The 144,179-nt window shown below is 40.8% G+C and overlaps 4 protein-coding genes across 4 annotated transcripts; all 4 read left to right on the top strand.

Moving 5' to 3' along the window:
- Positions 1-16,555: 16,555 nt before the first annotated feature.
- On the top strand, positions 16,556-45,351 carry LOC110074859 (keratin, type I cytoskeletal 23). Its single transcript, XM_020785545.3, has 8 exons — positions 16,556-17,075; positions 28,979-29,061; positions 32,617-32,773; positions 37,533-37,694; positions 39,369-39,494; positions 41,482-41,702; positions 44,010-44,038; positions 44,990-45,351. Exons 1-8 carry the CDS (start codon positions 16,656-16,658, stop codon positions 45,088-45,090), a joined length of 1,299 nt encoding a protein of 432 aa, XP_020641204.3. The 5' UTR covers positions 16,556-16,655; the 3' UTR covers positions 45,091-45,351.
- Positions 45,352-77,638: 32,287 nt separating this feature from the next.
- On the top strand, positions 77,639-102,274 carry LOC140708432 (uncharacterized). Its single transcript, XM_073004255.2, has 16 exons — positions 77,639-79,296; positions 81,077-81,159; positions 82,271-82,427; positions 83,480-83,641; positions 83,859-83,984; positions 85,886-86,106; positions 86,853-86,899; positions 88,995-89,091; positions 94,003-94,702; positions 95,922-96,004; positions 96,765-96,921; positions 97,686-97,847; positions 97,952-98,077; positions 98,664-98,881; positions 100,166-100,218; positions 102,143-102,274. The coding sequence occupies exons 1-16, from the start codon at positions 78,862-78,864 to the stop codon at positions 102,238-102,240; spliced, it is 2,925 nt and encodes a 974-aa protein (XP_072860356.2). The 5' UTR covers positions 77,639-78,861; the 3' UTR covers positions 102,241-102,274.
- Positions 102,275-104,669: 2,395 nt separating this feature from the next.
- On the top strand, positions 104,670-125,438 carry LOC144583648 (keratin, type I cytoskeletal 12-like). Its single transcript, XM_078377860.1, has 8 exons — positions 104,670-113,009; positions 115,727-115,809; positions 116,158-116,314; positions 118,498-118,659; positions 119,687-119,812; positions 120,582-120,799; positions 123,978-124,141; positions 125,044-125,438. The coding sequence occupies exons 1-8, from the start codon at positions 112,380-112,382 to the stop codon at positions 125,148-125,150; spliced, it is 1,647 nt and encodes a 548-aa protein (XP_078233986.1). The 5' UTR covers positions 104,670-112,379; the 3' UTR covers positions 125,151-125,438.
- A 3,123-nt stretch (positions 125,439-128,561) lies between these two features.
- On the top strand, positions 128,562-141,103 carry LOC110074871 (keratin, type I cytoskeletal 12). Its single transcript, XM_073002594.2, has 8 exons — positions 128,562-131,629; positions 134,717-134,799; positions 135,147-135,303; positions 136,675-136,836; positions 136,926-137,051; positions 138,309-138,526; positions 138,901-138,971; positions 140,786-141,103. Exons 1-8 carry the CDS (start codon positions 131,045-131,047, stop codon positions 140,887-140,889), a joined length of 1,506 nt encoding a protein of 501 aa, XP_072858695.2. The 5' UTR covers positions 128,562-131,044; the 3' UTR covers positions 140,890-141,103.
- Positions 141,104-144,179: the final 3,076 nt, after the last annotated feature.

Genomic DNA, 144,179 nt, shown 5'->3' with positions numbered 1-144,179 from the left:
GTGGCTCCTAGGGTTTGTGTACTGTTTTAAAAAGTGTTTGATTTAAATGGTGTTGGTTTGAAAATGTGAGGGTTTAAAATGCGTTTTAGACTCCAAAGTTTCTCCCCCCCCATTGTCTTCTTTCTCTCTATCCTCTCTATTTTTGTGCTTAAAAGCACAAACCTTTGTCTGAGGAGTCTGTGTGCCCCAGTGATAGCCTTTCTTTCCTCTTTTCCCCATTGTTCCCTCCCTCCCTCCTTTCCAGCCCCTTTTCTAACCTAAGTCATCTTAGGTTAAAAAAAGTCTCCCCCTAGTGGTAGTGGATGGATTAACTGCTTTTTCATCAGTTCCTATGGGAACGAATGCTTTGACTTGCGACCAGCGCCTTGAGATACGACCAAAAAAATGGCTGAAACAGATTAATCACTTTTCAATGCATTCCTGCAAATAAGGAAATGTAAAGGCAAAGCCAGGTCAAAGACTGAATGCTACAGACAGGACAGAAGGATATCGGTAGCAACGTGCAGAGCTAAGTGATCTGATTAATGTTTAGTTTTCCTCCTCTTTTGTCCAGCCAAAAAGGAAAAGCTCCCAGTGGTTTCCTCCATCACTGAGAGACTTTAAGAGCACAATGGACACCATTATCTTTGGTTCCTCCTGAAAAGAGAAAGTCATGAAGTCTGTTCTTTATACTCTCTGTTCTGTCCACTTTATACTTCCTGTTGTCTGGATCTGACTAGATATGGGAGTTTTGGATTTTGTGGACTACAAATCCCATAACCCTCCATTCAAGATAGAAGAATTAAATTCCTTTGGTTCAATGTCTTTGGCTGGGATGGGAACAACTTCACGTTAAGAAAGAAAGTGAAATAGATTGCCTGCCTAACATATTCACTACCATTCTTGCTCTTAAATTGATTTAATTAGATTAGATTAGTTAGAATATTTATAGCTGACATTTCTGCCTGATGACTGACTTCTCAGCAGGGTGGATGTAAATCATTATTTTAATTTTTTAAAAATCAGATTTTAAAAAAAAGATATCCCCTGAAAATAACCCCTAATGCATTTTTGGAGCAAAAATTAATATAAGACACTGTCTCATTTTTGGGGAAACGCGGGAGTTGGTTTGCTTTTGGTGCAATTTCATTTGCCATTCACACTTGTTGAAAAACAGCCCTGACAATTGCTTTGTGTCTGGGTGAGAAGTGCTTAACTGATGGGGAAAGGTGTTGTCAACATTTAGGCTCCCAGTTCACTGCTATCTGCAGTGGAATCAGGGTAAAATGCTTCCTTCATCTTGGCATAACACTACACACACACACACACACACACACACAGAGAGAGAGAGAGAGAAAGAGAGGGGGGAGACCACAGATTACTGAAAACTGAAGTCCTGTAACAGGTACTTACTCTTCCTCATCCTAATGTGTAATAGTAATACTTATCTGTGTGTGCATGTCAAGATATGCAGTGTGTTTTTTGCCCTGCTGTTCAGCGATGTTTTGATGTCAGGAGGAACCCAGGCATGTTTTATTACATGTTATGAAGCGGAAAATTAAAAATTGACTCAAGGCTGCAATTTTTTGGCAGCAGACCTGTATTTAACATAAGGTGTCAATCCGCCCCTCAATCTGCTATATCTCACTGCCTGTCCCTTTTGTAATCTTCCTCTCTAAATCACTAATATCTTCAGCAGCCTTGAGATACCAAGAAAAACCTGTTCACTTCCTAACCCAAGGCACTTGCCCAAGCCAGGGATTGCTCCTCTGTTTCTGATCTTCAGGCAGAAAGTGCAGTTTCTTATGTCATCAAAACATCATAAACAACAGAGGGAGATCAATATTTGGGGCCCAAAACTTCCAAGGCAGCATGAGGATACAGCAGCATCTAGACACCTAATTTTTTAAAAGGAATTTATTCCTGTTATTTCTTGCAATACTTGAAATGTTACAATGGTTTCGCATAATGAGTCACACTACAGTAGGCCCACAGAATCAGTGGAGATTTGGTGAGTCAACTCTTCTGTAGTTCCATTAATTCAAACGGATCTATTCAACTTGAAACTTACTTTACTGGTAAGTTGCAACTAGGATAAGTCCACTTGATTCAACAGAACTTATGGAGGAGTTGATTAATCAAGTTCTCACTGATTCAATGGGCCTGCTCTGAAGCAGCTTACTACACAAAGCAACAGGATTTCAGCCCATAACTGTTATTATGTTGGAAAAATAGCACAGTACATGTTAGTTTGTTTCTTACTTTTGCTTAACTTTCAAGGCTTTTTAATAAGAAAAAAATTAGGTTTGATAAATACCTGTAGATGTCCTTAAATACTCTTTCAAAGTAACTAGACACATTACTTGTTAAAACAATAAAGGAACTTTATTTCTAATCTTTATGTTACATTCTAGGATTTTTGTTGTTTTTAAGTTGATTTTACTCTCATTGCCTAACAAAGTAACTAGTTACTGTACTACATTAAATAAATAAAATATTACTTGTAGTTCATTTCTTCCAAGAGTTAAGTCTGAATATGTTTGGTGAGCACGAGATGCTGGCTGATGGGATGGAGGAGTGAAAAACCAGGGATGTTAAGGAAGTGACCCACAACGTGGCATGGCTTGGTGGAATCCTAGAGAAAAGCAATTATAGCATTTTCTTAGAGGTGCCGTCTGATAAGGTTCTTTTTTCCACCCAAATAACGTTATCATGTATTTATCCAAACCCTATTTTTCATTGCTTTTGATACAGTGGACCCTCGACTTACAGACGGCTCGACTTACAGACGGCTCGACTTACAGACTTCTCTGGCTGCAAAATTTACATTCGACTTGCAGCCAGAGAATTGACTTACAGACCAGAAAAAAACCAAAATGGAATAAAAATAGAACAAAAACCACTGGTTATGGGATTAATCCGTTTTCAGTGCATTGCAGGTCAATGGAGATTCGACTTACAGACTTTTCGACTTGCAGCCACCATTCCAATACGGATTAATTCCTTAAGTAGAGGGTCCACTGTAATGTTAAGTGATTGCTTTTTCTTGCTGATAGAAAAACTATGCAAGAAAACCAAAATAGCCCCCTTTATGAAGTCTCATAATAACAAGTCATGATTTAAAAAAAAAATCACACCCTGATGCCTTATCTGGCTTTAAAAGATAGGAGGGAAAGTAAAAATATTCTTGCAAAATCTTCCATCTTATCATCAAAATAGGAGAAAGAATAATCTCAAAGGAAAACTTCACAACAGTTTTTGGGCGGAAGTATGGAGGGAATTCTCAAAGAAAGAAAGAAAAAACACTAGCCATTTGAACTCAACCATTTGAATTGGGCCCTACAGGCAAATGGCTACCCAAGAATTAAATCACAAGACCCATCAAACCGAGAAAACAACACCCTTTTTTGAGCAAAAAATAGGTCTCAAAATGGGCCCTTGGGCCCTGGAGACTAATTTTCCAAGTTTTGAGGGCCATCTTGCTGCTTTAGCCATACATACCTGTCCTGTCCTATCCATTTATTTATTTTTAAAGAGTATCAGGGCCCTTTCTCAGTTTAACAAAAGCTCACACCTTATTTGTGCAAGAAAAATAATGGAGCGGAAGACTGGCCACCCCAGTGTAATGAAAAGAGATGTCATCTTCTCCTTCACTTCTGGCAGGATAATGGTTTGGGCCACCCCTGTCAGCAGCACAGAAACCCAAGACTGCTTTATGCAAATTCCTTGCTTGGCTTTCATCATCCACTATCTACAAGAATCCCGCTGTGGCTGCAGAGGCTGCCAGTTTCCTGGATCAATACGAAGTCCAAGAAAATGGAAGGAAGGAAAGCGGGTCAGGAAGTGCCTGGAGTGCATTCAATCCAAATAAGACCTATTCTCTTCTCGGTTCACACCCAGAGAAACCAGTTCCTCAGGTTTGCCACAAGGACAGCTGGTTGTGCACTGCGCTGCTTGGGTGGGCCCTGTGATGTCATCCAGAAATCCTCTTCCTGAATCCCTTGAGCACTTTTGTAGTAATTTTTTTTAAAAAGAGACCTTTAATGCTTAAATGCAAGAACTCTCAGGTGGAACTGTTAAAATAAATAAATGGAAAGGCAAGGAACCTGAGCATGGAGGGAGGGAGAAGGCACAGTTGTGCTATGTGTCTAGTGACCTAATAGGCCTGTCCATGCTTTTGGTGGAAAAACTGGACTCATCCTTTCTCCTGTATAGGCCATCCATTCTGTATAGTCTTTCCATACTGGATGTGAAGCGAGAACTCCACTTCCTATACTGCAGCCTCATCAGGTTCATCTGGTTGCAGTGCTAAAACCCTCCAGTATTTCACAGATGAAAGGAAATGTATTTGTGGATACATGGTTTTTTGACAGGTGTATCTGGGTTTTTGTTTTGATTTCTTGATTCATTTGAACTTGATTTCCTCTGATGCTTTAATGACAATGCTGTACATTTTGTTATAACCACTGAAGTCCTGTTTGTCCAGCTATACTACAAAAGCTGGTGATGTCACCATCCACAGCAATTCTTCGGAAATGAAACAATTCCAATCCCACACACACACCCAAAAGTCCTGAGGTTTTCATGGGGCCCCTGGGGCCCATTCAGTTGTATAGAAACCACAGGATCTGGGGTGGGGAGTCTTGAATTTCTGAAAATCATCATCACTGGGATGACTTTATCTTTGGCAGTGATTTTCAAAAATGAAAGACGCCATGCCAGTTCAATGGCCATCAGCAGCTTCCTCCTGATGAATGGAAATTGGACGTGAGGGGGGGCAGGGACTGAAACATTTTAATTTCTGAAAAACTGCTGCAGATGATGATCTCATGAGCCCTATGTGGTATAAGCGAGGGTGTTGGATTTCAACCATTTTCTTCTTGTTAGTTGCTCTGAGCATCATTCATAGCAGGCAGATGAGATATACAATTAATTAATTAATGATAGTGAACAGTACAGGAGTACAGCAGAGTCAATGCCCTCCAGCTTGAACCACTAAGGCTTATTGATAGTTTAGGGAGAACAGCCATCTCTCCCTTGCTCGCTCTCCAAGTATCCCTCTGCCTAATCTGAGTTTAGCTCCGTTCTTCACAGCAGTAGCAGGGAGGGGGACTGGAAAAAAAAAGTTTTTGTAGCAACAGTTTGCTGTTAGAAACATACTCCTGTTAGAATATGAAATATTTTAGAGCAACATTCTCTGAAATGGGTACTTAAGATTCATTGGCTCTGCAAAAGACCTTCTGATGGAAACAGAAAACGTCTAGAACTGTTCTGTTGATATGGATCAACACAAAAGCCTGAAATCCAGCAGCATAATGAAACATGGCTTTGATTAGCATTTGCCCTTCATAGTTTACGAGTATACCACAAGGAGCAAGGCATCTCTTGTTTTCTGTGGAACTCAAGCCATGATATCCTTTGTGTTGGAGTTTTACTTGCAACCTCACATACTGTCTGTAGTTTGTGTGACTAGGAGGAATCTTTCTGGGCTGAGGTGATTATCTATTTATCCAGCATTAACCAATCATTCATTTCAGCCTTTGAATTCAGAGTCCCACTGCCAAGTGGTTTTTCCCTCTCTTTTATCAGCTGGAAATAGTTGTTTGTTTGCTGTTGAACTGTTTGGTTGATTGCTAAATATGTGTACAGTACAGTAAAGAAAGCAGCATAATAAATCTAATAAATAAATAAATAAGTCTGTAATTTCAAGCAGTTGTAAATAAATGTTTTTTATTCTTTCTCCTACAAATGTCTCAGAGAGACTTTAAATGCCAGTTAATGAGAGTGATGTACTCTGAGGAGCTTGTAGCTATACTCCTCTGTGAGTCTCTGTACTGTATTTCTAACTGCATAGCTCAAAGAATTTTACCAGAAATCCAAACATCTGCAACACTTTGACAGATCAGGTGAAGTCTATTCCTGCACAAACTGGGCTGCCAAGCCCTTTTGTTTATGCTTAGATGCTCTACCCATGTCCCTTTTATTTTAGGTTGATGGTGAAATATGACACTTTGGGGAAAAGAGCACAGAAAAGTCTATTGCAGCTACTAGCATGCAAAGAAAAGTCAAGATAACTGGTAACAAAAACATATAGCATTACATTATCCCAGACACCCAAATAATCACCTTTTCAGTCCTCTGTCTTCTGCTACCAGTTATTTTTTTATTGCATGAGAAACCGCGGACACTTTTCTTTTCCTATGCAATGGTAACCAATGTGGTGTGATTGTGGTGAAATTTGAAGTGCAGGTGTTCATCATGACAGTATCTCTAAGAAAGTTCAAAAACCAAGGCAACTGTGTTGATGCATATCACCTAACCAGTTATTACTATTCTCGTTCCCATCTGAAGTGGGACATAGGTAAATATGTTGTTTATTGTTATGTGCTATCAAGTTTTTTTTCAACATATGGCAACCCTAGCAGGATTACTCAGGTTTCCGGGATGTTCAAGGGGTAGTTTGCCATTCATTGCCCACCTCACCATGGAAGAGTGAGGATTTGAACCCAGGTCTCCTGAGTCCTAGTTCAATATTCTAAAGGGTGATTTTGAATCATCCATTCAAAACCTAGTCAATCCTTCATTACTTTAGATTTACAGTTGGGTTAGTCCAAGCAATGCACTTTGGTGAGGAAAATTTACCACATCAAATTGAAGTTGACTGCAGAAGGAGCAGGGAAACATAATCTGGATGCCAGATTATGTTAACATGGCTGCCAATCAAACAGTCCCAGCATTTGTATCCTATGAGCCCAGTTCTCCTACATTAGTGGCTGCTACCCTTGTGTAACCCAGGAATTCCTGGACTGCAACTTCCAAAAGCCTTCACCACTAGCTGTGCTGGCTGAGTTTCTGGGAGTTGCAGTCCAAGAACACCTGGGTTACCAATGTCCTACACCATTGATTAGCAGCCACCAGTGCATGCCAACATGGAAAGAGGATTGTAGAACTGACAAATATAGCAAAGACTGTGGGTAGGCAGGGGTTGTGTTGGACCAGCATTAGCTCTTTAACCCAGTGGTTCCCAACCTTAGGTCCCCACATGCTCTTGAACTAAAACTCCCAGAAGCCTTCACCACTACCTGTGCTGCTAGGATTTTTGGGAATTGTAGTCCAAGAATTCTGGGGACCCAAGGTTGGGAGCCACTGCTTTAAGCCTTTTCAAGAGAAGTCTGTATGTTCATGCCAAATGTTGTGCTGCTTATAGAAACTCAGTTTCATAGGGAAACAAAGAAAAGTGCCATTTAGATCAGGGATGGGTCTTGGCAAACCTTCAGTTTCAGTACTCCTGCCTTCTATGGTCACATGTATTGTGACTTATTCTAAATTAGAAGGATTAATCACTTCCCATTGATAAGTAGAAGGTTCATGTTCTTTACTGAATTGGCAGCACTCTGAGGTCAAGTTATTGAAATCTCAACCCATTTCATGGGGAAGAGATCCTTGGTGGGCCTTCCTATACTGTAACAATATTTGTATGAAAGATGGTGCAGCTGGTACCTTGAGAACGGCAGGCTTCACTTTATTTATCTAACCCATTGTATCCTTGTGGCTGAATATTTGAAAAAAAGCAAAAATTTAGAAGCCTCCCTTCATATTAGCTCACACAAATCACTGTTGTTCTTATACCAGTTTCTTGTCACCAAGGTAGCTTACAAAAGTAGCTTACGAAGCTTAAGGTCAAAAAGTACATATTAAAAAGACCCATGTTGAAAACAGTTCAATCAAAGCAAAATAAAAATTAAGAACCATATTAGACCAAGAATGAGGTAGCAGGATAGCAAATCTAAAGCAGGATAGCAAATCTAAAGAAGGCATTCCACAGTTCTGTCCCAACCACCAAAAGGAGTTGGCATCTTTTATAGACACTTTAACATATATGAGATGCCTTTTTCTGTTGAGAAGGAGAAAAACTGTACGTATCTTTTATATCTTAAGGTTAAAGCATCAATTTAAAGCACTCAGGGATATTCCTCAAGCTTCTGCTTCCTTGCTACATTAAATAGAAAGGATATCACATTTCACAGAACATTTGTTTGTTTGTTTATTTGTTTGTTATAATTTATCTCATCTTTCTCCTTGTGAATACCTGGCTTGCATCATTAAAACGATAATATTTAATGGCTAAAAACAGTAAGCATACAAATATGTAAAAATAATTAAACAAATACCACGCCAGAAATTAAAAGCGGCAAATGAAATCAATACTAAAAATACATTTCAAAGTAGCAGACAATAGTTCACTTGGAAAAACCCCTCTCAGACCGCCAGTCACTGAGGAAAACCCTGTCTGAAGAGAAGGGCAGTCCCTGAAAGGCAAAGAAGCACTTCCTTTTGAAACATGAAACACTTTGCACACACAAAGTGCAAAGATACCAAATGTACTCAGATACCAAAGTACAAAAATTTTGTCACCAAAACAAATGTAGCACCCAACTTCATCATGCGGGATGGCAACATGGCTGCTCATTGTGGCTGGCTAGACAGAAGGTACCACAGCCAGTGTTGGGTAGAGCTAAGGCAGATAGCCTGCTGCTACTTGCTGCTTCCCCCCCCCCGCCTTTTTTTTCCTCCCCTGGGCCATCACACATAGATTCCGAGGCTGGGCGTTTACCACGAAGGAGATACAGATGGGGCCTGGATTCTGGCCCTCCATTCTCTGGTAAGGAGGCAGGTGGAAATAGACTGGCTAGACTGACTAACATAGGGCAGCACCCTACCTGTCCTACTGGACCAGCCATGACTGCACACTCTCCTAACAACTCCACAGATCTCTGCCCAGGTTCGCCCCATCGGGGCAGGTGTCAAAGATGAGTTGCCCAGCTCTACTGAAGGCAACAAGGGATTAGTGCTGTTTCCCTCCCATGGACGAAGCTCTCACCAGTTAGGAGATCCTACAGTTATTGGCAAAAATGAAAGGGACACATTCTTAAAAACATAATCGGGGCTCCTATTTTTAAAAAGGGCACTAGAAAAAGAGAGGATTATTTGATATAGAAGGGGAAGGGCCCTGGATGTAACAGCAGATTGGGCAACATTTAATTGCGACAAAACAGAGTTCTAGGCAGAAGACAAGTCAGAATTTGTTTGGAGAAGGCTTTACTGAGCTTTCCCATTTACTTGGTTGCTTTGTAATTAGAAACCATACAGGGATTTTCTTTGTCACTGCTCTTAGCAACCTGCCATGGAGATAACACCTTCACAAGGAGAATTACTGGGGAAGGAATAAAATTACAGGGATCTTGTGAAGAAAACCATAGGAAGAAGATATCACACAGCGATCTCCAGGAAGTTGTTGGATGTTTTGCCATCCTAAGGAAAGGGGGGGGGGACATCAAAATGTAATAGCTGTCTGATATCCTCACTAGCTGGCTCTACTTCAGAATTTTGCTGCTGCCATTTTCCTTCCATACACACAGAGAGATGGGCAAGCAAATGGAAATCTTGCTCCTGCCAACCTAGCAGTTCGAAAGCATGTAAAAATGCGAGTAGATAAATAGGTATCACATGGGTCAGAACGTTACGGTGTTCTGTGTCTAGTTGTGCTGGACACGTGACCACAGAAACTGTCTTCGGACAAACGCTGGCTTTAGGGCGTGAAGACAGGGATGAGCACCGACCCCTAGAGTTGGACACGACTGAACTAAATATCAAGGGGAACCTTTACCTTTACCTTTACTTTATCATATCATACTGTTTACTAACATTATTAAACAACAGAATACCAAATTTAAAAGGGGAAAAAATAAACAAATGTTGAGATGGGCTTAAAATATGAATGATGAGTTTTTGAAATGTTATTATCACTCATTTGTATAAGCCCACAGAATGTAGCACTCTTCTGAGGATTATCCTCCACCTGTTTCTCTCTGTATATTTGGATTTCCTAGCGTCTCTTTTTCAGTAAACTATTTAAAAGAGAGAGAGAAGAGTCAGAGGCAGAAGGAGATCCAAAGCCTAATTCATTTAAATTTCATTTGGCAGAGGTGCCTTTTTAACAGTTAACCTGCTGTTCAAATGCAATTTGAGTTCAAAGGCTTGTCCAGATTTGGGGAAATTCTGCCCCAGTTCCCTCTGTTTTGTTCCTCTTCTTCATGGAGAAGAGTGAGTATTTCCAGAGTTTGTGTCCAGATGGAGCAAGAGTGAATTGCTTCAGCTCCCACCTCCCTTTAGAAAGGCACTTAGGTAAACGAGAACAGGGATGTCAAAGGAGGAGAGGCAAGGGGTGGGCAGATGTTAGGGCTGAGCAGTGTGCAGATGTGGAAAAGCTCTCAATGGCAGTGATGGCAGCAGCAGCTTCTTCAGCCAAGCTTCATCAGCTAGGCGGCTTGCTTTCCTTGCTGACAATTTAGTCCAGTGGGGAGAAGTGCTCAAATAACAGGAATCAACCGCTTCGGCCCTTGGGTGCAGGTAGGAGGAAGGGGAGAAAGGAAGAAGGGAGAACTTTGAAACATTTTTCAGAAAAGGAATATCTTGCCATTGAACTAAACACTGGGTCCTAACAAACTGAAACAATGGCTTCCAGATGGCGTATGATTATGTGTAACCTGTGTTGTGGGCAAGAAGCTACTGTTAGGCCAGAATATAGAGAGACAGAATGGTTTCCTATAGGCAAAGGTGTCAGACGAGGGTACATTTTATCCCCTTACCTGTTCAATCGGTATGCAGATCATATGGAAATATGATCATACTAGGTTCAGATGCAGGAGGAATGAATATTGGTAGAAGAAACAATTTAAGATACGCAGCTGACATCATCTTACTTGTAGAAAGCAGCAAAGACTTGGAACGACTTTTAGCACAAGTGAAAGAAGAAAGTGCCAAAGCAGAACTGCAGTTGAATATTGAGAAGACCAAAAAAAAACATGACTACAGAAGAACTACACAACTGTAATGAAGAAATAGAAATTTAGTATACCTTGGTTTAATCATCAGTCCAAATGGGCACCGCAGATGGGCCAAAAAATCCTACAAATGCACAGATTTTGTCACTGAAAACACCAAGACAAACTTTAAATCATGTGAATAGTGGGCACCATGGGCAACTAATCATTTGTGATATGTCAAACAAATCCTCCACTTACACAAGCCATGAAAATAAAATCTTAGCAGAAAAAAGGAGGAAATCCAATCAATCATCTTGATGCAAAGAAGACTACTAGTACCAACCCCTTCAAGCCATCCTTTTTCCTTTTGTTTTAAAATCTTTTGACTATTCACTACAAGGCTAATTGAATAGCAAAGGCTAAGTGATTTGCACTCGTTTAATTAAGTTCTGTAATCTGCACAAATATCAAGGCACACCTTCAATGCTCCTTGAAGTCACTGGCAGGAAAAGATTTCATAGAACTGCAGTTTTCTAGCAGTGCAAACTAGAGATGGGCAAAACGTTGAATTGGACCGTTTGTGACTAACCACGAACTACTCACAAACTTCGGTAAAATGAACTGGTTTGCAGTTCGTTTTTCTGATTCATGTATTTTGCCAAAATGAAGCTCTGGCTGGAAAAATGTTCCAACCTGGTTTGTGGGTTTTGTCAATTTGCAGTTTGGTTCCTGCCCATCTCTTGTGCAAACCAGGACATGAGTTTCCATGAATGAGCAGGGATTTCACCTCAGACCTCCTCAGTCCTCGTCTGACTCTCTCTTTACTACATCTCACTGGCTCTTTTCTTTTTCTTTTCTTTCCCTTTCCTGATGCCAAATTACCTCCCTACCAGCCCCCAGCCAGCATTAAATGCAAATCTGATGCTTTTTTTCTATTAGATCTTGTTTGCATTTAAGAGTGAGGCCTTGGGGAAGAAAAACAAATCAGCAACTGCATGTTTAAAAAAATCCCCATCCTATCTTTTGTGCCAACTTCTTTGCTTAATTCACTCGCGTATGATTATCAACAATTATAATCTTTTGGCATCAGCTAGTGGAATTATTAAACATGCTATACTTTAAAATAAAAGCCTGCTGCAATAGCAAGCAATCTCAGGAACACATGATGTAATAAGACTGGATAGCTTTGAGTATATTCACAATGCCCTTAGTTTAGTACAGAGCAGTTACAAACAGTACCCAAAACACAGGAGCCAGCTCTACTATTAGGCTGAGCAAGGCAATCATCTCAGAAGGCTGATGTGAAGAGAGCAGTAGTAGAGCTCCTTGGTGATTCTTCTGTTGGAGGCTGTAGGCAGGTTAGCTTCCAGCTGAGATGGAGAATACAGTGGTGCCTCGCATTACGACGCTAATTCGTTCCAGCGAAATTGCTGCAGAACGAAAACATTGTAAAGCGAAATTAAAAAGCCCATAGAAACGCATTAAAACCCGATTAATGCGTTCCTATGGGTTTGAAACTCACTGTCCAGCGAAGATCCTCCATAGCACAGCCATTTTCGCTGCCCATGCAGCGAGGAATCCATCCCAGAAAAGAGCGGAGAGCCATTTTTTTTACCCGGCAGCCATTTTGAAACCGCCGATCAGCTGTAGGAAAATCGTCGTTTTGCGAGAATCGGTTCCCGAAGCAGGGAACCAATCATCGCAAAGCGAAATTCCCCCATAGGAAACATCGTTTTGCGATTGCTTTTGCGATCGTAAAAACTTCATCGTAATGTGATTTCCTCGTAAAACGGAGCGCTCCTCTTGCGAGGCACCACTGTAATGCCCCATTACCACTGTTTTCTAGGTGTAACAAGTGCCAGTGTTGCTGCACAGTCACAAACAATAGTAACCACATATATTATTTATAGTCAGTAGCACCAAAAGTATCACTAACAGACCATCTCCAATCTATGCAAAAATGTTATAAAAGCGGAAATGAAGGTGTGGTGTATGTGATCTGAAGCAAATTCCCAGAATCTAATTTTCCTTGCAAATACTCTAATCTGAATTCTATTGTCCCCTACCTTAAAATTATTTTCCTTTTCTTTTTCCTGGTCTTTTTTTTCCCAACAGGTAAAAATATTTGGCAAAGTAATACTCAGCTTACTGCCTTGAATTCATCATGGCAACCTCAAATTTAAAACAAAACCACATCTCCGTACTCTTTTAAGCTGAACTTCTCAAGTGAATTTTGAGAATGTTCACAAGGGCAAATTTAGTTCTCAAATTTGGCTGAATTTTGAATTTGTGTGAAAGGTCGTTCCAGAAGTTATGGTGTAGCATAAATGTATATTGAACATCAACAAACAGTATAGGAAAACTCCATGAGGATATGAAATGGGGGCCTTGCTTTCTGTACACTGAATCCATGGTGAAATTGGCCTGCCCCATGTCTGTTCTTACTATTATTTTAAATGAAAATCTCTGACATTTTTCCTTCTAGATTTGTTGGACTACAATTCCCATCACCCTCAGGCAGCACAGCCATGCTAGCAGGGAAGGCTGGAGAAGGCTGTGTCAGAGTGTCGCACCGAATGATAATGACTGATGAAAACTGGAAATATAAATAGATGTCAGTGTTAGGGGCAATGTTCTAAACAACACCTAATCTACTGAATTAGCTGTCAAAATGTGGACAAATAACATGTGAATCCAGTTAGCACTGATCCCTGGTATCAGTAGGTTGCGCTCAGGTCCATGACAAAGCCTGCCATTGATGCCCACTCCAGGTCTCTAAGTTAGTCTTCTGCCACTGACCAATGTGTCTGTAATTTTTCCATTATGTACATTTTTACATGTCACATTTTTAAACATGAGCATTATTTATGTGTGCACATTATTCCTCCAAAATAAGTTATATGAATCTTTTGCAAATTCCCAGAATCTCTTCTTGTAATGAGTCTTGAGAAGAGCTAAATAAACTGATTAAACAATGGAAGACAGGAGGGTCTGGCGTGCTTTGGTCTATGGGGTCACAAAGCGTCGGACACTACTAAACAACTAAACAACAACAACCCAAGGCTGGCAAATGCAACAACATTCTTTTACATCTCTAGTGCTAGCCACAACTGCCATGTCCACCAGAGCCCAACAAGAGAGTTGAAGGATTATCTAAAAGGAATTTTGCTCACCGCCTCCCTGGAGTCTGCTGTGTGCACCTGTGCATGCAAACAAAACTCAGAACAGAAACACATGTCACTCATTGGCTGAAATCCTGTTTTGCAGCTACAGAAATGGCGTAACTTATAAACATGAATCGTCACATGTTAAGAAACCTCTGTAGGTTTAATATACCACACACTAAGTTATGCAACAGAGTTTTTCATGTCTATGAAGATTTCTTAACTTAAGGCAACTCACTTTCCAAAGTTACACCATTTGCTCAATTGCACAACAGGATTTCAGCCATTATTTATCAACAGCCACATTGCCATCATTATTAGGAATCTCCAATTGCATAGGCAATTCCTTGTGTTGTATTGTATTGTTGTATTGTTCTTACTAAAGGGACAGCAAAATTCTGGGAAATATTCTTGGATTCCCACTAGTACAAATTCTGATATTGCACTGTGGGTTGTACACCTTTCCCTTATCAGTCCTACAAGTTAAGGGAAATGTTCTTAGCTTTTCTTGATTGATTGATTGATTGATTCATTTTATTTTTATGCCACCTTTCTCCTGGTGAAAGGCAGCAAACACATTTTTCCTCTTGTACAGGTTGTATGTCTTAGAGACTGATAAGAGAATGGCATACAGTGGTACCTAGACTTACAAACTTAATCTGTATTGGAATGGTGCTTTGTAAGTCGAAGCACCATTTCCCATTGAAATGCGTGGGAATGGGATTAATCCATTCCAGCATTTTTTTTAAAAACCAAAAATAAAAATAAACAGAGCAAGTCCCACGCTGGGACGGGAAAAAATCCAAAACAAAACAACACAACACAGAAACATAACCCCACAGTCCAAACCCACCCAGAACAGTTTTTTAAAAAGGAAAAAGCAGCACCTTAGCAGTCCGAAGCCTCCTCAGTGTTCTGGACTTCCACTGCTGCTGTGACAACCGCCAGGCACGAGGCTTGAGCCTGGCCGGGGTGCTTCAGCCACTCGTCTCCCAGCTCGCCTTCCACTTGCTCCACGCCACCCTCCATGGGCCGATGGCGGGAAATTCCAATGGCGGAGGGCAGTGAGGAGCGAACAGGAGGCAAGCAGCCGAAGAAACCCGGCCAGCTCAAGCCTCCCAGCACTGGGAGACCGCTGCCTCCGCCTGGCCAGGGGCGAGTGGCCAAAGAAACCCGGCCAGCTCAAGCTGCCCAGCGCTGGGCAGTTGCTGCCTCTGCCGCGGCCAGCGGCGAGCAGCCGAAGAAACATGGCCAGCTCAAGCCTCCCGATGCTGGGCAATCGCTGCTTCCACCGTGGCCGGGGGCGAGCAGCCGAAGAACACTGCCAGCTCAAACCTCCCGGTGCTGGGAGACTGCTGCGTCCGCCGCGACCGGGGGCAAGTGGCCGAAGAAACCCGGCCAGCTGAAGCCACCCAGTGCTGGGCGGTTGCTGCCTCCACTGCCCCTGCCAGAGCACCCAGGAGGCTCAAGCCTCCTGGCTCTGAGCTACCCCCACCACATCCCTTTGCCTAACTGTTGGGGTGAAAGAGCTACAAAGAAACAGCCTCTTTGCCACCAACAGTAAATTCAAATTTCCCACCCTTTCCCCCTGCATTTTTGTGTTCTTAAGTGGAGGCTCTGTTTGCAAGTTGAAGCAAAATTTTGAGAATAGAGGGTTCGTAAGTCGAAATGTTCGCAGGTAGGGACATTCATAAATCAAGGTTCCACTGTACAACCAGAAAAATGCTGATCTAAATGCCTCCAAAACTGCCTTAAGATGTCCTTTTAAAGGTAATGTTTGAATGCAACCAGGTGCTACTTGTAACACCTAAGTAACATAGAAGTTACTCGTCGCTCTTAAAAAGTAACTTTGGGTGCTAGTTATATTACTGACTAGACTACCCCCAAAATAACATGTTACAAGTAACCACGCTCTGGTGCAGAAGAATAATTGCAGAGGCAGTGGTTGGCCCAGAACTCCTGAATTCATGTTCAGAACTCGTTTTTGCTTTGTTAAATGTATTTATACAACCTTTCGTTCTTAAAACAGTTTCTATAATGGCTTGATTAGCACACAAAGCTACTAAGCTCCTAAGCTTTTAAGATTTTTTTAAAAAATGATGTTACAAATGCAGAGATTTAAGAAATGGAACTCAGGAGCATTAGCCCCTTAAACATGACCAACACAAGCCTAGCTTTTTCTCTGGCTTTCAATCCTGCAAGTAATTCAAGTACTGTAGTTCTTCTTACTACTGCAAACAACTAAACCTAACAACACAGTGAGCCATGTGATTTGAAGAAACCTGAAGCAGACTCTGGCCTGTTCTAGCTCTGCTGTATGCCCCTCCCTTGAGTAGGCACACCTCAGTGTTATAATGGAGAGGAAAAAAAGAAAAAAGAAAGAGAGGGAGAGGAAGAGCGAGAAAATTAGCTTACAACCTTTGGTATTTTGTTGTTTTATTGTTGTTCCAAAGAATGACAGGCACGTTTGCAGGCTCATAGCCTTTCAGGGCTGACTAAGAGGAAACACGTATTTTGTGATGACACAATTCATGTTGGTGTTGTTGTTTAACATAAGGGAACTCCCACAGGGTAAGGCTTAAGAGCGCTGAAGGAAGGTTGAGACACTTCTCAGGCAGTGCCAGTAAATCAGGAGGGAGGGAAAGAGCCGGCGTGTGTGTACATTCAGTTTCTAATAGGTAACACGATGTGCTCCAGCCAAGGTCTCTACCACTTCTCTTCTGGATCTCTCGGAGGGGCTGGAGGATGCAGCTTCACACACGCCGGTGGGGGTTATTATAGAGCTTCCAGCTTGCATGGAGGAAGTAGCAATACACACATTCCCATCTCCTTCGGAAGACCCATCTGGCTTACCTCTGATGCCACCAGGGCAGGCTGGGGAAGCTTTGGTGGCAGCCATGGGAACCTCTTCATGGACAGGAATGAGAAGCAGACCATGCAGGACCTGAATGACCGCTTGGCAACCTACCTGGACAAGGTGCGTTCCTTGGAGGAGGCCAACACTCAGCTGGAGGGATGCATCCGGGAGTGGCACCAGAAGAGGTCTCACGGCCTCAAGCGTGATTTCACAGAGTACGAGCAAAACATCATAGACATGCATGAGCGGGTAAGTCAAAAAATGTGTATTGTTTGACATTTCTCTCCAGGGGAATTTCACCTGCAGATCAGCTGGCTGCCTCGTAAATGTTTGACACAATACTCCAAAAATGTGTTTCTGGTGAAATCAGGCAGAACATTTCTTATAAATCTCTTATCTTCTCCTTCTCCCTCTCTCTCTCAGTCTTTCTCCCACTCACACACGTGTTATAAATAATTTATACATATCTTTCCCTAATTCAAGGCTTTTACAACTATGAACGCTGGGAAATTTAGGGATTTACGATGACAAAGTTTTGATCAGTCCTGATTTATAACTCCAGCAACCATAGTATGTGGCAAACAAAGTACAAGGAGAGGTGAAATATATAATATGCAGTGAATAATTTGATATATTGAATTTGGAAAACTAATATTACTTTTTATAATGTGCATGAGCATGGAAAGGGCTATAATTTTATACAAAATTCTCTAAAACACCATGTTGAAGGACAAAATTAAATTTTAGAAAGGAATATATTGAACATTTCATATTCAAACTATTTACTGTGTTTCAAATATTCATAAAACATGATTTTAATTCTAAACAGAGTAGAGGTTACAGTTTGCTCATGCTTCATATAGTAAGGGGTTGAAATGATGCTTGCTATTTCCACAGACATAATATTTGACAATATTACATTATCTGTTTTCCTCTTGAAGAGCATGAATCAGAGACAAATGAAAATTTCATTTGTTTTGGCAGTTGGGTTTACAAGAACTTTCCTAAATATACATACATCTTCATGAATTGGATGGAATTCAATTTTAAAAATACATGTCAGTTTTTAAAATAAGATTTTAAAAACTGACATGTAGAAGAAAAATTAAAATTGTCTGCCTCCTACTCAGAAAACATTGGTCCTATAAGTGAATCATACATTCCTATTAAATTCAATTAATGGAATTATTTTTGGTCAAGATGAATAAATGTCTTATAAAATCTGTTCCTACCTATAGGATTTAAGTAAACACTGAAGCCATTTAATAGATACAAAACATTGTATGTGGGAAATTCTGTTGAGCACCAAGCAGATAAGACCGGGAACAACTTCTGATTTCTTTCTATAAGCAAACACTGCTATCAATACTGGAGCTTGGAAATTTGTTTTTTAAAACCTCAAATTCCATAATCCTCAAACATATAGCATAGTCAATTATTATGCTACCTGGTGGATTCTGGGAATTAAAGTGTCCTGAACAGTAACTTTTCCAGGCTCTGATAAAGCAGTGCTGAGGAAAATGATTGCATTAATTGTCCTTAGTGTGTATGTACAGTAATTGCTTTTTACACCCCTCGGCTCTGGGTCAGCTCTAGCATTAAGCAAAACAAGGCAGGTACCTGAGAATAGATGGTGAAGACTTTTCGTGAGCTCTGGATATGCCAAGTAGCATCTCATAAACTGAACTTCTGTTCTTGGGCGTGATGGACAATACCAGCCCATTACTAGTGCCGATCAGTGGATCAGACATGGAATGGGCGGGGCACCATCCTCCACCTCAGGTGATAAAATATCTCTGGATGGCCCACTCATCTCATACATCCCCTTGTAATAATGCCTTCTGGTATATATAATGAATTACCCCAAGAAGAAGGTAAATCTGGTACAGAGGAATGCTCCACTACTCTGATAGGTCATTATGCCTCTCTTCATTTTAGGGCTGTTTCTATTAATTTGTCACTATTTGTGTTTTTCAAACTATGGGTATAGAAAAGGTTGTGTGACTTGGATCAGCTGCAGGTGGCATGGATTAAGTCACAGGTGGACAGCTTTGGAGTATTCAGGGCCCATTTGTTATATCTCCCCAAACCAGAGATGGTCAAGATTTGCTTTTGGACTACAGCTCCCAAAATCCCACAGCCTAGTGGTCACTATCAGCAATGGCATTCTGGGAGATTAAGTCCAAAAAATCCAGACCTTTCTTATCTTCATTCCAGACCTGCCACAAGTAACACCATTGCCTTCTGCCAAACCCTAAAAAGGCTGGAATTCCCTGTATGTTTTTTTAAAATATCCCATGTTTTGTTTTATATTGTTTCATTTCATTCTAAAACTTTTTTCCCAATAACAAATTGACATGGGGGGGTAGTACCTTGGTTTCAAGGAATATCACAGTTCATGGATTATGATTCCCCATATTTAAGCAACCACAACAATAAGAATTCTGGAGGATACTCAATGAGGGGGTAAAAATGGGGAGACCATGAGCAGCCAATGGCCTTCATGCAGCTCACCACACACTAGGCAAAGTGATGTGAAGAGTTCAGAGGGTTTGGAAGGTATTAGCAATTTAGCCACAACTGTGCATGATATCCATACCATATTAGGAAGCATCACATCAGAACCTGCCCTCATTTTATCCTAAACTACAGACAGTAAACCTTGACAAGGAGGGGTCTGGTAGGTTTTAGTTTGTCTAGTCAGAAACACAGCTGAATAGGTTAACAATAAAGATTCACAAGCAGGCAGATCACAAAACCTGAAGTTGCCCATCCACAATGGTTTCTTGTTTGGCAGACTCAACAGGCACACTGGTTACCTGGTCACTGTTTTGCCTACTCAGGTGATTCTGCAAAATATTTAATTCTAATTTTGTTTCCCTACATATCGATTCATTTATGCAGTTTTATGGAGATCAGTGTCCTCTTTTGCTCTCTTCTTTAGATGATGATGATGCTTCTTTTTTTGACACTTTATGTGTCCACCCTACAAATATTTCTCCCCATCTGTGGCAGTAAAAATATGAGAATAAGAAAGAAATAACTAATAATTTGCTACCCTTTCATGACATCCCAAAGTAGCTGCCTGACTCTACCTAATGGTAGGGTGGCTGTCTCTAATGGCTGTCTCTAAGTATGCTGCAGCAAATCTTGTCGGAAATTTTGTCATTCCTCTCTAATTACTGAAAAAGCACCAGTTGTTTATTCTGACAAACACCACCTACCCTGCTAGTATATAATATTTCTATAGGCAAAAATAATTTCTGTCTACATTAACATACAGAAAGCTCTGCTTGAAACTCACATAAGTGTGATGTCAGTCTCATAATAAAACCTATTCAACAAGCCAATAATCTCTGTGACTAAGCAGATTAATGACTTTTATCCATGCTGCCATATAAGGCAAAAAGTTGGGTTATTCTCAAACTTGTGGTTTAAACTTGTGAAGGACATTTCTAGATCTGAACAAAGTCAGGTTGCAACTCCCATAGTGTTAAGAGGATTTTACAAAGAACTCTGAAAAAGTTCAAGTGATTCTGCTCCCAAACATTAGGTAACTTTTTACACACAGCAACAGCTCCAGTTTCTGGCTGGCCTTCGACCTCACCAGAGAGAGATAGTTTTGAGAAAAAAGGGTCAACCATCATGATATTCTCAGAGGTGGCTGAAATCCTGTTACCATGAGTTAAGCTGTGAAATGCTGATGATGCCATTAGTCACAATGATTTTTCAGAAGTAAAACATGGCTGATTTCTCTCCCAGTGGTCCTGCAATTGCCATGGAATCCCTTTCATTGCCAGGAAGCCGTGAGGATGGTGGGACAGGAAAGAAGAAGCTGTGCTTTTCAGAAATCAAAGACTTCCCTCTCCTGTCCCACAGCACCCAACGGCTTCCCAGTGATGAAGGAAACTCTACAGAAGCTTTGGGACCTTTGGGGAAGAAATCAGAAATCTTTTATTTCTGAAAAAAATTGTCAAGGCCTCACACAGTGTAATTTACACAATCAGTTTCAACCAGTGTTTTGAAGACAGACATACTTTCTCTTCCTTACTTCTCTCCCCTCAGGTTTCAACTGCCTTTGCTTTATTCATAAGCTTTCTCCTCAGATTCTGCCTCTGGCATTTCTTCTGTTGAATAGACAGGAAAGGGGCTCTGCCAGTTGGAGACTGAAGTTATCTTCCTGGCTCAAAATAAAGATTTGTCTTAGATAACAAAGCCTGAACTACTAACCAAATCTGCCTGATTTGGACAATTTGTATGAGGTCCAGATTGAAGTGGGATGTCTAGATAGCAAAGGAAATCCACAGATCAGTCCAAATACGAGACATAAGTAGCACTGAATAGGGCGTACATTATTTTTACCTGTTATGATGCTTTTGTTTTAAAAAACATTTTAAAGTGCCTCTGGCACACATCTCTGAAGCTAGCTGGGTAACAGGTTTAATCCTCTCACTAGGATCGATTATGTCTCCAAATTCTGTCTACTTCAGTGCAAAAAGAAAGAAGTTATAGCTGTTCTAGTTTTCCAGTGCAAGCCAATAAGAGGCTTGCAATCCAAATTGACAAACTGATTCAGAACCAGAGACTGTATTAAACTGGATGGGAAGAAATCATTTGGAACTGAATTAGGATCCATCCCCAAATCCTGAACTGGCCTCCAGACCAAATTGGAGCAATCATGCAAAGCCCTAATAACTCCATCCCTCACTGTTAGAAATGTTAGCAGTTTTGGGGATCTGTTGCTGATACAGCAACCATCACCCAGAAACACCAAGACAACTATGACACATAGATAGCCTGCCAAAGGCGACCATAGTTAATCAGAGGCAGTCCTCTATGTCAGTGGTTCCCAACCTTGGGCCTCCAGATGTTCTTGGACTTCAACTCCCAGAAATCCTGGCCAGCAGAGGTGGTGGTGAAGGCTTCTGGGAGTTGTAGTCCAGGAACATCTGGAGGCCCAAGGTTGAGGACCACTGCTCTATGTGATTCCTTCTAGTGTCACGTAGTCTAGGCACTTGTGGATTGTAAACTGTGGAAAGCAAACTGACTTGGTGGTTCACAACAGCTTTTGGGGCACTGTGCAGGATCACAGCAAAGGTATTGACATTCCATAGCTTTGCAACCCAGCTGTCCTTTACAAAAAGGGGGGAGGATCATAAAATATATATAAATCCACATTTTAGGATGCCCAAGAAAGCATATTTTAGGATTGAATCCATGTTGACATAGGAGTGAGATGATGATGATGATGATGATGATGATGATGATGATGATGATGATGATGATGATGATGATGATGATGATGATGATAATAATAATAATAATAATAATAATAATAATAATAATAATAATAATAATAATAATAATAATAATAATAATAATAATAATAATAATAATGTATTTCTGTTGAAATTCCCATGTACTGTAGTTTAAAAAAATTACTGGAGAAATGGGATAGAATGGATTTATGAAAGAAAACATGCAAAAATCAGTGTTAGACTGGAAATACATTCCTCCTGATAACCCTTGTCCTCTGCATTCTAGCTAGAAATCAACCTCCCTCAACCTGTTGTCCTACTGAAGTGTTGCATTGTACAGTACTTGTCATCACCAGTAACATGCCTCTTCATCCTCAGAGACCATGGTAAAGAAGTAGACATTTTGTAGCAGCCTTCTCCAACCTAGCATCCTCTAGATATGTTAGACCAGTGGTCCCCAACCTTGGGCCTCCAGATGTTCTTGGACTTCAACTCCCAGAAATCCTGGCCAGCAGAGGTGGTGGTGAAGTCTTCTGGGAGTTGTAGTCCAAGAACGTCTGGAGGCCCAAGGTTGGGGACCACTGTGTTAGACTACAACTTCTATCATTCCCAGTAGATATGAGAGGTGCTGTAGTCCACCATGTTCATGACACTTGTTTGAGGAAGATTCTTATAAAGCATCTGTCTCTCCAAGGGGATATTTTCCTTTCTCTGGAGTGTCATCGTATAGTTCTTTCTTTATTCATATCAGAGTGTTTCAGAATTTATAATTATGGATGTATGTGAAATATAGGCAAAATTAAAAACAAATTAAAACGTTAAGATATTTTTGACTAGAAGCAGGTTACTTCTTGGGCATTTGCTAGATCTTCTTTTGTACATGTGGTGGGGCATAAATTGCATGCACATAAGTCTTGCATTGATTCAGTTTCTCCACAGTCACAGAAAATTTGTTAGGTGTCCAAGTGGCCTAATTTTACTCGATTGTTCTTTAATCGTTCTATTCCACTTCAAGAGTTTTATAATGTGACTTCCAGACAGTCCAGGTAGATTCTTGTCCTGGTGGGAGAAACTCTTCAACATTCATCCATTTGGCAAAATGTATTGCTTTTATTCTCTGTAAGTTTAGCCTAGACTCTTCTGGTTTAATATTTAGAGAAGATGGGCACAAAGCCAAAACAACAACAACAACAACAACAACAACAACAACAACAACAACAACAACAACAACAACAACAACAACAACAACAACAACAACAACAACAACAACAGGAGGAGGAGGAGGAGGAGGGAATTGCTGATTCGCTGGCTCGAGTTGGTTCACGTCTGTCAAAACTGAGAAACCAAAATGAACCAAACCAATGAACTTTTAAAGTGATTCTTGGTTTGATGGTTTGGTTTTTCCCATTTTCTTTGCCCTCGCCCCCACAGCCTGCCCCCTTCCCCGTTTCCATGCCCTGCCTCCTTCCTGCTGCCCTCCATCCCCTACCTGGTCCTGCTGCCTCCTCCTCTACCTCTGTCATTGTTGTCCATTGGCAGCAGTACGGCCTTCCAGGAGCCCGGGCATTGACTTCTGCCCATGTACTGGGGTCCAAGCTGATCTCAACCGGGACTCCAGCACATATGCAGAGCATGCGTGTGCACAGAGACAGCAGGCCAAGCTCCCAGAAGGGAAGCTGAGCTGCTTGTCTATGAAGATAAAAGTGGCAGAGGAGGAGGAGGCAACACAAGGTAGAGAGGCTACAGAGGCAGGAGGAAGGTAGCAGAGGGGGTGAGGGTATAGTTTCCCCTGCCCCTAGACACAATTTTTAAAAAAAACTACTTTGTGGTTCTTTTTGAAAAAGAAAGTTCGGAAAGTTTTTGGTTCATTGGTAGCCCCAAACCATCAACCACCACGAACCACTGTTTTTCTGGTTCATGCCCATCTGTAATATTTGGAGCTTGAAATGTCTGCAGAAAACCTTTCCTTGATTTTAGCCATCATCTAGGGGGTTGGTGTCTGTGAAGTTCAATTCATTATTTGCTGGCACATCTCAATGTACTTCTGGAGGGGCAAGGCCAGCCAAATAATAGATTTTTCCATATTTGTGGGAACTTCCAGTTAGGAATGGGTGAGAATTTTGTTTCTCTTAATTTATAATAAGAACTTGCCAAAATTCACAATTATTTTCCTATATAGCGTAGAAAGAATTTGAGATTTTTTTAAAAATTCAAATGTAGGGCATGCTCAAATAGATAGATTCATGCATCCCGACCAAGGCTGTGTATGCATATTTTTTTCAATGTCTAGTTTTAAATTCCATATTGGTACTGAATCAGGGCCACCAGCCTTTTTTCAGGTGCAGTTCCTCATCTTTCTATTCTGGAATTAACTTTCCCATTTGCAACAGTGAAATTCAATAGACAAAGATTTCGTTCTAGTTTGCTTCCAAAGGATTTACAGTACTAAAATTCACAGACTTCATGCCTGGGTCAGAAAAAAACTGAACTTCAAAAAGAGTAAACAGAGATTTTTCCATTGTTATCTCAATGAGGAAGACTTGGCAATGTACTTTTAGCTCAGTACCTTCTCAACAGACTATGTGTCTGACTCCAGAATTTTCTGATGTTTCTTAACTCTGGGAAAATATGAACCAAGAAAACACAGATCATATATTCCAAGTTGTTTGGTCTCTTTTCTGTTCCTCTTCTACAATTCAAGAAAAATAACCACACACCATAGACCTTGGAATGAAAAGGTTCTTAATTATTTTTCTGAAGCAACCCACATTTTCCAGATCTTCCGCATTGCATCTTCTGGCAGTACTTGAAATGTACTTGAGCTGCTCAAGAATTTCTCTCTCCTTGCTCAATGAATACATTCCAAGCATGGATCCTTCCAGTTCTGTGATTCTGCTGAAGGAGAGTAGAGGAGCCCTCATGAGGATGCTTAAGACAGAGAAAGGAAAGGCTAGACAGTCTAGGAGATGCTTGAGACACAGAGAGTGGAAGTTTAGTCATTTTCTTCCACTCTTGTCATAGCTAGGAATTACCTGGCTGGGTAGCTCAGTGATTTAGGCATCTGGCTGCAGAGCCAAAGGTTAAGAGTTCAATTCCCCACTGTTGCCTCCTGGAAGTAGAACCAGCCTGTGTGGCCTTGGGCAAGCTGCATTGTTCCAGAATACCCCCAGAAGAAGGAAATTATAAACTACTTCTGAGTATTCATTACCTGGAAAACCCTGAAAAGGGTCGCCATAAGTCAGTACTGACTTAATGGCACGTGAGGATGAGGAGGATGTCATAGTTAGAGCATAAAGCCTTCCTCTGAAAGTGAGGGCTCTGGGACACAAGCTGGGGATGAAGGTAGCAGCATTCCTTTCACCAGCACTTGGAAACATTGCTTTCTCTCTCCTTTTTGTTTTTCTGTGTTTGTTTCAGACTACCACTAGCACAAACTATTCTGAAGGCAATAGTAAAGAAAAGAGTAACGTTTCAAAACTGTGGGATTTTCAAAGGCAATATGTAGGGATGACCAAAAACTTCAACAGCTTTCAAAGGGAACTGGACAAACTCATCTTGAGTGGCTATTAGTCATGATTGCCTCCAGATCTTGGGAATGTTAGTTACCAATAAGATAATTTCCTATAAATAGTTACTTTTGGATAATGAGCAATGCAACTAATAATTACATTATTTTGTAAGTGTAATAACACTCATAAATAAAAAATAGCATTCTGGTGCATTTTTACAAATAATTCGAAAGGAATTTTTCAGGTTTCATACCTTTCTTTTATCAATCCATGTAACTGGGCTCTGATTTTATCTGTTGTAGTTTAATAACTCTGTCTAAGGTGCAATATCTAAACAGCATTCCATATTTTTATGGGATAACCCTTTTTTTTAACCTACTGACAATAACAGTGCAACACATTTATATAAAGTATATATAAATCAGTGGGGAACATGATTGGGATGCTGCTTCCCAGGTGGTGTGCGCAGTTTACCTTCTTTCTACAGTCCTGTGAGGTAGGACAGGCTTAGAAAGAGCAATTGGTGTGTCTCATGGCTAGATGGGAATATGAATCTAGATCTAGCCTCATGGTGCAGTGGTTAAACTGCTGTACTGCAGCCAAAACTGTGCTTACGACCTGGGGTTCAATCCCAGGTAGCCAGCTCAAGGTTGACTCAGCCTTCTATCCTTCCGAGGTCGGTAAAATGAGTATCCAGCTCACTTGGGGGGGGGGGCAATGTGTAGCTTGCATAATTAACTTGTAAACCGCCCAGAGAGTGCTTGAAGCACTATGGGGCGGTATATAAGCAGCACACCTTGCTTTTGCTTTGCTCTGCTCTCAACTTCCAGCCAACATTCTGACTGTTACAAACATTCCAACTGTTACTCTTTAATTCTATAGGAGTAATGCAATAGTTCAATATAAAGCACATACGTATTTTACCAAGGTTCAAAATGCCAGATCAACAGAGGCAAAACAAACCAATTATTTCAGGACTGGCAGTAGGAGATTCTTCATACCTTGGAAGGGTAGTGGTGCAGTGATAAATGCAGGTACCTATTATGAAATTCCCCTTAGCTACACACCCTAAGAAGAGTCCAAAAACAGCAGCCAGATATTATTGCACATCCTTATCAAAAAACCAGTTGTAGCTGCTCTCATTTCCACTAGGAATAGGTGGAGTCGTAATTGCCCATTAAAGATTAAGCCATCCTAAAATGGAAGCCATTGAAATCCAGAAACACCAGCAGAGCTTCAACAAAAAAGAAGAAAGTTTAAAACTCAACAAAGCTTGGCTCCCAGCACTGAAAAATACAGCCTGCAAAAGGTCAACAAACTCTACCCAGCCACAAGGATTGTTGATCACTACACACAAAAGACCAGCTAACGACACCCATCAATCACAGTGACAGATAATCTCTCCTCCTTACCATAACAATACACCCACAACAAAAACACATTGATCACCATAATCACCCATCTCCTGAAAAGGACAAAAGCTGATCCCACAGCTATAAATACTCTACTCCCAAAGTGCTACTCCTGTTCTCTGAAGATGCTGGCCACAGAGACTGGTGAAACATTAGGAAAAACAACCTTCAGAACATGGCCAAAGAGCCTGAAAAACCCACAACAACCATCCTAAAATACTTAGCATAACAACAGGGATAGGATAGCTCTTAGCACTATGCTATTGCTGTAAAAGTCCATCTCCTGGTCCCTCCAGCTAATGTGAGGCAGCTAAGAACAGAGGAGGATGGGATGGCAGATAGACATAATAATCTGGCTGAAAAGCCCAACACTTTGTCTCCTTAAGCCCTGCTGGGACTGTGATTGCAGGACTTCTAGTGTCCGCAGAAATACTCTGTGAACATGTTCCCACATATTTGGGACGATGAGGTATTTCCCCCATTGGAACGCACTGAGCGGTTTTCAATGCATTCCAATGGGTTTTTTTTTTCCGCTTGACAACGATATCGCTTAACAGTGATTTTCCTGGAACGGATTATCATCGTCAAGCGGGGCACCACTGTACTATTGATTATGCTTTGAGAACTTTCTTCAATCCACAGCAGCAAGAAAACTAACCAAGGAATGAAAATTAGAGCATCAAGTTGTAAAGAATAGTTTGAATAAATCCATTTAAGAGAATGAAAGGAGTATATTATATGAAGATTCTCAGCAAGAGCAGAAATCTAAAGAAGCAACACATTTTAGTCTAGGAGAAGAGGAAATTACATAAGATGAACTAAACAGAATCAAGCAAGCCTAACAGTCCAAAGAATTGTGCATTGATTCAGTAGATCAAATTCACAATTAGTATGTTCCAATCTGAGAAATGAAATTGCTCTCAGTATTTTCCAAAATATTGCACAATGGAGCATCCACCCTTGTTCATCAGACATCTGGATCAGCCCTCACCAGGCAGTGGCCATTGCACGTGAATTGCCAGACTTGTTTCTGCAGCCAGTTTTAAAACCTGACTTTAAACAATGGAACCTAAGATATTAGTTTGGCTGCCTGAATATCAAACCTGCTAAGTGTGTGAATCACATTCAGCTTGAGAAATTTTCCATGCTTTACGTAAATGGATAGTTCAGTGGCAGGGACAAAAGACTTGGTATATTTTTTGTTTTTTTGTTTGTTTTGGTCTCCATGTTTTCTATACCTTGTTCTTTCCTAACATTAAGCTAACCACTCACAACTCAAGCTGAATATCAGGAAAAATGTCTTAACTGTTAGAGCAGTGTGGCAATGGAACCAATTACCTGAAGGAGATGGCGAGCTTTCCAATGCTGGAGGCATTCAAGAGAAAATTGAACCACCATCTGTCAGATATGCTTTGATTTGGATTCTAGCACTGAGCAAGGGTTGGACATGGTGGCCTGATAGGCCCCTTCCAACTCAATTATTCTATTGTTCTATGAGTATGTGAATCCGCAAAAATAAGCTGGTCTATAGCAATGGTAACAAACAGCCTCAGTGGTGTGGACAGTCTGGAAAAACTACCCTTTCAGTAACAATAACTCCCAGTACAAGTATTGCCAAGCCACCTTGACTGCTGTCCATGCTTGCTCCAGAACTTGTAATTCTCCGAAGTGATTTCTCAAAGCTGTGCCTTGAAAACTAATAGGTTGTCTGCAGCTTTCACAGAATAAGATGCAATGATCTTCTGGTTCTGGAGCCACAAGAATGAATTACTCAGTCTGCAGCCCAATTCTCCTTGAAGCATACTTGGCCAGATTTGCAGTTCTACTAGCAAAGGGTAAAACCTTCAAGATGTCACAGAACGTTTCCCCCTCAAGATCCAATGTGTTCAAAATGAAAGTCCCAACACAACTGCCAACAACAAACCAAAACACCATATCCATAGTGAGATTAATTCTATCTTTATTATTTACAGATTGAAACTGGACGGGTTAACAATGCAGGCATTGTTCTACAGATTGACAATGCAAAAATGGCAACTGAGGACTTTAGGATCAAGTAAGTTCTTTCCTGTTCTTCTCATTACTGGAAGCAACAATTGAACAAGGACATTGAATTTGGTATTAATCCTTAAAATCCATTTTGTGGCTTTAAGTAATAAAATTGATCTACTCATCACACAGGAGATTACAGGCTAAACATGGTTAAAATTACCAAACATATTGGGAATCATAATATTTATTACACCTTAACTACAGCGTGGAGGACCTTCAGGCGCTGTTGAATTCTGCCTCCCATCATCCCAGCCAGCATAGCCAATGAACAGGTGTGATGGATGTTGTAGTTCTCTAACATTCAGAGGGCCGTTGGTTTCCCATCTCTGCCCACCTAATTATTACCAAAGCCAATAAAATCAGTGACCAGCAATTAAGCTGCTCAATAGGCCAATCTGAAATCATAGCAATGGACTGAGGGAATACTGTGGCTGCCAGTATGGATCTAGCTTCTTATTGGTTACTAGGTGGAGGATTTCCATGACATGTCATATTTTTTCTGCAAACTATGTTTTAGTTTATGGGTGAGTTTGAACATGTTTGTGAGTAATCTGGTGAGAAAGGCCAGGTTACTCATAAACATGTTTACAATATCACTTACTACAAGCTACAGTTCTTAGCTAGAATCAGTCATAAGCATCACTAGTGACAACCCTGGACAATGCTGTGTCTATCAAACAGGCCCCAAGTGAGACAACCATAGTTGCACATAGGCAGCCACCAAATTGAAAAGATTTCTCAGCAATAACTGGCCTCCCAGCAGAGATACTGTCATGTGCATTTAAAGATGTGAGATGCCTCCCGCAACACAAACATAACAAAAATCTTATTAGTGTTTAAGGTGCTGCAACCGCCTTTATTGGTTTTGCCCAATGTACACTTGCCTGTTTACCAAAAAGGCAAGGGTTGAGGACGGGTTTTGTTTTGTTTAAATTAGTATGTGAGGGAACAGAGCGAGACCAGCCCCTGCCTCACCTTACCTCACGGTGCCTTTCTGCTTTGAGAAATTTCACCCCAACCCAGTTCACTCCCAGTTACCTGAAGCCGGGGGAGGAAAAATGACTTAAAGTAGCTGAAGGCACTGAGGCAGCCTTTGCCCCTTCCCACTCATATGAAGATGAAACCCATCCCCTTTTTATTGGTTAACACGCAAGCATGTGTCTGATAGATACATGCATCTCTGTTTTAACCTCTAGTTACCTTAACAAAGGTAAGATTGTGAAATAGGCACAAAGATAAGAATCTCGTGGGTGTATAGAAGCCAAGTCCTTTAAGGGCTTCAAGGTTACAAGAAGATACACGACAATCAGAAACTAACAAAGATGGCCACAGCTTTCTGTGGAAGATTCGTCAAAGCTTTCAGGATGAAATGGGGAAACAGCAATTAATCCAGGAACACCTAAGGCTACAAACCCAAATGCATCTTCTGAGAATTTGCCCTTCTTAGGCTAGGATTACTCTGGCAAACCAAACTGCTGTGATTCATAGCAATTTGATCTTGCTGCAATTTGATTTGCCGCCTGTATTACAGTTGAATGCACAGTCAGTGATCACACAGGACCTGTGGATTGATTCAGGAGTTCAGTGTTCACATTTACTGCAATGCAATTTGCATCTTAGTCTATAGTCCCCCTTCTTTCTTTCCTTCCTTCTTCTGGTCTCACATCTGCCAATCCTTTTATGATTCTCTGTCAAGCCAACTGTTTTGAAAGGATTGTACAGTATTCTGGGGGAAGTGGCAGCATTCCAAAGTTGTTCTTAGTGTGTACTGAAATACCACAGGAACGTCTTTTATTTTGTCTCAGTTGTATCTGTTTTGTTCATAATTTTTTTCTTTAAAAAATTCTTGTCTGAATGTGATTTAGCGCTAAACTAGTATATCACTACCAATGATAAGGAGATAAGGTGATCTAGTGCTAATCTCATATATGTAAAAAATATAAAAAATCAGAGGATGATTCAGGGGGAACAGGGGATAGATATTCTCATGGTTCAGAGCATCACACTCCAACTGCCTACATCACCAAAACACCACCCACAGACACGCCCCCTGTCTTTACAAAACAAATCAACTGATCACACAGGAAAAAGTACATCCAAATCAGTGCAACTTGAAAAAAGTAGAAGCCCCTAGTGTCCAAGGAAAAAAGTTGTGTTGGAAGGAAAAAAGGGCCAGACCAATTCAAATTGGCCTTTGCAGCATGTGATCGAGAGAAAAAAAATACTTCAAATCAATCCATACTGTAAATGCAGGAAATTCTGAGGTATTTGATCATGTAGTCACAGCCATAATTTAGCAGCCACGCCACTGCAGTGCAGTACCAACAAAGAAAATTACAGGTGGGAAAATAAATAGAATACTAAATGGTAAACATTGCTGTTCACAAATAGTTTAACCTGGGCTACAGGTTTCTAAATAAACATGATGCACTGCTTGCTTTCATACCATCAGGTCTTAGAAGAGAATATTAGCAAATATTTTCTACAGGCAAATATTGTTATGCTTAATATTCACACTCTCAGAACAGAGGAGCGGCCCTTGCCCTAAGTTAGTCCAGCTAGTTCATTGCTGTGTATGACAGGATTGGGCAGCTTATAGCCCAAGGGCCCAAGACCATAGTCCAGTCCAGGTCTGGTTTTGATTATAGTTTTCACATTACTGAGAAAGATTTTTATGCAAATAATATACTGTAAAAAAACTACAATACTGTAGCTGCTATCTTGTTGCATGGATTTTTAAAGAATTAGTGATGTGGGATAGGTAGCTTCCATCTTTTTAATCAATCAACCAGTCCTTCTGTATTTACTCTGCATATATGTGGGCATGTGTGTATAGCTTCACAAAGGGAGATGACAGTAGTTCTTAGAGACATGTTTTGTACAAAAAAATTCGTGGAGGAGCACTTTTTGTATTCTTAGGAAGTAAGGAATCTCACAGAGCTCAAAAAGTTCTCATTGACAATGTTTCTTTATCTTGAGTCAGCTAAAAATAAGGAATTTTGTCAGTATTCTTCATCTCTCTACCCTGAGATGTTGGAGAATGAAGCTGGAACATTTTTAATACAACATGTGTATGAAAGAATGACCTCCCTCTATCTCCCTTAGCTGACTTTAATCATTTTCATCCTAATAAAATGGACAAAATGAATTTGGACAAATATGGCTGTCTTAAGATAACCGCCTTGTATACACAATAATTACAGAACTATGATAAATTATGTAGCCTGTGGCTGCCCAATCGAATCAGCATTTTGTCCCATGAGATTTGCTTGCAGCCAAACTGGTTTTAGAAGCAACCCCTTTGGGCCAATTTTTATTTCATGCCAAAGACCAATTAAGCACTGATTCATCTATCAGGTTTTCCATGTTTATCGTGAGCTTCACTGAAGATTATGAATTAGTGTCATTTGGGTGTTTCCAACCTATATGTTTGTTATGGTGTGAAGGTGGGAGATAGAACAAGGAATACAGCAGGTAAGTTAGTCTTATAAATTGTGGGTCCAAACCACATGTGGGTCTGTTTCCTCCAATCTTGTAACACTTTATCTTTTTGCCTAAGATATGAGACAGAAAAAGCCCTCCGACAAAGTGTGCAGGATGATGTTGAGAACATTCGTAAGGAGCTTGACAACATGACAATCATAATAACAGACCTGGAAATGGAGATTGAAGCTCTGCGAGAAAGTCACATACTGAGGAAGAAAGAACATGAGAAGGTACGATTTGAGCTTTCAGATCTGCTGAAATAAGGTGCATCAGTTGAATTTCACATATGTGAAATAGGTCCTATGATGTTTTTTTAAAACAACTAGCCCACTAATCCTCTTCAGCTTGTCATTCCATGTGGAAAGAGAGGTTTTGACATGTCAAGTCATGTTTATTTTGAATTCTGTGGGATCCAGCAGATATAAACAAGTTGCATCAGTGCATTGTTAGCTCTATCAAGGATGGGAAACATACTGCATTTCAGAGATTGCTGTACTGCAGGTCCCAGCTTCCTCATCATTGACTACACTGCCTGGAAGCTGAAGTCCAATGACATATTTGATGTGAGGAAGGCCTGTATACTGCCTTCCACAAGGGCCATAAAAGTCAAGGCATGTACACACCACCCATTGCATGACAGGTGCAAATCAACAAACATGCTCTTGGCCAAGGGCCATTCCTATCTGCCCATGCTTCATTTCTTAATACAAAAACAAAACTGCTAGTTGATCAACAGTTTCCAAATTCTCCTTCAGGTACAGTTTCAAGGCACTGAATAATTCCCAGCAAAGTTCACAGATGAATGCTAGCATAGACTTTTTACCTCAGAATCTAGTTTACATGACTTCTGTGAGTTGAGCTGTTTGTCAGGACTAGAAAGCATCACTGGAATGTGGGGTTTGGCCTTAAGCCAGCCCGAATATAATAATATCACTCACAAATGAAAGAACAGATTTCCTTTCATCTCTGTGGAATAGAAACACTTTGCTTTGCAAAGCTCTTTAAATACAACAGAGCAAACAAACACTTAATTATTGTCAATTAAACACAGATGCACCCCATTTTCAACCTTTTTACTTTATTTGAAACAGCGTTCTTTTGGCACTCTTCACTTCTGTCCTCTGGCACAAGTTGTGTTGTGCCAGAGGACTGAACAGTTTTTACCCATTGCCATATCTGTCATATTGGACAGAGTCCTGTTGGTTTCTTCTGCTCAAGCAACAGTCATTGAGTAAGTGGCTGGATACTCTCTGTGCTTGTGCAAAAAACATTTTACACACTGTAAGATCACTCTATCTTGTCCTAGCTAAATCTGTTAGTGTCATGGGTAAATTACTTTTCCCCATCTCTTGTGAATGTCCCACTATTTAGCTTCACTGGATGACACCAAATTCTAGTGTGAGAAAGAGAGAAAACTCTCTTTAACTCTGGGGAGCTGAACTGGAAATCAGTCACACAGACTTCAGTTTGTGACCATTTTAATTCCATTTCATATAATTTAAGCCCTGGGCATCAGTTCATAAGCAGGGCTGACACAGAGCACAGTGATATATACCCCTTAATTCAGAGTAAGAGTTACATATTTCAGAAAAGTTCTCTGGCCATTCTCATTGCTACTGAGAATGATAGTTTTCCCAAATGACTCTGAAGAAAAATCAGATTTGAGAAGTAAGGAGTAAGTATTAACAGTTAATTTACTATCCACCTAATCGCAGGTGAAATGCAACCATTGCCATATTAAAGTTTCTTGAGGTAGATCCTACAGTTAAATATTAAAGGGAAGATCAATCATTTGAAACTAGAATATGAACTACAAATGAGAGAGTGTTTTATTGGACAGTAATAGCTTGTGCCTTGAGTCTACGTATGTTTTAGAAAGGTTTGTGACAATTGTCCTCTGTAAATAAATGATAGATTCCATGTGTCTCAGTCTTTTTAGATCCTTGAATCCTTGCTGATTTTAGCATCCTCTTCTCAGCTTCCACAAAACACTCAGAGCATGTAAACCACAGGTTAATATTGCAACAAAGGGAACTTTACTAAACCAGTTCAACTTGTCTAATAATTGGGTTGTTTATATAGTAATTAGGTGTTTTCATCAGCTGCTCATGTGATGATAATTACATGGAATCTTTATGGCTTTTTCAGGGAGAACATGGGCATATATAGCTTTGTAAATGTATTTATAGAGATGAAAGACATGATTTCAGTTTTAAAAGGGGGAAACTCCCGCCTCCCTCCGAAAGATTTCAAGTTGTACTTTATTAAGGATCTAAGATTTTTAAACCTCCTTTTTCACAACATGTTCTTGGTCAATCCTTGTTACTCTCGAACAGACAGAACTACATCCAGCAGAAAGTCATTTAACTGCAGCCTACACTCTGGCTCCTATTTCTAAAATGTTCTCCTGACTGCCTCGCTTGCACTGGCCATGCCCCAGTGATGCAATGGGATCATTCTAGGCATCTCCAGTTAATATCTGTTTGTCTGCTAAGCCACAAACCTCCCCATCATCCCCCTCCAAACAATACTATTATCTTTGAAGCCTCACTTTTGGAAACAGGGTCACACAAATCTGTAAGAGGCAGGATGGCAGTTGAAAAAGAGGGCAAGGCTTTGGTGCCTTGAATGGTGCGTGTGGAAGGGGAGACGTCAGCCACTGTGACTTGCACAAAGAGGCTAAATCTGCTGAAAATTATATGTTTATTGGTTGCATGTATTTCTCCTTTTGCGTGAGGAGCTAATGAGGATCTACAGGTCTCTCCTTCCAGTCTTAATGTGAGTCTGAGGCAAAGACACTCCATGAGGTTTTTATGGCTGTGTGGGGACTACAGCCTGGATCTCCCAGGTCCCAACCCACCGCACCCATTGTGCTGTCTGAACACTATGTTAATAAAATACACTAACCCAGATCTCCCAAGACTCAGTCTACCACTCCAACCACTGTACCCTACTGTCTCTTCTTCCTTTCCCTATACAAGCACATGAGCTGTACTTTGTCCTTTCTCATGTGGCCATTGCAAAATAATCATTGGTAATTTATGTATTTGTAGGTGAAATCACATATGGCACCATAGCAAATTGTTGCTAATAAATGCTGTGCTGGTCAGGTTCCTTGTTAGAGGAATGCAACCAGAACACTAGTGGCACCTCATAAATTTGTGGCAATTTGTACATGATTCCTTCTAGGCGTGTGTAAATCTTTAGGATTAGGATTCCAGTCCATGGCTTAATTTGCCTTCGAGAATACATTAATTTGCTCAGTTTACTTGATATATAAAATATTTTTATTGAGGAGCCTATATGTGCCCAGCTTTCCCCACTTTCCTATCCTAGTGCAAGACTCCCATATGACCAACAGGAAACCATTGCTTTTGATGAGCTTTAAGAAAAAGAAACAATCGCCATGTATGCCAATGTTTTAATTGTTTTGATAGTCTTGTTTGAAGCTGTCTTGAGAACGCTGTAAACATATGGCATGGAAATACTAAAGAACAGCTAGAACCATCAACTCTCTACATAAGGAAAGTTTTATAAATTTAAAAATATAGCAGAAACGTTTACATCTCTTCTGGATGGAATAAATCAAAATCAGATACAAAGTGTGTGTTTTAAATGCATTTTTGTGGTATGGAGGGTTGGGGAGTCAAGGAAAATATTTAAGGAAACTACTTCATGCTCAGTCCATTTCCTCTTCCCTCAGAGCGACACCAAGTCTCAGTTTAGGCTTTAAGAAAACAAAGATGACAACATCTTTCCACTTATAGATGAGGATTAGAAATCCTGTTCCACCAGCATAGGCCTCACGGAACTAAAAAAAGGCTGGTAGAAATCTCTCTCCAGGCTAAGATCTATGGTTTATTTAATGCTCCTCAATAGTTGGGAATGAGCCAGAGAGGCAGGTACACATTATGCTAAACCAACCTCCCTCTGCCTCGCCTGCTTCTCCACTGTCACCCCCATTGTTAATTTTCCAACAGCCTCTCCTGCAGATTTTGTAGTATTTAACAGTACACTATGAACTCATTTGGGGAAACAGGATCATCTTCCACATGCTGCAGTCAATGTTCTCTTGGCACAAAGGAAGGAGGAGGAAGAGGAGGTGGTAGCACAGTTTGGGAGACTATAATCTGGCACTCCAGTACTCAAAGAAAACCTCCCTTTCATTACTACTTCCCTTTTTGACCATGTTCAGCATGTATTCTAGAACAAGCACACCTATTTTAGAATTCAGGAACAATGGTGGAGAGCAAGGCAGGTTGGAGGAGCACTTTTTTTCCTTGGATCACTGGCAGGCCTTCTAGGATGTGGGACCATGCCCATGGCTCTTGGACTCCAGTGCCCATCAGCCTCAGCTAACTTGGCTAATTATGTGGTATGATGAGATTAACAGTTCAACAGCTTTTGGGGCCTGCAAATTTTCTTTACCTGCCCTTCAAAGTTACACAGTCCTTTCTCATACATCGACCTAGGGTGCTATAAAGCTGTGCCTCCATATTCCCCCAAAGGACTCTTAGTGGTCTGGAAAGTTTCTGGCAAGTCTTAGGTCTTAATGAGAAGGTGCTCCATGTCAGATCCTTTTAAATCAGCACATAGAGATTATTCTTATTGGCCAATTCCATTTCTGCTTATGGGATGGGAAAGATCATGGCCTGCCCTGGGTCCCCGTGTCTTGCTCTTTTCCACTGCCATGTTTTAACAATGATAAGTGTTATTTGATCCTATCTATTTTGAGAATTTCCCCAATCCAAGATGCTTCTCTTGTACTTTTCTATATTAGTCACATGAATCAAGTATGTTCTTGCATGCAAGAGAGAAAAAGATCAAATAATAGATTGATAAAGAGAAGAAAGTCCGCCTTAAAATCATTTTTGTTTCCGACCCAAAGAGAAGAAGTGGTAGATATGAAGGAAAGCAACTATGGATTCTCCTTTTCTCAATTTTTAATGAGATATATGCCAATATCCTTCTCCCTATCGTTTTCTCTAGGAGATGGAAGCCAATGGCTCTTCTAAGGACTACAAGGTGGATGTGAAGGTCAAGACAGCTCCACAAGAAGATCTGGCCAAAATCCTGGCAGCGATAAGGGCTGATTATGAAACAATTATAGAAAAGAACCGGAAGAGCCTTGATGCCTGGTTCCAGCAACAGGTATTCCTGGAACAAATGAGATGGGACGTGGGGAAAACTGTTGTGTTTAGTAGCTTTGCCAATTTAGATGACTTGCAGTATACCTCCAGTCATCCTAAGGCAGTATGGTCAATCGCCATGCAGGCCCAGGAAGGTAGGAGCTGATGGTCTAAAACAATTGTAACACCTGTGATTTTGGAAGGCTGGGCTACAGTTCTAAACAGTTGTTATGTACAAACAGGTACATAGCACCTCAGGGTGTTATGAAGCTGTGCTGAGTTAATGCCATTCCATAAAGCCACAGTTCCACCCTCTTTCTCCCTGTACTCACAATAAACATCTTTCCAAACATATGAAATATGTGTCTCAATATTGGCACTTAAGAAACTTTCCTTCTAATCTCAGAGAGTACCATTCTCCTTTGTTTCCAACTTCACTTAGACCAGAATCTTATTTCATGTGTGGCCACAAACTGTCAAATAATATTTTAACTTCCATTTTTTATGGGTTTACACCTAGTTAAATGTTCTAGACTGGTACAAATGTACAAGTTCCATCTTCTAAGATACGGAACAAATTTTGTTGGGTCCTTTTGAGGAGAAAAGTGGGGTAAAAACATTTTAAATAAATAAATACTGCCATATTAAAGTGTAAGATTGAAAAATCCTCACACAAAAGATGCTGAAAATTGTTCTGTGCACTCCTTAGCAGTTCATCCAAGTTGGCCTCTGCTGTGGAAGAAAAAATTAATCTTCTACAAAATAAGCCTTGATAGGAAGAATTCTTAGGGCTCAATCACAGTGCCGATTTACATTGATTCCAGTCCTAACTTTTTAAAAATCCTTGTAAAGTTACACAGTACATAACTTGGTAAGCACATTCACTTTTACTTACCAGTAATTTTCTTTGATGCATTTCTGGTCATTAAAACCAGTTTGGAAAGCTACTCTAGAATTGACTCAATTTCTGTTCTGTTTGCAGAGCACATTCTTGGTTAATTTTTTGTTTAATATTTTTTTTTTAAAAAGTAAGTAATTCATCACTAAATTGAATGTCTGTGAGGTGCCACCTGGTGTCATAAAAGCAAGAAATTGCACAGGAAACACTGGAGAGGTGATCCCACCTGATTAATCATGGAAAAATATGGTTTAATTGGTCAAATGGAGAGAATTAGGTAGACATTTGTATTGCCAAATGTATTGATGAAGTCATGCAGCTACAAACTCATGGCAACACATGAAATTCGTATCTGGTCGTACTGCACTAAGCAATAGGCTTACTAAACATTTAAAAAATATATATATTTTTAAAAAATTAAGGAAAATGACGGTGTCTCAAAATCCACATACAGTATGCACAAATTAAAATGAAAACAGTATTCACATCCACAAAGCCGCATTTAATTGAATTTATTTAGGATCTGAGGTATTTTAAAAAGCTCCTGCTCACTTTTTTAAAAATACTCACTTTGAAGCCCAAATAAATCAATTTCACCCACACATTGTATGCCTGGAAATTTATAAATTGATCTAAATAACACTAAAATCAATTCAATTGAAGTTTTTATTGCCAGTATACCTTGCACTTAGTTATCACTCATAAGGCCTTGTGAAAAGAGTGTCTTTAAAACCGACTCAGCTAGCCTGTTTACAGCAAAGATGCTATAATCAGTTTACATCTGCTTTTATTCCACAGATTGAAAGTGAATCTTTGGAAGGAAGCCCCAACCAGGATGAAATACAAAGCAGCCACAAAGAAATCAGCGAGCTGAATCGCACACTGCAAACCCTGGAAATCGATTTCCAGATGCAACTAAACAAGGTAACCACCAAAGGCGTGCAGCATAGGAGAATAAAAGGCGCACAGCATGGCAGGATAGATGGTGAATGACTTTTCTGACCCCCTAGTATATCCTTCCATATTATCCTTTGATTTTAAATGTGGGCAGGCATGGCTGATTGTACTGGTGCTGTAGCAGAAATTCAGAAGAAAACATTTCTCATACCTGGTATCAGTAACTTTATACTGTATCTGCCAAAGGCTGCATTCTGTTGAGGACCTCAAGCTGAATGTGAGCAGAAGCAAAGCCAGAAACGGTCCTCTCTTTCTGACCCCTCCTCTCTTTTTTTGCCCATTGTGTCCTTTTCTATTTCTCTGTAAAGACTGTGGAGCGGTGTATGAATCAAGCCAAAGTTCTTCTGTTGGATCAAACCAAGGTCCTTCTAACTTTTGGCAGCCAGCCACATCGTGCCTCTGGAAGTTCATAAACAATATAAGAAGGTGACACACATGCCCTGTGAATGCAACATTCCTGTACTTTTCCCCTAGTTCTTGAAATGTCACCCCTGTTAGTCTCTCAGACATTATGTCTAGCGTCCACAGATATAAATATATCTCAAGATTTTTGTCAACAATATTCTTAAAGCTAACCATTATCACAACGGAAAAGGAAATGGACAGCAATCAGCAGGACAGTCTGCTAAGAATGACATGGGAATACAAGGTTCTGGCAGATCTTTGAAAGGCAGAGGAGTGAGTTGCTGGTATCGTAAACCTTCATATTTCCCTGTGAATAGCTCTGTACAAGACCGAAGTTCGTTTCTAAAGAGAGTAGCTGAGGCTTTATCCTGCCTGGGAGCCACACCTTATGTAACAAGAAAGGCTAGTTGTGAATGGCTAGTGGTGAGTGGCAATTAATTCTGCTCCTCATCATAACAGATACTTTTGACTTGTTCTTCTCAGCACTGAGCCTTAACACAATAGCTATGCCCTAAAGGGGAATCTAATGAATCATCATAAAAGAATTGGCATTACAAACAGTGGAATTGGTTCTCGGATACTCCTGTCCCATTACATGACAGCCTCTCTTGATGTGAGGAAGAACAAAACATGGCCACACAGAGACAGATTAAATCATACCGCTCATGTAGACAGCACTTGGTGAAAGGCAGGTCCTTGCCATGAGCAATGAAGGCTACAATCCTGTATCTGTTTATCTGGGAGGAGACTCTACTAAAGGCAAAGAGATTTACATCTGTGTAGACATATAAAAGTACCAGTGTGGTGTAGTGCAGTGGTTCTTAACCTTTGTTACTCTGATGTTTTTGAACTGCAACTCCCAGAAACCCCAGCCAGCACAGTTGATGGTGAAGGCTTCTGGGAGTTGCAGTCCAAAACTCCTGAGTAACCCAAGGTTAAGAACCAGTGGTGTAGTGGATAGCGTGATGGACTAGGACCCTGGAGAACAGGGTTCAAATCCCTGCTCAGCCATGGAAGCTCACTGGGAGTGTGGAAATGTTAACATCTCCTTGAATACTGTATCTCACTTTTCTTGGAAGCCTTGATAGGGCCACATTCTGACTTGACAGCACAGAACACACAGAGAGAAATATAAAAATACCCAGTGTAGTGTGGTGGATAGAATAATGGAGCAGGACTCCAGAGACCTGAGTTCAATTCCCTGGCTCTGCCATGGAAATTCACAGGCGGGTAGAACTGGTAAGACCACTCCTTAAATAACTTTCTTACACTGAAAACCCTACTGAAGTTGTTATATGTCCGTTCTGACTTGACGGCACATAGCAGACCATACAGGATCAGATTACTAATTTTAAACTTAAAAATCAAGAGGAGAGGAAGGGGAATGTAGCAACCTAGCGCAATATATTGACAGGCATTAAGATAAAAGTGTGATGTCTACAATTGCTGAGGCCATTGTTTGTAAATCCTCAAGTACATAACAATGTTTTCTGTAGTTACCATGCACATTTTAGCACAATAACATAACTGGAATGTTTTGCTCTTTCAGAAATTCGCCCTAGAAAACAACTTAGAGGAAGCCAAGTCTCTCTATGCTTTCCAGCTTCAAGCCATCCAAGACTTAATCTCCAAATGTGAAGAAGAGCTCAGTGAGTTTCGCCATGACATCAAGACTCAAAATAACCAATACAAGGTCCTCCTGGGGATAAAAACCCGACTGGAGACAGAGATCGCTACTTATCGCCAGCTTCTGGAGGGAAAAGTCGATGGGTAAGGCAATAGGGAAACAGAGAGCTATGTTTTGAATTCATTGACTGTGGGGGATTCATTTATACCAGGGGTCAGGGAACAAGATCATGGCCACTGGTCCCATCACCTCCTGGCAAATAGAAGGGGAAGATATGGAGGCAGTGACAGATTTCTTTCTTGGGCTCCATGATGACTCCAGATGGTGACAGCAGCCACGAAATTAAAGACGCCTGCTTCTTGGGAGGAAAGCAATGACAAACCTATTATGAGTTGTCAGAAAGATAAGTAAAGCAATTAAGTGTGAGCTTTCACTAGAAGCTAAAATAACCAAACAAAGGGTACAGTACTACAGTGGCATCATAAGAAACAAGCTCACTGGAAAAGGCAGCAATGCAGGAAAAAGTGCAATGCAGTAGGAAAAGAGGGAGACTGCACATGAGATGGATTGACTCAGTAAAGAAACCCACAGTTTTTTGTTTGGTGCCGCAGTCAAAGTAGGACCAGGAGCAGAAAGACTGGGATTCGGATTTTGGGAATAAACTATGATACTCTTATCTGCTTTGGGGATGCGAATAGAGAAACGTGATTGCTACACACTTCAGACTTCTTGTTCTGAGCAGAACCTGAAGAGCTAAATGCAGTGGAGATTAAATTTTAGAAGGTTCCTTTTTTCATGGTTTTATGAAAGAGTCAACTCTCTCTCTCTCTCTCTCTCTCTCTCTCTCTCTCTCTCTCTCTCTCTCACTCACACACACACACACACACACACACACACACACACACACAAACCCTTCCTCCCTCAATTTTCAACAATTAGTTGCTTCAGTTCAGTATGTCCATTTCCTCTCATTACATTTAAATAAGCTTGATGAAGCCACCGTTTCCCCACCTTAATTCAAGCCTTCTGTCCTTCTTGCCTGTTCCTTTTTTCAGTTTTGAGTCAGTCTCTCTCTTTCACACACACACACATCCGCCCTCCCTCCCTCAATTTTCTACATACTGTACATTTAAACAAGCTGATGAAGCAAGCTGATGAAGCCACCCGTCGCTCTATCACACCTTCCTTCCCTCCTTAACTGGAGCTTTCCCTCCTCCTGCTTGCAATCACCTCTGGTGGAAGCAGTCATTCACAAGCCGGATTGACTTCCCAGGGCTGTTCTACAGCTGTAACCAATCAAGCAGCCTTATCTCCGATCTCTAAAAGAACTGAGGATTTACAAGTGCCGCAACCAAGGAAGGAGGGAGAGGTGGCCTCCACTTTGAAGTTCGGCTGCAGGGGGTGGGAGTGGGGGGGTAGTGCTTTGTTCATTACCCCCAGGATTTTCATTTTTACCCCATTTGAGGTAATTTATCCCTGTTCCCTGACCACTGATTTATACAGAAGCAGTGCACAGCAGAAAAGCTAAGCTAGTGAACAAATGAGTCTGAAAGCAAGCCTCAGGTCAAACTATACAGGCATACATCTGAAAGAACAAACTTATATAGCACTTCATAGCACTTTTTGACTGCGGGCAGTCATCATTCCTTGCATAGAATCAGTTCAGACATGCATGGCACAATAGTCAAGTGCACATCTAATCAAAGTTAACATGGTTATTCAAGGCAGCTATACAGTGGTGCCTCGCATAGCGAGGTTAATCCGTTCCGGATTAACCTTCGCTATGCTGAAGCATCGTTGAACGGATAAAAAAAACCCATTGGAATGCATTAAACATCGTTTAATGCATTCCAAATGGGCCAAATACTCACCATTCAGCGAAGCTTCGTAATGGCCGGCAGCCATTTTCGCGCCCTCGCCTCGCTTAACGAGGGTGCGAAAACGCTGCGCGCGGCCATTTTGGGCCATTTCCGGGCTTCCGGCGGCCATTTTGGCCGCCGAACAGCTGATCGTCGAGCTTCGTTTTGCGAAGATCGGTAAGCGAAACGCTTACCGGTCTTCGCAAAGCGAATTTAGCCCTATTCAAAAAACATTAAGCGATCGCATTAGCGATCCGAAAAAACGGATCGCTATGCGATTTCATCGTTATGCGGTGCGCTCGTTAAGCGAGGCACCACTGTATATCTCTATGCACCAACCTTCTCCAAATTGGGCCATGATATATATAATTCCCAATAGGTGTGAATAAAGGGATTTGTCCAACCCTTCAGAAAGTTCCAACCCTATCTTCTCTGTGACGCACACCTATCTTCACCTATATTTTGAATAAAAGCATGAGTGGAGTTCCTTACCATTTAGGGTAATTTCTAAAAGAAACTTGCAGCGGAGTGAAGACCTTTCTTGACCATCACTAAAGATTTATGTTGCTTTTACTTTTTATCATTTTACAGGATGAAAGGCTCCAAGTCAAGCTTCAGAGGTAACATTCCTGATTTTTTTTTAAAAGGTAGCTTTAAAAAGGATTGGACAGATTTGTGGAGGATAAGGTTACTAAAGTGGGCTTTATATTATCTCCAGAGGCAGTATGCCTCTGGATTCCAGTCGGCAGGAAACAAGAATGGGAAAAAGCAGTTGCCCTCATATCCTACTTGTCAGGTTTCCCAGGGCATCTGTTTGACCATTCTGGGAACCAAGAAGCTGTTGTCTACTGTTTATACGTAGTCATAGCTGTGTAACCTAAGTCTCTGAAGAAGGCCCACATTAAATATATGAGCAGGTGGCTCTTTGTCTTATCGTGTTTATTGTCTTCAGATAAGAGCTAGCTGAGCTTGTGTAGCTCATATACATTACTTTTCTGAAATACCAGCTCACTTCAGTTACTTTTACAAAAGAGCTCTCACATTAGGAATCCATCCTTTTTGAGGTCTTTGTGGTGGATCTAACAAAGGTTCTGTGAGGTGTGAGCATAACAAAAAAGCACAAAATCACTCAACTTCAAGACTGTTAGGACTCCTTTATATATCTACTGCAAAGGTTTGCATCTGTACACATAGAAAAGTTTGTTCTGCACACCTCAACAGAAATTATTATAGACAGTAATTTATTATGGACAGGAATCTGAGACATGACTGAAGTGTGAAGAAAGCTGTAGTCTTATACGCACTTATCTGACAGCAAGCTGTTCATGCTACTTTTGAGTAGGTGGATGTAAAATGCAAAACACTACCCTATATTTTGATTGCTAGATGTAAACATGGCCATATTTTCAGACCTAATAAGGTGTTATAAGAGTGAGTTTATCTATTTCAGGCTTCCCAGAAATGTGGACGTTATGTACCTTCAGTCCCAAGCATCTTTAACTATATGCTATATGTATACATATCTTGCATATCCTCATAATCATAACCATAATGCTTCAAATTTCTTCCAGAATCTGGATCAGCCAACAAGAATCTAACATCTGTTGTGCAGGAAAGTGTGAATGGACAAGTAGTTTCTACACATGTATCTGAGATCAAACGGCGCATTTGATTTTGCTGGTTTGAAGAAAAGAAGCACTTATATTCAGGGGGAAAAACAATGGAAGTTCTCCTATTTAATGCGAAGAGTTCTTTTCCTTGTTGATACTGCATGTGAACTTGGGGGCCTCGAATATTTCTTCCTTAGTTTTGCACAAAAACTGCTATCCAAACTGCTTGTAATTTAATTTAACATAAATGCAAGTGATGCACTTGTTCTCATACCTCCTACTCCTTTATAGACCATGAGATCAATAAAAATGTCATTAAGTTATTCTAGTTCCTAGTAACTTGTGTTTACACATGGAAATGCAGAACTCCTTACTAGGAGTCTGAAGTGCTAAGCAAATGGGCTCGGAGGGTCATGCACTTTGGTCTAAAGAAAATGAGGAAATGAGGGGTATGATGGAAGTTATTGGGTGCTGCAGGATAAATTTTTATTTTAAAAATGCAAAGTAATGCATGAAGAAGGGTCTGGAAAGTGTCCTGACAATATATATATGTCCTGCACCACCCAATACTCCAAAATTCCAACATTCACTCATTTCTTCATATTTAAGACAGAAAGACCTTGAAGTTTTTTTTTAAAAAAATATGATAATGTGAAAAATAGAAACTAGATTATTTATATGCCTACTATGGGATGTTTTACGATACTAATGTCTTAAATATGAAGAAATGAGTGAATGTTGGAATATCCCCCCCAAAATGAATTAAGTCCCATTTGCACTGCCTAAGCTTAATAGTTATGTTATCCCGTGAATGGAAAGGAATAACTTACCTGCTGCAACCATGAAAGATGAGGAGCCTCTTGGGGAGGGGGTGAGAGAGAGGTGGCAACTCTAATTCACCCCAATGTTGTTGCATATTCATACAATCATAGAACAGTGAAGTTGGAAGGGGCCTATAAGGCCATCAAGTCCAACCCCCTGCTCAGTGCAGGAATACAAATCAAAGGGAAATTGCCAGATGGTTGTCTTTCTCTTGAATGCCTCCACTGTTGGAGCAAGAGGTAATTGGTTCCACTGTCTTACTGCTGTAACAGTTAGGAAGTTTTTCATGACATTCAATTGAAATCTGGCTTCCTGTAACTTGAGCCCATTATTGTGTGTCCTGCACTCTGGGATGATTGAGAACAGATCCTGCCCCTTCTCTGTATGACAGCCTATCCAAGTATCCAAAGCCGTGTTTTAGAGCAGTGGTCCCCAACTTTGGGCCTCCAGGTGTTCTTGGACTACAACTCCCAGAAGCCTTCACCACCACCACTTCTGCTGGCCAGGATTTCTGGGAGCTGAAGTCCAAGAACATCTGGAGGCCCAAGGTTGAGGACCACTGTTTTAGAGTGAAGCACTCAAGTCCCTGAGCCTAGGTGGACGAATATATCAATCTCTTTCTTATCACGTTTGATTTTTTTTCAAATCTCAAATTCTTTCCTTGACAGAGATGGAAAAAAATCACAAGTATTAAGCATTAACAAAGAAAATCTGAAGCAAAATTGTCACCCATTCATATTCAACAGTTTATTGTTTTCAAACACAGATTGTGCTCTGGTTGCTGAAAATTAATGTGAAATTGGGTCTATCCAAATGGAGCTGAAGCAAGTTTATGCATCCATTGAAGGTGATTCTTTTTTTGTGGGGGGAGGATATTCTATATTTTTTTTTTCAAGTACTGAAATACCTACAAAATCAGGCCATCATCAAGAAAGAGTCACTGCACACAAAGCTGCAGCTAGGGTGGCATCAACTGGGGCTTTGACTCTACGCACCAACATTCAGAGGGGTGTAAGATTTTCTGTTGAAAGGATATGCACTTGCCTATCATCTCCAGACAATTTTCCCTAGGCAGAAGGAAACACAAGGCATACAGACTCACCGTGCAGCCAATATGGCCATCACATATTCAAAGCCAGACATCCTCATCCTCTTCCACCTTATGCCAATCTCATGTAATCTATGCTTACCCAATACAGGAGGAAAACCCCAGATGCCAACATTGCTGTTACAGCTCTGATATGGTCCACATGTTTGTTTAAGAACAATGTACTTTAACACCAGGATTTGAAAAAAAATGCAGCAAGCACTTTGAATATTTATTTATAGATACACCAAAAGCTAATTACAACATTTGACAAAATTTCAATAGGCTGAGCTTGTTGGGAGCCAATATGTGAAAGCATTAAATTACATGCTGTCCCTATACACTATATGGCAGTGAGGAGATATATACACACTGTTTTTATCTTCTTTTACTAGCTTTGCTGGCTTGGGAGATTCTGGAAATTGTAGTCCAAAGAAGTAACTTTTCTGAGCTCTGAGTTGACCTATATTGGATACAGGAACTGCTCCAATCAGGCAGCAGGTATATTAAAGAGCTTGATCACCATTGACACAGGAATAAAGATAGCTCAGCTTCACATAGCAGGTTTGGGCAAGATGTCCTTTTGCTTGGTTTTATGGTTCTACAGTATATGAAATCACTCTAATGCACACTGGCAGTTTGGGAGGAAGCACTGTTCCATAAGTGCATGTTTCTAAGCTGTCTGTAACCGGGTTGTCAAGAAAATCCATTTCCATGAATCAAATCTGTCTTTGGGCATGTCAAGACCAGCTGCTGACCACAACCCCCAGGGTTGCATAAGGAAGATTCCAAAAGACCTTGAGTGGATTACCTAATGTTTTCAGTGGAGAACAGGTAATACCAGAAAGATGGCTCTCGGCTAACTGACGTATCTTTTTCAGTTTAACACCCAATGTCAAGCCAGGCCAGACAAATCTGATACCTAATGCCACTGGGCAGATTAGAGTGGGTATAAAAAGGCAGATAATCTAGGAAATAATAAGAACTTCTTATTCATCCATCGAGGAAAAGAGGAGAACTCTAGCAGCATACAGTACAAAGCCTGTCCTAGTGAGTACAACTTGCAGGTTCTTCAAGTTGCTCGTAGCAAAGTCCCACAGACCGCCAGGAGATGTTCTAATGTTTCTTGGCTTCAGCTCTGTTCTCAGATACAGATAGCAGCGGACACAGGTAACATCAAGGGAATGTATGACAATATCAAGCAGGCTTTAGGTCCAATACAGAAAAATCTGCTCCCTTGAAGTCTGCTACAGGCGTGATCATCCAGGACCAAGCACAGCAGATGGAATGCTGGATGCAGCACTACTCTGAGCTATATTCCAGAGAGAATGTAGTAACTGAAGAGGCATTAAATAACATCGAGTGCCTGCCTGTCTTGGAAGAGATGGACAGCAAACTAACTTTAGTATAAATAAAAGCGGCCTTTGATTCCCTCGCCTCCAGCAAGGCACCTGGGAAGAATAACATCCCTGTTGAAGTGCTGAAGTGCTGTAAAGAGATCATCACCACTGAGCTGTATTAAATCTTTTGCCTTTGCTGGACAGAAGGTGGGGTGCCACAGGACATGAAGGATGCATCATCACATTATATAAGAACAAAAGAGACGGGGGCAACTGCAATAACCACTGTGGCATCTCTCTTCTCAGCGTTGTAGGGAAGCTGCTTGCCCGTGTTGTGCTGAAGAGGCTCCAGGTGCTTGCAGACAGAGTCTATTCAGAATCACAGTGTGGCTTTCGAGCTAATAGATCCACCACTGACATGGTATTTTCCCTCAGACAGTTGTAGGAGAAATGTAGGGAACAACAGCCACTGTTTGTGGCGTTCATAGTTCTTACAAAGGCCTTTGATTTGGTTAGCAGGGATGGCCTTTTAAAAATACTTCCCAAGACTGGATGTCCACCTCGACTCCTTAACATCATCAGGTCCTTTCATGAGGAAATGAAGGGCACTATAGTTTTCGATAGCTCTACATCAGATCCCTTTGACATCCGAAGTGGATAGAAACAGGGCTGTGTCCTCACACCGACACTGTTTGTTTGTTTATTTAGTTGTTTATTTGTTTAATTTATATCCCACCCATTTAGACTGAAGTCTACTCTGGGTGGCTAACAACAATATTAAAATAAAACAAAACAATATTTTACTGTTTGGGATCTTTTTTTGCTGTCATGCTGAAGCACACCTTTGGAACTACAACAGAAGGTGTCTATCTCTGAACTAGATCAGATGGAAAGCTCTTTAATCTCTGTAGAATGATAGCTAAGACCGAAGTCCAACTGAAATGCATGTGGGATTTCCTCTTCGCCGATGATGCAGCCGTTGTTGCCCACTCTGCTGAAGACCTCCAACAACACATGAATCGTTTTAGCAAGGCCTGCCAAGATTTTGGACTAACAATCAGCCTGAAGAAAACATAAGTCATGTGCCAGGTCGTGGACTCACCTCCCGCTATTACCATCTCCACACAAGAATTGGAGGTTGTTCATGGCTTTGTGTACCTTGACTCAACGATCTCTGACACTCTCTCCTTAGATGTAGGGCTGGATAAATGCATTGGCAAAGCAGCTACCATGTTCTCTAGACTCATGGCTTAATAAGAAGCTGACGGCATTGTGGCATTCGCCCTTGTGGTACCTGTGTTTTGCCCTCACAAAGGCTCCTGACGCATTTTCCTCTCGCTGCCACCAGTGGATTACCTCAATCCACAATATAAATGATGGACACTTGTCTTGTAAACACAAACAGAACTTATTTATTGAAGTGAAGCAGATTGAATAATAACAGAAGTCCTTCAGATACACATTATACACAAACAATCCTTAATAGTTCTCTCAGTACATACTTCTTTTCCCTTGCAATATCATTACCACCTTCTCTACCTATTTTCTTTACCATCCTTATCACTCAGTATCTGTTCCCTCTCCCTCTGGCTAACCGTGCCTTATCTGTCTCCTCCTTTTACTGCCAAACCTCATGTAGCTGCTGATTCCGCCTCTCCAGTCCTCTCATAGGCTCATGCAAATCACCTCATGAATATGAATGGCATGAGTGATGTGGGTGATCGTCACAGGCATATGCCAAGATCCAGGTCTATAGAGCCTGTGTCCTGAGTACACTCTTGTATTGCAGTGAGTCCTGGACCCTTTGTGCACAGCTGGAGAGGAAACTGAACACCTTCCATATGTGTTGTCTCCGACACATTTTTGGCATCACCTGGCAGGATAAAGTTCCAAATAGAGTAGTCCTAGAATGAGGTCGAATGTTTAGCATGTATACATTACTGAAACAGTGATGTCTACATTGGCTTGGGCATGTTGTGAGAATGGCTGATGGTCAGATTCCAAAAGATCTCCTGTATGGAGAATTAGTGCAGGGAAAGCGCCCCAGAGGGAGACCACAGCTACAATACAAGGATATCTGCAAGCGGAATCTGAAGGCCGTAGGAATGGACCTCAACAGATGGGGAACTTTGACATCTGAGCATTCAGCCTGGAGGCAGGCGGTGCATCATGGCCTCTCCCAATTTGAAGAGGCACTTGTTCAGCAGGCCGAGGCAAAGAGGCAGTCCCAAAACCAGCAAAATAAGGGAGTTGGACAGGGGACAGATTGTATTTGTCTTCAGTGTGGAAGGGATTATCACTCTCGAATTGGCCTTCTCAGCCACACCAGACGCTGTTCCAAGTCTACCATACAGAGCACGTTGCTATAGTCTTTTGAGACTGAAGGATGCCTAATCTAATCTAATAACAACCTCTCAACAAACTACAGACTGATGAATCTGATTGGCAGCAGGTTCAACGTGAACAAAAGAAAGTACTCTTTCATGTGACATATAACGTAGCTGCGGAACCCATTGTCACGGGATTCTGTGATGATCCATGCCTGAATTGGCTCTTGAAAAAAACTTCAAGAATGTATGGAGTTGTTTTTTCTAATATTAGATCTGCTACCTGGAAACATAATCTCTTTATTCAAATCAGGTGTTTGTCTAAGCTTAGAATAAAAGGGAGGAATGGGGAAAGTTACTTTCTACCAGAGTATTTTCTATTATAATTACTTTACGAACTGCTATAAATCTTCCAACTCTTTTGAAGCAAAATACACTGACAGCTGCCAAATTTTCACAGGCTACCAAAAGCTCTTTCATAATGCCAACTAGAAAGAAGATCAAAGAATTGCCCCTAATGAATGTTAACATATTATGTTTCGTTCACACAAAGCTCAGCCTCAGTTTCATGTCCCTTGAATACATAGCTGTTGGGTCATCCATTTCAAAAGTTTCAGCCTCTTTAACTGACATTAAGTAAAGATATATTTTTACTCCCCCTTTTCCAACTTGGGTTTTTCTGAGAAGCTGTCTTTTTGAGAAAAGAGCACTACAGATAAGATACTATTTAAATCCATGTATTCACAAATGTGTAAGTTGAAAAACAAAATAAGTAAACACCAGATAGCTCAAATAGTAGGTGTGAACCAGAATCAGGCTGCAAAAATTCAACGAGATATAGTAACAAAGATGGGGAATCAGTCTGTTTGTCCATTTCATTTGTGTTTAATAAAAAAAAAAACTTCCTCATCCTATTTCCACATCTGTTTGTAATTTTAAATATCCTGAAGGCAAGGATTATGAAGGCTGCCTAGAGAAAAAAAAAAGGTAGCTACACTAATTCAGCGCCACAAACATGGCTGAATACATAGGAACTCAAGGCCAATAAAGTATTTTAAGAAATTGCTGGCAGGTGAATTTCTCAGGTTTGCTTGGAAGTGAAAAAGAATTTGGTTGGATCTAACTATCCTGACAGCTGACTGGATAGCTCAGTAGTTTAGGAGCCAGAGGCTGCTTCTGTGCCTTCTGAGAGTAGAGCCAACCTGTGTGGCCTTGGACAAGTTACATGGAAGAATGGAATGGCAAACCATTTCTGAGTAACCCTGGGAAAGCTTATCATAAGTCAGTACTGACTTGATGGCACTATTATTATTATTATTATTATTATTATTATTATTATTATTATTATTATTATTATTATTATTATTATTATTATTATTATTATTATTATTATTATTATTGTTGTTGTTGTTGTTGTTGTTGTTGTTGTTGTTGTTGTTGCTGTTGCTGTTGCTGTTGCTGTTGCTGTTGCTGTTGCTGTTGCTGTTGTTGTTGCTGTTGCTGTTGTTGTTGTTGTTGCTGTTGTTGTTGCTGTTGCTGTTGCTGTTGCTGTTGCTGTTGCTGTTGTTAGTCGTCGTCGTCGTCGTCGTAGTAGTAAAAATACTGACTGGTATTATATAACAGATATAAGTTTTAAATTTTCTGACACCTTCTCTGCCTGATGTTCCCATGAGTTTTAGGAGGCGGGCAAGTTATATTTTTTGCATAATGATCAATGCACTAATTTTGCCACTCTATTATGTCTAATTTTGTAATCAGTCTTTGTGCAGTCTTTGGAGATTCACAGATGAGGTGTGACACAGTTTCCCCTTTTTCTTGGCAGAGTCAACATTTGCTCTGTAAGGCAAGTCCAAGTCTCAAATTAACTAAATGCTGGAAGCAGGACTCTTTCTCATTCTCAGCAGGGAACATTTGTTCAGCTCACATCCACACAGAAAGTCCCAACATTTCCAACACACTTAAGAGCAAATGGCTTCTTCTCGTCTTCATTATCACCATCATCACCACCACCACTTCTGTACTGGACAGAATTATATTACAGTACTTGTTTATGCCAGCATAGCAGGACCAGTGGAAATCTCAGTCCTGCAGGTTATGAAGTCAGCACAGGCATTTGTTGTTGTATGTCAAAGCATTGTTTGTTGGGACCATGATGGCTGAACTGTTGTTCAAAATACTAACTTTCTATGCTCAGGGAGAGCCAATGAATAGGTTAAACAGCAGGCATCTTTTTACATTGGTAACTGATCTATGAATTCCCTTCCAGAGCTATGATTCAGTTTTATTATTATATCATCTTAAGTCACTAGATAGGCGGGATATTAAATAAATAAATAAATAAATAAATAAATAAATAAATAAATAAATAAATAAATAAATAAATAAATAAATAAATAAATAAATAAATAAATAAATAAGATAGTTAGTGTTAAATATATATATACTTAAAAGCACCAACATTGTTTATGGCTCTCCTAGAATCTGATGGGCAATTCTAGCACTTAAGTACTGAGATGAAGATGCTGGTTATCATTTTAAACTGCTACAGATTTTATGCAACACTCATGAGACATTATCCATAAATCTGCCTTGCAATTACTTCACCTCCTTGTAAATTCCTGTGACTCCATATAATAATAATAACTGCATACCATCAAATCAATTCTGACTTATGGAGAGAATACACAGAAGTGGTTTATCATTCCCTTCTTCTAAGGATATCCTGGGACTGTGCCGCTTTTGGCTCCATATTCCACCACTTAAATGAAACCTTGCAAGAAAAATCAGACTACATTTTTAGATCGAATATTCTCTCTCTCTCTCTCTCTCTCTCTCATTCTCCCTCCCTCCCTCCCTCCCTCCCTCCCTTCCTTCCTTCCTTCCTTCCTTCCTTCCTTCCTTCCTTCCTTCCTTCCTTCCTCATAATACTGGATCCCAGTAAGGTCATTCAGTAAAGCTGAACAACTGGATGTCTAGGAAAAAGAAAAGGAAGTACCGTACTTCCTCATATATCTTCCTCATGTACCTTATAGTTAAATGACAGAATTCACTGTAACAGGATGTAGTGATGGCTGCCATCTTCAATGCCATTAAAAGAGGATTGGATAAATATATCATAGTGAAGGCTTATCTATATCTACTGGTAAGCATGGCTATACATTATGTCCAGTATCAGAGACAGTATTCTACTACCAACCTTTGAGGAACAACAGCGAGAGAACAATATGCATGTGGATCTTTTCTTGACAACTGGTGAACCAGAGTGTAAACAGTGCGAAGTTAGTTGCACTGAGCCCGTACTCATTCAGCATGGATCTTCTTACATTGGTTGAAATCCTATTGGCATAACTTTATACCATGCAGCTAGAACATTACTATGGTAGTATTGAATTGAATTGAATTGAATTGAATTGAATTCTGCCTATCCCTCCCTGGCACTTTCAGGTTCCAAGCCTCCCTACATCTCCTTTTGGCTGGAGAAAGCTTTAGGATGAAGGAGACGTCCTTAACAGCCAAATATTGTTGCTACTGGTTGTGCTGCTGGGGCCCTCTCTGCAGTCAAAGGGCAGACGCCATTGCTCCTCTTCCCTCGTATTTGCCCCATTAAGTGGTTCTTGCCTCTCTTTGCCTAATGGTAGGGACAGCTCTAAAAGAAATGTATTATCAGCAGATTCTTTCAGAAGTCAATTTCTTATAGAAGAAAGTTTTAATTATTCATTCACACTAGTAAACATGAAGAAAATGTGGGGGAAAAATTCATTATTAAATGCTATGGATTTCAAATGTTCTACCATCAGGATTATTTTGCATATTTACCCATTTATAAAGGAACCCTTTCACATTGTTTTTAATCTCTGGATCACCCCAGGAAATGCTGCTGGCTAAGGAAAAGGAAAAGTTAGCAGCCGGAAGGCCGTATTAACCTTGCAGACATGAAAAGGCTCTCTTGTTTTCCCAAGTATTAAGCTTACGGATTCATAAAAGGAGAAAAGCATTCACTAAGGTGCCAGAAGTGCTGAAGGATTTAATGAGTCGATTCTTGGTAATCTCACAAAGTGCTTTGAAGTGCTCCCTCAATAGCAGCATTTACTATGTACTGCCATCACCAGCAATAGAAAGTCATGAGGCTATCGTAATCCCTTTTAAAAATGTGTGGATTTCAGTGCACTTCTCTAATAATTTATGTGAATTCAATCACATCTAATGAGGACAGAGACTATTATGTGCAGCTCATATTGGGTCTATCACGCATTCAGAGGATTCTAGCCCTAAGCTACAGCTGCATTTATTTGTTTAAGAGGTATTGATCAGCCACCTTACAGATACAGCTCTCAGAGGAGTATGCAATGGTGTTTATCCCCCTCCAAGATCCTTTAAAACAAAGCCTGCATTATTTTTTCTTCCACTCCACAATAACAGCCACGCATTATTGACTGTCATCTATGATATTATAGACCCATTCCAACAACTTCCTTTAACAAAATGAGGCTATGTACGGCATTCTTGGCAGCAACAGATGTACCAGGTTAAAAAGGGCTCAGTGGAGAGAGAATTGCATTTAACCAGCAACAAATATGCTGCTTCATCTGTTTCTATCACATGGAGAACAATCAGATTTTCACATATGATGTGCAATGCCAGTGTAAGCCTTCTGGGTGAAAAAGGTCCCCACAGCAAATTTTATTACATGTTCATTTAACTGCTCATGTAAGTCAGCCCCTCCTTAGGCAAGCAGTCTTCAAATGCGTGGACTACATCTTCCATTATCCCCAGCCAGCAAGACCTATAATGGTGTTTTCTTTAACATATTAATTCAGGAAATACAAATCAGTCTGATTTGCTAAAACAGTGCGGTCATAAGAGTGCTCACGGGCCTTTTTCAAAGGGAAGAGCAAAGCTGCATGCTGGTATATCAACCTAATTCTGACATATAAAAGGCATTGAATGTCTGCTTGGATACATGAGAATAATAAATACATTTAATATTAGGCGTAAGTGGGCCCCTTCTCTTCCTGGACACTCACAACATATTTTCAAACATCCCTAACTGTGACAGGTAAATATTGCGGGAGCATCTGCTGGGATCATGCAAGGGAGTCAGTCAAGCTAATGTTCAATGACTTTCCAAGATATCAGCATCTATTTCTTGGAGACAAGAGTCAGTAGATTTTAAAGGATGCTAGCTAACACCACCAAGGTGCCAAGACCTATGGAGGAGGAGAAGTGTCTTGCTCTTAAAGAGGAGAGATTAGAAACAGAAAAACAAGACATGTAGGTGTGACTGGTTATTTACAGGTGGATGGAGGCAGCAGGAACAAAACAATTGTTGAATTCATTAATGTGAAGTAAATATATATTGTAGGAAGTAATCCAACTAGAATGATAGCAAGCAAACTATAATCCAGAGTTATAGATCCCCACCTTGGTTTCAGGCACAACTAATGAGTCACATGAAAGATTTCCTTTCCGAATAAGCCGCGGGAGAGAAAAAGACTTCACCGGATGCAATCATATTAAAACAACGTTCCTCGCATTTTCTTATTCCCATTGTATAATCACTGCCAAGAATGTGGCTTATCAGGTTCCCAACCTAAAGATTACCCTGTTGGAGTGTATTTCATTTCAGCTGCCACAGAGTCCTACTCATCTGTACAGAGGATGCCACAGTCGGTGGCTGAAGCACCAGGAAGGCGCTGGATGTCATAAACTATATAATAGAAAGACTGGAGACATATTAACATTGGGCAAAACCTCCATGTGCTCTGAGCTGAACAACCCAATTAGTTTAATTATTGTCTCCCTTACACTGTCAGAAATGGATGCCACCTATTGCTGACCAACTTCATATTATATTTCAGGAGAGCTGAATGTAATCTGATAAAGCTAGAAGTGGAAAATCTGTTCATCTTGATTTTGTTCATGTTCTCATTTTTCTGCTATTTAATTCAATTCCAGTTCTTCACTGGGTTTTCATTTTTGTATGCACAAAGAAATCATATGGATGGATGGATGAATGGATGGATGGATGGATGGATATATATGCACACACACACACACACACACACACACACACACACACACACACACACACAGGTTTAAAAACTATATGTTTATTAATTTATCCAGAAATATAAACCACATTATTATGTCATCCACATCTATGATAAAGGGGTTAGGTTCCCAGGATCTTCACACACTTCTTTTGCACTGTTGTTCTATCTGGTTAAACAGGGTTTGTAAAAAAAAACCTCCAAAAGATGTAAAGACAAATTATTTTTATATTTTAAAAATATTTACCAAAATAGTATCATTTTGTTCAATCCAACATTGAGTTCTTAATGAAGCTTATATATCCTCATAGCTGCCCCAAACTCCCAAGATTCCAGTAAGGTATAAAAATTGATTTAGTTTTCTTTGACCAAGAAGTTAATTAATCAAGGCATAAAGCAGCTGTTTATCAGGGAACAAGTCAACTCTGTACACAAGAGCTAAGCAGATTCCTTAGAAGCAAGCCTCATTGAAAGTCACCATCTCAGAAGGAGGAGCACTATTCAAGCACTCAAACTCATTAAACCAGCAATTCAATGAAAATGATATCAATGTATTTCCAACTGTGCTAATTTTTTTTCATGTTCATTTATAAGTCTCTTTTACTCTGTTTCTGCAGGAATATGTAGTTTTTAGAAAACAGAATCCACATAATAAGCTTTTTACCACTTGTTGTCAAGGAGAGAGAACTGCATTTCAGAATTCATAAAAGTATACAAGCCAAAGTAAAATGTCATTCTAATCTGTATGTTCTATGTTTATATAATCTACATCTGGATTCTGACCTGCATTTATTTATATCCTGCCTTTCTCCTGGTATAGGATGTAAGGTGGCTCACAACATAAATTAAAACAGATACTGTTTAAAAAAGACAGGAAGCTATCGCATATTAAGACACTGTGAAAGAAATCATCACATGAACGAGCACTGCAATAAAACCATTTAAAAATCCTTCAAAAGCCAAACAAAGGGGGGGGGGCAACACCCACCATCCAAAAAAAAAAAAAAAAAACCCAAAACCCTCTTCTTTGACAGACAGTGAGGAGGTAAAGATCAGATATTTGCTCGCCAGTTAAAACAAAGATCAGGAGGGCAACCTGGTCTCCCTTGGAGTTTTCGGACCTAGGAGCAGCCACCTAGAAGGTCATCCCTCATGTCCTCACCATGGAGCCAGATGGAGACAAGCTTGTATTGGGAGAAGCAGTCCTCCAGGTAGCTTGTTAACCAAGAAGGTGTGAGTCAGGTCTGTTCACATCACATTTTATGAAAATAGATGCCTGAATCTAATTAGTAATCCTTGCCAGACTAGACCTTTTAAATCCATTGTTGAATGGGGAGTCAATACTTTGGTAAATCCCATTCGTTCAATGAGTGTATTCAGAACTGAATTCAAGCCCAAATTCCTCAAAGACCTGAGGAAGTAGTACAGTTGGACAGGTTAATCATTTCTATATGGTAATGTTTGTATTATTAGTGCACCTCCTGTCGGTGCTGCTGCTGAATTTAGGGCCCATCCTGTACGTTTTGCTGAATAGGAGCTTAAACATTTACTTGATTATCTACCCCTGCATGGAGAGCAGTAGTAAGACCAAACCCATCTCCATATAAGTGTGGGGTGTGAAGGATGGCTGGTTACCACAGAAACAATCCACCGATCACTCAGATACACTACCCTTGCTTATCCTAGCGTGGGTGTTTGCCAGATGGGTCAATGTGCTAGTGATTAGGAAAGCTTCCTGTGAGCTCCTTGTCTCAACACCTCTGAGTTATTTGCTCCTTTGGTATTCTGGGAGAAACGAAACTTTCACTTGGTTGTTTCTAGCTACAAACCAAGTTTGCGAAGTAAAAAAACACCAAACCCATAAAGTATTCAAAAATATTCAGACTACAAGGCACTGTTCTTTAGTACCACAACCCCTTAGGCTATCTTGAGTGAAAACACAGCTATAGAATGCAATTGTTTTATTGAAGAAATGTCAAAAGTACAAATTTAAAAGTAAGGTCAAGGAATCTAAAAGGATAATGATAATGTGAAGCACCTCCATGATGAAGGCAAAAAGCAAAGCGTTCAGAGACTTAGGCACTTAAGATTCAAACCCACAGAAAATAAAAAAGCTAACTGTGTAGTTCTATACTTACAAAGCAGCTCTAATACATATACAGAATTCAGCATAACAACAAACTTAGAATACTTTTTGAAACAAGCAAATAAGCAAATGTTATAGGAAGCTGTTGCTGGATGCTCTAAGCATAATTGACCCATTTTGCTCTGGCTAGCCTTCTATCCCATCATCCCCTTGCTGGATGGCTCACTACTTTCAAGCAATCAGATTGCATCCTTTCTTATCTCGCTAACTGGTGACTTCTGCAAGAGTAATACCAGCTGTAGCCAATTTGCTGCCAGTGAGTTCAAGTAGACCTAACTTCTCACACACTCCCTATACTCCCCACCACTTCAAGGCCAAAGATAAAATTCCTTGTGACCACAGAGGCAGGCTCTCTAATTGGAAGATGCATTCTTTTTCAGTATATAACTCATGAAGAAATGATTAACACTTGTATTGCTGTTTCTTCACATGGGGGGGGGGATTTTTATAGATACATAGACCCCTCCCCATGACGTGAAATCTTGCATGATCAGAGACCAAAAACACAGGGCAAGACATACGCATACAGAAAACCCCTGGAACATCAAGATCTAGAAAGGAAGGAACAATGGGGTTATAGCCAGTGGGAATAGCTCTGATTATGTTGAAAGGAGATGTGTAGTTTGGAATTCTATCCTTATTGGGAAATTAGTATGTGAAATAATTTTCTACTAATTCTAGATCCTTGTGTTCTGGGTAGGAAATGAGAGGCTTTTTGATTTATCCATAAACTGTTAATCATGTCTTCAAGATCAAGTAGAGGCTAGATATATTTTTAATTTCAAATGCTTCTCTTTTGCTTTCACAGTCTTTTCGGCCTTAACAGCCATCAGAAGTTAAAACACACTCAAAGTGAATCAAACTTTTTATATAAATGAAGGCCTTATCCATTAGAATGAGCTGATGCTTTGGAGTTTCTAAGCAACAGGCAAGCAGATGGCGACCTCTAGTGAGAAAAGAATGTTGGTACCTGGAGTGAGAAGAGAAAAAAAGAATGCACCATAGCACTGAGGAACCATTGAGAAGAAAGGCCCGTCTACATGGCTTATATTTGCAGCACTAATATATGGGAACCTCACGGGAAATATGTGCTAAACAGCAATATCCACCATTTTGTAACAGTTTCCAGTGAAGTTGTCATGTTAGTCTGTTTCAGTATGTAAAGCAAAAATGAAAACATTTGAGTTTGGGCATCTTAAAGAGTAATGTATGCATTTCAATGTGAGCTTCCATGCATTCCAATCCACTTCCACGTTCTTGGCTGTGTCTGAGAAAGTCAATTGCAATTTACAAAGACTCACACTGAAATGAATCCTTTCATCTTTCAAACGTCACAACTCTTTGGTTTTTATTTTTGTCATACTCGTACACCTCCATTTTTTGTCTCTTCATGGGTACCTTCGTTCAAAAGGCTACATTTTGTGGAAGAAAGTGTGCTGCTTGGCTCTTTAGGCAGGCCTTCCCTCCTGTCAATACTTGACTTTTACTTTCGTTTGTTTCATATTTTCCATCTTGATTAATACTGATATTGTCAATGTAAATCGTTGTTTTCATTGTTTTTATGAATAATTTTATTGTGAACCATATGTCTAGAAGGGCAGGGGGAAAATCTAATAAATAAATAAATAAATAAATAAAAATACTCAAATATCAGGAAAAGGCTGTATGGTTATGGAAACAATGTAAATGCAGGAGCTGGTAATACTGTTAATTGACTATTAAGAATGTAAAACTAAAAACTAACAGTGAGCTTTTGATGATAAATCATCATCTTCAAGTTTGAAAATCGTTTCCCACTGAAATATTCTATAAAATGGACATGGGAGAGTCCATGCCATAGCTTTTTTGACATACAGCTCAAGAATTTCACAGCCAGCATGGCTGCTGGCATACCACCTCAGAAATCTGGGCAATGTAACACAAAATTAAGTATCACAAACTGTGATCCATACCTTCCTTAAACTAAAATGCTCCTAAAATGGTTTTTCTACCATCATTCTCCACTTCCTAATTTAATCAAATTTTCACTGTAAATTTCAAGTATATAAGAGAGAACAAAGTGTGCGGAGGAAGCAAAGTTTGGAAATAAATATTGTTTGGGTTAAAGTGTAACTGGCATTTTTATGGTGTGGTAGAAGTAATACAACTACTTACATTACTTTTTGGTGCAACAAATTATTTATCCAGAAATTTTCCAAGTTGCTTTTTACAGTCATCCAAAGGTAATTTTAGAAGCAGTTTGACAGAAAAGGTTTGTGTTTTATCCCATTCTCTCATCAATCCTAAGTGGCACAGGAAATATTTTGTCCTTTTTAAATAAATATTTGCAAGGTGCATTATGAAAACTGTCCATGAGAGGGGGTATTTTCTACATACAATTTCTTTGGCCTGCTGGTAACAAGACCTCTATAAGCTTGGCATATACAATGCACCAAATTACTTATGCGATTGAGGCAACATCAATATATAATAACTGGCAATGTTCCCTTTTTAAAATAACATGTCAAGCTCTTAGAAGAGGCACTGGTACACATGCACCCTTTTTGCCTCCTATATGCACCCACCTCTTCCAGCTCTGCCTCCACCCTTCCTCCTGTGAATGAACAGGCTTGAAGAGGTATTCTCTGCATGTTCCTCCAAATGTGCTGATAATTTCCCCCACTACCAGCACACGGAGAATATTAATTGTGTATAGCCAATTGCACAAAGGTTTCCCCTTTAGAGATTCCCAATCAGCAGTGTTGGGCTGTGACTTGGGAGACCCAAGTTCAAGACTCTCTTGAACCATGACATTCACTGCATGCGCTTGAAACTTTCATTCTGTCAACCTCACAGGAATGTGGTGAGTAGGGAGAGTCAGGTGGGCCACCTTGAGTTCATGACAGGGAAAAGCATATAAAGTATAGGATTCAAAAGTCAATTATCCATGCCTTGCAGGCTATACAGTTCCTTCCTCAATATTGTACAGTCAGATTAGCTGGCAGGTCAGTAGGGACATGCCAAGTTATATAAAGCCTTTTTTCTATACAGTATTAGTTTCTGAGGAAAGAAATGAATATTACAGACAGCCTGAGTAGAAGAGCGAAATTCTTGGTCAGTGTGAACTGAACTCGAGATTATTTTGTTTTTTAAGGCTTACTTTGTTTGATGATTGGGCTTTAAGACTCAAGCACAGGATGCCTCTAAGGTTTGATTTTTCCAGCAGGAAAGATTGCCTCAGTCACCTCTCTGCAGTATCAACTAAGCTTTCAGCTTTAATTCAGACCATATCTAAAGTCTGTTTATGGCCTCTGGATGAATGATTTATCTCATGAGGCAATAAATTCCATCTGGAGAGTGCCCTTTACCTACTAGTCTTGTACAAAAGGTTGTATGAGGGGAACCATGTCTGTGTGGAAGCTTTCTGGTTATAAGAATTATTTGCATCGTTCTTAACTTTGAATACAACGTGGGCATTTTTCTTTCTTTCTTTTTTCTTTCAGCAAGTAAATCAAGGGTGCTGTCGCCACACCAAGAATGAAGGTTGCCTCCCTCATCCTGGAATGAAATGCACTTCAGAATAATGTCACACAGGTGGCCTGTGTTAACTCAGGATGCGGTCCTCCCAGCAATCTGAATTGATTCCTGTTCCACCTTTTCTTTATATTGGTTTCAAATCATATGGTATATTCATCGGTAGCGCTGGCCACGTTCAGCTTTTACTGAAATAAAATCAATTTATTTATGGTAATTAAAACTGGTAATTAAAATTTATTTCCTTTCTGTTTTAAGAGCACACTGTTCTTAAATATATGGTGTTGGTTTTTTCCCCCAAAAAAGTGATAGATTTCTAAACCAAGTGTCTGTGAGGTGCCACCTGTTGCGATAATAGTAGCTAGAATCCACGAGGGAAACAGGAGAGATGACCCCAGCTGATTAATTATGATAAAATGGGAATTAGAGTGGGGAGGCTTTCTGCAGGTTTAGCAGAAAGGGAGCCGGTGCTGGAGCCTCAGCCCCTGTACTTTTGTTCTGGATGCTGCTCATCTAGGGTGGGGACAGTCTGCAGATCATGTTTTCACCCCCACTAGCTCTGTGCCCACAGGACTTCTGCTACTCAGCTGGCTTCTTCATCAGTCAAATGGAGAGAATGTGGTAGCCGCTCAGAGTGGTCGATTTGACCAGATGAGCGGGGTATAAATTAAATTAAATTAAATTAAATTAAATTAAATTAAATTAAATTAAATTAAATTAAATAAAATAATAATAATAATAATAATAATAATAATAATAATAATAATAATAATAATAATAATAATAATAATAATAATAATAATAATAATAATAATAATAATAATAATAATAATAATAATAGGGGTTGTAATGTCAAACATATTGATGAAGTGATGCAGCAATAAATGTTTTAGGATACATTCTTTTAAAAAAGATGTTTAAGGAAAAATGGCAGTACCCCCGTCACCCAAAATCCACATAGGTACAAATTAAAATAACAGCAGCATTCACATCCACAAGGCCTCATTGAATTGAAACTATTTAGAAGTGAGGAATTTTTTAAAAGCCCTACTAGTCACTTGAAAAAACAACTCACTTTTCAGCCCATATAAAGTGATTTCACCTGTGCATCATTTGTCCAGGAATTTATAAATTGAATTAAATAATGCTTTAATTGATTTAACTGCAATTCTTATTGCCAGTGAGACCGCACCCTCACAAGCTTGAACTAGTCCTGCAAGGCTTGAGAAAAGTTGAGTTTTGGACAACAGCTTCCACAGTCAGCGTGGAAGTAGTATATATATTAAAAAAATTTCTGAGCTCTGCCAAGAAATTATGCTTGAGCACTGAACAGTTGTACACCAAACCCAACGCTAACAAGAGTTTAGAAGCCCCCATTGGTAAATCTTGTGCTATACAGGTTTATTTTTTCCCCTTTTTGTTGTTTTATGTACTTTCATATGAAAGTAACACATGGGAATTTGTGAACAAAAGGGAGTGGGTCTTTACGCGTTAATGGTTTTTTAGGTAAATGCTTGACTAAATCTCAGTGGCATGAAAAACACCTCACACTCCTTCATGAGTCATGAGCCTGTCTCTTTAAATATGCTTTTATCTTTGTCATACTGTTAACACGGTTTCAGTTAAAAAAAAAAAGTCCCCATACTTCCCTGTGTCTTTGTATTAAACACAAATGTTGCCGTCCTTGTAGCCTGTCTTCCTGTAAAAGGTGCAGCTACTATGAGCAGTGCTATCTCAGTCATGTCCTTTGAGCTTGGGTGGGAGGAAGGTGGAATGCATACCTTTCTATTTTTGTTGATTCTGCTATGGACCGACCTGTTCTCAAGCTCATACTGTATCTGGATTAGATTGCAATTCGACATCAGATTTACCACTTCTTCAAATTTCGTAATGAAATACTCTGCTCAAAAATTTACACGGTAATGGTGTGAGGTCAAATTTCTTTCCAAATGGGTAGTTTGACATCAAATATATTTAGAAGTGTTTTTTTCATGGAGAAAACATATTCAAAGCATATATTTAAAGGCATATTCATACACAGTTAAATGGTATGGTCTAGAAACAAATTGATCTAACCATTTCATCTTACAAAGGAAAGTTACAGCAAGTGGGGGTGCTGGTCCACCTCAGCTCAGGATATGATGAGTACCCAGCAATTTCTAAGTCTAACCATGCTGAGAGACCCTCCCAAGACTTTCACCTGCATCAGGGAGACTTATGAGCTTCACAGAAAATGTATCCCCATCTCATTTTTCCCCTTCCTCTCCCTTCTGCCCATTATTCTGTGCAGGAAACTACCAAATTCTACATGGTTTAATGTTCCTTACAATGAATGCTGCACAGAAAGCTGTCATTCAGCACAGGATAATCCTGTAACAGCTGGCATTTCTCCCAGAAAATACGGTACAAAATTGTAGAGAAATTCAACTGAATTTTTGAACCTCACAATAAGTAGAAAAGAGTCATTCACCACCACCACTCTGTCCTCCCTGCTTTCTCACTGAAAGCAAGAGGCTGCAAGATGTGGATTCCAACCTCAAGCTCACACATGCCACACCCATCCCCCCCCTCCTGCTTTTCCTCTTCTGTGTGTAATACAAAAAGTGGTTGGATCATGAATCTTTCTCTTTGAACACCAGAAGACTGATTCAGTGAGATTAGGAGAAGGAAAATGGCCAAACTGTACCCTATCGAGAGGAAGTACGTCTAAATCAAACTACAGTGGGAGACTGAAGACTTCCTCTGTCAGTTTAAGGTGATTTACTTGATTTTAGGTCAAGACAGGTTTAAGAAAGAAAAACTGTTAACTTTTAATGAGTTAAATCGTTCTTTTGATAAATAGAGCAAATAGAGAAAACGGTCATGGAGCTACTCCATTTCTTCTACGGGATTCTTGTCCACAATAGTAGACATAATTGTCTGAATTGAATTCACCCATTCCCGTCCATTTTAGTTCACTGACACGCAGGATGTCAATGTTTATTCTTGCCATCTCCTGTTTGACCACATCCAGCTTATTAAGGTTCATGGATCTTACATTCCAGGTTCCTATGCTATATTTATCTTTGCAGCATCAGACTTTCCTTTCACTTCCATGCACGTCCACAGCTGAGCGTCCTTTCGGCTTTGGCCCATCCACTTTATTAGCTCTGGAGCTACTTGTACTTGCCCTTCGCTCTTCCTCAGTAGCATGTTGGACGCCTTCTGACCTGAGGGGCTCATCTTCCAGCGTCATATCTTTTAGCCTTTTGTTTCTGTTCATTGAGTTTTTTTGGCAAATATACTGGAGTGGCTTGCCAGTTCCTGCTCCTGGTGGATCGCATTTAGTCAGAACTCTCCACTATGACCTGTCCGTCTTGGGTGTCCCTGCACAGCATAGCCCATAGCTCCTCTGAATTACTCAAGCCCCTTCACCACAACAAGGCAGAAATCCATGAAGGGGATGTATAGACTTTAATGGAATGTATTTAATTATACAGTGGACCCTTGACTTACAGACGGCTTGACTTACAGACTTTTTGAGTTACAGACTTCTCTGGCCGCAAAATTTAGGTTTGACTTGCAGACTGAGATTTGACTTACAGACCAGAAAAAAACCAAAATGGAACAAAAACGGCCTGTTACGGGATTAATCGGTTTTCAATGCACTGTAGGTCAATGGAGACTTGACTTACAGACTTTTTGACTTGAGAACCGCCTTCCAATACGGATTAAGTTCTCAAGTCAAGACCCCACTGTATGTCACCTTTCTCTCCATAGGAAACCCAAAAATAAAAGGAAGGTACAATACACTCAAGGGACCTGGTGGCGCTGCGGGCTAAACCACTGAAGCCTGTGCTGCAGGGTCAGAAGACCAAGCAGTCGTAAGATCGAATCCACGCGACGGAGTGAGCTCCCGTCGCTTGTCCCAACTCCCGTCAACCTAACGGTTCGAAAGCATGCAAATGCGAGTAGATAAATAGGGACCATCTTGGTGGGAAGGTAACAGCGTTCCGTGTCTAAGTCGCACTGGCCATGTGACCACGGAAGATTGTCTTCGGACAAAATGCTGGCTCTATGGCTTAGAAACGGGGATGAGCACCACCCCCTAGAGTCGAACACGGTTGGACAAAAAATTGTCTAGGGGAACCTTAAAAAAAATAAACAATACACTCAAGAGACAGTTCTCTTGCATATCCAGTGAATACTGTTTGGGAATGGCTGAGATAGATGAGGTAGAATAAAAGTGAATGCAACTGGTTAACAGGCATAGGAAGCAGAAATCTATACTATATCATTGCATAATAGGCAGCAAACTAAATACATTCTCCCTAGAATAATAAGAGACAGTTTACAACTGAACATAGCAGTTTGCAACTGCTTAAAGCTGAAGATGAAAAAGTGATCTAAATGAAAAGCCTTCACTCACTGTGCCTTCCACTCCTGCCATTCATGAAGGCTTGTTCATAAACAAACAAACAAAATATGTTGCTGCGGTTCTACCGTCCTTATCTAAAAGATTTTATTATCACACCTGCTTTCATGAACTGCCTTAGTCCTTTTATGTCAACAGTTACACCCATACAAAGCTGAAAAGTCACCTGCTGCCAGAACTAAATTCAATACAGTACATTCTTGGCTAACTCTGGAGACAAAACTCCCCCAACTCACTTCCAGACAAACTGTTCCAATACTGCACCATCATCGCATGCAGAAACCTCCTGACCGTCTGTAGCCTGAATTTGCTCCTATACTTAGGGCATGACCACATTATTAAAAAAATAATAATACAGAAAATGCTACAGAGTTGGGGTAGACTGATTCTTTTTTTCCCTATTGACCACATGGCACAAAGAGAAAAGCTAATAAATCTGGAGTTCCCCCTCCAAATCCATTGTTTTCCCCTCCACCACTGGGGCTTCCATGTTTTTGAAAAATATATCAATTGACATTGGTGTAAGCAGTGTGATCACTTGAATTGATGCAGCAAAAACAAAAGAACTGCTGAACAGTTCGGTGCTTTAGAGATAATGCTGTGGAGCCAGTTGGGAATTTGATTCCTGACTGTGCCTCCTTGACAGGGGGTGGACTCAATAATCCATAGGATCCCTTCCACCTCTGCAGTTCTATGATAATGATGACATTGTGGCTCCCCTAAAACTAACAAGTTTTATTTGGCTAAACAAGACTAGAATTGATCACTTTCCTCTTCTTCAGAAAGGCATGATCCAGGAGCACTTAAACCCAACTCTAAGAAAAATCAGAAAAACCCACAAAAAACTAGGAAGCATAAGAACATAAGAAGAGCGCTGCTGGATCAGGCCAAGGGCCCATCTAGTCCAGCTTCTTGTATCTCACAGTGGCCCCACCAGATGCCTCTGGGAGCACATGAGACAACTAGATACCTTCTCCTGATACCCCTCCCCTGCATCTGGCATTTGGAGGTACCTTCCTTTTAAGCCTGGAAATTATACGTCCCCATCATAGCTTGTAACCTGCGATGGAATTTTTCTCCAGAAACCTGTCCAATCCCCTTTTAAAAGTGTCTAGGCCAGATGCCATCCCCACATCCTATGGCAAGGAGTTCCACAGACTAACAACACACTGGCTAAAGAAATATTTTCTTTTATCTGTTCTCACTCTCCCAACACTCAATTGGGGTGGAAGTTCCCTGGTTCTGGCATTGCATGGGAGGGAAAAGAGCTTTTCTCTATCCACGTTATCCATCCCCTGCATAATTTTATATACTGTACAGTACAGGGGATGGATAAAGTCATGTCCCCCCTCGGGAGCCTTTTCTCTAGACTAGAGAGCCCCAATGCTGAAGCCTTTCCTCATAAGGGAGGTGCTCCAACCCAGTCATCAGTTTAGTCACTCTCTTCTGCACCTTGTCCAGCTCCACTATGTCTTTTTTGAGGTGTGGCAACCAGAACTGTACGCAGTACTCCAGGTGCAGCCTTTCCAGTGGATTCCAAAGCCAGTCACCATGGCCTCCAGTAGACTTTATCTCTAAGTCAACAAATCTAGGATGGCACTCTGAGTGTGCAGTGCCTAGAGAAATTAGCCTTCTTTTCCTCCCTTGCAAGTCAAATGCTACTACTGGATTTAAAAAAATAAATAGGAAGCTACAAAAAAATTAATAAACAGAAAGAAGAGATTCAAGCAAATATAAGAGTCACTGGGCACAAAACAAGAAAGGCAGTGTCTCTTCGCTGCAGCTTAGTGTTTTCTAAGGACTCCTGTGCCTGTTTGTTTTGCAATCCAACCTCAGAGATCTTTACTCATAAGGAAGCCCCACATACTCCAAAGAGAAAGCCTGTTGCCTAGTAAGAATGCTCAAGAATTGCAAACACTTTATCCAAATGAATTAAAATAAGAGAAGGACTGGCCAGCTATTTTCTTTCTTCATTTCACCTGAAGGGTACCAGGACTAATTCCTGGTTTTTGCCTGTCTCTAATGCATTAGTCAATCAGCCACAGACAGAGAGATCCGATAGATACTTAATTTTCAGCTGAAAGCAAGCAAATACAGTAGGTGCAAATTTCACTCGCGGAAACATGCAGAGAAGAAGTGCGCCCCAGAAACCAAAGTACAGTGGTGCCTCGCATAGCGAGGTTAATCCGTTCCGGATTAACCTTCACTATGCTGAAGCATCGTTGAACGGGGCAGGGATTTCCATTGGAACGCATTAAACATGGTTTAATGCGTTCCAAATGGGCCAAATACTCACCGTTCAGCGATGCTTCTTAATGGCCAGCAGCCATTTTCGCGCCCTCGCCTCGCTTAACGAGGGCGCGAAAACGCTGCGCGCGGCCATTTTGGGCCATTTCTGGGCTTCTGGCGGCCATTTTGGCCACCAAACAGCTGATCGTCGGGCTTCGTTTTGCGAAGATCGGTAAGCGAATCGCTTACCGGTCTTCGCAAAGTGAATTTTGCCCTATTAGAAAAACGTTGAGCGATCGCATTAGCGATCCAAAAAAACGGATCGCTATGCGATTTCGTCGTTATACGGTGCACTCGTTAAGCGAGGCACCACTGTATACATTTTTATAAGTTCAACATGAAAAGAGGAAGGCAAAGGGGTGTGGAGAAGGGGGGGAAGGAGGAGCTGCAGGTGCCTGGGCAACGGCTATAATTTATCTTTCCTGGTTCAGTGTTAGACACCCGGGTCTCTCATCAGTAACCAAGGACGAATTCCTAATTAGACTAGTTACTTGCAAGCAAGGGAATGCAGGCAGCGTCCCTCCTTTGTCTATTCTTGCCTACTAAGCAGAAACCTAATTTTCATGCACCAAAGCAAATTATAGAAAGCAAGATGACTACGGTTATGCTAATATACGTATATATATCCCTGCTGCAACTTCACAGCAAGTGAATTTGCATTATCCTCGTCAAGGTTTCTCACCTAATAACTGATCCTCAGAGCTGAGCTGAAATTTCTCAGGAGACAGTTTTCTGGGATATTTCTTTCTCATCTAGCTAACATAAGAAGACCGCAATCTTATTATTTTTTAGCCACAACTCAGAGTTTAAGCAAAAAGATAAAAACAAAGCTACTAATCTGACAGGTTTCTTGCACACGGCAGTGATCTAAAGATGTAAATCTTTATCCATGCCATTCTCTCTCAGGTGAAAAATTATCTTCTGTGGGCAGGACTGCAAAAACTTTTGTGCATTTTCTTCATTTAGGAATTTTTAATTACAAATTGTGGAAATTATTTTTTTTGCACAAAAATGTGTCTTTTGCATAAAATGCAAGGTGTTTGTGCAAAGTACAACAGTGTGTGCAAAACTCTACTTTTTTGGTAATAATGATGGTGATTTAAAAAAAAGACCTAGTATTTTCACTGTTATGAGTAAGGAAAAAATCTTGCAGCAGTTGACTTTGTGTTCTTGACAGCATGCCAAAATACCCTTCTTCCTCAAGGACAAGAAAAAATTGAATGTTTTATTACTTCCATAAACAGTCAGATAATCACCTCTAGTTGGAAAATGAACAAAGAATTGTCAGTCTCACAATGGTTTTACAAAGTGTGGCATATTACCCTTTTTTTAAAAAAAGCCAAAAAAAAAAAAGCTGACCCCATAGGCTACCTTGAGATTCAGTTTCCGTTCATTAGCTAAGTAAACTCAATTACCACTTATCTGGCAATCTCTGGAAGAATTTATTAAATGTATTTCATTTTCAAGGAACTGCACTGAGTCACTCTGCTAATCAGCTCTGTATAGTTTATTGAGTTTCTGGTGAATGAATGTTACAAATTTTATGGGCTTTTTAATCCAACATTTGACATAACTTATTATTATTGATGTTTAAAAAGGCCACCATATGGAATGCTCTGTGAATATTCTTCATTTTCTTAGTGGTACCACCATTTTCCTTCTCTTGATGCTGTAGATCAGGGGTCTCGAACACACAGCCGCGGGCCATTTGCGGCCCGCCGGATGATGGTTTGTGGCCTCCGCCTTGCCTGCCCCCCCCCCGAAGCACCCATGCATCCTCTGCTGTCAAGAGTTTTAAAAAAAGCCTTGCTTGCCGGCTCTCTCCCAAGACAGCGCCTTTTTCACCCTCCATCCGGAACTGCAGCCTGCCAGCCAGCCCACCTGTCTGCCGGCTGGCAGGCTGCAGTTCCGGATGGAGGGTGCAAGAGGCGCTGTCTTGGGGGAGAGCCAGCGAGCGAGGCGCACTGCCGTCCCTTTTTCCCGAGCGCCCAAGCTGCCACCAAGCGATGCCTGAGAGCGGAGCTCACTCCCAGCCCGTCCTCAAAGAGCGCCCCCAAGCAGTCAACAGGAGCTGCCGCCACTGCCTCTTCCAGGGAAGCGGCTCTCTTTCTCTCTCGGCACCCCCAACACCAGCCCGGCCAACGGCCGCCTCAGCACCCGGCAATGCTTCCTCCTCCTCCTCTTCATCCTGCTTCAGCCACCTCGGCTCTGAAGGCTGCCTGGGCTTGCCTCACAAAGTTTGCTCCTCTGTCGTGGTGGGGGTAGCTGCTGCTGCTGAGTGCGCCTTTTTTTGAGGGGGGCTCTCAGAAGAAGGTTGCCGTACCTGTGTGTGTGTGTGTGTGCATGCATGCACGTGCGTGCACCTGTCCGCCCCATTCTGTTCAATTTCACGGGTACCGGTGGGGGCTTTTCTCCTTTGGCAAGGCGAATTCTGTGAGTGTTTTTAAAATTTTATTTTATGTCATGCCCTCCCCGCCCAGCTAGATAGTCACCGGCACTCCCTCCCTTCTCCACTTCTTCGTCCTGCTGCTGCTGCTGCCGGTGGTAATGAAGAAGGAGCTGGAGGGGGTCGTGGCCGGCAACAAGTGCTCACACACCCCTCCTCCTCCTCCTCCTCCTCGGAGCCCCAGCTGGGCTAAGGAAACTCCTGGGCAGCTTCCTCGGGCTCTTGCTCCGCTTGGCGGAAAATCTGATGCGGCCCAGCCTCAGCCAGACTCTGCCTCCAGCGGCCCCCGGGTAAATTGAGTTTGAGACCTCTGCTGTAGATAAAACAACATTCTGGAGAAGGCAAAATGGTTTCCAGGCTACTGATAAGGAAGCAAAATGTATCAATCCGATCTTCATTGTATTTCTCAGAATTCCCAATGGCATTTTGATCCCATCTCTGTGCCATATCAGCTTGCATAGCTTTTTTTCCAAGGAAAGCTTCTAGCCCCATAAAAATCTGGACATCTTTGCATATTTCCCCCAAGAAATGTACATATTTATGCCTGCATCTTTACTAATGTATGTAAAGCATATTTTGCCCTTTTTTCCAAATATGGACATTTTTGTCATTTCTATTCTTCACATGCACTTATGACACTGACCATTTTCTTCTTTGCTGAAATTAAGCACAAGTCTTTAGAGATATAGCTCAACGTGCACGTCACTTTTGTCTGTCTCAGGACGAGCTAACATCTTCATAGGGAAATGTAAATTTAACCAATTTCTTTTCCATCTCTACTGCCAGCACAGTTTGCTGTTGCCACTGCTTTAAAGTATATAGACTGACTGGCTGACCGTCTAATGTATATTCCTTTAAGAAACATTAGTCAGATAATAAAAGGGATGGCTTAGTAAGTTATTAAAAACAGAGCATGTGTTCCTTGCCATTCTAGCTTTCTAGTTTCACTTTTGGAGCTTTGTGGAGACTAACAAAGTAATTTGAAGAAAGATACTATGGAGTTTTCTAAATAACGAAGATTAATAACTGCCACTTGGAGTAGTGCCAAAAAAAAAATCATGTTTGGGCACAGTTCTATTAAACCATTTGTCTTCTCTGCTATAAGTTAAGCAGAGTTCCTGAAAATGTCCTTTTCTCTTAATACCACCCTTTACCTATAATTGTTCACAGAGTAGGGTGGCCACTGCTCCATTGCCAAAAAGAAGTATAGACATTATTAAAAAGTATGAAACAGAAGATAAGAAACAACAAAAAGAAGGACATTTTTCAGGAAAAAAAAGGGGTATATAAATTTACGTAAGCTAATATATGCAAATGAGGGACGTGGTGGCGCTGTGGGCTAAACCGCAGAAGCCTGTGCTGCAGGGTCAGAAGACCAGCAGTTGTAAGTTCGAATCCACGCGACGGAATGAGCACCCGTCGCTTGTCCCAGCTCCCGCCAACCTAGCGGTTCGAAAGCATGCAAATGCGAGTAGATAAATAGGTACCATCTCGGTGGGGAGGTAAACAGCGTTCCGTGTCTAAATCACAGTGGCCATGTGACCACGGAAAGATTGTCTTCGGACAAACGCTGGCTCTATGGCTTGAAGAGCGGGATGAGTGCCGCCCCCTAGAGTCGGACACGACTGGACAAAAATTGTCAAGGGGAACCTTTACCTTAATATATGCAAATATCATAAAAATTGGTCATAATTACTACAGTTGAAGTGGCCATGCACAACTGCTCGCCATTCTGCACAAGACTGTGATGAGATAATCCCCTTGCACTGACACAGCACTGAAATTAAGACAGGATGTAAATCAAGTAAATAAATAAAGAATTGAAATGTCCCGCGCCTTGTATTTTCTGCAGCATATTAAAAATGAATATATTTTTTTTAAATAGAGGGCTGTGTGAAACCACCTCTTTCACATCCTTCCATTAAAGTGCACTCTGACATTCTTTTAAACTGCACCAGGTCTTCCATCCCAGCCTGTTAATGTTGGGAAGCTTCCCAGCTTCTCACTGTGCAAGGTTGGGGCTCAACGTGCGGCAAAAACATGTGGCAGCTGCTTGCCACACAAGAACAGTGTTACTGCCTGGCCAGTGACAAAGGAGGTTTCCTGGCCACCTAAAGACTGGCTGGCCGGCCACATTGTTTTTGCTGGGGTTGGGACGCAGATATAGCAGCTCTTTCCACCCCCACCCCCCGCCTTTTGCAGGTCAAGCAAGTGAGGCTGCCCGAACCCCAGCGCTGTCAATAGTGCTGGCCATATCCTGCTTTCTAAACCGCACCAGGGCTTAACTTCATGTGAAATAACCAAAGTCACTGCAAAGTGACTTCAGTCTTTCCTGAAAGTGTACACATGGTGCAGATTATCCCAACCCGTATCTCTCTCACACACTTTGTCTTCCTCTTTCTGCTCCTCTCCATGCAAATACATGCATTTTCAGTGTAAGTGAATTTGCATTCAGGCGCTTCCAACAATAATGATAATGATGCAACAGGAGTTCACTTTATACATCCAAATTCCATGACAGACCTTGGTCTGTCTGATCCTCTAGGACCAATTAAATTTGCTCAGGATATCAATAATATCCAGGAAATTAGACATCATGTATACTGTCCATGCTCAAAAGGGAAATATCAGAAAGCGCAGGGTAATCAGTCACAAAGGTTAGCAGAAATACAGGAAAAGAACACTAAAAAAGGAGGGGGGACAATCCAAATAAGCCTGGCTGTTCTCAGTAGGCACTGAATACAATCCAACAGTTTAGGGTACTAGAAATAGGTGAAAGATGGAGCGGAATGGTGTGCTGCAACTCTCTGTTGACAGTTCAGTCAGTTGAGGTTGTTGTACCAGTAATTCCCTTTCTATTCTGAAAACAGCTGCTCAAGAGCTGTTGATGGGAGCATCTCCCACCTCCATGCAAGGCAAGGATAAAAAACATGCCATTGCCTCCAGCTTTGTTGCACCAGCTGCTGCTGCTGCGAGCTACAACAAACCTTCTCTTTTGTCCCATTGTTGAGTAGCACGTCTCCTGACAGGTGCAGCATTAATGCATAATCATTTAATTGAATCACTAGGCCCAGCAGCCCTTCAGCGATAGATTACGCCTCTGCTCCTTGTGCTTTGATAGAATCCCCTTCAAAGCCTATGGCTGGTCCAGCTGTACATCACGTTGTTTGGCATGTCTTATATACCAGTTGGTTGAACGGTTTCTCAGAAGATTTTGGGAAGGGGAGGCCATGCTTTCCAATACTTCATAAATGAAAATAGGGACATTATTTTATATGAGGGAGACTGGATTATACATGTGGGTACTCAGGGGAAGTGGCTACTCAGAGAGAGCGTGGTAGCCCTGCATAATGGCTTGGGAGATCATAGTAGGCCCACTGGGCCAGAACCAGCCAAAGACATTTTACTGCCTGAGGTGGGGTATCTAATGGCAACCCCGCTCACCCAAATTAAGATTCCTAGTCCCCAAAGACAGTCAAGCTATTTGGGTACAACTCAAGACGCCAAATAAAATGAAGTACAATTCTACTAGCAGGTCTCTCCCAACCTGATAGTAAAAATACAGAAATAAACAAGAATTTCCTGACACCTAAAATCTGCTGCCTGAGGTGGCTGGTTGATTCCCTTATCTAGCTGGAAACAGAGACAAAAACAACATGCATTGCAGGCAGTGTATTTTGTGGAGTGTAGCTATACAAAAGTATGAGCCATAAATGAATCCCATTTAAATTCAGAATTATGTGGCAGTCGTAGGGTTAGAAAACTCATTAGATGTCATAATGATTGTTTCATGATACCTGGAAGGAAACGATCAAATAGTGATGTTGAATCCAACAATTATTTATTCTTAGCTCAATAACATTGGTATTTCAATAATGGGGGGAAAAGGAACAAATGTACAATTATCACAAGGGAAATAAATACTAGATCATTAAAATGGCATGAAATAGCCAGAATCCTATTGTAGATTTACATTGGGCTAAGTGTAATGGTATCAGTTATGGCAGTGAATGGCTGTTAATTAAGATTTTGCTTGCTTTCCTAGCCATGTGCCAAGTGCCCAACTTGGTGTGCAACTATGAATGCAAATGGAACCTTGTTAGTAAGAAGCAATTGGAGTTTACATCATTATCTATCAGGCAAAACCAAAAGAAAAATTAAAAAATAAAGAAGACAGAAATGTTGTGGCACCCTGAACTGCTGTGTTTTAATGCCAGACTTGTCCACAAAAGCTCACATTAAAACATAGCAGTTAATCTTTAATGTGCCACAATGTTTTTGTCATCTTAATTTTTTGTTTTCGTTTTGGTTTTGCCTGATATGCTAGCACAAACTAACATGGCTACCTCTTCTAAAACTACAGCATTACACTTACGCTTGCATAACACTAAAATAGGAGTCTGACCATTATTAACTATATATAAATTATTATTATTATTATGGATTTTATATATTAATTTTAAGCCGAGTTGAATACATTTTAAAATGGATTATACATTACAGTATTGTGGTGGCTAATTTGAGGTAGATTGATGACAGCTATAATAATGTGCTGATATGTAATGTACTGAGTTCAGTGGACTTATGTCTAATTAGGATACAGTTGAAAATCTGGTGTTTGCTAATAAAATATAATTTGTTACAGAAATAATGATTTCTTTTATTATTTATTAAAAGTGCAAACATGCAAATGACTTCTGACAAGAAAACATTTAAACAACCAACAGCTCTCAAGGCAGTACTGCAGCCAAAACTCTGCTTACGAGTCTGACCCAGGTTCAATATCAGGAAAATGACTCAAGGTTCACTCAGTCTTCCATCCTTCTGGGGTCAGTAAACTGAGTACTCAGCTTGCTAGGTGGTGGGGATGTGTAGCCTGCATAATTAAATTGTAAATCATCCAGAGAGTACTTTAAGCACTACAGGTGGTATATAAGCAGCAGGCTTTGCTTTCTAAACACACACAGTTTTTGCTTAAAACATTCAAAGTTAAAATTCTGGAGTTCCTCTGAGAGGATCTCAAAGGCAAAGTTTGAGATCATCCCACCATTCTCTTCTATCACAAGCCTTCATTTCAGTCAAACTGAAATGTGACTAACTGGTTGGGTCTGACCCTTCATCTTTGATGCACAATACCCATGTTTTTGAGACACGATCCACCTCTCAAGGATCTTGAAAACAGGATTTCTGTGAAGCAAGGATCAGATTGGACATAAAGTCAAATTCTTATTCCATTCTCTTACAATGTTTTCCTACCAAGCGCGCAAATCTTTCAGAATTACACACCTGAGACATCAAACATACAAATAAGGTTGTGCTATTTCCCAGTTCACCAATTTCAAAACAAAAGCAGTGCAATCCAAAAAATGGATTGAGGCAATCTTATGCTAGAATAAACATTCTCTTCCCCTGCTTCTTGGCTGATAGTTGTGGTTTAGCTCTCTGGCTGTGGAGCCAGAGGTTGGGAGTTTGATTCCCCACTGTGCCTCCCTGACAGGGGGTGGACTCAATGATCCATTCCAGCTCTGTAGTTCTAAGATGATGATGATGATTAATGTGTCCACTGTATTATCAAGTACAGAATTGAAACACTGTGAAATTTTGCTATTCAGTCAACCTAACATCGCAGGACTGGAGTTTAGACAGTCCAATCCAGGAATACCGCTGGAGAATGCCTTAACAATCATTAACATTAGCAAAATTCTCACATCTTTCTTTTGCTTGGAAAACATAGGCAACCTATTACTGTGTGAGCTAAATACAGTAGTTGTTGATTACAGTATTTCTTGATTTAGTTGTTAAATCACTTATGGAGACTGTTAAGTCACTTCAGATTTCTGTCAACCCTATAAATTACTGACCTCCAAAAAGCTCTATCATCAACAGCCCTGCTCAACGCTTGCAAATTCAACCCTGTGGTTTCATTCTGGAGTCAATCCACCTCTTACTTGGTCTTCTGCTTTTCCTATTGTCTTCAGTTCTTCTCAGCATTCGTACCTTTTCCAATGAGTCTTGGAATATACATCCAGAATCCCAAAGAAAGCAACAGTTAATATTTCCCTTATCTTTTTGTTGGTTCTTTTTAAACAGGGAGTGGATGGCTATCTATCATAGTGTTGTAGCAAAAATGAGGAAAACAATATTTTTAGAACATAGCTCCCAGAATACTCTAGCCAGTACTGTAGTTGGACATGATGACTAGGGGATGGTGAGAACTATAGTCCAAAAAATAACTTTTCCCATTTCTATGCTGTATTAGTGGATTTCTTACAGCAGCAGAGGGTGGAGTGGATGAACGAAAAGATTCCTTCTAATTCTATAATTCTTTGAAATCGAAATGGTTTGGAAAGTGAAAACTTTGTGTCCTAGTATATTTAGTCAGTAATGTCTCCACAAATAACATCTAGTGCAGTGGTTCTTAACCTTTGTTACTTGGATGCTTTTGAACTGCACCTCCCAGAAACCCCAGTCAGCACAGCTGGTGGTGAAGGCTTCTGGGAGTTGCAGTCCAAAACTCCTGAGTAACTCAAGGTTAAGAACCAGTGATCTAGTGTTTACAAGAGGATTACATTACCTTTCCATAAAAACCCACTGGTCAGTTATAATTACATTAATGTGGATCATTAACATGGAAAAATAATGCATCTGATAACTAAATTTAGTAGTCTCAAACTACAAGGATGTGGAAGTCCCTTTAAAAAAACATTTACTTTATTCATAGATAAAGAATGGGATTTATTAGAGAAGATTCTGATCAATATCCTGTTGCTAGCCCCACTGGGATAGACGTGTTGACGTACAATTCAAGCAATTGATTTAGTGGACCTACTTTTAGCTGAGACTAGCAGGAGGATACGGACCTCTGTTTCTATAGAAGGGATCTGGTCATTTAAGGATGGATTCAAACAGGAATGAAGTCACTGTATGACTTTTTCTGTCTGTGTGAATGAGAGTCACTTTCAGCCATCCTGTATATTGATTTTCCTACAGATAGTTTCTCCAAAAGGAGGGGCGTGGCTGTGTTACTTACAGATCATGACAGGCCACAGCAACAATTAACTGTGCAATAAGTCATTCAAAAGATATTTTTGCTCTAAAAGGAACCCGGATTCCTCTGGCAGACTTTGGACCAAAGCTCAGTTGACTTCAATAATGTAAGCTGACGTATCGATTAAAGGTCTCGTTTATTACCAGGTGATAGGATACAGGAAATATTGAGAGTGTCAACAGTGCCTTAACTTTCTGTCACTAGAGGTGGAGTTTTAACACTGTCAAACCTTTTTTTAAAACACACAGATATAAAGGTCTGTGGAGTTTGCCCTGTAAAACATTCTCTGTCCATTAGCATCTGCAGAAGTGCTAGTTTCTCGGCCACTTTATTTTTAAAAAAATTGTCACTATGGCTTTCTCTAATGCTACTTACCGAAGAAGTTCAAGTTCTTCTTTCCAGCCTACAGTACCAAGCCTAAGTAGTAGCACAATCTACAGAACATCATCCTCCCAGAAATACCGGGCACCCAGTGTTCACGGAGGAGCTGGTGGCTATGGCACCCGTATTTCTACGGGTGCCAAATCCACCATCAACTATGGTGGATTTGGCAGTGGTTTTCAACTCAGTACTTCCACCAGTGACTTGCTACTTGCCAATAATGAGAAACTTACCATGCAGAATTTGAATGACCGTCTGGCTTCATACTTGGAAAAGGTGCGCTCTTTAGAAAAGTCAAACACTCAACTTGAAACGAGGATCCGGGAGTGGTACGAGAAGAGCTCCCCTGTTGTCAAACAAGACTACGCTGATTATTATAAAACTATTGAAGACCTCCAAAACAAGGTAAGAGGTTGATTTATGAGGACTTTAACCATGCACTTGATACCTGTGCAAGTCGGTTAAAACATAGGGATAGCTGAGAAATTCATTTCTGTTTACTTACCAAATTCAGAAATTTCTTCATATTTGAGGTGGAAAGAACTTGAGGTTTTGAAGAAAATGAATGTGAGGGAAACCAAATGGGCAGATTCATTCATCCAGACCCAAATTCTTTCAAGCCTGTGGAAGAGTATTTATTCAAATGTTTCGTGGATTTGAATGTACTGTATGTTCAACCACATTCTGAATTAGGGTTACCAACTCTTTTTTCTGTGAGGATTTTAATTTTTAACAGCTACACAGGAGGCAGATATATCAAGGTCCTCTCTAAACTGGGAGTAATTGTACCCATTGCTTCAGTTCTAACTAGTACACATGCAAGAGAATTTCCTTTCAGAGTTTTGTGGGGGTTCTTTTTGAAAAAATCTACCAATATTTGCAAAAGTAGTATGTGGAATTGCGGATATTAATATTTAAAATTTAAAATAAGGCTACATATCAATAATCTAACTACAATTATGAGAATTATGCCATAGATATGACAAAGTCTACAAGGAGGAAGTTACTATTTTACAGTACCTGCAGGCTATTAAATTTACTGAAATAAGAGCATGGTTATTACTGGATAAAATAGCACTAAGAGTACTGTGTGGAACCATAGTTGTTATTCCATTTTTAGTTGATAGTGAAAAAGTAAGAGCTCAGTTGTGCTCAAGGGACCTGGTGTAAATACAGCCTCATTCCACGATCATGTGTGAATTCAGGCTGAAGAGTATCGCAAAAATATATGCCATCAGTTCACTTTTTAAAAACAAAGTAGTGAGGCATAGTGGGGAGAAGAGAGTCATTTACAATGCCTTGACCTTGTTGGAAGAACTACATAAATGCAACAAATAGTACGATAGACACTCCTTGGAGAGTGTAAAATGCCATGTATATTACTAACAACACTCAATGCATCCATTGATCTATTTGCATCTATGCATGAATATACCTTTGCTCTAAAATTCCAAACGTAAATGGGAATTGCCTTACGTGTACATCCTGTAACTCACTCATTCCACCCTTTTTTTATCACCACCCTGTAGCTAATCTAATCTCTGTCATAAAGTTACACCCGTGTAAAGGTAAATATGTAGTAGATTGTTACCTAAGATGTGCTTTTTATTGAAGCAGTGCAAGGGTGTAGTCCATGTATGGATCGTAGTTTCTAAATTCATATTAATTTGACCGCATTATTTTATTTTATAAAAAAAAACACTAAACTTGGGTCAAGATTATCTGTGGACATCTGCCACTGTATTCATGCTTGTGGCAGTTTCACTGAGGTGGGAATTCTTCTTAAGGTACTAAAAATGCCAAGTCAGATTTTTGAACTCCAACTCTAATACAAGAAGATATGTGCACATTTGAAATACAGTACAGTATTGTAAAATGAAATTAGGTGGCAGAACAGAAGCACTTTGAAAAGTCAGCTTTTTGAAATATAGCTTCCAGAATCTCATAGCCAAATTTTTACCCACTATATCTCATATCCAGAAATGACCAGAAAAGGCCAGGGTTCCCCCCCCCCTCCAAAGAAACAAAACAAAACAGTCACCTAGGTAGGCTCTTCCAGTTCTTAATGCTGGGTTTTGGCATCCTACTTCACATTAAGTGGATTTTTCAGCCTCTAAACTTCTGTTTTATCATCTTTAGATCAATGATTAATCTTCAGTTTTCTACACATATTGTCATCTTCCAGATTATCGCAGCACGACTAGATAACACCCAGATCATTCTGCAGATTGATAACACCAAGCTGGCCGCTGATGATTTCCGAATGAAGTATGTATTATAAAAAGCAATGAATACATGTAGCAATCCATTAACACATATAGTAATATTTAGTTATCAAAATTCAGTGTGAAAGTAAACACAAATTATATTTCACACAAAATCATGAAAAATTAACACAGCTTACCTGGGTTCTCCGTTGCAACTGAAGGATTTCTAAAGCTTCAAAGGTGAAACACGCATCTAAAATCCCTCAAAAACAGGACGGGAATAGCTTGAAGCGATCAGGGTCTAGCATTTCCAGGTCTGCTGCAACAAAAATGTGGAAATTTGGCCACATTTGGCACAGATATAGTCCAAGCTTAGAAAAAAAGTTGTATGTGATTGATATTTGGACTCATTCAATCTGGCTTCTGGAAACTAGAATCGTACATTACAGATAAGTTTTTTCTCCTCCAAAGGCTCAGAGTAGTTCAGATCAGTTTTATATATACCACTGCTTTGTACAATAGGTTAATAATCACTATAGTCCAGATTCTATGGACTCCAGAAGATGGAAACCTTGCTTTTTGAGATTACTGCTTTTAGAATCTTCTGGCTCAGTGGTTCCCAACCTTGGTTCTCTAGAGATTCTTGGACTACAACTCCAGAAAACCTGGTCAGCACAGGTGATGGTGGAGGCTTCTGGGAGTTTTAGTCCAAGAACATCTGGAGACCCAAGCTGGGAAGCACTGCTCAAGATGGCACGGGAATTCTTGGAGTTTTCATCCCCCAAAGTAGGATCACCAAAGTGATATGTGATTAAACTTCTCTCATAACCACCTCTCAAACATGCCTTAGTTGAAGTGGGGATATGTTCAAGCAATGTTTACAATATAGTATTTGCACAAAAATGCTGAGATTTTTTTAAAATAATTTTTTTTAAAAGCAATAGATTCCATCTTCTTTTTGTAAAAGGCAAAAGTGAATACAGAACAAATGTGGAAGTGGGACAGGGAGGAAGTCTGCGACTGCATCTAGAGGTATAGATGAGAACTACATAAAGATGGAATTTAGGAATAACTTGGCATGAAGAAATCAGTTGTTATTGCTGAGGAACTGATTATGTTCCACCGACTTGCTAATAGAAGGCAGCTGATCTGTACTTTTAAATTTTGAATAGGTATGAGACTGAGCTGGCACTGAGGCAAAATGTGGAACATGACATGCAGGGATTGATGAAGCTAATTGATGAGTTAACACTGGTTAAGTCTGATTTGGAGCATCAGATTGAAGGGCTGAAGGAAGAAATGGCTTACCTTACGAAAAACCATGAGGAGGTAAGAGAGTATCCCATTTTGAATTAAAGGGTTATGAATATTCTTGGCTGCAGGCTATTCTGCAGATACAGGTGCAGAATGGTTCAAAAGACTTGCACCTGGAAAAGTTACCCTAAATACATCCATGTGGACTAAACAAAGCTGGCACTACCAGGCACCAGGTCAAAGTGATCTGTTTTAAACAGCACCAGGAGAGTCAGTTAAACAAACACAGAAATTGGTATTGTACTGCAAGACTTTTTAAAGTATTTCCCCTACCGGGTCAGGTGGGGAAATTGTGCTCTGCAGATATTTCACTTGAATACTGGAAGTTACAAAAGCAGAATTTAGAAGCAGAAAAACAATGTCCTTGACAAACAGAAATAGTGGCTCTATAAATTCAAGCCACAGTTAGTAAAAAAATGTACCTATTCATATAAACAGTTGTGGACATAGATGGACGTGTTGTATGTCTTACTGTTTTTCTGATGTTGATGTCATCTTATAAACAACCTTATTATCTTAGAGCAGAGGTTCCCAAGGTGTACGACATAGCACCCCGTGGCCCTTGCGGCCCTCCAGGGCTCCCTGGTGCACCAGCCAGCCAGCCGGGAACAACATGGAAGTTTCCCTTTTGTTTTTTCACAGTCGGCCAGGGGTGGTGGTGTTGCTGCTGCTGCTCTTCCAGTTCTGGTTCCTTCAGGCTTCTTTGCTTCCTGCTCTGTCCCACACCCCTTCCTGCTCCCCTTGCTCTGCCACCACTGCCACCGTTCAGGGAACCCATAAGTCCATAAAGTTTGGGAACCACTGACTCAAAGGATAAAAGTCATCTGGAAACAATTTTAACTAATAGATTAATAAATTTAGAAAAGTCACTCATCCGTCACAAAAAAGAATACAGTGAACTCTATAAAATTTGTTTTATTGTGATGGGGAAGGTGTTGTTACAAATTATAAGTCATTTCACTTAACTAGCCACTCCACTAGAATATGCAAAGCTCAAATTAATTCATCCCTTCAATAGGATTGTAAATTAATCAACTGAGAATGCTGATTCTCATGAATGTTTGCAGGAAATGGAAGTGTTGCGGAAGCAGCTAGGCGGGACTGTCTCTGTAGAAGTGGATGCTGCTCCAGGCATTGATCTAGCCCAGATTATGGACAACATGCGCCAGCAATACGAAGTCATGGCTGAAAAGAATCGTCAAGAGGCCAAAGAGCGGTTTGATAAGCAGGTGATGTTTATTATTCTGATGAATATTGTTCATTTAGCTGAGCCCTTTACATTGGGAATGGGCAGGCAGGGAAAAGCAGGTCATACTGATGTTAAGAAAATCTTTTTAGTCATCTGGAAGTTTTTAATCTGTCAGTCTAACCGAACAGTGCAGCCTTCACTCCAGCTCAATGTGTTTTCTATTTATTGAAATCATTCTTGCCTTCTTTATATCTCAGGTTGAAGAATGGAACGTGCAAGTGACCACCACTACCCAACAGCTTGAGAGCCATAAAAGTGAGGTCACAGACCGGAGGCGCACACTCCAAAACTTTGAGATCGAACTCCAAACCCAGCTCAGCTTGGTAAAACCTGACTGCTTAACTACAGCAAGAAATTACAGTGTGTTTAATTAAATAATTATTGGGTGCCTTGTCTATTGATCTCTAGAAGCTTCTCCCAAGGGCAGTCCCCCCCCCCACATACTTATCCAATGCTGATCCATGCTAGATTTGGGATGATTTATATAACACACTGTAGTATTGGCACAGACAAGCATTCCTGTAACCTCAATGGAGGATTTAAGATTGAAATTCCATAGCCTTCAGTCAGGGATCATAAAGCTTGCCCCAACTGGCGACAAAAAGAGGCAGAAGTAAGCTAGAGTGGAGTTGGGGCAGGGAGATACATTGCAACAGGATGAAATTGTGACATTCAGTAAACATATATGGGAAGAGCTTCTTAATAAAATGATTAAAATGATTTATCATTTACAGATTGAGGCAGATTTTCTCAAAAAGTAAGGTTTATCCTACCTTTTGTGGCTGCTTACAGCTACTTTTGATTTTTTCTTCATTTGTCTATAGCTTATTTTTTTCCCTTTTTCCCCTCATTCATACAGTTACCATATGTCTAAGGCAACCTGATGGTGTGTAACAACAGCTACTTTTTAAAAACTTCTTTACAAAGTTACATAACACAACCTTTTTAGCCTTAAGGCAATAAACACAATGGAAGGTTCTAAAGTTCTTCTCCATCAACCTTTGCAAATATAAATCCACCTAGTCTGACAGCCAGCGTCATGCACACTGCACAGCACATTTCATGCTTTGCCTTTATGCTGCTAAAGCTGTGCTGCAACTTCAGCAGCACTTTCCCTTGCTCTCCAAATCCCAGTTCTCAATTTTAAATTGGCAAATTAATACCAGTTCCCAGCATCACAAGATCAGTATAATAATGATCAATGTTAAGAGAAAAACTGGAACTGTTCACTCTGACAGCTACTGATAAACATCTTCTTTCAATATCCTACTAAATTGTCTTGAACAACACAGGGCATATCTACATTGGTCCTTTTGGAGAGGGCCCGTGCGGTCCAAATAGGGTCATTTGAAGTCAGGTAGAGGTGCAATATGCCATCCTTGCATCCAAGTGGCATATGGACCTTAAGCAATCCCATTTAGTCCAGCTTCTTCCACTGTCAATTTCTGGTATCATGAAGCAGCTTAATAAGTGAGCCATTTCAGGATATTGGTAAACTGAACAAGTCCCCTACTCCCCTGAAGAGGGTTAAGTGGACTGAAGTTAACATTATTATTTTTTGCCTCTGCTATAGCATAACTGATTTGCTGTATCACTTAGATTAAATTGAAAAAATATTTTATTTGCCTTCTGAGAAGTGCTAATCGAAACTGCAGCTGCAGGCAGTTTCACAAGCAGTGCTACACACAAGGCAAATAAAATATTTTTTAAGTGATACAGCACATCAGCAATGGTCTAACAGAGGCAAAAATAATACTTTCGCTTCCCCTGCCCTTCCACAGAAGAGTAGATGTTCAATTTACAGATATCTTGAAGTGCCTCGTTTATTAAGCAACTTGATGATGTCAGTAATTGACAGCAGAAGAAACCTTGGCAGCTTTGACAACTGCAAGGCTCAATTTTGATTCATTCCTGGAAATCACACACACTCACCGGAAACGGGCCAAACTAGAGCATATCTACCTCATCCAAACAAGCAGAAGCCTCTGAGAGGGGCTCAAAAAGGGATACTCCAGGGACAGATTGATTTGTTTGTTTGTTTGTTTGACTTATATACTGCCCATCTGGCTGCCAAGGCCACTCTGGGTGGTTTACACATTAAACATTGCGATAGCGACTATGTGGTCCACCATAGAAAAAGAATGAACCAACCCATCCCCACAGCACACCAAACAATGGGACAAATTCCCATCTGATTGAGCCCATATTTGATCTCTTATTGTAGAAAGCGGATCGAGAGAATGCTTTGGCAGAGGTTGAATCCCGTTATGGCACCATCATAGCCCAAATCCAGGCCAACATTGGGAATGTGGAAGCACAACTGATGCAGCTGCGAAGTGACATGGAGCGGCAGAGTCAGGAGTACAACAGCCTTTTGGACATCAAGGTCAAGCTTGAGGCAGAGATTAACACTTACCGCCGTCTGCTGGAAGGGGAAGACAGCAGGTAAGCATTTGACTAGAGACATTGTACTTGCTATGGTGATGAGCCAAAGCTCAATGACAAAGCACATACTTCACACGCAGAAGGTTCCCAGTTTGATCCTCCGCATCTCCAGCCAGGGCTAGGACTAAGTACTGCTTGAAACTCAGGAGGGTTGTTGCCAATCACAGATGATAATACTGGGGCAAACTGGCCAATGGCAGCTTCATATGTACCTAATTTGGACATGTCCACAGACCGGCAGTTTGACTGACTGAACGAATGAATGATTTTTGTCTGATGGATAGATTGACTGATATCCTGTCTTTCTCCCAAGACAGGAATTCAGGCTGGCTCAGAAAATTAAAACATATTCAGGTATAAATCACAAAACCAGAAATTAAGCCAATTGTTAAGAAATGGTTGCACTAAGGACAATATAAAAGCATTAAAAATGTATCCACCCCCATTCCATTAAAAGACCTATTCTCTGCCACCAGTCAGTTGCCAAAAGCCCCACGTGAATAAAAATAGGCATGATGATTGAAAGGCAAAAAAAGAAAAGTGGCCGTTTAATCTCCCTTGGAAGCGGGCTTTACAGTTTAGGAACAGCCACCAGGAATGGCCTGCTGAAAGAGCAAGTGTGAGATGCGTTCCAACCAACTTGACATAAAGAGCTCAAGTGTAGGAAACAAAGGATGATGCCTAGCTTGTTAAAAGCCAGAGCTTTACTATTAACAATACATATTTTGTGTGTTGTTTTTAAACAGAACGATTTCAGAACTGGAGATTGCCAGAAGAGAAGAAGATGAGAAAGGTATGAGTAAAGTACCCACCCACTCACATAGGAACATGGAGATCTGCCACTCTTATCATTACAGTTCTCAGCACCCTTCCAGTCCTCTTGTTTCGGCTCAGTTCCATATGGACTTTTCTTTTTTCCTAAATGGAAATCCGTGTATATTTTTGTGCATCTTTTGGTACACGTTTTTGAGCATTTTTGTATACATTTCTTTAATTTACACTTTCTTGGAACAAAAGTTCCTCCTTGACTAAGTTTGTCTTTGTGCAGTTTTCATTGTTGTATGTATGTAGTTTAAGCCTCAGTAATGGGCACCTTTCTGAAGCCGTCTCGTGAATTGTGAAATGGATGGTTTTGTTTTGCAAATCCAACATATTCCTTTCCACTCTTTCATGTACCTCCCCCTTACCTACTAAGGGATTCAACATAGGGCAGTCCATTAAAAATGTTATTTCACTGAAAAATATTTCCACTCCATCTACTCCAAAAATTTATTTATTTTATCTGTATTGATAGATCAATTTTGTTTTACTTTTTTAACTGACTTAACTAGGAAATGAAATTTATTCACCTGCTCATAGCAACAACCTAGTTGCTATCCATTCACTGAAAGGCAGTACCCTAATAGACAAATTTGTCTCGCACAACACAAACTGAGATTTTTAAAGGTTTTGCTTTATTTTTGCAAGTGGGACAACTTTTCCAGTTGTCTGCCGTTGTGAGGTATGGGTGACTGCCATGGCTGGTCCCTGCACTTTGGCCAAGCTCCAGCCGCACTACTTACTTACTTGGACACCCTTGGTTGATGGAATCAGTGGGTGACACAGAGACCACCAGTTGCCCAGCAACAATGGACTGTTGCTGGAGCAGATGGACAGGGCTTATGTTCAGAGAAGGAGGTTCAAAGCCATGAAAGTAGCTCAAGGAGGAGGCCAGGCTAGAAGGAAAGAGGAAGGGCTCTCTCAAGTGCAGTTTCCTTCCCAACACATTTGGAGGGCAGGACAGAGATGAGGTTTCTCTGCTGTAATGGCACAGCCTTGGACCTTTCCCGGGGCTCAGGGAGCAAGGAGACCTGTTGCACCCAGGAGACACTCCCTGATGAAACATGGGGCAGCCTCTCTCCTAGAAGTTCTCCAGCAGCTGGATCTAAATCCTGGAATCTTACAGCCTACTCCCTGGGCTTGGTAGCCATCCTAGGAGAACATCACAGAAGTCTAAGTGAAGGACAGGTCAGCTCCCTAGACCTATCCTTGGGCTCCTGGTCTTATATTGAATGTCCTGGACAGAGGCCCAGTCTGGCAACAACAACAGAAGTATGGAAGACTGGGCCTGCAGAAGCTTACCTGGACCAAGGGATCTTGTCCTGCAGCTACTCTGGGGACATGAGAGCCTCATCTTGGACTCCCCTAGGTGTAACAAGTATTCTACCTATTGCCACCTTGGGTACGAAATGGACAATCTTCCTACCTCTTTACCATCCATCTAAAGCTGATCTATCCCATTTTCAGTGAAGCTCAATACCAACCCAACTGTCCATAAAATAACAAGGGCCTACTTACTGAATTACTGTATTAATGTCCCAATAAATGCAGACTGAGAGCACTTGGATTGTGTGGCTGCATGTATATTTTACATAGCAACCCCAGACTATGACATGTCCTCCCCTTGGAGAGGATGGAAAGTGTGACATCTCAGAATATTCTTCTTTGGGAAGTTGTATCCAGTCTTAGTTATACATACAACATGTTCCATTTAGGAGCAGAAGAAGCTGCCTTATACTGAATCAGACCATAACTCCATCTAGCTCAGTACTGTCAACACAGAGACCAGCAGTGGCTCTCTAGAGATCCCTGGTGGTCTACTATGCAAGTATTAATCAGGCTCACATCCAATTAACTTTCAAAATCAAACAAGATCAGGTGTGTTCAGTAAATCAACAGGACTCAATCAAAACTGCTTGCAGTAGATCCAAACTATTTAGGATTAAATCTAAATCCAAACCTTATATACCAGGGATGTCACTATGGACTTTATGCACAAGTAAGAGAAATGATTGCACTAGTTCATCTGCCCATGTTGCCCTATCTATAATGTGTATCTTTATTTCCAGAAAAGAACAGAGTTCGGAGGATCAAGACTGTGGTTGAAGAGATGGTGGACGGGAAAGTGGTTTCATCCAGCGTTAATGAGAGGGAACAGAAGATCTAGCCAATTGTGGGTTGACCTGCATTTTATGTCCTTCATAACAAAAATAATCTAATTTCAAAAATGAAGCTATGTACTCAGTCTAGATGCAGCCCAATAGCTTTCACTATGATTTGCTATATTTTAAATAAATAAATGCAATAACCTCACACTGAAAAAACAGAGGGACTCAAGAAGGACAGTTCTGATGCTATTTCAGGTCTCCCAACACCAGTACTGTACAGAGCTGAATGTGCTATCTATCTGCTGAAATCATTATAGCATACCATGCAACTCTTCTGCGTGATCTGTGCCCACAAGCAGAGAGGTGGATGGAGAAATAAGAAAACTGTGAGAATTTCTAATGCATCTATGCAAAACGCATTGACTAACATGGCACCCAATGATCCGTATTTAAATTAGATTTTGAACCTATCAGATAGTTCTCTTGCTTTCTTTTCCATGAATCATGAATGAATACATAGCATACTTGTTCGATCCTATCTTCTTATTCAAGTTGACAATCTACAATTGCACTAATTCTAGTTTCTAAAGAAAAAAACCTTGGGACAAACTGCTAATGCTTAAATCTTATCTCAGGGATACATTCCTAAATATACTTAATCTTCAGACCTTGCTTCTGCTTAACTTGGGGGAAGAAAATGAGAAATGGGTTGTATGTGAGGGAGCATGAATCTGAGACAGGGCAGCAAACAGCACCTTGACCAAGGGACATCGTTACTTAAAGTCAGCCATGTTAATCTAACACTACGAGGTAGAAAATTTCCTCCTTGACAATAAAATTATAATAAATTAAATAACTAACATTCTGCTTTTCTTCAATGACATCCACAAGTTCTTTCTTGGGGAGTACCTCCCTCTGTTTCATGATAGGTACATTGAGCCCTAGCTGTTTAAGGTACTGGAGACAATGGACAGGTAAGAAACAAAGGAATTGGGACTATGGGACAAAGACAGAGGGCAGTAATAATCTGTAAAAAGTATAGAAATCTCCTAACATTTAAGAGCCTAGACATATTTGCAACTATTAGGATTAGAAACATGCTTTATATTTCATTGGTAACTGTAAAGGTTTCTAACACCCAGCTTATGCTTGCGACATGCAAGAGACTATGCATGCTTGCTAGTCTTTCTGGTTAGCCATTATTTGCAATGAGAGCAATTCTTCTGCCATATACGACAGCATCTGCACCCAGAAGGGTTAGCGTCATACTACATTTAAACTTGCTGCTTCTAGAGTCCCTCGGGGTTACTTTCAGTAACCTTCAAAACATGGACAAAGAGTGAACAACTTAACAACCGTATCTCTTTTTCCTTTTCATCCTGTGCTTTAGTCATAGGAAGAAGACAACACAGCTTGTACATTTATTAGTTTTGCAGTCTTATTTACCTAGAAACAAAGACCAATTTCCCTGTTATTGACCTTTAAACAAGGAATATGTATAAAGTATGCTGCAGGAAGTCATTATTTTTAAAATTCACACACACACACACACACACAAACACACACACACATTTTTAAAATTCACACACACATTGTTAAAATTCACACACACACACACACACACACACAGACACAGAGGCAGCATGAACAATGGATTGTGCTGGTTGGGAGGATTATGTTACTTGTTTTTGGCTATTTGCAGTACCCGTACTGTACGTGTTACCCTTCAGTCCAGCTGACCAACTTGACCATGGAAAAACAGAAAGACTACGGGCAGTGCCAGAATAGTGCTCCAAATGAACAGTTGGGGAACAGTAACTTGAGGAATTTCATTTGTAGCCCCAAATTGTGTACAAATTGTAGACTTTTGTTTTAGGTGTCTCTTCCTCACCTGTGTGTCATATCTTGTGGCTTACTTCTCATTACATTCTCAAGAAAATAACAATTCTTCAAGATAGGACACCGGTTTCTCTCTCAACGAAACAAAATGTGAATATACAAGATTACTATTGAGGACCTCCCTGTAACCATTTTCATACACTTGATCTGTAAGGTAAAGAAGCTAAAGTAAGCAATGCTCCATTACACAGCCATGAGTCACGTACAGTACTGTATTCAGTTCTATGAAAGAGAAGAGGGAGGGGGAGGTATCTCCTTCAGATCCGTCAGTTTGTTACACCACCACTATTCAGAGGAAATCACTGTCAAAATCCACACCCATTACTGGGAGGGCTTGGATCTATTGTAAAGATGACACTCTCAAGAAGATAAGCAAAAGCAATGTACACAACAGAAAATGCTATCTGTCTGCTGAAACCATTATAGCATTAACATATAGGGTTCAAAGCCTCTTGCGCTCAGACTAAGAAAATAAAATCTAATATTTATTCTCCACATCTTTGTTCCAAATAAGAAGCACAGCATGCTGTTACTGTGGTTGATGTCATGTGTCGCTATATTTGTGTAAAGATTGCATCGTATCTGAGCTTCGGAAAGGTAACTACAACTCCCAGAATCCCCAGCCAATGAGATCTACTGCAGTGGCTGGGGATACTGGGGGCTGTAGTCAAAAAGTAGTATTTCCAAGATCTCAAATTATTTGGGGATAAAATTATTTCTGCAAGATAATTTAGCACAAGCTCTTCAATGTTCATCTTTATATGGAAACAACTTCTGAAACTGCCATCATGAGCAGCCTAACAGTTCATCTTTCATTCTACATCTTATTTATTTTTGTATTTAAAATATTTTCGCTTTGTCTTTCTTCTTCAAAAGGACCCAAGGAGGTTTACATCATTAAAAGCCAGCGTGTAAGGCTAATAACAATGAGTGCACATACTGAAAGGATAAAACAAATATTGCTCTAAAAACAGAAGACAAAAGTAACATCAAAACACATTTAAAGCAGTAAAGTACAGCAATACATTTAGGAACCCACTCAAGCAGCCAGTCGCTCAGCGGAAGCTTGCCTGAAAAGAAAGGTCTTTGCCAGCTTGTGGAAGGACAGTAAAAATGGGCCAGCCTGGCCTCTTGTGAAAGGGAGTTCCAAAGTCTGGGAGCAGCAGCAGAAAAGTCACTCCCCCATGTTCCCACCAAGCGCACCTATGAAGGTGGTAGGAGCAAGGGAAAGGCCTCTCCTGATGATCTCTTCTTACATGTTTCACCAGCTTGCTCTACTGCTAGGAATGTAAAAACATCTTGGACCTCTTGTACAAGTTCTTGGGCAACCAGTTATTCGAGAAGTTGTTCAACCAATTAGCAATTGCTGCCATGCTAAAAACTTTATGCGGTATCACCACTGCATTAATGCTGACGATTTGCCATTTCTAGTGCAGTGGATCTTGTACCAGCATAATGATGTCATTGGACAGAGGCCTCGGTCTGTATTGTTATACTGTATCTCCTACTGTTTTAATCGGGTTGCAAAACTTTATTCGTGAACCTTGTATGAAGCTTCATATACATTTTATTTGCCTGGTTTTCCCAATGTACATATTTCTGCCTCCATTTTTCTAATTTTTTCATGTTTCCCCATTGATTAGAATAGATAAGAATATATATTTTCAGTTTTCTGCATTTTTAACATTTCAACATCTTATAATGAGCGTGGATGAGGGGGATGCTCACCAGATTTACAAATGACATCAAGCTGGAGGGATAAATAATATCTCAGAAGACAGAATTAGGTTTCAAAATGACCTTAAACAGCTTGGGCAACTGGCCCCAAACATATTTCAACAGGAATAAATGCAAAGAGTTGGAAATGCAAACTTCTATATACAGGTAGAAAAGACCAAGTGCACAAATATAAATTATATATATTTAATATATTTATACTTGATAGATAGATAGATAGATAGATAGATAGATAGATAGATAGATAGATAGATAGATAGATAGATAGATAGATAGATAGATAGACAGATAGATAGATAGATAGATAGATAGATAGATAGATAGATAGATAGATAGATAGATAGATAGATAGATAGATAGATAGATAGATAGATAGATAGATAGATAGATAGATAGATAGATAGATAGATAGATAGATAGAGCATCTAGAGTTCTTCATGGACTACAAACTAAACATGCACCAATAGTGTGATGCAGCAGCAAAAAAAAGCTAATGCAATTCTACAATGCATCAACAGAATATAATGCCATCTATTAACTTTCCTATTCCAAGCAGCCCAATGAAAACTGAGCAAGCTCAAATTATATTCGCGAAGGCTTTCACGGATCTAATGGTTGTTGTGGGTTTTTCGGGCTCTTTGGCCATGTTCTGAAGGTTGTTCTTCTTATGTTTCGCCAGTCTCTGTGGCCGGTATCTTCAGAGGACAGCACTCTGTGCTCTGGTGTACAGAGACTGGCGAAACATTAGGAAGAACAACCTTCAGAACGCGGCCAAAGAGCCTGAAAAACCCACAAAAACTTCAATGGCCATTGAGTGAATGTGAAAGAGGGGGAGAATGGAATAGAATATCCTGAAAAGGGCTGTCTGGAACTCTAAATATAATTGCTCCAAAGTGCAGCACTTTGTTTCAGATGCCATTCATTCATAGACAGACAGACAGACAGACAGACAGACAGACAGACAGAAAAAAGGGGAAAGAAGTACTTACGATGAAATAAAGTGAGGGACAGATAGACATAGATATAGGCAAAAGAAATGAACATAAATTATTCCACAAACTGAAAGGAAGACAGATTTTCAAAAGATCTCCACCCCAATTGCAGAGGGTGGATTATTTCAGAGTTTATCTCTTCTCCACCCAATTTGCTCCTGTTAGCAGAACAAATACCTGGAAGGCACAGTGTTTCCACACCAATAGACAATTTGGGGTGGGCATTTTTGAGCACATCAGTTCGCTGAGGAAGTAGTTAAATGGGCAGAAAGATGAAAGTATGTTTCCTAAGGAGGCGTGGATTACCACAGTCAAATGCTCCCTTTGTTTCATATATAAAGCCAAAACATACAACAAGGCCATTTTGCTTCACCCTCTCACCGGAGTAGGTTCCAACTGAGATCTCTTCAATACACCATGGCTCTCTCCATCCGCGCATCAGCCGGGCCCCGTCAGTTCTCTTCCCGTAGTGGATACGGTGGAGGTTCTGTCCGGCTCTCCAATACCGGCAGTGCAGGAAGTTTTGCGGGTGGATTTGGTGGTGGATCTCTGCTCAACTTTGGTGGCAGTGGTGGTGGTGGATACGGTGGTGGTTTAGGCCTTGGGTACGGTGGAGGGTTAGGTGGTGGCTTCGGTGGTGGGTTAGGAGGTGGATTTAGTGGGGGTTCAGGTGGAGGATTAGGAGGTGGATTTAGTGGGGGCTTCGGTGGAGGATTAGGAGGTGGATTTAGTGGGGGTTCAGGTGGAGGATTAGGAGGTGGATTTGGTGGGGGTTCAGGTGGGGGTTTGGGAATTGGCTATGGGGCTGGTGGGGGAGGAGAAGGTGCCTTTTTAGTAGGCACTGAAAAGGAAACCATGCAGAACTTGAATGATCGCCTAGCCGCCTACCTGGACAGGGTGCGTTCATTGGAAGAAGCCAACACAGAGCTTGAGCGCAAGATCCGTGAATGGTATGAGAAAAATGGACCAGGGGCTGGTGGTCCAGGGGCTGGCCAAGATTACAGTAAATACTACCCATTTATTGAAGATCTCAGGAATAAGGTAAGCCGTCATGAGATCACTGCACTTCTTTATTAATGGAACTATTCTTGACAATATCTAGGGGAAAAATATTATGATATCCATGCTAAATTGAAATGTCATGGCTTCCATGCTGAACAGGCTCATTAATCGCTGATATTTTTACAGTAATTTCTATGAAATAATTTCTTAGTGGGTATGGGTGATCCTAACAGATCCAGGGGCCGTTTTCCTCCTCCCTAAACAAAGAACTACACAAACAACCAAGAAATACTAAAAAATGAAGCTGGAAATAACGCGAAGTCCACTTCCGCTTTTGAAAAATGGTTATTGGGGGAGTGTTAAATAATGCAGTGGAGCATGTGATTTACCCTGGGGGCTTTCAGTAACTGCAATTTACCCCTTTTTTGCTGGAAAAAGACTGGAAGCACTGGGGGCTGCAAAAATGTGACACAGACACCCCAGGCTACTTTTTGCTCGTTCCACCTTAAATAGTAATAGTCATGTGCCCTAATGTCAATTTTGATAAATGGCAACCCTTTCCAGTATTTTCAGGCAGTGAATACTCAGAAGTGGTTTACCATTCCCTTCTTCTGGGGCATCCTGGGACTCTGCTGATTACCCAAGGCTGGCCCTACTCACAGGAGGCACACTGGGGAATTGAACTCTCAATCTCTGGCTCCACAGCCAGATACATAAGTCACTGAGCCATCTAGTAGCTCCTCTACCTTAAGGCATATGTTTTAATACAGTAGTTAGATAAGACCTCATCAGTGGTCACGAGCAAACCACACCTTTATAAAAAGAAATTACATTAATCATCCGGTTGTCAGATACAATGGACAGTGGGGAATTTACATCAAGTTATACCTCAGCCATAGACTCATTGCACTGGGCAATTTAAATGCAAGTGAACCTAGTCCAATTGAATCATTTTTGTTTCCATTTATAGAAAGAACTTTTTGATGTGCATAGTGTGAAAAAAATATTTCACAGTAAACTCAGATCTCACATACTGGCATTACTTTTGTTAATTCAGTAGAACGGCTTTCTACTAATGCCACATGCAACTTAAACCAAAATGGGCTGTTTAGCATGAGATCTGGTGCATGTAAAAGCACACAGCATCTGAGGATAGGTGAAGGGCGTTGGCTTCAGTTTTGCTAAGATAGCACTAGGACTTGTAAACAGTTATGAGAAAAAATGAGATGCGTTTTCTAGGAACAGTCTTGTTTTCCAGATCATCAGTGCAATGATTGAAAATGCCCGGATAGTTCTTCAAATTGACAATGCAAGACTGGCAGCCGATGATTTCAGGCTGAAGTAAGTACAGCTGTTTGATGAAAGGAACAGATAACTTCTAACCTACACGGATATCTTAAAGCTTTGTAGAAATAAAAACTGAATACAGATGGCAAAGAAAAAGGGAAGCAAGGGAGGGCCAGACACAGAATTTGAAAATTAAAACCAAGATTCAGTTTTAGATGAACTGTATTTCAGAAACATGAAAGTATAGAGAGGGACCCCACAAACAGGCAGAGGTATTAACAAATTAAGCGAATAAAACAAGAGTGGATAAATAGATCTGCATAGTTCACAGAGCTTGGTAACATTACTTTTTGGTCTGCAAATAAAATTTTATGCACCATTTCTCTCTTCATCTGAGCATGAATGGAGTTCCATCCGTTCTTTTCCTACAGCAAATTTGGTGGAGATTCTGTTCAGATGTCTAAATCCAGCAGTTCGTGTAGTTTTGCAGGTGGATTTGGTAATAGGTCTCTCTTCAAGTTGGGTGGCGATGGTGGAGGAGATCTAGATGCTGAACATGGTGGAAAGTTAGGTGGCAACATTATCAAGCTCTGGGAATTCATATATGAATTGAAATTGGCATTCTTGTCTATATCAGAATGTTACAGCAGGAACATTTTGAAACATTAGATGCAGGATGGGCAACACGGTGAACGAAAGCTCCATCCTCCAGATTTTCTTTTGTATGAAGAAGTGTATTTAGCGGGGAAAAGAGTGTGTCATGAAGCAAAGATGCTGATTTGCATTAGAGGCTCCACATCTGATTCCTTCTTAGGTTTGAGAACGAGGTGGCTCTTCGCCAGAGTGTCGAAGCTGATATTAATGGCTTGCGTAGAGTCCTGGATGAGCTCACCTTGACCAGAGCTGACTTGGAGATGCAGATTGAAAGTCTGAATGAGGAACTGGCATACCTCAAGAAGAACCATGAGGAAGTAGGCAGCATTTTATATCAATTACTTTAGTTCCTTCATCAACTACAGTATAATTTTCTCAAGAGACCTACGTTGTTCAAAAGTGGAGATTGTAATTTAAGAACCTGATTAGTGTAGTAGCAGCTCTCCTATTGTTTTGGTTCTAAGCTTCCTTCACACCCATGTGAAGGAAACTGAGAGTGAGTGTGTGTGTGTGTGTGTGTGTGTGTGTGTGAGAGAGAGAGAGAGAGAGAGTCTTATCAAAAACAGTGAAAACCAAAATCTCACTGATCAAATTCCCATTCCTGGCAAGGAGAAGACTGTGTTGTACTACTCTGCCATTAAGTTGTTAAAGAGTTGCTTATCTTTGCTCTCAATTGATTTCATTCCCAAATTTTGCAAACAGTGGGAAATTCTTATCAGAACAAAAATATCACTCATCCATAGCTTCAGCCTCCATGTTCAACCAAGCGTTTGAAGAACTACACATCTCTTTCTCCATATATTGTCACACATTGTGGGAATACTGATATACATAGCTTCCAGAAGATTAAAAATTTCATAATGGAAGAAAAGTTTCCGAATCCTACATATACTATCAAAATCAAACTACATTTGAACGATTTCTTTAAATATAATGTTAGGATATTTGTTCTGAGTATACCAATGACCAGCCATTGCCATACTAGCTGGGAGTTGTAGAATCAGAGGGCAACTTCCCAGCTCAGCTAATGACTGGGGTGGGGGGTTGTCTTCCCTTCCTTTCCTTTCCTTTCCCTTCACAGGAACTCCTTGGATTCCAAAGCAGTGCCGCTGGGCAGATCAGTGTGGAGATGGATGCTGCTCCAGGAATTGATCTGAGCAAACTTCTGAATGACATGAGAGCGCAGTACGAGGCCATTGCCGAAGAACATCGGAAAGAGGCGGAAGCCTGGTTCAACGAGAAGGTAAATCTAGTGATGAATAAATGACTCAAATAAAATGCTTTAAACATTGCTTGGAGGTGGAGTGCATTTTTTTTATTCACGCACCCCAATATGTGTTATTCCAGAGCGGGGAACTGAAGAGAGAGATTTCTACACACACCGAGCAACTTCAGTCTGGAAAAAGTGAAGTCACAGACCTGAGACGTACTTTGCAAAGCCTGGAGATAGAGCTGCAGTCTCAACTTGCTATGGTATGATGACCAGACATTGGGATCCAGGAGTTTTTTAACACTTACAGAGCAATTCTACAAGGTCTAGTGGTGGAAGGGGTAGTGTAGAGTTTGCCACAGTTGGCTTGTACCACCCGAACAAAAGGGGCATTTCTCTCCCGTTAACGCCTATGGTAGAATTACCTATATGCAAATGCCATGGCTGGCATAATTCCTGGGTTGAGGGTTTATTTGCATCAGTGAAATCTCAGATCTTCAAGCTATTCAAGACAAGCCACTTCACAAAAGACTTACATTCAATCCAGATGTGAGCCTAAAAGAACCTGACAAATACTGAACTGAACTCTTAATTTAGGACTAGGATACCATTTTCTCAGCTTCCTCAAAGCAGACCCAAAAAGTGTGCACCCAAAGGTTTTACCCCTGCAAGATTTCATGCTTGTTTGTAGAGAGAAGCATTTGGAGAAGCGAAAGAGCAAGCAAGGAAGGGGTTAAGCATTTTCCTTTCACCAGCTACTTCTCAGCTTTTGACCATCTCCTCTGGAAATGTCTCACACTCTTTAATTTCTGTTTTTCATTCATTCCTCTTTTTCTTTTTTAAATACAGAAAAAGTCTCTGGAAGACACCCTGGCAGAGACCGAAGCTGGCTACTGTACCCAGCTCTCCCAAATGCAGCTTCAGATTGGAAATTTGGAATCACAGCTCTACCAGGTCCGAGCAGACATGGAAAGGCAAAATATGGAATACCAGCAGCTTATGGATATTAAGGCCCACCTGGAGATGGAGATTGAGACTTATCGCCGGCTACTAGATGGCGAGATTGGGTACGAGAGCCACCAAAAATTAATGAAATACCTAAGTTAGTTGTAGTTGGTTAGATGTAGTTAGTAAGACTACATCAACATATAATGTGGGACATGCAACATGACTGGGATGGTCGGATTCATACTGTATTTCTGTTGATGATAAAATGTAAAAGTCAAAGCAGATCAGCCTGGAGTTTACCCCTCATTCCCTAGTTTTTTCCCGCACCACTGGGGTTTCCACTTTTTTGGACATTGGATCTATCCACATAGATTCAGATGGTGTGATCACTTGAACCAGCACAGAAAAACTTGTGTAGGCATGCTGGTGGCAGGTGTGGTGGTGCAGTGGGATGGGGACAGTGCAAAACACTGAGAGGAGTGGATCTTTGTAAGTAATGTCATTCTTTTCTCCCACCTCTTTAAAGGTGCAAGTGCTATTACACTAGGGAACACAAACACTCACCCACCTACCCAAGTACACACACACACACACACACACACACAGAGAGAGAGAGAGAGAGAATAAGACAAAGGAGGAAATTGCTACTCAGCCCTTGTTTGCACCTTATTAAGATAGTTCTCCTGTAGCTCTGCCTCCAGCAAATAAGGAGTACTATAGGAGAGCTACATTAACAAGCTGCAAACAAGTCTGCTTGTCAATTTCCTTCTCTCTCTGTGTGTGGCCAATTAAGGTGAATTTACTTGGGGAAACCTGATCATCAAGAGGCAATTTTACAGTGGGGCAGTTTGCATTCATCTTGCTGTGTAGTTGCACCCTCACTGGGGTGTCTGTTCTCTACAACATTGAAGCAAGTCTTCCTTTGCTTAACCTGGGAGCTTTCCCAGAAAAAAACAAAACTTCTACTACTTCTTCTAGCTTTTTTTATTGTGAAGGGCATGTAAACTTCCCCTTAAACATTCTGCTTTCCTTTTTCAGAAAACTACTTTTCTTGAAAGAAATCTTGAAGAAATACAGTTTCCTGCTGGAATGTCTCTGTTAAGATGTAGTTTTTAATTTTTAGTTTGGTTTTTGAGCGATAAAACAAGAGAGTGTGCTAATTGAGAGCTTCTGACTGGATCTCTCACCACAGACATAAACAGCAAAAGAGATAAAGAGCAGAAAGTAATGGGGGGGGGAAGCAATAATCAAATCAAGATGAGAGATCCATGCTATGAGTATTGGGGAAATGCCAATAATTTTGGTGCAGAACCCAGTACTTCAGGAAGAATAAGTCTTCTGTCTGGAAGAGCTCTGATTCTGGCAAAATAACGCAACATAATATGTCTCCAATCTCTTTGCAGCTCATTTGAGACTGCTTCTGTGACAAGCGCCAAGTCAGTGGATTCCACCCGTGGTAAGCAAACCTTTCCCTTCCCATGAAAATGTTATTCCATCTCTCCTCCAAGTTTTTTCATTTCCCATTCAACAGCATTCCATGACCATTGAGCATAGTGTCTCATTGGGCTGGAAGGAGAGGACTCTCCTTTACCGTTTCTTCCCTTCCCTAAGTATTTTTTTACCCTTCTGTAAACTTTGTGATTCCCCTGAGAGTGCCCATATCACCTCCAACTTTTGTATGAGGGAGGCCATCTTGGATATAGTAGGGCTCCCATATCCACGGGAGATCCATTCCACGATTATCACAAATGCCTGAAATCACAGATAGTAGTGAACCCTATATACATCATACAAAGAAATGGGCCAAATACCACAACGGGCAGGACAAAAGCCACAAGGCGGTTCACCTCCTTGGATGTTGCATACAGGGGTACAGTAAACTGCAGATTACTGAAACAGTGGATTCCGATCCTGTGGATATGGGAGTCATACTGCATATCAGTACCCATACTTAGATAATGAGTTTGTTATTCACATAATATACTTTCCATAACCCATGCCACCAGGGACATTAGACTACAAATCGTATTATACCAGCCCTGGGGAGGTTTATGGGAGTTGTAACCCAAAAACACTTGAGAGACCATGGTTGGGGGAGGCTACTCTAGAGCAGTGGTTCTTAACCTTTTTGAAGGAAACGCCCCCTTGAGCCATTGAGGAAGTTATCATCGCCTCCCCCCCGTGGTGATGATTTCTTTCTTTCTTTCTTTCTTTCTTTCTTTCTTTCTTTCTTTCTTTCTTTCTTTCTTTCTTTCTTTCTTTCTTTCTTTCTTTCTTTCTTTAAGACACTTAAATCCAATGACCCCTGAAAACAAAATTCAATTCCAAGAAAATGAAATGCCCCCCAAAAGTAACATTTAATGATTTAGCTGCAAGCAAATTTTAAGACACAAAAAGAAATATAAAAAGGGCATAAAAACAAACCGCAATGCAGGAACTAAAAATTTCAAGACGAAAACTCTGAAACTAAATTAAGATTGGAGGAAAATATATATTCATGCACATTGTAAAAAGGCTGCAGCCATCTTCACAGGTTTGGCTTGCTCCAGCGCCCCCTACCGCCCCCTTCTGCTCCAGCGCCCCCATGCCGCCCCTTTTCGTTCTACCGCCCCCCTGAAAAATGAAATCGCCCCCTGGGGGGCATTATCGCCCACGTTAAGAACCACTGCTCTAGAGGATGGCAAGAATAGGGTGTGAGATAACTTTTGAAATGATTCTTTCAGGCATACCCCTGAAGCTAATTCCATTTTTATCTCCCTAACTGCTCATGTTCCACTTTCACTGTCCTTGACTATCATTTAATGTATAAGGCTGTATAGCAGGGTTGGACACCTATGGCTCCATAGATATCTTTTTTTTTAATGACAAATCTCACAACCCTTTTCTCCCAGCTAGGGAGAGGGTTAGGGCCAATGGGAGCTGTAGACCCAAGACCTCAGAAGGACTACAGTGCCCAGCCCTGCTCTATAATGTACATTCAAAATATAACCATTGCCTACTTGATTTACTTTCTCAAGAGAACTAGACATCTGTCTCTCTTCAAGTTCATGCCACACCATTTACCTGACAGCACCTGAAGAGCCACAGATACTTATTGCCTACTGAAGTCATAAACTTTTCAAAAGCATCTGACCACAATAAGGAAAGCACACTGGCAGTTTGTGGTTCAAGCAGAGGGACATGTCTGTGAAATGAGGCATTCCGCTTTCTTGAATCCAGTGCCACTGGTGACAAAACTAGTGCTAAAAAAAACTGTTCAAAAAAGACAAAACTGCTCAAAAAATAGAAGCGTTCTTCAAAACTGTTTCCAGCATATCTGAATTGAACTCTGGTTTATAAGTGAACAACGTGTCATGAACCTTCCTTGTTTTCTTCCTTAGATCCAAATAAAACCAGAAAGATCAAGACAATTGTTGAAGAAGTCGTGGATGGCAAAGTCGTTTCATCCCAAATTAAGGAGGTGGAGGAGAAAATATAAGGAAAGGATACTGCCTCTGTGATTCATTCTACAAACATAAGAAATCATTAGATTTACCTTATTTCTCTCCTTTTCTCTCTGAAGCATAAAAGGTCACAAAAGATGTTTCTAAAATTTCTCCCTAGTCAAATGATTCAATAAACACTATTTCAGCTTGTTTGGGCTGTTATTTTAAAAATCAATAACACACTTACTTGTGGAAAGCTTCCACTCTTTAGATTTCTAACATAACTACTAAACATCATGTTCAACAAACCTTTGGTCATGCACAATATAACAATTCAGAAAATAATACATAGGTGACGTAACTGCCCTGTTCAACTAAGCTCATGGGTTCTTTTAGTGAGTCAGTCCATCTCATGATTGATCTTCCTCTTTTCCTGCTGCCTTCCACCATTCCCAGCATTACTGTCCTTCCAGAGAATCCTGCCTTCTCACAATGTGCCCAAAGTAGGTCAGCCCCAGTTTCAACATTTTTGCCTCCAGAGATAGTTCAGGCTTGATTTGATCTAGGACCCATTTGTTCGTCTTTCTGGCAGTTCAGGGTATCTGCAAAGCTCTCCCCCAGCCCACATTTCAAACTAATCAGTTTTTTCCCCCAGTAAGCTTTCCTTATTGTCCAGCTTTTGCACCCATACATGGTGATCAAGAATACAAGAGTGTGGATGATCTTAGTCTTGTTCTCTGGTGACACATTCTTACACTTGATTATCTTTCTAATTCCTTCAAGGACAAGGTCTGTGTGTTCTGTGCTGTCAGGTTGGAACAGACTTATAGTGTCCCTAATACAGTGGACCCTTGACTTACAGACGGCTTGACTTACAGACTTTTTGAGTTACAGACTTCTCTGGCCGCAAAATTTAGGTTTGACTTGCAGACTGAGATTTGACTTACAGACCAGAAAAAAACCAAAATGGAACAAAAACGGCCTGTTACGGGATTAATAGGTTTTCAATGCACTGTAGGTCAATGGAGACTTGACTTACAGACTTTTTGACTTGAGAACCGCCTTCCAATACGGATTAAGTTCTCAAGTCAAGACCCCACTGTAAAGCTTTCAAGGTAGGTCAGATATTTAAGCAATGACTTTACCAGTTCCACTCCCCCAATGAGTTCCAAGGCTGAATTAGGACTCAAACCCTGTTCTCCAGAGTCCTAGTCCATCACTTGATCCACTACACCATACTGGGAATCCCAAGGACAAGGCAACACTCTTCAAATCCCTGGAGGGCTGTTGTATAACAGGTGATGAAGACATCTCTGCCTGTCACAGTGGGAAGGGCTAAAGTTTTTGAAAAACAGTCTTACATTACAGGAGGATAAATTTCAGTGGAACATTAGGAGAGAAGATGACTCATTTAAACAAAGAAAGGTGCCGCACATGTAGCAGAAGAGAACAATCCAAGCAGACAGTTACAGCCTCAGAGACAGAAAAGCGATTCTAACCATAGTTGGCACAAGTGTGGATCTGAGCACTGTAATGCTGTTCAGCCAGATGACTACTGGAGAGGAGAAACAGAGCGCTGACTGAAAGTTTGCCACTTTTGTCAACTATGCTATTGGTACCTTTTAGTGACATTATACTAAAGTGACATTATACAGAGTTGGATAGTCCCGTGGCCTTGGCAGGACCGGGCTGCAGAGACAAACCTCCTGCCCCCTGCACGCTCCCCTCCACACAAGCACACACAGGCCCTCCCACATGTATGCCGGGTTCCCCACCCACCCATGCACACATTCCATGCACACATGTACAGGGGCCCTGCCCACCCATGCACGGGTGCCCCAACCACCTACACACACACACACACACATGGGACCCTCCCACCTACACACACACACACAGGTGCCCGCCCACCTGCGCAAGGACCCCACCCCCCGCCCCACTTCCAAACCAGTCCGCAGTTCGGAAAAGGTTGGGAGCCACTGGGATAATCCTTTTCCTTTACTAACAAGTCATAGTCACGGCCGGGATCTAATGGTTGTTGTGGGTTTTTCGGGCTCTTTGGCCGTGTTCTGAAGGTTGTTCTTCCTAACATTTCGCCAGTCTCTGTGGCCGGCATCTTCAGAGGACAGCACTCTGTGCTCTGGTTGATGCAGGCCACAGAGACTGGCGAAACGTTAGGAAGAACAACCTTCAGAACACGGCCAAAGAGCCCAAAAAACCCACAACAACCATAGTCATTTTGTCCATTATCTGTATCCTCATCTGTCCTGGGGCCATGAATAAATACAAAGAAATGGGACCAATGCCACAACGGTCACCCCCTTGTATGTTGTATATAGGGCTGCAGTAAACTGAAACATCAGATTACTGAAATTGTGGATACTGATCCCGTGGATGTGGAGATCACACTGTATATAAGTATCCATATTTGGAGAATGAGTTTGCTATTCACATAATATATTTTCCATAACCCATGCCACCAGAGACATTGGACTACAAATCATATTTATACCAGCTGTATAGTCTTAATCTTATCAAATGGATTTGATCCACAAAAGCTCACAGTAAAATATAGCAGTCAGTCTTTAAGGTGCCACAACAGTTTTGTCTCTTTGTTTTGTTTTCATTTTGTCCAACAATATGCTTGCAGAGACTAAGATGGCTACTTCTTCAAAAATTAATTGAAAGTGAAGCTCACTTCATACTTCCTTCTGAAACTGCCCAACAGCATGACACCCAAACAAGAGAAAAAGAATTGATAGCATGGATCAGGGCCGGATCTTGACAAACAGCTGCAGAGGGACAGAGAGACAACCAAGTTCAGCATGGAGAGTTGAGCGGAAAGGAAAATGGGAGAATTTAATGGGCAAGCAAGTCTAATGGAAGAGATAAGGAAAGGAGGGGGGGTAACATTTCACACAGAATTACAGCCATCAATATCATGCAATCAAAGCTACCTGGTTTTTAAAGAAGCATTAATTATTATGATTACAACAACAATAATTGTAAAAATAAGCAGCAGAGCTTCGAAGTTTAATAGATTTGATTATATTAAAATTGTTGATTTACAATCATCATCATCAACAACAAGAGAACTGCAGAGCTATGGATCACCAAGTCCAGGCCCACCCACGCCAAGGAGGCACAGTGGGGAATTGAACACCCAGCCTATGTCTTTAAACCACTGAGGTATTCAGATGACACACAGAGAAAGATGATACTATTGTAATACAAACACTTTGAGAAACTGGAGGTGCCACATCCCTCTTTTTCCTAAAGGAAAAGTTAATGCTTTTTCTAAGATGATGCATACTGGAGATGAGCATTCCTTTTAAAATCAAAGCTCTTCAAGGGCTCTGCAGTTTGATTCAGGGCCTGACACAACGATTTAAAAGCAGTCCTGAATCAGCTTTGGCCAATTTAGACCTGATCCAACATAATCTGGACTGGAATCTAAACTGCAATTCAAAAACCCACATTTTCATTAGGAAGCAAAAGCAGTCCCAATATTTTATTTCATTTTTCAGAGAAGTGAATGAAACATGCACACAAAAAAAGGTGGTCACCACAGAGGTGGATAGATTTCAGAATAGGTCTCAAGAATAGGTCAAGGTTTAAAATTGTTCTGCCAACAATCATATTTTTATTTATTTATTTTTTCACAGATGTGAATGAAATTTGGCAATATTTCAGAGTGAATTAGGGTTATGCTCACCACCTTTTAAGGTTCATTTTCAGAAGTTTACATTTGCTAACGTGCACTATGATAGAAGGGAAGCATCATCCTTCCCCAGGCAGCAGCATGTCTAAGGTTGGTCCTGGTTCTGTTTTTACAAACGAACTTACAAATAATATTTGTGATGCAAAAATGCTAAAAATGAAGCACTGCATGGTTCCGATGAGCACCCAGATGGTAACACAAGTAAGGTGAAGAGTTGATCTAAGCTTTTCCAAGGGAGAGTCCCTGTGGCATGTCTTGCCCTTGTGAACCCATATGAGTCAGATGAAGGAGTCAAACGTTCGGCAAAACAGGATGAAGCAGTACCATTTTTCCCCCCAAAATGTGATGACCATGGTTGATGGAGATGACTAAGAGGTTTCAAAAACCTGTCTTTGTGGTCTTAGAACATGATTTATGTTTCGAGGTTTGGCAAAGGATATGGGTTGCAATATATACAACATGTCTATTGAAGAGATTTAGCTAGTCAACGCTGTGACATCATGTTATAGCTAATTAGTGGGGTAAAACGCAACTTAATCTGTCTTCTAAATGCATAAAACCATTAGCTAGTGTACATTAAGTATACTATTAAATACTCATGAACTGTAGTGCATTGACAGCATAATCATGTTCAATCTACAGCCATGACATAGAATTTAAATTATATCTTTTTTCTCCCAAACAAGAACATGAATCATATTCAAAATATATTTTGGCATTCAAATGGCAAATTATTTGTTTATCTTTTACTTATTTGTTAAGAAACGTGAGCTATTCTGAGGCTGAAGTTCCATGTATCTCTTATTGATCTTCATTTAAAAATAACTGCAGTATTTTTGTTCTAGCAGAATTGCTGGATTTTTACATTATAGCCTAAATCCCAAATATAGTATAGCTCAGTGGGTTAGAATGCCTGAGACCAAGAGTCTGAATCCTCATTGTGCTTTGCAGGAGAGGGGCCAGCCAAACTCATTTGGGATATATGTGATAGATGTGGTTCTGTGCCCTTTCACCTCTATGGCCTTTGCATAATCCTAGAGTGCCACCAAAAAGAGGCCCAGGTAAATCAAATCTGAATACTTGATGCCAAGGAAAGAAAAGAAGACTGAGGGAAAATGTGATAGCACTTTTCAAATACTTGAAATACAGAGGACGGGTAGGATCTGTTCTCAATCATCCCAGGGTGCAGGATATGTAATAATGGGCTCAAGTTATAGGAAGCCAGATTTAGGCTGCATATCAGGAAAAAACATCTTAACTATTAGAATAAGACAACAATGGAACCAATTACCTCAGGAGATGGTAAGTACTCCAGCACTGGGGGCATTCAAGAGAAAATTGGACAACTATCTGTAAGATCTGATTTGATTTGGATTCCTGCATTGAGCAGGGGGTTGGACTCAATGGCCTTATAGGTAGGGTTGCCAGATACACGGGTACTAAAAGGAGGACATAGAAAGACAAAAAGGAGGACAAAGGAGGACATATTGAATGTTTCATTTGAATCATTCCAGATGAAACCCACAATCAATACAATTTTATTACAATAGCTGCCAATAAATGTCTCTTAGTGAACTGACAAAGAAACGGTCATGTTAAAAATTAAAGATAAATTCAATGGAGGCTGTTTTTCAAAATACCAGGGGTGGACAGGCAGGTGGGGGCAGGGAAAGCCAGGGGGAAGGGGGTCCTTCCACCTCTCCCCCTCCCATCCAAAATTATAACATAAAATATACAAAAGCCTGACATTTTAAAGGTTTTTATCTTTGCCTGCCTGACGGAGGACATTAGGCTAAAAAGGAGGACATGTCCTCCTTTTGCCTGACATCTGGCAACCCTACTTATAGGCCACTTCTAACCTAATTTTTCTATGATTCTAGTATTCTATCAAAATAAGGCGAGGTAGTCCTGTTTTTAAAACATACATGTTGAGATCATGCTCTTGTGGCACCTTAAAAAGTGACACCTTCACTGTTGTAGGAAATGAGCTCCATGACAGATACCACCAACCCAGATATTGATGTACAAATGAATGCTGCATCTGGAGTTGATCTGACTGTCCATTTCAATAAAATGAGGGTGGAATATGTGACCCGTGCTGAGCAGAACAGACTGAACAAGCAGGGGAAATAAATGCCAACCTTTACCTTCAAGGGACTGGGGAAGACCCTCTTCTTGAAGCAGAATTAATGTCTTAATTTATAACTCTGGAACAAATCTTTTCTATTACTGTTAATTACAAAATATTTCAGAGTCAAGAACTGAATCAGCATATCAGCAGCAGTGTTGAAGAGACCGACACCAACCAGAGAGAGATTACGGATCTGAAATGCAATCTGCAAAATCTGCAAACCAAACTGCAACCGCAACTCTCTCTGGTATGAGAATTCTCAGTTCCTCTCTTTATCAATTAACACCTATGATGAAATATGTTTCCTGCTGATTGTGACTGGATTCTAATTTTAAGACAGGCAGTTGCTCATTCTTTATGAAAGTCATCAGAGGAGACAGAGCAACATTATATAATGGCTTAATATCTTTTAACGGAGTAGCATGAACAACAACTTCAGTGGGTCCAATGGGACCGGCAACCAACAATGTTTCGGGCCACACATTTTGGAAGTGTTCTATAACAAGGGGCCATTCCAAACCTCTCACAATCAGTAGGTTTGCACATGGGGTGGGTCCTCACCTCACAGATAGTCCTGCAACATGGGTGTTGAGTCCAATTACCTTTGGGTTGGGTTGTGCCAGTTGGTATAGAGTCTGGACACACCACCTTCCTCCACGGACCTTTCCCTCTATGGGAAACATACACAGTCTATTCTAGTGGTTCTACCTCTCCTAGCTGTACTTCCATTTCCCCCACCTTCCTTGTCCTTCGGAACCTTCCTCTAGTGATTGTCCCCTTTCTCCCCTTTATGAGGGAACCAGAATCCATAAGGCCCTTCAGCGCTTTGTGAAATCCCCTTGTCTTCTTCTCTGTCTTCCACCTCTGGACTTTCCCATTCTTCTGATCCTTGTCATGAGCGCAGCTGAAGATCCGGAACCTGAGGGGTTAACTGTAGCTAAGGAGAATGCTGAGCGATTAGAAACACAACAGCTGAATTGCCTCCAGATTCTCCTCCCCCAGTAGATAGGCTGAGGGCCAGGCTTCGGGGAAGACTTATGATGAAAAGGTCAGAGAATCACTTGAAGGCTGCCCGCAGAAACATCCGATCAACTAGCCCTGAGTTCTGACAGGATGAAAAGGCTTCCAGCAGTTCAAGGACTGTTTTTACTATATAAACAGCTCTCAGATGGCTAAAAGTCCATGGAAGCAACAAGTCAAACCTCTGGCTCGCATCCACGCTCCTGACTATCTTGTACCTTGTTCTCTGGACCTTTGGCTTTGGATTCTGACCCTGGACTACGTTGTGTGAGTTGGCTTTGGTATTTGGATATCGGCTCTGCATTCTCTGAATTTCTGACATAGGACTAGCTTATTGGACTCTGCTGTTGTAACCCCCGGGAACATGACAGATTGCTTCCACCACCACACTCCCCCCCACAAGATGGAGGGAGAAGCAAGCGAAGGCTTGGATCTGCTGAATGCTGTGCTTACTCAAGTGCAGTTTCTTACTCAAACAGTGGTACAGCTTCAGCAGCAGCAACTGCAATCCCAAGCCAACGCCGCTTCCCAGGTCAAGTGCCCTGTGCTTCCTCCCAAAAAGTTTGAAGGAAAGGTGGAGGAGTTTCCAACATTCCTGCCACAGTGTAAACTGTATATTGAGCTGCGTGCCAGAGACTTTCCCATGGACAAAACCAAGGTATGCTTCATCGTTAGCCTACTCAAGGGACAGGCAGCTAAATGGGCTACTCCTCTACTCCTTGCTCCTTCACCCCTGTTAACCAATTACCAAGGCTTTTTGAAACATATCTCAGCAGCTGTTGTTAATCCCTTGCAAGCTGCTACTGCTAATAGGAAGATTCGGGCCCTGAAACAGGGTTAGGGTTCAGTCTCCCAGTATTCCACTGAGTTCAGACTCTTGGCTCAAGACTTACTTTGGAATGAGGCAGCTCTTATGGACCAATATATGGAGGGGTTGGCTGGTTGGATCCTGGATGAGCTGGCACATGTAGATTGACCGAATACGCTGCAAGAACTATAACTCTATGCCTTTGCATTGATGGCCAGCTGGCGAGCCAACGCCTAGCACAGAGCAGTTCCTGTCCCTTGCAGCCATCCCTGACGTCCACCAACACTAGACAAAAGGATTCTGAGCCAATGCAGTTAGGAGCTGCTCGGCCACACCTCACCCTTGAGGAAAAAACACGACACCATTCCCAGAATCTCTGCCTGTACTGTGGGGGAGCAGGACATTTTGCTTCTTGCTGCTTGGTTAAGCAACGTAACTCCGGTTCCACGCTACCACCGTCAGTAAAAGAGTTGCCCCGTGTATGAATGGACCCTCAGACATGGGGCACTTACCTGGGTCCTGTGAACCCTACGTTAACATCCCGGCTCCATTCCTCGTACCAGTAAAACTTTGCTTGCCAGATGGACATTGTTTATGCCATGGTCGATTCTGGAGCTGATCGCTGTTTCATTGACACGACCTTTGTGAAACAGCACCGGATCCCTGTACAGGATAAAGAGACCCCGACCCTAGTTGAGTCCATAGACGGGCATCTCCTCCGCTCCGGTCCTGTGACTCAAGAAACCCATCTGGTCATTCTCCAGGTCCAACACCATCAGGAGCAACTACAATTCAACGTTGCACGCATGCCCCCATTTCCCACTTATTCTGGGCCTTTCCTGGCTCCAAACACATAACCCCCTAATGGACTGGACACAAGGGGAGTTGCGTTTCAGGGACCTGTGTCCGCATCTGGGTCCACCGGCAACCTTGGCTGCAGCCGGGTCAACAGACAGTCCCATGATACCCTTGGAATACAAGGACTTTGCTGATGTCTTTGAGGAGAAGGGGGCTGATTAGCTACCCCCACACCGACCCTATGATTGTGCTATCAATTTGGTGCCTGGGACACCCCTTCCTGTGGCGCAGATCTACCCCATGTTGGCTGCGGATTGATTCAGGAGTTCACCATTCATACATACTGCATGTTATGTGATTCACATTCTAGCCCATAGCCACCCTTCTTTCTTTCTTCCCTTCCTGTGCTCCTGCCTCTGTCAATCTTTTCTTCCTCTGGTCCCACCTCTGCCAATCCTTTTATGAGCTGTAAATACAGGAAATAACCAGTAATAAGGTGATCTAGCACTAATCTCATATATGTAATTAATTTTTTAAAAAATAAAATAAAAAAATTGGAGGGGTGTTTTCCCTGGTCCTGAACATCACACTCCAATCACTTACATCACTGCAACACCCGTTACAGGCACCTTTACATGAACATATCACAACTATCCACACAGGGAAAGCCTGTTTGAATTGTTCTGGCTTGAAAAAGTAGAAGCCTCCGAAGGCAGAGAAAAAACACACTTTGGAGCAAAAAAGCGCTTGACCAATTCAAATCAGCTTTTGCATCATGTGGTCAGTAACAAAGACTTCCAATTCACCCAATTTATAAGCAGAGCAAATCCCGCAGTATTTGACCATGTAGTTGCAGTCAACATCAGGTGATTTTTGTACTCCAGCATTCCATAGCTGCCCAAACTGGGTTTTGTCAGCCAAGTAACCATCACCTTAATCTTTCCTTTGTCTTAAAAACACCCAACTGATCAAAACTGCCTGGCTCTTGTCAACCAAGTAACCATCACCTTAATCTGTGCTTTGTCTTAAGAACATCCGACTGATCAAAACTATTTGATTCAATAAAAGTGATCCCTTCTTTTGCTCTGTGCTTATTTTCTTAAGTATCCTTTAGATTTCTCAAGTGTTCCAAACTTTATTAAGCTAGTTGTTGAAACACCCTCCATTTGCAGGATCCAAGTCAATGCAAGTATAAACACTATACAGAACAAAAAGCCTCAGGAAATGAAACTAAAGTCTTGCTGGATTAAGGTTTGCTATCATAGCAAAGTGCTTAGAGAAATAATGAGAAACTAAAGTTACTCCATGAGAAAAGGAGGCAACTGGGGAAATCCAAGGATGCTTTTGTAGAGACCGAAGGGAAAGCCCACATAGTTCTCTGCACCACCCAAAGTGAGAAAATAACATTAAAGTGAACCATCTTTAAAAGCACTTTGCACACCCTACTGTCAAGAAAGTGGTTATGTCGTAAGTACAAGAGTGAAAAAGGTGGAATGGGGAAAAAAAGGTTATAATGATGGGCTGACAAATAAAAGCTAATGAAGGTGGAACTGGGATGGGACAGAATTACTCAAATGTTCTGAAACAATAATGAAAGTTTCAGCCTGGTCAAATCCACCCATTCTCCATTTTGAAGATGGGGGGGGATTGCAAATGGCCCAAGGGGAAATGAAGAAGACATAATACTAGGTTCGGTTATTAATATCCATCAATCATGCAGCTATGCGTGATAAACTGGCAAAACAAACAATGCAGCTATGAAAAGACATTTTTTAAAAAAAAAGAGCACACCCTTGCAAAATCACATATAAAAACTCAAAACGTTCCTTCCTGTTTAAGCTCTGCTTGGGTGACACTTCACCTTTTTCTACCCTTGCCTGAAACTTCTTTTAAAACCATGTCTTACTTTGGCTGTGGATCTAGACAAGTACCCTCCTCTCACAGTGGTGGGGCGTCTGTGAAGTTTTCTAATTGTGGAGTTTATGGCTTGGGTGGCGGGTCCAGTGCAGGAAGCTTTGGTGCTGGTAGGGCAACTTGGGGTGCAGGGTCAGGCTGGGGTGGCTTCGGAGGTGGAAGTTGCTATCATATCTATGGTTCTTCTGGCATTGCTGGTGCTGATGGCGGACCTCTCTCCTCATTTTCATCTGGTGGGGAAAAAGAAACCATGCAGAACCTCAATGACCGTTTGGCTTCCTACCTGGCTAAAGTCCATGCCTTGGAGGAAGCAAACAGTGATCTCGAGCTAAAAATCAGAAACTGGTATGAGAAGGCTACACCTCGAACTGATGGTGGACTCCACGACTATAGCAAATACTATGTTTCCATTGATGACCTTCAAAATAAGGTAAGCTTATTATTTTTAAGAGATTTTGAGAAACCAAGGAAGATGTCTTTTCAGCAGCAAAAATGATCAATCGGCAGAATCATTTCTATGCTACTGTATACCATAAAATGGAACCAAGATGTAAGCCCATTGGTGGAGTATTTGCTCATACATTATCAAAAAGTTTCTTTATACACAGGATGGAAAGAATTCAACTGAAAAGATAAAAAAATAAAAAAGCAAAATATGGAGAGGAGACGAAGCGAAATGGACTGATTTTGTCCACCCAGATCCAGCACTTTGAGTGGTTAGGTTCTCTAAACAACTGAGCTCAAATCCCAACGCATTTTGCCATGTTAGTACTGAATCACAAATGGCACTCCCTTCTGATAGATGAAGCAGAATTTCAGTTTTGCTCAAGTTTGAGGAATTTACCAAAAATTTTCAAAAATATGAGGGAAAGATACTTTTCTTCCCATTTCAGGCAGAAGGAGAACTTGGACTGCTCCACTCTTTGGAGGCAGCACAAAAATTGGCCTCATCCAGCGTGGGAGGCATCTCACCCAATGGAGTGATCCCCCTTCTAAAGCACATCAAGCTTCAGTGCTGATGCAAAAGATGAACATAGTGTTTTAGTTTGGTGTGCTCTCAGCCAATATTTTGGAAAACTCTTATATGCTTTGGTGGATGATCTATGCTGGGAACTGAATAGGGGTTCTGTGTCCCTGCTGGTATTGCTGGACCTCTCACAACATTCAGTACTATTGACCATAGTATCCTTCTGACACATCTATGTGGAATGAGACTTGGGGACACTGTTTAGTGGTGGCTCCGGTCCTTCTTGAATGAGAGAACTCAGAAGATGGTGCCGTGGGATTCCTGTTCGAAACCCTGCTTGCTGACCTGTGGGTTACCTCAGGATTCTGTTTTGTCTCCTATGTTATTTAACATCTACATGAAACTGCTGGGAGATTTTGTCTGGAGTTTTAGGGTTCAGTGTCACCAATATGCTTATGACATCCAACTCGAACTTGCCACCTAAATCCAAGAAAGCTGTTTTAGCTCTAATTAAATGTTTGGTATCAGTAATGGGCTGGACGAGGGTGAATAGACTGAAACTTAATCCAGACAAGACAGAGATGCTTCTGTTCAGTTGATAGATCAAGGAATAGGAATGCAGCCTGTACTGGATGGGGTTACACTCTCCTTGACAACATAGGTGCACGACTTGAGGGTGCTCCTGGATTCATCTGTGAGCCTGGATGCCCAGGTTTCAGTAGTAGCTAGGGGTGCGTTTACACAATTAAAACTAGTACAACAGCTATGTCTGTTGCTGCAGAGATCTGATCTGGTCATCGTCATGCACCAAGCTAGAAATAATTAGGGAGTGCTGGATGGCTGGATAAATGAGTAACCTTTAGATGGACTATTATGCATTGCTGTTCTGACTGGGTCTTCAGTACTACTGTACTTGTATTTACCATGTCTTAGTGTGGTATTTGTTTGCTTCTTTTCAGTATTTGCATACTTATTGTTTTAGCATTAATGCTGTCTTTTAATTATGTAAGCTGCCTCTATATACTTGTTGTTCTTAGCTTTAAATATTGTCAGCATTACCATCTTTTCCAGAGAATCCTATCTTCTCGTAATATGCCCAAAGTAGGACCTAAGTCACAACATTTTTGGCTCCAGAGATAGTTCAGGCTTGAATTACTCTAGGACCCACTTGTTAGTCTTTCTGACAATCCAGCACATCCACAAAGCTCTCCTCTAGCACCAAATTTCAAATGAATCCTTTTCTCCCCTGTCTTAAGCCCAGCTTTCACACAGATATATGTTGATTGGAAGACAAGACCATTGATGATCTTGGTCTTGGTCTTCAGTGACACATCTTTACACTTGATGATCTTTTAAAGTTCTTTCAGTGCTGGTCTTTTGAGTCTCAGTCTTCTGATTTCTTGGCTGCAGTCTCCATTAGGATCGATTATTTCCCCAAACCTCTATTTCAGTTTCTTCATTGTCAACATTAAAACTGTGTAGTTCTTTTATGGTTATGATTACCCTGGAGTATAGGAAAAACAAATGGACAGTTGTATGCTATCTATTTAGTGTAACGTAATATATATCTTAAACCATAATCTCTAGCATATCTAGTTAATGGATTTCAGGTACTAGGCCTAGGAAATATGAAGTGTTTCAACAGCAACTTTACACTTAAAATAGTATCTGGCCTATGCCTCACACTATTGAAATTGTTTTTAAATGTTTTTTTTTAAATTGTTGTATAGTATTTGAATTTATTTAGATTCTTTGAATGTGATTTTATTGAGTGTAGCCCACCTTGAGATCAGTCAGTATATAAAGTGGATTAGAAATACAGGTCAAAATTCTGTTGCAGTCGTACAAACTGAGTGTGCTATTTTCCAGGCTGTCCATTATGCACACGGTCATCTCCTATTTGTACAACAGCCAATTCTGTTTATGTGATTGCCCTTACATGTTTTGCTTTTATCAAAAAGGCGCTGGTCACTTGAAGAAATTAATATATAAATATTGTAAAGAAACATGTTGTACAACAAAATTCATTACCCCACCAAGATGACATGCCACACATTTTACATCTTGCTTGGTTTCCCGAGTTAACTTAATTGCGCTCATAAAATAATGAATCTTCTATAAAGTATTTTTGTATCAGTTCCCTTTCTGTTTTCCATATTTCCCTCCCTATCCCCATGCAGATCATTTCAGCAAGCATTAACAATGCCAGCATCATCCTGCAAATAGATAATGCCAGGTTGGCTGCAGATGACTTCAGAATGAAGTAAGTTGGTGTGGGTTTTTTGCTGTTGTTTTGGTTTGTTTTTTAGCCATCCAAACAGGTGGCACCTTATTTAACTTGAAAATATTGACAGAAGTAATCAAGGCAGCAAAGAACATCTCAAGTTGTTGCCAGAGAGATGGCGCTTAGTGCTATCAGGACAAAGATATTGGGCAGTACTTCATTCTTTTTCTTACTTCATTCTTTTTCTTTTTGAGAGGGGAGGTAAGAAGAAAAGACCTAAGAAGTTGGTGGAATAACATACTGTTACAAATGGACAGTAACAAGATTTTAACAAAATCAGACTACATCAGCAATCCATATATAATTTTTATTCTTCCTTTTATAAAGACATGAAAACGAGCTGTTCCTCCGCCAAAATGTTGATGCAGACATCAGTGGTCTGCGCAAAGTCTTGGACGAATTGGATCTCTCCAAGAGTGACCTAGAAATGCAGATTGAAAGCCTGACTGAAGAGTTGGCTTTCCTCAAGAAGAATCACGAGGAGGTAAGGTGGCCAGTTCAATAAGAAGATTTCAATATGGCTACATATCAGATGATGCCTGATCAGCCTATATCAATTACTGCATTTCACTGTGGTTGAATTTGTTTGTTTGTTTGTTTATTATGCTGTTTTTCTCCCCAAAGGTGACCCAAGGCAGCTCACAACAGATAAAACTGTAAAACAGGTTTAAAATATTATACATAAATGTCATACTAAAAACAATTAGATTAAAAATCAAGAATAAAAACCATTTAAAAACATTTACCAATCTGTAGATTAAAAACCAACATTCCTGAGACACTTTACTGCTTAAAAGCCTAACTGAAGAAGAAAATTTAGAAAACAGTACAGTGATCGCAGGATATTAGAACAGGTCAATGCTCTGCTTTTATAGAGTTCATTTACCTTGTAAACAATGCAGTACATGAAAAAGAGGAAGAATCAAATTAGATAATGTTAGGTAGCACATTGTTAGGAGCTGAAAGTGTGATAGTATTCCAAGGACATAATTGCTTCAAAGCTTGAGTACTCAGGCTTGTGAACAAAGTTAATGTTTACCTGCCATTTGCTTAATCACAAATCAAAGGAAATGAATTTGCAAGCTGTGCGAGGTGAACAAAGTTTGTGATAGACACTCTTCCAGAACTTAACGAATTTCCTCTTGTAACAATAAATATCATCTCGCACTTCACACAACTCTCTCTTTTTTCTTAAAAGAGGCAGCTGTGTTAGTCTTTGGTAGCATATCAGGCAAAAACAAAAGAAAAATAAAAAGTGAATAAAACAAAAATGCTGTGGCTCCTTAAAGACTAAACGCTATATTTCAATATGAGGCCAAATCCACTTCTTATGACTGAGGAAGTGGACGTGGCCATGAAAGCTCACATTAAAATATAGTAGTTGGTCTTTAAGGTCCCACAGAGTTTCTGTCTTCTTTATGTTGTATGCTTCTTTTTTTAGCATACCTCTCCTTTCTTACGAATGTAGCCAGTAGCAACAAAGTCTTGTCTACCCAATTGCTCATCTGCTCCTATAATACAATATCTCTTAGTCCGGAACTGCCTACTGTATTTGTATCATTTCTACAGTGTAAGATTCACTTTACAGTTTGAACATCACAGACTAATAGTCTCTAGACAGGGCCAACTGAATAATACTAATCAGTTGCATAATTCTCATGAGGGCTGGCCATACTGTCAGGTAGACTGAATCAGCGTTTCATGCAGAAGTTTATGGATGCCTTGGAAGAGGAGCAATATGTTCGGCCAAAGTCTTATTCAACTTTTATATGTACACACTCTTTTCCCCCCTCAGGTAACAGAACTGTTGCCAAACAGACTAAAATGGAGAGATGTTATATTGCTTTTATATCACAGTTTTTGGTGTAACTACAGTATTATAGACATGGCTAAGAAGCTGCTTCTTCCTCCTGAGCAAGCTGACCATTCCCAGCATCCACCTGAGGTCTGGCCCTCTTTGGGTGCAGAAGGCCTCCCAGAGGCACCAGGCAAGCTCAGGCAGCCTGTTTGGGGCACCACCTGCAGAAAACTGCCCTTCCCCCTCATCAGGAGTCAGTACACAATGTTTTTATGTTTATAAGAGTGGAATTTTAATCTGTTTATTTTCATTTTTAGCCAAAATGTTGAGTTCATTGTGTGCAAAGCAAGTTCAATCTAACTCTCCATGAAAAATATACAAACTGGTTTGAGCATCCACTGTGACAACAGATTGGGTTCAAGCAGAGTTAAGGTGCTGTCTGATACCTGGAAAGGCATGTGTCCGATCACACTGGAAAGGGTTGCTTTGCAGGGAGCAATCTCCCTCAAAGCGATCCTTCTATCTGCTGGGAAATCTCTCCAACCCAGCCCAGCCCTACAGCTGCACTAAAAAAAAAATCCAGCTTGAGCACAGATTGGGGTTGAGTTATAAAGCAATTCCCTGTACATTGTGTGATCGCCAGGAAATAGATTGGTCTGGATTGCTCCACAGGTGGTTCAAAATACGATCTGTTTCGCTGTGTGATCACACCTTTAGTCATGTTTACAGACAATCCACCAAAAGCAATGAGACTTTTCCTTAATCTTAGTATGTCTGTTCTAGCATGGCTAGATCTGGATCCAATCTCTAGAATTTTTCCCCTCCTTTTCCCTTTCTACTTTTCTAACTTTTTCTCCTTTTTTCACTAGGAAATGAAAAATTTGCAAGGCACAAACTCCGGGAATTTCAGTGTTGAAATTAATGCAGCCCCAGGAATTGATCTGACTACACTTTTGAACAAGATGAGAGATGAATATGAGGCTCTGGCAGAGCAAAATCGCAAAGACGCTGAAAACTGGTTCAATGAAAAGGTGAAAATCTCCTGGTGCCTTGTGTCTAGAAGTCTGTATGACAACATACTACATTGAACACAAGATGTGGGTTTAAAGAGGAAAATCTTAAGCAAATTGAACTACTGTGACATGGAGGCTGCTAGAGTGGTAATCCAGTGGTAATCTACTGCAACATTTCAGGCAAAATGATGCAAAATGATTCAGTGCAAAATTCAGTTGGAATTTTTTCCTGATCATTAGACTTAGATTTGCTTGTCACAGAACCTGCCTTTTTTCCAAGAAAAGTAATGATAATAATCAAGACATCCTTCAGGACTTAATCTGAATCAGGATTCACAGACTACTGTATAATCTATTCTCACTATCTACTATAGCTGTACATTTTCAATAATCTGTATCCTACAAGAGAAGTTTTCCCCATACTAATACCTTCCTAACTACAGCTCCCACCATCTCAGCTGCCTTGTGTAATGGCAATGTAGTTCTCAACATGTGGTGGACACCACATTGGACAAGGCTGAAAGAGAACCTCCAGGCTCTTTTAGCACTCTTATTAAAGTGCACTCTGCATTAAAGTGGGTCCACATTTGTAAAATTCTGCTCCCATGAATTATATTTGGTGCTTGCACTGGTGTTTTCAAAGTAATTTTGTTTTGTTTTTACAGATGGTCTTATGTGGCTTCGTGTTTTCCCCAGTTTTTGATTAATTTACTACAGTTTAAAAAAAAACCTTGTATTTTATTGAGCACATTGCTTAATAGTTGTAAGAGGATTACACTCTGAAAAAGACAGTATACACATGCATTAAATAAATACATAAATAAATATACAGATTATATTCACATGTGAAATACCTGAAAAATCACTGAGGTTTTCTAGGGGGTGGAGGTTATCTTCCAGAATCAGAGAACTGCATAACCATTGATTAGGAACACCCTATGTGCAGACTGATAGGTTCCTGAAAAACCATACCTAGGGTTCAAAGTATTTTTCTGTCCTTGGCTATTTAACTTATTTTTAACTTCTGTTATTCAATTTGATGCAGAGCAAAGAATTAAACATGACAATCAGTGTGAGTGCCAAGGAGACAAATGCCAACAAGAACGAGGTTGCAGAGCTAAGACGCACCCTTCAGGGTTTGGAGATAGACCTGAAAACGCAACTTGCTTTGGTATGCACAGAGCTCCTTTCCAGTTAAAATATTTGTGTGAAAGATTAATAGAATGCCTCCTTTCAATTCATACCTCCTTCTTACAGAGCACACATAAAGAGTATTTCAAATATATGGTAATCATCATGGGATGACACAATCTAATTCATGCCATTTGTTAAAACTCTATATTCTAAACTTGAGCAGAAATCTTGGGATAATATTCCAGGCAACAGGTTAGCAAAGGCTGACCTAGACCAGAGGTTAGGAAACATCCTTTTTTGGACTACAGCTTCCAGAATCCCCCAGCCAGAGTGGCTATTGGCCATGAGGTAGAATATAAATGTTAGACAATGATCTGATCTAGACAATTGTACTATCCTGTCCCTGAGTTCCTCTGCTCAAGTATTTGCTCAAAAATGATCCATGCCTATAATACTGGTCTTGCAGTAGCAGTCTTAGTGGAACTGATACCTCTGGTGAGCGGAACTGATAATTGCACAGCACACGAATGAGGTGAATTAACACAATCTGTGGTATCAGAGAGCTTGGAACCCCTTGTTCGTGGCTCACAACACTATTATGCCCTCAAGGTTTTGGACTCCAGCTTCCATCAGTTCCAGCCACCAAGGCCAATAGGCTGGAATGATGAGAGTGGTGGTTCAATCAAAACATCTCAAGGACACTAGATCTGATGACACAAAGCGACTGTTCTCTCAAGACACATTGCAGATAGCAACATTTCAAAGACCTACTTTAAGTCTGCAAATCTGTACCCTTTCTATGTCAGAGACAATCACTGGAAGCCACTCTGGCTGAGACAGAAGGCCGGTACTGTACCCAGCTCTCCCAAATACAAGGACTGATTGGTAACGTGGAGGCTCAAGTGCAACAGGTCAGGGATGACATGGAGTCCCAGAATGCAGAGTACAGCCAGCTCCTGGACATCAAGACCCGTCTTGAGAATGAAATTGAGACCTACCGGCAACTGATTGATGGAGAACCAAGGTAGGAAACAAAAAAAAATGTTTTTGGTGAAGGAGGGGCTGAGGCATACATCACAATTCAGATTTGCCACAAATGATTCCGGATGTTACAAACAGTATTAATGTTACTTACAATCGGCAGCTAGGTGAACAGCTGCCTTCTGACGTTCATAGACTGAGATAAAGGGACAAGTGTAAATGGACATGTAACAATCAATGAACATAACTGCAAATGATTCACATTATGTCAGGGCACTGTGCCTCTTGTTTTCTTTTTTAAATAAGCAACTCCATCATGCCCAACCAGCACTGACAACGAAGACGTCTGTATGTGCTTCCTACAGAGCATCACTGGTTTACATGTTTCCCCTCTACCACCAATGCATCACTCAAAACACTTACATTTCTTATCTGCTACACTAAAAAAAAAGTGGGCATGCAACCTTGCCTTACACCAGTAGTTCTCAACCTTCTAAACTTTAACTCTCACAAATCACTCTGTCAAAGACCATGGGTCCCATCATAAAGAAAACAAAAAGGCCATAGCTTCTGATAGGGTTGCCTATAAGTTTAAGGGCATTCTGTTCTCATTATCAACCATTTAGAGTAAGTTTTAAGGACACAAACATTTCAGAGGTCAACAACAAACAAACAATCAGTAGTTGAAAATGTTAAAAATATTGTCAAACATAAATTTTATTGTTATAGGAGCTATAAAACATAACAAATGTAATTATATTATTACTAGAAACAGGTTGTATTAGAAATACAAAAAAAGACAGAAAACTAATAACTATGTTTTGAAAATCCTGTATCCCACCTAGACTACTTTTGTGTTCTATCACAGATACATGGTTAGGAATTGCTATCTTAAATCAGATTTGCTCCCCACAGAGAAGGAAACAGAGGGGTATACAACTAAGGATAAGCCAATGCTTCTTCAGTTCTCTGGTACCCAGGAATTCGAAAGCTAACACTAGGAAACAGAAAAATGATCTTACAGCAAATTTTGAATAGCAACTGAAATGTTTTGGAACCATTGTGCCTTGCTTTGCTTCATGCTATGAAAAAGAAAACAGCTACAGTATCTTTACCTGTATTGCATCCTGTTGTGCAGCTATAGCTTGAATCACAATCACATATAGGATTGTGGTTCAAGCTCAGTAAGTCCTACTGGCTAAAATCCTGCTGAGTAATTCCATGTGCCTATTCCCTCCCCTAGGTCCAAGGCTCTCTAGGGATCCCTTTTGGCCCGGGGTAGCTTTTAAGAGCCTCAGAACTGGGATGGCGGGGGCTTTCAATGCCTTAAAATTCCTTCTGCCAAGAGCAGTACCAATGGTGGCAGTTTTGGGACATTAAAGGCTTCCCTTTTCCCATCCCAAGATTCCCAAAGGCTTCCCCGGGTCAAAAAAGGATACATAGGGAGACTAGGAATCAGGGGAGAGGAGGTAAGGAACTTTATATTAAAGATTAATATCCATGGCAGATGATATCAGCTGATGACGTGCATAAAGTTAATCTTTGAATTTGATGGGATTGAATCTCCAGTAACCGTATACAGGACTGCAACATTATCTTACAGAATAAGCTCACAAGAAGGACTCTTAAATGCAGTGCTAGCCATCTTGTGGATTATTCTTTTTAATGAACTAATACAAATGGAAGACAGTTAGGGCCGGTACTAACATTAGACAGAGTGAAACACCTGCCACAGATAGCAGAGCCTGATGAACAGCAGTGGCAGCCCCTTTCCCCATGCAGTCTTTCTAAATTTCCTGGTTATTCCCCTCTATTGATAAACAAAGCTGAGTGTGCTATGGGAAAGGAGAGGCTGCCTTAGGTGGCAAAACATCTTGAGCGCACCCTGATGATAGCATGGCTGGTCTGTATATATTCAGGTCTGGTGGCTTAGCACCAGGTTTTTTAAAATTCTGAAAGTAGCTCATTTCTGCTTGCCCCTCAAGTGACAGTCTAATTTCAAAATTCAAACTCTCTTCATCTTTAAATTTCACATGTTGATAGAATTTCTTCCAGATGTTTATCCTTCTTAGGTAAAGAATATCTGGTAACAGTACCACTAGATGTAATAGTGCTCATTCTCCAGATAGATTTTACAGGATCACACCTATAGTTTATAATCCAATATTCATGGAATGGCCCTAGGTCAGTAATAGGGCTACATGCTTTAGGTACAAAAAATCCCATACATCTCTAAGGTTTTCTTCCTGAAATCTTGGAGAATTACTAACAGACTGTGTGGGTCAAGGGTGGGCAATATATGATCCTTCCAGTGTTGCTGGATAGCAATCCTCAGCAGCTCTCACTATTAGCTGAGATGGCCAGGGCTTGTGGGAGACACAGTCCAACAACATATAGAATGCCCTGAGCTACTCATAGCTGATGTAGATGACAATGAACTATATGGATGACATAATATCAAGCACATGGCAGTGTTGCTACATATCTGAGATTAAGGCTTTCCTTCAAGTTTTGTTGTATTTATTACATATATGTACCATTTTTTCTCAAAGGAGCTCATGGACTTTCTCCCTACATTTTATCTTCACAAAAACTCTTTGAAGTAGGTCAGCCTGGAAATTTGTGACCAGCCCAGGTTTTATGGTTGAATAGGGATTTGAACCCAAGCCCTAGACCGATATGCCAACCATTACTGTATCCTAGTTCTCTGTGCAGAGAATTGCACTGTGATAATATGCCAACCCATCTTGGGCAATAAAATTGGATGCCAGCTTTACTTTGCCAATGAGTAGATGAAGATATTGCACTTACTTATTAAACCTTAATGATAATTCTAAAATGAGATGACTGACATTCTTGTGGTAAAAGTGCTGACAGGCCAGTGCAGGAAAGATGACACCACCACCTCGCTTGCTTGCTGATAATATGCAGTCTACTATACACAAGATAGCATTATTCATAATAGCTCCAAGATAGTTACATACGGTAATTCAAATATTTGGCTGAGACAGCACTTAACTGCAGGGAGATAATCTGTTTTAAAACTATAGGTGTCTGGAATGTTGTAGTAGAAAAATCTCTTTTTCTGTTTATGCTTTCGACTATTTAATGGCCTGTGCTGTAAATTATGAACATTTTTACTTGTCTGCTACTAATAACCATGTTATATATATACGGTATAAGCCAAGCAAAAGTAATGAGAGTAAATGGTCTATTTGCAGCAACTCTGGCTATAGTGGTAGCAGAGATCCAGGATCAAGAAATATGGGATCCAGTTCAGGATTAAGAGTTTTAGGATCTGGTGCTAGGGGCACTGGATCTGGTACAGAAGCCAGTTCTAGAGGAGCTACAGCTACACAAACTAATTCCACATCTGGAGAGAAAGGTAAATGATTTCTTGGAGACTTTAAGATATCACTAACAGGCATGTGGCTGATTTTTACTTTCCTATTCTTCTTGCACCAATATGTAAGAGTTAAACCTGATCGTTTCCCCATTAATTAAATGTTGTCTAATTAGTCTAATTTTGCACATCTAAACTGCACAGCACATATTCATAGATAGGTCTGATTCATTGATACTTTATGTCTAGGGATGAGATTTTTTTTTCATTTCTTGAACTACAAATCCAGATCATTCTCCACTCTCGGAGTTCTACCTGAGAGATAGACATCTAAATTGACTCATCTGGGAGAAAGGCCTCAACCTGAAGCTAGAATTAGCTTTGTCTAATCTTCCTGTTCAGCTAGCACTGGGGCAGGAAAAAGAAACTTCAGTGGAGATAGAACTAAGCCTTAGAGCCTTCCAACTGACGCCTTCCTCCTAGATGAGCCACATTTCTGTCAGGTAGACTCCCGGAATGGAGAATTATGGGGTTTGTAATCCAAGAAAGCAAAAAATCCCATTCCTAGATATACCAACGAATCAGAGCTTGCTTGGGCCACAGTGCTCCCCCAACCCAGAACACTCCACTCTGAGGAAGGACTCCTCAGACATTTGAGATGAAGCCCATTTGAGATGTACCAAGCACAGTAATGAAAGGAAGAGAACTGGGAAACATGCGTAAGGGGTGGTAAAACAGAGGTTAGGCACAAGGTAGCAAACGATGCCATTTTGCATTGTTCTGTCTGGTGAGATTCACGGGGGGCAGTTTCAGAGGAAGAATTCTGCTTTAGTGTGCAGAGGACAAAACATAATTTTTCCTTTCCTTTTTAAAATCTTCTTGTGGAAAGATGTTCTTGATCTATACACTTCCAGTGATGTGTTTCTTTCCTTTTGTTTGTTCAGAATCAAAGAAAACAAGAGTGATTAAAACCATTGTTGAGGAATTAGACGAGCACGGGCGAGTCACTTCTTCCAAGGTTCAGTCTGTTGAAGAAAAAACAGTGATATAAACATCAAGATATTCTCCAGAAGAATGTTTTGGCTTCTAGTAATAAGTGCAGTACCAGAAAAATAAACATGTTCTTTACATTACTGTGCCAACATAAGGAGCAGCCAACGTGAAACCTTTCCTCTTTCTAATAAGAAATCTGTTAAGATCCTGATCCTCCCTCCTTTGTATTCACCTACACTGAATGTAGTTCCCCCAGCTGGAGTTTTCTACTTAATGACAGTTTCTCAACTTGCATTTACCTAAAACTACATTGATCGTTCCTATATAAAGCTATTTCTGAATCTGATTCTGTGGGTTGCACACATTATATCCTGCCAATCTAGTAGGAAAGAGTTTTCTCCAATCTTTTGCACTATGAGAGATTGAGGAAGAATTGCATTGGTGTCTACAGATGCACTGAGTCCATTAGATCAGTGGTGCCCAACCTTTTCCAAATCGCGGACCAGTTGGGAGGCAGGGCACCCCCCGCGCTCGTGGGTGGGCGTGGCACACTCATGGGTGGGCCGGGCATGCTCACGGGTGAGTGGGGCGCACACTCGTGCATGCATGAGTGTGTGTGGTGCTCACGGGTGGGCAGGGTGCACTCACAGGTGGGCAGGGCATGCTCGTGGATGAGCAGGGCGCCCACTTGTGCACGTGCGTGTTGGTGTGGTGTGCTTGCGGATGGGCGGGGCCGCACATGCACGGATGTGCTGGGGCACTTGCCGGTGGGTGGGGCATTCACACACAGGGGTGGGGGTGCGTTCACGTGCATGGACAGGGCATGCTCACAGATGGGGTGGGCATGCTCATGTGAATGCATGGGTAGGCGGGGCACCCGTGTGTGCATGTGTGTGGTCCGTGAGTGCATGGGGAGAGTGCATGTGGGGGCAGGAGATCTGTCTCCGCGGCCCGGTCCTGCCAAGGCCATGGCCCACCGGGGGTTGGGGACCCCTGCATTAGATGATGCCTTCTAACATCAGATTCTACATGATTCTCTACTTTCCACAGTAGCGGTTTAGGATTTCTCAGCAAATAAGCTAGTACCACTGAGGTAGATTATAGTTTTTTAGTGATTATAGGCTGCCATGCAACCCTATGAGCTGCTGTGCTGACCTGGTAACTTTCTATAATTCCAGCTGACCCCAGTTAACAAATTCCTATATGACTGTTCAAGTAGCTCGCGCTGTTTAAGAGCATGCCTGGAGGACAAATCTATACATGCAAGGCCTGTTTAGTGTAGACCAGTGGTTTCAAACTTGGGCCCCCAGATGTTCTTAAACTACAACTCCCAGAAATCCTGACCAGCACAGCTAGTGGCGAAAGCTTCTGGGAGTTTTAGTCCAAGAACATCTGGGGATCCAAGATTGGGAACTACTGGTGTGTAGACAAAGGAGCACCAGTTTGGGGTTCTTATTAAATCTGCTCCGTCTGCCCTGAAAAGCACATCAGACTGTTCTTGTCCACATTAAGAATTTGTGAACTCAGGTGACTGCAGTGTAGCAATGATCTTGCAGAGAAGCAAAGCCAGATATTCTGAGGGCAGAAAAAGATATTAGAGGCAGTTCATAGTTAGAGCTGAAAAGCATGTTTATGTTGGAGCGCTATGTCTGAGACAGACTTTGCTATTTGAGAAATCAGATTTCTAAGGAATCCCATGCTTAAGTCTTGAAGACCAATCACAGAACAAAACAAGTTAATTTACAAATCATGTGAAGTGAAACAAGCTCCCGCTGACACGCACATACTTTCACTGGCCAAGCATTTTCAACTTCTAATGATGAGTTGTCTATAACTTGTTTCTACTCATAGCAGTCCAGTCTTTCACCTCAATGCAATAACTTCTAGTAACCTCTTCCAACATACCTCTTCCTAGCATGGAAATCAATCTCAAAAATATAATTCTTCTGAATATGGAGAAATGTGCAATAGTTCATAAATTCTTCAAAAACAATCTGAAATGAAATTATCTACAGTTTGTATTTGTTATATCCAATAGAGACAGCTACTCCCAGCATAGAGATGTCCAGGTAGTACTTGCTTGCCATATAAGTGTTTAAGTGGTGGACCTTCTCTAGGGGGAAAAAAAAATAAGTGGCAATCTTAATTCCTCCACAATGTGAGATTCAAATTTAGGCTTCTAAGAATTAAGGAATCAAAACCCTGGGCCTAGCTGAATGAGTCTGTCACTTTCAGTTTCTTCTGCATTCAATTGTTTAAAATCTTAAATTATTTCTGTCCTGAATGTATGTAGAGCTGGAGAAATTATTTTTTAAATGAACTGAAAATGACCTTCCCACCTCTTACCACTCACCAAACTGAACCAAATCCCAGTCTCTACAGACCACCCTTCAGGTGGCTCCACACAGTCACATGTAGTGAGATGTATCTCCTTTGAGCCTAATACTCTGAAGATAGGATGCATAGCTACAGAAAATATTATTAAAACATAATTAAAATGTGGAACATACCGTATTTTTCGCACCATAAGACGCACTTTTTCCCCACAAAACAGGGGGGTGGAAAGTCTGTGCGTCTTATAGAGTGAAGAAAACAGATTATATTTTCCTGTTTTCTTCTCCTAAAAAATTGGTGCATCTTATGGAAAGGTGCGTCTTATGGAGCGAAAAATACGGGTATATCAAATACAGTGGTACAAATTGTTACATATCATTTAGAGGAAAACAGCTTAAGGTTTACTCAGGCAGAATTAACAGTGTACAAACATCATTTTACAAACACGTGTTGGTAGATTGCTCAGTACATAGTTTTCATCACTAGTGTGATTGTCTTTTTTTAAAAAATCCTTCTCAGTTACTAGTTATGTTTTGACTTGCTAATCTTTCTCAGAAGCACAACATGAGACATGTAGATAGAACAAATCTAAACAGAGATAATCATCTATCTTCCAGATGGTAATGGGTTCTTTCCCACCCTGACAGAACAGCGCTCAGGGCAAACCAAATCTTTGAAGCCTGGCATCCTCTATGTGCATGCAAATTACTTTAAACTAAGATAAGCATTAGTGTTGTAGAGAGGGATGCAGCTAGGAGTTTTGCCTGCATGCTGAAGGTCCACCACATTCCCAAAACTGACAGCACTGCACTGTGGTCCCTCCCTGCCACGTTATAACCCTTTGTTTTTCCGTGCACACTCCTCCTCCTTCTCGATTGAAAACCACACAAATATCTGTACAAAGCTGAGAACAAATGAGCCCAGGCCACCTGCAAACCGGCTTTGAGCAATCTCTACAGCACTATGTTTGCAGATCAAAACAGATGATGCTCCCACACCCTTTTCTTCAAGCCACTGGGTAGCTACAAAGGCTAGGTTACTAGGACCTCAGAATAAAGGCAGGTATTGCCAAGCACCTGGACCACAGACCTTGGACTCCGCATAGGACTAAGGGACAAGAATGGACAGGGTTTGGAAATGTTACTTTTTTGCACTACAGTTCCCAGAATCTTTTAGCCAGCTTCCATGTTGGCTGAGGGATTCTGAATGTTGAAATCTAAAATGGCAGCATGTCCAGGCTCTGACATCAACTCTTCTAAACTCTGGGAATCCAGAGACTATTGCGGTTGTGACTCCCCCATATTGTTCTTACCACTTGCTTGCTTGCCAGCAAATGTCAGTAGCAATGAGGGGGGAGTAGAACAGTTAGAGCCACCTATTCATTTGATTCTCTAGGAGAGTGCTTCCCAACCTTAGGTCCCCAGATGCTGCTGGACTGCAATACCCAGAAATCCTGGCCATCATAGCTAGTGGTGAAGGATTCTGGGAGTTTTAGTTCAAAAACATGGGCGGTCCAAAGGATGGGAACCATCGCACTAGGACAAGGACAGGCCACTTAGAGCCCTGATCACAACACCAAACACCTTTCACCATTTGGCTCCACTGCCAAGGGCTGACTCAAAACCAACCACACATGATAGGCCACCCATTCCGCCTCTGCAGTAGGCATTGGAGCAGGTTGGACCCAAGAGAAAAGCTACGTGGGCACCAGCAGCAAGACACTGTGCCCACTGGGAGCAGATCTACTGATGGTGAGTAGCCTGGACCCCAACCAAAAACTCAGAACCAGTACTGGCCTCCATGGTCAGTGGACATGAAAAAATGCAAGAAGTTATTAGGCATAGTAACAGATCAGCCAAATATGGTATAATTTTTTAAGGTGGAGGAAAGAAATCATACATCACAAGGAATATGATCCATCTATCAGAAAAGTATTTGAATTTAGTTTATACACATCCAAAATTGTCTGCCATGTAAATGTGGCATCTGGATCTAGCCATTAGCATCCACATTTAGTGCATGCTTCTAATGCAGGTGTGGGCAACTTATGGCCCTCCAAATACATTACATATCCCAACACTTCTAGCCGTCGTAACCAAGAGTGAGGGATAATGGCCATCACAATAAAACAACATCTGGAGGACCACATGTTTCCCCTGGCTAATGTACACTGTCTGGCAATATATCTTCAAGGTTTTCGATGAAATACACTTCTAATTTGAGATTTGAACTCAGGACCCTTTGTACCCAGAGTTGAAGGGTTATATCTGTTGGCTTCCAGGTTTACATCTGTACCCATTTCTGGCTTGGCACATGAGTGCTATTGACATGGGTATCAATTCAGAATTTTAGACTTTACAAAGCATTCTCTAACTCATCTCAGAGAAAACACAAGGACGTAAAATGTTCCATTTCTCATGATGACCATACAGTTAAAATTTTTCGAGAAGTATCAGTGAACTGAACTCACAGAACCCACAACGTCTGAACTACAAAAGGGACACCAAAGTTAATAGAACTGTTGTGATCACTATAGGTTAATGCACAACAGCAGATATTTTGGCAAGGTTTGCATTGTTGAAAAATGTGAGCAGCATTTCCATAAGCTGCAAAATGAACACACGGCAATGAGGTTCTGCTCAGTTTCATGTGCAGAAAAAGAGGAAGTAACTTTTGCACCAATGGTATAAATGACGGCTGAATATTTTAAAACAAGGACCACTAGCATGAAGAAACAAAAAAAAAGTTTCGAGGAAAAATCAGGTTTGCTGTTTACAGGACTAGCGATCACAGAGGAATTTTACAAAATCATTACTTGTAAAACTCTGTTACGATCTATATGTGAATTAACTTGTCCTGTTATGAATCAGAGAGGAGGAAAATTCCTTGGTCTACTAATCTCAATTCCCTTCTCTTTTCATCTCTTTGAACTTGCAAAGACAGGCTATATGTGGCATTAAGAATTCAAATTTAACATCAAACATGTTTTTTTAATTATCATCCAAAAAAAGCTGCCTTTAATAAATCAAGCAAATTTCAGTTTTGTGCCAAATCCTGACAAGGTGTTTGAGAAATTTCTTTCTGTTAGATTAAAACTCAATAAGTCAATCCCTAACTGAAGTAAGTGTAGTATATTTCTAGCATGTGTGTTGTTCATACAAGTCACTTGAAACTTTGTTTGGCTTCTATTTCCATTTGGGAGGATTATGCCTGGCAGCTTGATCTGCTGAACAGAATGCAATCGAACTGAAGTTAAAAGAAAGGGGAGCTGGCAGGAGAACAAGAAAAAAAGTTGCTCATCAAAATTTTAAAAGATAAAAAGAAAACACATTGGCTTAATTCCACCATATTCCATCTAGAAATTTGGCATGACAAATACCCTAGAGAAACGTATTTCTGCAGAGCTTGACTTGGGAACAACCGTTTTTAATTACACAAAATAATTATCTAATTATTAAGACAGCCACTTGGCAAAGGAGACACTTTCTGGGATAGGGTGGAAACGGTACACCCCTTTTGCTCTATATATAAGCATCAAAAGACCACCAGCTCAACACACTCTTTCTAACTGGCTTGCCTTGCTGGAACAGGACACTCCATCCTTCCTGCTCATTCATCATGTCTCTTTCGGTCCTCTCATCTGGCAGTACCCGTCAGCTTTCTTCATATAGTGTTGGCGGTGGTGGAGGAGGATCTGTCAGGTTATCTAGTGGTCTAGGATTTAGTGGTGGTTCCAAATTTGCTGGAGGTTACAGTGCAGCTGGTTACGGTGGAGGAAGCCTTATTGGGGGATATGGAGGTGGCCTGGCCAGTGGTCTAGGGGGCGGCTCTGGTGGTGCAGGGTTTACCAGCAGCAGCTTTGCTGGTGGATTTGGCAGTGGCTTGGGTGGAGGCTATGGTGGTAGCTTGGGTGGGGGGGTTGCCAGTAGTGGTTTTGCTGGTGGGTTTGGCAGTGGCTTGGGTGGGGGCTATGGTGGTGGTTTGGGTGGGGGAGATGGTGGCCTTCTTTCCGGCGATGAGAAGCAAACGATGCAGAATCTCAATGACCGCCTTGCTAACTATCTGGGCAAAGTGCATGCTCTTGAAGAGGCCAATGGAGAGCTTGAACTCAAAATCAAAGAATGGTATGCAAAGTACAGCATTCCTGACACCAGCCGAGACTACAGCAAATATTTCAAAATCATTGAAGATCTGAAGAACAAAGTAAGTCAACGAAACGTTTTTTATTTTATCTTATTTGGTCAACACTCTACTGGTGTACCACCAGTAACAATAACATTCTACCATCCATAATTGAATGATAATTTCTTGTGCTGTACGAGTATAATATTCGGCTTTCAACTTATCATCGCTGTAAGCCTTACAACATGATCCTTAGATAAAATAGTCATGATGATGCTGGTAGTCAGAAATATTTCAAACGTTTGTTTCCTCTGGGCATTTGAAAATCAGAATTCTTTTATCAACCATTGTTTCCCTGAGCACCTTTGCAAAGAAAGTCTTCATCTCTTGATATCGTTTAGTGCTTATATTTCCATTGCATTAATCTGTGAAGCAAATAACTTAAATAATTAGTCATTGTACCTTCTGGTTAAGCAAAGGCAGAAAACCACAGTGTGAGGGTAGATCCAACCATAGCCTTATTTAACCACACATGAGGATGGGCCTACAAAATTGTTTTGGCCAGCGTAAACTGGGAGGGGCACAGAAAGTAACCCTTTATGGTAACTCAGTTTCAGCAGTCGACTCCAGATAGCCATTTTGTCTGCTTTGACTGGCAGTAGGTCTCCAAGATGTAATGAAGAGGTTGGTTTGTACCATTCTATCTAGAATCTTTTACAATGGTTGAACTCTCACAAACTGAATCGAGAACCTTCTTTTATTTCATTTTATTTTATTTTATTTATATCCCGCCTATCTAGTCACGGTGGACTACTCTAGGCGGCCAACAACAAAGATAAAATACAATAAAATAAAACAACAAATTACAAAACAATTAGAGTAAAGAAACAATAAAGGAGAAAAGAAAATCAAAAGTAATCTGGTGAGAAGGCCTGCCGAAACATCCAGGTCTTTAATAGATTCTTAAAGGTGCCCAGCGAGGGAGCTCCGCGAATACCAGGAGGTAAATTATTCCACAAGCGAGGAGCCACCGCCGAGAAGGCCCTATTTCTTGTTTTCTCTTTTCGGGCCTCCCTCGGCGTTAAGCTCCTCAGCCTCACCTCCTGGCTCGCCCGTGTGATCCGGGTAGAACTTGGTGGGAGTAGGCGTTCCGCCAGGTATCGAGGCCCTAAACCGTTTAGGGCTTTATACGTAAGCGTTAACACTTTGAAGTCGATGCGGAACCTGATGGGCAGCCAATGCAATGCAGCCAGAGTGGGCGAAATATGTTGGAATTTTTTCACTCCACTAAGTAATCTGGCCGCCGCATTCTGCACCACCTGTAATTTCCGCAGCAACCTCAAAGTAAGCCCCACGTAGAGCGCATTACAGTGGTCTAATCTTGAGATTACGAGTGCGTGTACTAAGATGGTGAGTGCCCCCACTTCCAGGTAGGGCCGCAGCTGGGCTATCCGCCTGAGGTGAAAAAAGGCGGTGCGGACCACCGATGCCACCTGTGATTCCATGGAAAGCACCGGGTCCAGCTGAATCCCCAAGCTGCGTACCCCATCCTTTGCAGGGAGAGTCACCCCCCCAAAAGAGAGGGAGTTTCCCAAATCCCCGACTGTGGGGGAGCCCACCCTCAGTACTTCCGTCTTGTCTGGGTTCAGCCTAAGCCCGTTCTCCTGCATCCATTCCAGTATAGTCCCCAGGCAGCGCTGAAGGCACAGGACGGCTTCTCCTGCAGTTGGCAAAAAGGAGATGTAGAGCTGCGTGTCGTCCGCATACTGGTGACACGAAGCACCACACCCCCTGATGACCCCACCCAGAGGCCTCATATAGATGTTAAATAGCATTGGGGAGATAATCGACCCCTGTGGAACCCCACAATTGAGGCTCCATGGGGCCGAGATTCTCTCCCCAAGCTGAACTCTCTGGGGGCGGTCCTCCAAGAAGGAACGGAGCCAGGACAATGCCAGGCCACCTATTCCCAACTCGGAGAGCCTCCCCTTCTGTGAAAAGCACATGGTCTGTGACTGGCCTACGGACCATTATAATGTATTTTTACACTACAAAGAAGGCATGGCCCACAACCATTTGCCACCTGAGGCAAAGCACGGAAAAAGGTCCTACCAGAACAAGTCGGGGTTGTTCTGGTAGGACATGTTATTCCAGAATAGGAAGCAGAAAACTCTTCAAACACCTCTCCCCAGACTAGGAATAAAACTACAATAATAGGAAACGGAGTAACTAATCATTGCTGCTTTTTCTCTGTAGCAATTGGCTCATTCTGCTTACTATTGCCAAATACATGATTTACATACATACATATCGAAATTTGGGGCAAGAATAAGTGAGGATCTCTCTATAAGGCTAGTGGTCTTAAATTGTTTAGTTATTAAGTTGTGTCCGACTCTTTGTAACCCCATGCGGCCTTAAATACAGCAGTCTTAAATACAGCAGGTTAAATGAAAATAAGGGAAATAAGAAAATAAATGGGTTTCAGGAAGGATTATGAGTCACTTAGATGCTGAGATTTTTTTAAAAAAACACATAAATAGTTTTAATCAAAGCCTGAGCAATTTATTTTATGTTCAGGTCCATGCTGGTTAAAGAATTCTGGAAGCTCTAGTACAAAGGTGTTGCCTGGTCTCATCCATCAGTGTAAAGCAATACAATAAATAAGAATGATGAATATCACCTCTCACAGCAAATAGGTCCAGGAGGACTTTATCTTTAGAAATGGCAATGTCTCTCAAAAAAGTTTTCAAAAGCCTTCTGCTTTATTTAAACCTTGGGGATGAACTCATTGTGGTCCATCAGCCAGAGATTAAAACAGAAAGAAAGTTGGTGACTGCATGTAAATCCCTTCCCCAACTTCTAATGTGATTTCACTAGTGGAAACCTGACTGCCTGACTGCTGGTGTGCAGGGACTAGATAGACATGGATTTGAGCTGTGCTTTTGGGGGCTGAAATTTGTTCCACCATGCATTGTGGAAGATGCCCCCCCCCAAAAAAGCAGTTCTCTTTCTGCCTGTGTGTGCATGTGTACATAAATGGACTGCCTCTCCCCAGGTTCTTCCAAATACACTTTCAAGAGACAAAAAGATTTGTACCATGTGTGCAGAGATGGTGGGAATGATTTCTATAAAATACTTAAATCTGTTTTTTTATTTGTTGGGTCACAGATACATAAACACACGGTTGAGAATGCTGCGATCATTTTGCAGATTGACAATGCTCGACTAGCTGCTGATGATTTCAAACTCAAGTAAGAACCAAATTTCTGGTAAGAGAAAGGAAATAAGGCATTGTTGCTTAACACACATTTTAATGCTGGCAGGAAGCAAAAAAGCAAAGATTTAATCAGCCTATTCGCGAAGGCTTTCACGGCTGGGATCTAATGGTTGTTGTAGGTTTTTCAGGCTCTTTGGTCGTGTTCTGAAGATGCCGGCCACAGAGACTGGCGAAACGTTAGAAAGAACAACCTTCAGAACACGGCCAAAGAGCCCGAAAAACCTACAACAACCATTTAATCAGCGAATCATTGCCCTTAGGTTTTGTTTATTTTACAGTCAATATATTTGTGTTCATGTCCTTTTTATATTAATCTGCAAGGTATGAAAATGAACTGTTCCTGCATCAGAGTGTCATGAATGACATCAATGGCCTGAAGAAAGTCGTGGATGACTTGACTATGCATAGATCTGACCTGGAGTTGCAGATTGAAAGCTTAAATGAGGAGCTTGCCTACCTCAAGAAAAACCATGAGGAGGTAAGAGAATGGCTTTTCTAAACTTTCTGTGTTACATCTAATGAAAGAAACAAGCTGATTTGGCAGTGGTGTAAGATTCAGTAAAATTGAAACATTGATTCTGAGGTCTCGCGGGGGTATACCATTTTAGACAATTTTTAGTCATATTAGATGAAACAATAGCTTCTTATACACGTGCAGAGCTCCCAGTAGTAGTAAAAGACATCAATCTTGTCATCACATAAATATTTCTCAGCTGTGTATTATGGAATTTAGCTTGTTTTGTATTGTTATCAGTAATCAAGAGGAAAACATGGACTTTGTTTGCAAATCTGTTTGCTCAAACGTACACCTTTGAGGTAATACTATTGTTTGAAGAATAATATGCTATCAGCAGCTTAACAAAAAGATACTAGTCAAGTCTGATCTGAAGTGCAGTATTTAACTTTATACAAAAAGTGTTAAACCATTAGTGAAACCATGAGTGGGGAAACGTCAGGTAGAATAACCTTCAGAACACGGCCAAAGAACCCGAAAAAAACCCACAACAACCATGTTAAACCATTCCCCATATGTTTGACGCCCCCATCAGAAATCCTGCCCTAAATACAGCTAACATAAGTACAAGGTACTGTATTCCTCAGCCAGGGTAATTGCAGAGTAAAGCTTTCACTGGAAAGAGAAGTCCAATAATTTCTCTTCCTTAAAGGCCATAAAATGTCTATAATCTCAGCTACGCCTGCCATCTAGTGGTAAAAGAAAACCTGGTTAAAATAGGTTTTGAACTGAATGTTTCCTTCCTTATAACATTGGCCCTAAATTATGATTATATCTGGCTGATCTTGAGCCATAGCTCAGGGGAAACTATATTCCCACAGATCTATAGTCCCACATAAAGAGAAGGTTGTTTTCTGATGAATAAAGGAACATTTTTTCCATATCTTTGTATCTGCAGTCATCATGCATACGTCCTTTTTTCTGTATGAACATGCCACTCAAGCAAGCATTCCTTCCAGTTTGTAAATAGATTCTGGAACTATGACTTAGGAGATTCAGGTTCCTGTGCCTGCTGAGCCATGAAATTCACCTAGTGTGCTTAGGTCACTAAGTGGGGAGGAAAAGAACCAAATAAACCAGCTTGAGTTATTTGAAGGAAAGGTGGAATATAAAATTGACTAATAAATATATAACACAGGTGAGTGAATTATCATTCAAGAATCATGTGTAAACGTGCTTCAATGAGGTTAGTCATTAGTTAAAACAATATTTAACTGTTACAAAGCTGGTTGTGTGAAAAGAACTAAATGAAAAATAGAATTGCAAAAATGATGGCAGAGATCTCATTAACTTTTATTGAGTTTATATATGACATTTTGCTGTTCCCACCTGCAGGAACTGAAGAGCTTCCGAGGAGCATCCAGTGGTGATGTTACTGTGGAAATGGATGCTGCTCCAGGAATTGACCTGACTAAATTACTGAATGAGATGAGAGGCCAGTATGAGGGACTTGCAGAAAAGAATCGTAGAGAGGCAGAAGAGCAATTCAACAAACAGGCAAGAATGGTCCTGGTTCTCCCCAAATCCTGGGCAATGCTTTGATTTCCCCCACCCTCTTTCAAACCTCTTTGGTTATCATTTCTCAGGTTGGGGCTCTGAGGCAAGAGATCTCTTCCAACGTGGATCAATTAAGCTCAAGCAAGAGTGAAATTACTGAGCTGAGGCGCACTCTGCAAGGCCTAGAGCTTGACCTTCAGGCCCAACTTGCCATGGTAGGTCCACTATCAAGATAACAGGAGCACTTCAAAATGGTGGCACGGGGGCTGTGCAAATTAGACTCATCTCATCATGGCTGACTTCGGTAGGAAGGAACCAACGGCCATCACCATTTTCAGTGTAGTGAATGAGTCCACTATTTGGAATGGTAGCTTGCACCAAAATATACGTTACAGATAGCCCATCATTAGAAGCTGAAGTCTATTGGTCTGACTGTTCCAAATATGTGATTCCAAAAGACCTTTGTGACTGAGTAATTATGTTCACAAATGAAGCATCTGCTTGCTTATCTCCCAAGGACCAATCCCAAAGCAAAGCAGACTATTTTGGAAACTGCAGGAGATGTGAAGAATCCTGCTGTAACAACTATGTAAGAACTTATCTCCTCATATGGCAGATGAGGAGAGAAGTACCTGTATCTGTAATGGCCCTCACTCTGTAAATCATCCACCCTGTTCTCAGATAGAAATTCAACAATCCCAATTTTATGAACATTTTAAATTTTCCTGAAGTGATGGTGAAGCACCACATAAGAGCATTATGGGGATACTGTAGTCCTGACCAAGCAGGGACCCATCCAAGGTCTTGTCAGAATGCAGATTTCTTTAAACTGAAAAGAGATAAACATAGCCACTAAATTTGTGAAGGGGAGAATCTGTGTTGCGCAAGGCAATGGGTGGAGATGTGAATGCTGTCAAACTTAGTGTGTCTCTTTTTGGGGGGGGAGCTCCATTTAATAAGTATATACCTCCCGAATTCTGGTTGTGTATATACAGGGGTGTATATACTGGATCTTCATTCTAAATCCACCAGTCTGAGAACAGAGTTTGTTTTATACTACAACTCCCAGAATCCCCCAGCCAACATAGCCACTAGTCAAACTAGTTTGTGGATTCTCATACTTGTACTAAAAAAAAAAAGTAACCCATCTCTACCTAGAACAAAATCTCAGAGACTCATTTTTGAGGAAAGGTATATAGGATTATATTATTTGTACAAATGCACCTCAGAAACTAGAAAACACAGAAGCAAAAACTTGAGAATGTCAGTGGAAGATTTTACATCCATTATGCTGGCTGGGGAGCCAGAGAATGGGAATTCAGTTCCCCACTGTGCCTCTTTGACAGGGGCCTTCAACTCAACGTTCCATAGAGTAACAACATTTTTTATCCTGAATGTTCCCTACCTTTTTTATATTTGCTAAACAGTGATTTATTTTCCTCATTCCTCCCCACAACCCCACCTCCTGACAGAAACAATCACTTGAAGGCACTTTGGCAGATACAGAGCGGCGTTACTGTGATCAGCTCGGCCAAATACAGGGACAAATAAGTGGTTTAGAGGAACAGCTTCTGCAGCTCCGGTCTGAAATGGAGACCCAGAATTCAGAGTATGAGCATCTTTTAGGGATCAAGACGCGTCTGGAACAGGAGATTGAGACTTACCGACGGCTACTGGATGGAGAAGGAGGGTAAGAAAAACATTTCACAGGCAACTCAAGAAACCACACCCTCACAATTGAAAGAAGAACAGGATGTCTTGTAACAATAACATTTAAAATGAATGCCATAAAACAGACTAGCCTAAATGGCCACCCCGCTGAAAATAATTTGATCACCAAAAAAAAAACCCCATCTTTCAGAAACCTGCTAAAACTTAACATACACATTTAATCTCATATGTTTTTCACTTCACAGTCAGTTCCATCTGAAAAGAAAAATCTTGATTATACAGCATGATCCACACCACAGTGATTTCCATTTTGTTACTATTCTTAAATGTTCATTGAAAAGCCAAGTGTAAAATGCCCATAAACCTTTCAAGAAAAAAAAATCTCTTTTACAGAAGCTTTGGATCTGGATTCTCTTATGGGACTACAACATACAGTTCTACAGGTTCCGGAAGCTCTGGCAAAGGTAATTATATGTATATATTATAATAATTCATTATCTTCATGATTAGGTGCTGTCAAGTCAATTCTGCCTCCTGTTAATGCAGTGGTCTGGGAACAGGGGTAAATTACCCCAAATGAGGTAAAAAGGAAAATCCTGGGGGTAATCAGCAGTGCTACCCCCACCCACCCACTCCCACCCCGTGCAGCCGAACCTAAAACTGGAGAATGATTAAAGTGGTAGGAAAAGCCCCCCAACTTTGCATTGGCTGTCTCTAGCAAGCATGTCATTGCTAGCACCACTCTGGCAGCCACTGATGATGATTAAATCCTCTGTGAGCTAGCAGAAATTTAATGCATTTTGCTAGGCACATTGGATATCTTACTACTCCCTATACAACCCCATGGTTGGAGTACAGTGTGTTCCAGCAAAAACAGTGCATATCTTTATTTGGTGCATCCTGCTAGTTCAGTACATAGCCTGGCAGCCATTGATGCTGATGATATATCCCAGTACACAGCCTGTGTAGATTCAATAATATTTTGAATTTAAGTAATGTATGATTTCCTTCCTTTCAAATCAAGGGGGTAATGTTGACGTATATAAAGTTTTTTTTTTTGGGGGGGGGGGTAAAAGGTAAAAAAGTTCCCTGACCCCTGTGTTAATGCTCCCAGAGTTTTCTAGATATAAAGTATTCTGAAGTACTCAGAAGCAGTTTATCTGTCTGTCCTTCGGGTGGCACTCTTTGACCAGGTAGTTTGCCCAAGACTGCACAGATGGCAGGCACATAACTCTATGAGCCACACAGGATTCTTTTCAGGAGATCTCTGCTGGCCTCAGGAGGCGCACTTGGGATTCAAACTCCTAGCCAAGCATTCCAACCCACTGAGCTATACCAGTGGCCGCGCTGCCTGGGTTATTCTGGACACCGTTGTCAAAAAACCATATAGCTGGACATTTCTCATATACATCTCAGAAATGCACAAGTCCATACGATCTCTTTTGTGAGTGCTTAAAAGTGCCTCTCTTTAATTCTTTGTCTCCTTGCTTCCAAAACTTCTTACCTGCCCAATAACTCCATGGCAATTTCACATTGCCCCTTATAGCCTCAAATCCTATATACAGCATTTTCCAGGAATCCCCCTTCCCCCCCCTCCATTTGCAGTTTTTCTTTTTTTCTTTTTTTTTTAATTTGGTCTAGTGGCCTTTTCAGTGAACCCTACACAAAAGGTGCCATTCTGTGTAGGAATTGTAATAATACTGCACAGCTCAGCATTTCTTACAGGGAGAAAAAAGGACCACAAAATGTCCTGCATGATTTCCTGTGAGAATTTCTTGTTGGTTGGAGGGAATTGCACAGCAAAATCTTGCTGCAAAAAGATAAGATTTATAATCTTAGTCCCATATAAAATGGCATTGGGAAAGATGGAGAGATTTAATGTGCAGAATCAGTTGTGCGATAGGACAGCAAAAATGCTCCAGGTGCTTGGGGGTTTTTTGCCTCCAAATGGGGATCATTTTGCCCATAGACCTACTCCCATAAGAAAAAGAACAATAGAGAAGCAAATTTTGGGAAGAGAAATATTGATGGGGGGAAAATCAGATTCCATCCTCCCACGCACTTCAAACAAGTGCCAGCCCCCTGTGCTAACAGACAGTGACCCAGTTCTCACATGTAGATCTGCTACCATCTCACTTTGTCACATGTGTAAGTCTCTAACTTGGGTGTTTTATAGTAACACAGTTTTCTAAAACCAGAGTATTGCATGCACCTCAAGGATATGTTCTTGATTATCTGCCTGACAATGTTATACTGTATTTGCTTATCTAATTTCCAGACGCAACAAAAACCAGGAAGGTTAAGACAATTGTGGAAGAATATGTTGATGGCAAAGTTGTTTCATCTCAAATCAAATCAGTTCATGAGAATCCCACCAATTAAACACCAGAAAACAGCATCTTTTCCTTCAACACACACTCCAGCAGAAAAGCAAGAAAAGACACCTTCAAGACGTATGCTTGGAAATGATTTAAGCCAGTTTTTCCTAGAGTGTCTTGCTTTTACTTACTTTTCTTTAAGCAAATCTCCAAACTATATACCAACATTCTGATCTCTTTTAGCTGCAATCATTCAATAAATCTTTCTACTATTTGCATTTAAAATTCTCCCACGGTAGATACCAACAGAAAAAAGGGGTGTACTATTTTAACAAGGGGAATTATTTGCTTGTGAATGAAAATACTCAAATTTTGGACCTGTTGCTGTATGTTTCAGGCCCTCTCCTCTTCCCACACACCTATTGCTGAGATGCTGCCAAATATCTGGTAATTTCTTGTCTGAGAGCCCAACTACACCATCAAATATCTTGGGATTTGCTCCACTTATAAAACAGGCAAACTGAAATTAATTTTTCCTGCCTACAAAGGATGAATTGAATTTGTCCAGGCTTTTTTGCTCTCAAAATGACTTTTTTCTCTCTTGTCTCCTAATTTTTCTTGCTGGAAGGATCTGAAATGGCATTTTTCTGTGCAAATAGGGGGAGCTTGTCTGCAGAGGAAGAGCGGAGAAAAAGTAAAAGGAGAAGCACTAGCTGGTGGAAAAGAAAGTGAGCATGAGAGACGGGGACAATGAAAAAGACTGGGCAGTGGTGTCTGTGTGTGAGCAGGAAAAGGGGGGCAAAAGGGGGAGAGGGAGTTGGCATGCACGCACACACAAAAGCAGTGCGAATACTCACCTCTCTCCCCAAAGCCTCTGCTCCCCTAAGCCCCCACTTCTTTTTTTAATAGTTCCTGCCCCCACAGTCGTGTATAATCATTTATTTAATTCTTAACACCTTCAGGAACCAGCAAGATATGATACAGACGTTATAGGGAAGAAGGAAAGCCTTCTAAAGGTAGTTACTTTGAACTGCAGCGCCTATGGTACTTGAAATGCAACTACAAGTAGAAAGCTTTTTTTCCTCCTCTGCTTGTGTGGCCACTTATTTCTGACAGAAACAAATGCCCCAGTTGGACTTCACAGTGAGAGAAGACAAATTAATTCACATTTCTCATGCAGTGTAGTCACATTATTACATGATTGGGCTTTGCCTCTCTCCCCGAAATCCACTGAACATTCAAATGTACAGAGAATGGAATAGCAGTCACATACCCTTGCCTATGCAATTAACAGGGCTGACCCAAGATAGTTTACTGCTTGAGGTGAAGGACATTATGGCACTCCACGATTTCACCTACACAACCTAACTGGACTAGTAGTTCAATCAAATCTGCTGCTGCAGGATATTCCTCCATATCTCATAGCAGCCATATGGTGTGAAGGTAACATGACAGAGCTGAGTGAAATACACAAGTCTGTCCATCAAGAGAAGGGGAAAGAGGACTAGCTAGGTAGTTACCACTACTGCCTCCCCACGAGCTGTGACCTGAAGCAGATGCCTTAATTTTGCTAAATGGAAGGGCCAGCCCTGGTCATTCAATATATTCAGCACTCAGTCAACTGGTCCTCTCACTTCTAAGTACAGTATTCTGCCTGTTTTATTTTAAAACTTCACACAGAGAAGCAGGCATTCTACAACAGGATCAAGCATGTCCAGAAAGTCACCACTGTGTACATAGCCTCACATCTACTTCACAGCAAGTAGGAGCTGAATTAACACTTTGAACAGTCAATGAGATTACTGTTCATCTTTGTGCTCTCTAGAGTGAAGGAGAAAGCCATTGGCTGAAAAACTGGATAATGAAAAGTGCCTGTGCACATGCATCTGCCATGTCTCAAGTCTGAATTAACCCTAATACCTATATAATACATACATGCTTACCCACACAGAACAGCATTCCTGTGACTAAGAAAAGGACTGAGCACATACCCCAAATTCCTTTGCTTTAAAAATTGGGTCCCAACCATGCTACTTTATACATGAAGGAGTATATATGGATTTAAACAAACATGTGCACTGTCACCACAAGTGGTTTATAAGAGCTCTGGCCTGTTTCAAAAATGCACATGGCCAAAATGTATGTGACATTATTTGTGTGGTTTGCCTTAAGAGCCAGCTTTATTTTCACCAAATGGTGGGTGGGGGAGAACCTCAAACTGGATTAGGAACTCCAGCCCTTTGTCTCCTGCTGCAGCCCTGATCTATACTGCCCCTGCCATCCTCCCCCCGATGCAAACATCAGGTACACAGTAGTGAAGTTAGGATAATTATAGACCCTGTATTTACCATCTAATGGGAATCCCCCTTAGATAGTCATGGGAATTAGTTCATTTGTGAACCATACCATCAACACTCACATCTTCCCCTCCCCTTATCTTGTGGTAGAATATACCAGATGGGAGGGATATAAATCAAATAAATAAATAAATAAATAAATAAATAAATAAATAAATAAATAAATAAATAAATAAATGCATACATACATACATACATACATACATACATACATACATACATACATACATACATACATACATACATACATACATTCTGCTGTTGTTTAAAAAAAGAGCTAATGTAATAGGCCAATATAAAGTAAATATAATAAAATGAATACCTGCAATCAAGCACATCTCTACGTGGCTATGTCATGACTAGGAAAGAGCCACTATACTACTTATCTTGAACACATCTAACCTGATTTCAGAAGTTAAGAAGAAAGATCACTAAGAAATACTAGGATCTCCAGATAGGACCAAGAAAGAAGCCTGCCTGAAATCCTGGAAAGTCACTGCTAGTCAGAAGAGACAAGAGTCAGCTACAGTATAATACCCCTATCCACATGATCAGTGTCTGTGGATTTATTTATTTATTCATGTATGCTGCCTGAAAATATTAAATAAAAAACTCCAGAAACATGTATTCCATAGTGTATTTACCAGATGTGGCCATTAGAGGGAGCAAGATACTGTGCTATGTACAGTACTGTATATGGGTATCTTTCACTATTTCCAGGTTTTCCAGCATCCATAGGTGGGGGAGGCTTGGAACCGATCTCCCACAGATACTGCAGTCCTACTGTACATATATAATGGACACATAAGCAGGCCCTGCAAGGTAGGCGGGCTAGTGGAGCCATTTGGCCTGGATCTCATCTCAGAAGGGGAGTCCTACCACTGCCTAAAGCCTAAAAAGAAAGCTAAATAAAATTATACTGTAATTCATTCTACGAATAAAAGATTTCTTCCATGTCATTCTTTACATTAAAATATTTTTATCTCTTCCCAAACCA

This window comes from Pogona vitticeps, chromosome 6 (genome assembly GCF_051106095.1).
Source record: "Pogona vitticeps strain Pit_001003342236 chromosome 6, PviZW2.1, whole genome shotgun sequence".
Lineage (NCBI taxonomy): Eukaryota > Metazoa > Chordata > Lepidosauria > Squamata > Agamidae > Pogona > Pogona vitticeps.
This window is presented reverse-complemented; position numbering and strand designations above follow the sequence as displayed.

Coding starts and splice junctions, on each gene's coding strand:
- LOC110074859 (XM_020785545.3), top strand. CDS start 16,656: ATGTGCTCCAGCCAAGGTCTCTACCACTTCTCTTCTGGATCTCTCGGA. Junction 32,774..37,532: donor GGAAGAAAGAACATGAGAAG/GTACGATTTGAG, acceptor CGTTTTCTCTAG/GAGATGGAAGCCAATGGCTC. Junction 37,695..39,368: donor ATGCCTGGTTCCAGCAACAG/GTATTCCTGGAA, acceptor TTTATTCCACAG/ATTGAAAGTGAATCTTTGGA.
- LOC140708432 (XM_073004255.2), top strand. CDS start 78,862: ATGGCTTTCTCTAATGCTACTTACCGAAGAAGTTCAAGTTCTTCTTTC. Junction 89,092..94,002: donor GAGAGGGAACAGAAGATCTA/GCCAATTGTGGG, acceptor TCATATATAAAG/CCAAAACATACAACAAGGCC. Junction 100,219..102,142: donor GTCAGTGGATTCCACCCGTG/GTAAGCAAACCT, acceptor TTTCTTCCTTAG/ATCCAAATAAAACCAGAAAG.
- LOC144583648 (XM_078377860.1), top strand. CDS start 112,380: ATGCAGCTATGCGTGATAAACTGGCAAAACAAACAATGCAGCTATGAA. Junction 119,813..120,581: donor TGAAAACGCAACTTGCTTTG/GTATGCACAGAG, acceptor TTTCTATGTCAG/AGACAATCACTGGAAGCCAC. Junction 120,800..123,977: donor CTGATTGATGGAGAACCAAG/GTAGGAAACAAA, acceptor GTCTATTTGCAG/CAACTCTGGCTATAGTGGTA.
- LOC110074871 (XM_073002594.2), top strand. CDS start 131,045: ATGTCTCTTTCGGTCCTCTCATCTGGCAGTACCCGTCAGCTTTCTTCA. Junction 131,630..134,716: donor TTGAAGATCTGAAGAACAAA/GTAAGTCAACGA, acceptor GTTGGGTCACAG/ATACATAAACACACGGTTGA. Junction 138,527..138,900: donor CTACTGGATGGAGAAGGAGG/GTAAGAAAAACA, acceptor TCTCTTTTACAG/AAGCTTTGGATCTGGATTCT.